Source organism: Anas platyrhynchos, chromosome 28 (genome assembly GCF_047663525.1).
Source record: "Anas platyrhynchos isolate ZD024472 breed Pekin duck chromosome 28, IASCAAS_PekinDuck_T2T, whole genome shotgun sequence".
NCBI lineage: Eukaryota > Metazoa > Chordata > Aves > Anseriformes > Anatidae > Anas > Anas platyrhynchos.
The window spans coordinates 8,282,291-8,426,469 of NC_092614.1; the positions used below are offsets into that span (position 1 = coordinate 8,282,291).

The 144,179-nt window shown below is 42.2% G+C and overlaps 2 protein-coding genes, 1 long non-coding RNA gene and 1 pseudogene across 5 annotated transcripts; 1 reads left to right on the forward strand and 3 right to left on the reverse strand.

Annotated features, from left to right (window-relative positions):
- Nucleotides 1-33,583: 33,583 nt before the first annotated feature.
- LOC113840455 (kinesin-like protein KIF27) lies at nucleotides 33,584-58,019 on the reverse strand (annotated as a pseudogene).
- On the reverse strand, nucleotides 58,019-86,784 carry LOC139999717 (protein limb expression 1-like). 3 transcript variants are annotated; one of them, XR_011805225.1, is made up of 8 exons: nucleotides 86,279-86,783; nucleotides 75,911-76,074; nucleotides 69,258-73,176; nucleotides 68,696-68,889; nucleotides 68,374-68,493; nucleotides 67,475-67,598; nucleotides 66,839-67,041; nucleotides 63,946-66,314 (listed from the first exon to the last, which is right to left on the reverse strand). XR_011805225.1 is itself a non-coding variant. In XM_072029071.1 (7 exons), exons 4-7 carry the CDS (start codon nucleotides 68,747-68,749, stop codon nucleotides 58,910-58,912), a joined length of 303 nt encoding a protein of 100 aa, XP_071885172.1. In that variant the 5' UTR covers nucleotides 68,750-68,889; nucleotides 69,258-73,176; nucleotides 75,911-76,074; nucleotides 86,279-86,784; the 3' UTR covers nucleotides 58,019-58,909. The 3 variants fall into 3 exon arrangements, 2 of the variants coding, with proteins under 2 accessions (XP_071885172.1, XP_071885173.1); XM_072029071.1 differs by lacking the exons at nucleotides 63,946-66,314; nucleotides 66,839-67,041 and adding an exon at nucleotides 58,019-58,914 and having other exon boundaries at nucleotides 86,279-86,784; XM_072029072.1 differs by lacking the exons at nucleotides 63,946-66,314; nucleotides 66,839-67,041; nucleotides 67,475-67,598; ... (1 more) ...; nucleotides 68,696-68,889; nucleotides 69,258-73,176 and adding an exon at nucleotides 73,194-75,497 and having other exon boundaries at nucleotides 86,279-86,754.
- A 2,576-nt stretch (nucleotides 86,785-89,360) lies between these two features.
- On the reverse strand, nucleotides 89,361-96,628 carry LOC139999720 (uncharacterized). Its single transcript, XR_011805228.1, has 3 exons — nucleotides 96,077-96,628; nucleotides 92,973-93,066; nucleotides 89,361-89,678 (listed from the first exon to the last, which is right to left on the reverse strand). It is a non-coding gene; the product is annotated as an uncharacterized lncRNA (long non-coding RNA).
- A 1,375-nt stretch (nucleotides 96,629-98,003) lies between these two features.
- On the forward strand, nucleotides 98,004-137,592 carry LOC139998622 (uncharacterized). Its single transcript, XM_072028664.1, has 21 exons — nucleotides 98,004-100,121; nucleotides 101,430-101,543; nucleotides 103,154-103,235; nucleotides 103,317-103,432; nucleotides 103,948-104,017; nucleotides 104,884-104,956; nucleotides 106,047-107,543; nucleotides 107,860-108,084; nucleotides 108,807-109,238; nucleotides 110,698-110,814; nucleotides 111,494-111,664; nucleotides 111,772-111,906; nucleotides 112,750-113,132; nucleotides 115,223-115,496; nucleotides 116,892-117,182; nucleotides 117,264-117,473; nucleotides 118,948-119,076; nucleotides 130,798-131,147; nucleotides 132,269-132,338; nucleotides 132,907-135,969; nucleotides 137,444-137,592. The coding sequence occupies exons 2-21, from the start codon at nucleotides 101,452-101,454 to the stop codon at nucleotides 137,590-137,592; spliced, it is 7,929 nt and encodes a 2,642-aa protein (XP_071884765.1). The 5' UTR covers nucleotides 98,004-100,121; nucleotides 101,430-101,451.
- The last annotated feature ends 6,587 nt before the right edge of the window (nucleotides 137,593-144,179 follow it).

Sequence of the window (144,179 nt, forward strand, 5' to 3'; positions counted from 1 at the left end):
CTTTCCGAGCAACACTAAACATAGCCCTAGCCGGCATGGGAGATGACTGATAATTCGGGCCCCAGAAAACGCTTTCCGAGCCCCTTTCGCCCATCCAAAAGTACCCCCAGAGGAAGGCTTTGGGTACAACCGAACTCCCCAGGGGAGCCTTTATGCAGCACCGCATACAACATGACACTCCGTATTCGCTCTTTCACAGCAACCCTAAATATAGCCCTGGCCCGCATGGCAGACGACTGAAAAATTGGGCCCCAGAAAACGCCTTACAAGCCCCATTCGCCCATCAAAAAGTGCCCCCAATGGAAGGCTTTGGGTAGAACTGAACTCCCCAGGGGAGCCTTTATGCAGCCCCACATGCAACTGGACCCTCCGCGTTCACTCTTTCTACGCAAGAATAAATATAGCCCTAGCTTTAAAGGGAGATGAGTGAAAAAGCGGGCCTCAGAAAATGCATTGCGAATCTCTTTGGACCATCGAAAAGTGCCCCCAAAGGAAGGCTTGGGGTACAACTGAACTCCCCAGGAGAGCCCTTACGCAGCCCCACATGCAACTGGACCCTCCGGGTTCGCTCTTTCCGAGCAACACTAAATATATCCCTAGCTGGCATTGGAGATTACTGAAATCTCGGGCCTCAGAAAACGCATTCCGAGCCCCTTTCGCCCATCCAAAAGTGTCCCCAAAGGAAGGCTTTGGGTACAACTGAACTCCCCAAGGGGAGCCTTTATGCAGCCCCACATGCAACTGGACCCTCCGCGTTCACTCTTTCTACGCAAGACTAAATATAGCCCTCGGCGCAATGGGAGAAGACTGAAAAAGAGGGCCTCAGAATACGCATTGCGATTCCCCTTGGACCATCCAAAAGTGCACCCAAAGGAAGGCTTTGGGTACAACTGAACACCCCAGGGGAGCCATTACGCAGCCCAACATGCAACTGGATCCTCCGCGTTCACTCTTTCTACGCAAGCCTAAATATAGCCCTAGCCGGCATGGGAGACGACTGAAAACTCGGGCCCCAGAAAACGCATTCCGAGCCCCTTTCGCCCATCCAAAAGTGCCCCCAGAGGAAGGCTTTAGGTACAAGTGAACTCCCCAGGGGAGCCTTTACGCAGCCCCACATGCAACTGGACCCTCCGGTTTCGCTCTTTCCAAGCAAAACTAAATATATCCCTAGCCGGCATGGGAGACGACTGAAAAATCGGGCCAAATAAAACGTCTTACAAGACCCTTTTGCCCATCCAAAAGTGCCCCTAAAGGAAGGCTTTGGGTACATCTGAACTCCCCAGGGGAGCCTTTATGCAGCTCCACATACAACATGACCCTCCGTATTCGCTCTTTCACAGCAAACCTAAATATCGCCCTGGCCCGCTTGGCAGATGACTGAAAATTCGGGCCTAGAAAACTCATTCCAAGCCCCTTTCGCCCATCCAGAAGTGCCCGCAAAGGAAGGCTTTGAGTACAAGAGAACTCCCCAGCGGAGCCTTTATGCAGCCCCACATGCAACTGGACCCTCCGGGTTCGATCTTAGCGAGCAACACTAAGTATAGCACTGGCCGGCTTGGGAGAAGACTGAAAACTCGGGCCCCAGAAAACGCTTTCCGAGTCCCTTTCGCCCATCCAGACGTACCCCCAGAGGAAGGCTTTGGGTACAATTGAATTACCTAGGGGAGCATTTATGCAGCCCCACATGCAACTGGACCCTCCGTGTTCGCTATTTACGAGCAACCCTAAATATAACCCTGGCCCGCATGGCAGACGACTGAAAACTCGGGCCCCAGAAAAGGCGTTACAAGCCCCATTCGCCCATTCAAAAGTGCCCCGAAAGGAAGGCTTTGGGTACAAGTGAACTCCCCAGGGGAGACTTTACGCAGCCTTACATGCAACTGCACCCTCCGGGTTCACTCTTTCACCGCAAGACTAAAGAGAGCCCTAGCCGCAAAGGGAGAAGACTGAAAAATCGTGCCTCAGAAAACGCGTTACAAGCCCCATTCGCCCATTCAAAAGTGCCCCGAAAGGAAGGCTTTGGGTACAACTGAACTCCCCAGGGGAGCCTTTATGCAGCCCCACATGAAACTGGACCCTCCGGGTTCACTCTTACACCGCAAGCCTAAATATAGCCCTCAACGCAGTGGGAGAAGACTGAAAATGCGGGCCTTAGAAAACTCATTGCGATTCCCCTTGGACCAACCAAAAGTGCCCCCAAACGCAGGCCTTGGGTACAAGTGAACACCCCAAGAGAGCCTTTACGCAGCCCCACATGCAACTGGACCCTCCGGGTTCACTCTTTCCGAGCAATACTAAATATAGCCCTAGCTGGCATTGGAGACGACTGAAAACTCGGGCTCCAGAAAACGCAATCCGAGCCCCATTCGCCCATGCAGAAGTGCCCCCAATGGAAGGCTTTGGGTACAAGTGAACTCCCCAGGGGAGCCTTTATGCAGCCCCACATGCAACTGGACCCTCCGGGTTCGCTGTGTCTGAGAAACACTAAATATATCCCTAGCCGGCATTGGAGACGACTGAAAACTCGGGCCAAATAAAACGCTTACAAGACCCATTCGCCCATCCAAAAGTGCCCCTAAAGGAAGTCTTTAGGTACAAGTGAACTCCCCAGGGGAGCCTTTATGCAGCCCCACATGCAACTGGACCCTCCGGGTTCACTCTTTCACCGCAAGCCTAAATATAGCCCTCGGCGCTATGGGAGAAGACTGAAAAAGCGGGCCTCAGAATACGCATTGCGATTCCCCTTGGACCATCCAAAAGTGGCCCCAAAGGAAGGTTTAATTACAAGTGAACTCCCCAGGGGAGCCTTTATGTAGCCCCACATGCAACTGGACCCTCCGTATTCGCTCTTTCACAGCAACCCTAAATATAACCCTGGCCCGCATGGCAGACGACTGAAAAATCGCGCCCCCGAAAACGCGTTACAAGCCCCATTCGCCCATCCAGAAGTGCCCCCAAAGGAAGGCTTTGGGTACAACTGAACACCCCAAGAGAGCCTTTACGCAGCCCCACATGCAACTGGACCCTCTGGGTTCGCTCTTTCCGAGCAATACTAAATATAGCCCTAGCTGGCATTGGAGACGACTGAAAACTCGGGCACCAGAAAACGCATTCCGAGCCCCAATCGCCCATGCAGAAGTGCCCCCAAAGGAAGGCTTTGGGTACAAGTGAACTCCCCAGGGGAGCCTTTATGCAGCCCCACATGCAACTGGACCGTCCGCGTTCACTCTTTCACCGCAAGACTAAATATAACCCTAGCCGCAAAGGGAGAAGACTGAAAAAGCGGGACTCAGAAAACGCATTGCGATTACCTTTAGACCATCCAAACGTGCCCCCAAAGGAAGTCTTTGGGTACAAGTGAACTCCCCAGGGGAGCCTTTATGCAGCCCCACATGCAACTGGACCCTCCGGGTTAGCTCTTTCCGAGCAACACTAAAGATAGTCCTAGCCGGCATGGGAGATGACTGAAAACTCGGGCCCCAGAAAACTTATTCCAAACCCCTTTTGCCCATCCAAAAGTAACCCCAAAGGAAGGCTTTGAGTACAAATGAACTCCCCAGGGGAGCCTTTACGCAGCCCCACATGCAACTGGACCCTCCGTGTTCGGTGTTTACGAGCAACCCTAAATATAACCCTAGACAGCATGGCAGAAGACTGAAAACTCGGGCCACAGAAAAAGCGTTTAAAGCCCTATTCGCCCATCCAGAAGTGCCCCCAAAGGAAGGCTTGGGGTACAACTGAACTCCCCAGGGGAGCCTTTTTGCAGCCCCACATGCAACTGGACCATCCGCATTCACTATTTCTACGCAAGCCTAAATATATCACTAGCTTTAAAGGAGATGACTGAAAAAGTGGGCCTCCGAAAATGCATTGCGAGTCTCTTTGGACCATCGAAAAGTGCCCCCAAAGGAAGGCTTTGGGTACATCTGAACTCCCCAGGGGAGCCTTTATGCAGCCCCACATGCAACATGACCCTCCGTATTCTCTCTTTCACAGCAACCCTAAATATAGCCCTGGCCCGCATGGCAGACGACTGAAAAATCGGGCCACAGAAAACGCCTTACAAGCCCCATTCGCAAAACCAAAAGTGCCCCCAATGGAAGGCTTTGGGTAGAACTGAATTCCCCAAGGGGAGCCTTTATGCAGCCACACATGCAACTGGACCCTCCGGGTTCGCTCTTTCCGAGCAACACTAAACATAGCCATAGCCGGCATGGGAGACGACTGAAAACTGGGGTCCCACAATAAGCGTTTCAAGCCCTATTCGCCCATCCAGAAGTGCCCCCAAAGGAAGGCTATGGGTAGAACTGAACTCCCCAGGGGAGCCTTTATGCAGCCCCACATGCAACTGGACCCTCCGCGTTCACTCTTTCACCGCAAGATTAAATATAGCCCTAGCCGCAAAGGGAGAAGAATGAAAAAGCGGGACTCAGAAAACGCATTGCAATTACCTTTGGACCATCCAAAAGTGCCCCCAAAGGAAGGCTTTGAGTACAAGTGAACTCCCCAGGGAAGCCTTTATGCAGCCCCACATGCAACTGGACCCTCCGGGTTCACTCTTTCACAACAAGCCTAAATATATCCTTAGCTGGCATCGAAAACGACTAAAAAATTGGGCCCCATAAAACGCGTTGCGATCTCCTTTCGCCCATTCAAAAGTGCCCCCAAAGGAAGGCTTTGGGTACAAGTGAACTCCCCAGGGGAGCCTTTACGCAGCCCCACATGCAATGGGACCCTCCGGGTTCGCTCTTTTCGAGCAAACGTAAATATGTCCCTTACCTACACGTAAGACTGAAAATCCAGGCCTGAGGAAAAGCATTCCGAGCCACTTTCACCCATCCAAAAATGCCCCCAAAGGAAGGCTTTGGGTACAAGTGAACTCCCCAGGGGAGCCTTTACGCAGCCCCACATGCAACTGGACCCTTCGGGTTCTCTCTTTCCGAGCAATCCTAAATATAGCCCTAGCTGGCGTGGCAGAAGACTGAAAATCTGGGCCCGAGGAAATGCGTTGCGAGCCCCTTTCGTCCATCCAAAAGTGCCCCCAAAGGAAGGCTTTGGGTACAACTGAACTCCCCAGGGAAGCCTTTACGCAGCCCCACATGCAACTGGACCCTCCGGGTTCACTCACTCCGAGCAAACCTAAATACAGCCCTACCCGGATTGGAAGAAAAGTGAAAAACCGGCCCCAGAAAATGCGTTGCGATCCCCTTTCGCCCATCCAAAAGTGCCCCCAAAGGAAGGCTTTGGGTACAAGTAAACTCCATAGGAGAGCCTTTACGCAGCCCCACATGCAACTGGACCCTCCGGTTTCACTCTTTCACAGTAAGCCTAAATATATCCATAGCAGGCATAGAAGAAGTCTGATATATCGAGCCCTAGGAAACGCATTCCGAGCCACTTTCACCCATCCAAAAGTGCCCCCAAAGGAAGGCTTTAGGTACAAGTGAACTCCCCAGGGGAGCCTTTACGCAGCCCCACATGCAAAAGGACCCTCCAGGTTCACTCACTCCGAGCAACCCTAAATATAGCCCTTGCTAACATCGAAGACGACTTAAAATTCGGCCCCAGGAAACACGTTGCGAGCCCCTTTCACTCGTCCAAAAGTGCCCGCAAAGGAAGGCTTTGGGTGCAAGTGAACTCCCCAGGGGAGCCTTTACGCAGCCCCACATGCAACTGGACCCTCCGGGTTCACTCTTTCACAACAAGCCTAAATATAGCCCTAGCCGTCGTGGGAGAAGACTGAAAAACCAAGCCCGAGAAATCGCGTTGCGAGCCCCTTTCGCCCATCCAAAAGTGCCCGCAAAGGAAGGCTTTGCGTACAAGTGAACTCCCCAGGGGAGCCTTTACACAGCCCCACATGCAACTGGACCCTCCGAGTTCGTTGTTTCCGAGCAAGCCTTTATATATCCCTGGCCGGCATTGCAGATTACTGAAAAATCGGGCCCCAGGAAACGTGTTGCGAGCCCCATTCGCCAATCCAAAAGTGCCCCCAAAGGAAGGCTTTGGGTACAAGTGATCTCCCCAGGGGAGCCTTCACGAAGCCCCACATGCAACTCGAACCTCCGAGGTCGCTCATTCCGAGCAACCCAAAAACATAACCCTAGCCGTCATCAGAGACGATTGAAAAATCAGGCCACAGAAAAATTGTTGCGAGCCCCTTTCGCCCATCCAAAAGTGCCCGCAAAGGAAGGCTTTGGGTACAAGTGAACTCCCCAGGGGAGCCTTTATGCAGACCCACATGCAACTCGAACCTCAAGGTTCACTCTTTCACAGCAAGCCTAAATATATCCATAGCCGGCATTGAAGACAACTGAAAAATCGGGCCCTAGGAAACGTGTTGCGAGCTCCTTTCGCCCATTCAAAATTGACCCCAAAGGAAGGCTTTGGGTACAAGTGATCTCCCCAGGGGAGCCTTTACGCAGCCCCACATGCAACTGGACCCTCCGAGTTCACTTTTTCACAACAAGCCTAAATATATGCCTTACCGGGATGGGAGAAGACTGAAAATTCAAGCCCTAGAAAAAGCGTTGTGAGCCCCTTTCGCCCATCCAAAAGTGCCCGCAAAGGAAGGCTTTGGGTACAAGTGAACTCCCCAGGGGAGGCTTTACGCAGCCCAACATGCAACTGGACCCTCCGGGTTCGCTCTTTCCGAGTAAACCTAAATACAGCCCTAGCCGGATTGGGATAAAAGTGAAAAACCGACCCCAGAAAACGCGTTGCGAGCCCCTTTCGCCCATCCAAAAGTGCCCCCAAAGGAAGGCTTTGGGTACAAGTGAACTCCCCAGGAGAGCCTTTACGCAGCCCCACATGCAACTGGACCCTCCGGGTTCATTCTTTCCAGCAAGCCTTAATATAGCCCTAGCCGACATAGAAGACGACTGAAAAATCGGGCCCCAGGAAACGCGTTGCGAGCCCCTTTGGCCAATCCAAAAGTGTCCGCAAAGGAAGGCTTTGGGTACAAGTGATCTCCCCAGGGGAGCCTTTACGCAGCCCCACATGCAACTGGACCGTCCGGGTTCACTCACTCCGAGCAACCCTAAATATAGCCCTAGCTAACATCCAAGACGACTTAAAATTCAGCCCCAGGAAATGCGTTGCGAGCCCCTTTAACCCATCCAAAAGTGACCGCAAAGGAAGGCTTTGTGTACAAGTGAACTCACCAGGGGAGGCTTTACGCAGCCCGACATGCAACTCAAACCTCCAGGTTCATTCTTTCACAGCCAGCCTAAATATATCCATAGCCGGCACAGAAGACGACTGAAAAATCGCGCCCTAGGAAACGCGTTGCGAGCCCTTTTCGCTTATCAAAATGTGCCCGCAAAGGAAGGCTTTGGGTACAAGTGAACTCCCCAGGGGAGCCTTTACGCAGCCCCACATGCAACTGGACCTTCCGGGTTCACTCTTTCACAACAAGCCTAAATATATCCCTTACCGGCATGGAAGAAGACTGAAAATCCGGGCCCCAGAAAAGGCATTACTAGCCCCTTTCACCCATCCAAAAGTGCCCCCAAAGGAAGGCTTTGGGTACAAGTGAACTCCCCAGGGGAGCCTTTACGCAGCCCCACATGCAACTGGACCCTCAGAGTTCACTGTTTCCGAGCAAGCCTAAATATACCCCTAGCTGGCATCGAAGACAACTGAAAAATTTGGCACTAGAAAATGCGTTGCGAGCCACTTTCACCGATCCAAAAGTGCCCGCAAAGGAAGGCTTTGGGTACAAGTGAACTCCCCAGGGGAGCCTTCACGCAGCCCCACATGCAGCTGGACCCTTTGGGTTCACTGTTTCTGAGCAACCCTAAATATAGCCCTAGCTGGCGTGGGAGAAGACTGAAAATCTGGGCCCGAGGAAATGCGTTGCGAGCCACTTTCGCCCATCCAAAAGATCCCGCAAAGGAAGGCTTTGGGTACAAGTGAACTCCCCAGGGGAGCCTTTACGCAGCCCCACATGCAACTGGACCCTCCGGGTTCACTCTTTCACAACAAGCCTAAATATATCCCTTGCCGGCATGGGATAAGACTGAAAATCTGGGCCCCTGGAAACGAATTCCGAGCCCCTGTCACCCATCCAAAATGCCCCCAAAGGAAGGCTTTGGGTACAAGTGAACTCCCCAGGGGAGCCTTTACGCAGCCCCACATGCAACTGGACCCTCCGTGTTCGTTGTTTCCGAGCAAGCCTTAATATATCCATAGCAGGCATAGAAGACGACTGAAGAATCGGGCCCCAGAAAACGCGTTGCGAGCCCCTTTCGCCCATCCAAAATTGCCGGCAAACGAAGGCTTTGGGTACAAGTGAACTCCCCAGGGGAGCCTTCAAGCAGCCCCACATGCAACTGGACCCTCCGGGGTCGCTCATTTCGAGCAACCCAAAAACATAACCCTAGCCGTCATCAGAGACGATTGAAAAATCAGGCCACAGATAAATCGTTGCGAGCCCCTTTCGCCCATCCGAAAGTGCCCACAAAGGAAGGCTTTGGGTAAAAGTGAACTCCCCAGGGGAGCCTTTACGCAGCCCCACATGCAACTGGACCTTCCGGGTTTACTCTTTCACAACAAGCCTAAATATATCCCTAGCTGGCATCGAAGACGACTGAAAAATCGGGCCCCAGAAACGCGTTGAGAGCTCCTTTCGCCCATGCAAAAGTGCCCCCAAAGGAAGGCTTTGGGTATAACTGAACTCCCCAGGGGAGCCTTTACGCAGCGCCACATGCAACTGGACAATCCGGGTTCACTTTTTCACAACAAGCCTAAATATATTCCTTACCTAATGGGAGAAGACTGAAAATTCGGGCCCTAGAAAAAGCGTTGCGAGCCCCTTTCGCCCATCCAAAAGTGCCCCCAAAGGAAGGCTTTGGGTACAAGTGACCTCCCCAGGGGAGCCTTTACCCAGCCCCACATGCAACTGGACCCTCCGGGTTCGTTGTTTCCGAGCAAGCCGTAATACAGCCCTAGCAGACATAGAAGACGACTGAAAAATCGGGCCCCAGGAAACGCGTTGCGAGCCCCTTTCGCCCATCCAAAAGTGTCCGCAAAGAAACGCTTTGGGTACAAGTGAACTCCCCAGGTGAGCCTTTACGCAGCCCCACATGCAACTGGACCCTCCGGGTTCACTCACTCCGAGCAACCCTAAATATAGCCCAAGCTAACATCGAAGACGACTTAAAATTCAGCCCCAGGAAACGCGTTGCGAGCCCCTTTCGCCCATCCAAAAGTGCCCGCAAAGGAAGGCTTTGGGTACAAGTGAACTCCCCAGGGGAGCCTTTACGCAGCCCCACGTGCAACTGGCCCCTCCGAGTTCGTTGTTTCCGAGCAAGCCTTTATATAGCCCTAGCCGGCATAGAAGACGATTGAAAAATCTGGCCCCAGGAAATGCGTTCCGAGCCCCTTTCGCCCATCCAAAAGTGCCCGCAAAGGAAGGCTTTGGGTACAAGTGAACTCCCCAGGGGAGCCTTCACGCAGCCCCACATGCAACTGGACCCTCCGGGGTCACTCATTGCGAGCAACCCAAAAATATATCCCTGGCTGGCAACAGAGACGACTGAAAAATCTGGCGCCAGAAAACGCGTTGCTAGCCCCTTTCACCGATCCAAAAGTGCCCGCAAAGGAAGGCTTTGGGTACAAGTGAACTCCCCAGGGGAGCCTTCACGCAGCCCCACATGCAGCTGGACCCTTTGGGTTCACTGTTTCTGAGCAACCCTAAATATAGCCCTAGCTGGCGTGGGAGAAGACTGAAAATCTGGGCCCGAGGAAATGCGTTGCGAGCCACTTTCGCCCATCCAAAAGATCCCGCAAAGGAAGGCTTTGGGTACAAGTGAACTCCCCAGGGGAGCCTTTACGCAGCCCCACATGCAACTGGACCCTCCGGGTTCACTCTTTCACAACAAGCCTAAATATATCCCTTGCCGGCATGGGATAAGACTGAAAATCTGGGCCCCTGGAAACGAATTCCGAGCCCCTGTCACCCATCCAAAATGCCCCCAAAGGAAGGCTTTGGGTACAAGTGAACTCCCCAGGGGAGCCTTTACGCAGCCCCACATGCAACTGGACCCTCCGTGTTCGTTGTTTCCGAGCAAGCCTTAATATATCCATAGCAGGCATAGAAGACGACTGAAGAATCGGGCCCCAGAAAACGCGTTGCGAGCCCCTTTCGCCCATCCAAAATTGCCGGCAAACGAAGGCTTTGGGTACAAGTGAACTCCCCAGGGGAGCCTTCAAGCAGCCCCACATGCAACTGGACCCTCCGGGGTCGCTCATTTCGAGCAACCCAAAAACATAACCCTAGCCGTCATCAGAGACGATTGAAAAATCAGGCCACAGATAAATCGTTGCGAGCCCCTTTCGCCCATCCGAAAGTGCCCACAAAGGAAGGCTTTGGGTAAAAGTGAACTCCCCAGGGGAGCCTTTACGCAGCCCCACATGCAACTGGACCTTCCGGGTTTACTCTTTCACAACAAGCCTAAATATATCCCTAGCTGGCATCGAAGACGACTGAAAAATCGGGCCCCAGAAACGCGTTGAGAGCTCCTTTCGCCCATGCAAAAGTGCCCCCAAAGGAAGGCTTTGGGTATAACTGAACTCCCCAGGGGAGCCTTTACGCAGCGCCACATGCAACTGGACAATCCGGGTTCACTTTTTCACAACAAGCCTAAATATATTCCTTACCTAATGGGAGAAGACTGAAAATTCGGGCCCTAGAAAAAGCGTTGCGAGCCCCTTTCGCCCATCCAAAAGTGCCCCCAAAGGAAGGCTTTGGGTACAAGTGACCTCCCCAGGGGAGCCTTTACCCAGCCCCACATGCAACTGGACCCTCCGGGTTCGTTGTTTCCGAGCAAGCCGTAATACAGCCCTAGCAGACATAGAAGACGACTGAAAAATCGGGCCCCAGGAAACGCGTTGCGAGCCCCTTTCGCCCATCCAAAAGTGTCCGCAAAGAAACGCTTTGGGTACAAGTGAACTCCCCAGGTGAGCCTTTACGCAGCCCCACATGCAACTGGACCCTCCGGGTTCACTCACTCCGAGCAACCCTAAATATAGCCCAAGCTAACATCGAAGACGACTTAAAATTCAGCCCCAGGAAACGCGTTGCGAGCCCCTTTCGCCCATCCAAAAGTGCCCGCAAAGGAAGGCTTTGGGTACAAGTGAACTCCCCAGGGGAGCCTTTACGCAGCCCCACGTGCAACTGGCCCCTCCGAGTTCGTTGTTTCCGAGCAAGCCTTTATATAGCCCTAGCCGGCATAGAAGACGATTGAAAAATCTGGCCCCAGGAAATGCGTTCCGAGCCCCTTTCGCCCATCCAAAAGTGCCCGCAAAGGAAGGCTTTGGGTACAAGTGAACTCCCCAGGGGAGCCTTCACGCAGCCCCACATGCAACTGGACCCTCCGGGGTCACTCATTGCGAGCAACCCAAAAATATATCCCTGGCTGGCAACAGAGACGACTGAAAAATCTGGCGCCAGAAAACGCGTTGCTAGCCCCTTTCGCCCATCCAAAAGTGCCCCCAAAGGAAGGCTTTGGGTATAAGTGATCTCCCCAGGGGAGCCTTCACGCAGCCCCACATGCAACTGGACCCTCAGAGTTCACTGTTTCCGAGCAAGGCTAAATATACCCCTAGCTGGCATCGAAGACAACTGAAAAATTTGGCTCTAGAAAATGCGTTGCGAGCCAATTTCACCGATCCAAAAGTGCCCGCAAAGGAAGGCTTTGGGTACAAGTGAACTCCCCAGGGGAGCCTTCACGCAGCCCCACATGCAGCTGGACCCTTTGGATTCACTGTTTCCGAGCAACCCTAAATATATCCCTAGCTGGCGTGGGAGAAAACTGAAAATCTGGGCCCGAGGAAATGCGTTGCGAGCCCCTTTCGCCCATCCAAAAGATCCCGCAAAGGAAGGCTTTGGGTACAAGTGAACTCCCCAGGGGAGCCATTACGCAGCCCCACATGCAACACAAACCTCCAGGTTCACTCTTTCACAGCCAGCCTAAATAAATCCATAGCCGGCATAGAAGACGACTGAAAAATCGCGCCCTAGGAAACGAGTTTCGAGCCCATTTCGCCCATCCAAAAGTGCCCCCAAAGGAAGGCTTTGGGTACAAGAGAACTCCCCAGGGGAGCCTTTACGCAGCCCCACATGCAACTCGAACCTCCAGGTTCACGCTTTCACAGCCAGCCTAAATAAATCCATAGCCGGCACAGAAGAAGTCTGAAAAATCGGGCCCTACGAAACGCGTTGCGTGCCCCTTTCACCCATCCAAAAGTGCCCCCAAAGGAAGGCTTTGGGTACAAGTGAACTCCCCAGGAGAGCCTTTACGCAGCGCCACATGCAACTGGACCCTCCGGGTTCACTCACTCCGAGCAACCCTAAATATAGTCCGAGCTAACATCGAAGACGACTTAAAATTCAGCCCCAGGAAACGCGTTGCGAGCCCCTTTCGCCCATCCAAAAGTGCCCCCAAAGGAAGGCTTTGGGTACAAGTGAACTCCCCAGGGGAGCCTTTACGCAGCCCCACGTGCAACTGGCCCCTCCGAGTTCGTTGTTTCCGAGCAAGCCTTTATATAGCCCTAGCCGGCATAGAAGACGATTGAAAAATCTGGCCCCAGGAAATGCGTTCCGAGCCCCTTTCGCCCATCCAAAAGTGCCCGCAAAGGAAGGCTTTGGGTACAAGTGAACTCCCCAGGGGAGCCTTCACGCAGCCCCACATGCAACTGGACCCTCCGGGGTCACTCATTCCTTGCAACCCAAAAATATATCCCTGACCGGCAAGAGACGACTGAAAAATCTGGCCTCAGAAAACGCGTTGCGAGCCCCTTTCGCCCATCCAAAAGTGTCCGCAAAGGAAGGCTTTGGGTACAAGTGAACTCCCCAGGGGAGCCTTTACGCAGCCCCACATGCAACTGGACCCTCCGGGTTCACTCTTTCACAACAAGCCTAAATATATCCCTTACCGGCATGGGAGAAGACTGAAAATCTGGGCCCCAGGAAACGCATTGCGAGCCCCTTTCACCCATCCAAAAGTGCCCGCAAAGGAAGGCTTTGGGTACAAGTGGACTCCCCAGGGGAGTCTTCACGCAGCCCCACATGCAACTGGACCCTCCGGGTTCACTCTTTCACAACAAGCCTAAATATATCCTTAGATGGCATCGAAAACGACTAAAAAATCGGGCCCCAGGAAACGCGTTCCGAGGCCCTTTCGCCCATCCAAAAGTGCCCGCAAAGGAAGGCTTTGGGTACGAGTAAACTCCCTAGGGGAGCCTTTATGCAGCCCCACATGCAACTGGACCCTCCGGGTTCACTCTTTCACAACAAGCCTAAATATATCCTTAGCTGGCATCGAAAACGACTAAAAATTTGGGCCCCAGAAAACGCGTTGCGATCCCTTTTCGCCCATTCAAAAGTGCCCCCAAAGGAAGGCTTTGGGTACAAGTGAACTCCCCAGGGTAGCCTTTACGCAGCCCCACATGCAACGGGACCCTCCGGGTTCGCTCTTTCCGAGCAAACGTAAATATGTCCCTTACCTGCACGTAAGACTGAAAATCCAGGCCTGAGGAAAAGCATTCCGAGCCACTTTCACCCATCCAAAAATGCCCCCAAAGGAAGGCTTTGGGTACAAGTGAACTCCCCAGGGGAGCCTTTACGCAGCCCCACATGCAAAAGGACCCTCCAGGTTCACTCACTCCGAGCAACCCTAAATATAGCCCTTGCTAACATCGAAGACGACTTAAAATTCGGCCCCAGGAAACACGTTGCGAGCCCCTTTCACTCGTCCAAAAATACCCAGAAAGGAAGGCTTTGGGTAAAAGTGATCTCCGCAGGGGAGCCTTCACGCAGCCCCACATGCAACTGGACCCTCCGGGTTCACTCTTTCTGAGGAAGCCTAAATATAGCCCTAGCCGGCATCAGAGACGACTGAAAATCCGGGCCCCAGAAAACGCGTTGCGAGCCCCTTTCACCCATCCAAAAGTGCCCGCAAAGGAAGGCTTTGGGTACAAGAGAACTCCCCAGGGGAGCCTTTACGCAGCCCCACATGCAACTGGACCCTCCGGGTTCACGCTTTCACAGCCAGCCTAAATAAATCCATAGCCGGCACAGAAGAAGTCTGAAAAATCGGGCCCTACGAAACGCGTTGCGTGCCCCTTTCACCCATCCAAAAGTGCCCCCAAAGGAAGGCTTTGGGTACAAGTGAACTCCCCAGGTGAGCCTTTACGCAGCCCCACATGCAACTGGACCCTCCGGGTTCACTCACTCCGAGCAACCCTAAATATAGCCCAAGCTAACATCGAAGACGACTTAAAATTCAGCCCCAGGAAACGCGTTGCGAGCCCCTTTCGCCCATCCAAAAGTGCCCGCAAAGGAAGGCTTTGGGTACAAGTGAACTCCCCAGGGGAGCCTTTACGCAGCCCCACGTGCAACTGGCCCCTCCGAGTTCGTTGTTTCCGAGCAAGCCTTTATATAGCCCTAGCCGGCATAGAAGACGATTGAAAAATCTGGCCCCAGGAAATGCGTTCCGAGCCCCTTTCGCCCATCCAAAAGTGCCCGCAAAGGAAGGCTTTGGGTACAAGTGAACTCCCCAGGGGAGCCTTCACGCAGCCCCACATGCAACTGGACCCTCCGGGGTCACTCATTGCGAGCAACCCAAAAATATATCCCTGGCTGGCAACAGAGACGACTGAAAAATCTGGCGCCAGAAAACGCGTTGCTAGCCCCTTTCGCCCATCCAAAAGTGCCCCCAAAGGAAGGCTTTGGGTATAAGTGATCTCCCCAGGGGAGCCTTCACGCAGCCCCACATGCAACTGGACCCTCAGAGTTCACTGTTTCCGAGCAAGGCTAAATATACCCCTAGCTGGCATCGAAGACAACTGAAAAATTTGGCTCTAGAAAATGCGTTGCGAGCCAATTTCACCGATCCAAAAGTGCCCGCAAAGGAAGGCTTTGGGTACAAGTGAACTCCCCAGGGGAGCCTTCACGCAGCCCCACATGCAGCTGGACCCTTTGGATTCACTGTTTCCGAGCAACCCTAAATATATCCCTAGCTGGCGTGGGAGAAAACTGAAAATCTGGGCCCGAGGAAATGCGTTGCGAGCCCCTTTCGCCCATCCAAAAGATCCCGCAAAGGAAGGCTTTGGGTACAAGTGAACTCCCCAGGGGAGCCATTACGCAGCCCCACATGCAACACAAACCTCCAGGTTCACTCTTTCACAGCCAGCCTAAATAAATCCATAGCCGGCATAGAAGACGACTGAAAAATCGCGCCCTAGGAAACGAGTTTCGAGCCCATTTCGCCCATCCAAAAGTGCCCCCAAAGGAAGGCTTTGGGTACAAGAGAACTCCCCAGGGGAGCCTTTACGCAGCCCCACATGCAACTCGAACCTCCAGGTTCACGCTTTCACAGCCAGCCTAAATAAATCCATAGCCGGCACAGAAGAAGTCTGAAAAATCGGGCCCTACGAAACGCGTTGCGTGCCCCTTTCACCCATCCAAAAGTGCCCCCAAAGGAAGGCTTTGGGTACAAGTGAACTCCCCAGGAGAGCCTTTACGCAGCGCCACATGCAACTGGACCCTCCGGGTTCACTCACTCCGAGCAACCCTAAATATAGTCCGAGCTAACATCGAAGACGACTTAAAATTCAGCCCCAGGAAACGCGTTGCGAGCCCCTTTCGCCCATCCAAAAGTGCCCCCAAAGGAAGGCTTTGGGTACAAGTGAACTCCCCAGGGGAGCCTTTACGCAGCCCCACGTGCAACTGGCCCCTCCGAGTTCGTTGTTTCCGAGCAAGCCTTTATATAGCCCTAGCCGGCATAGAAGACGATTGAAAAATCTGGCCCCAGGAAATGCGTTCCGAGCCCCTTTCGCCCATCCAAAAGTGCCCGCAAAGGAAGGCTTTGGGTACAAGTGAACTCCCCAGGGGAGCCTTCACGCAGCCCCACATGCAACTGGACCCTCCGGGGTCACTCATTCCTTGCAACCCAAAAATATATCCCTGACCGGCAAGAGACGACTGAAAAATCTGGCCTCAGAAAACGCGTTGCGAGCCCCTTTCGCCCATCCAAAAGTGTCCGCAAAGGAAGGCTTTGGGTACAAGTGAACTCCCCAGGGGAGCCTTTACGCAGCCCCACATGCAACTGGACCCTCCGGGTTCACTCTTTCACAACAAGCCTAAATATATCCCTTACCGGCATGGGAGAAGACTGAAAATCTGGGCCCCAGGAAACGCATTGCGAGCCCCTTTCACCCATCCAAAAGTGCCCGCAAAGGAAGGCTTTGGGTACAAGTGGACTCCCCAGGGGAGTCTTCACGCAGCCCCACATGCAACTGGACCCTCCGGGTTCACTCTTTCACAACAAGCCTAAATATATCCTTAGATGGCATCGAAAACGACTAAAAAATCGGGCCCCAGGAAACGCGTTCCGAGGCCCTTTCGCCCATCCAAAAGTGCCCGCAAAGGAAGGCTTTGGGTACGAGTAAACTCCCTAGGGGAGCCTTTATGCAGCCCCACATGCAACTGGACCCTCCGGGTTCACTCTTTCACAACAAGCCTAAATATATCCTTAGCTGGCATCGAAAACGACTAAAAATTTGGGCCCCAGAAAACGCGTTGCGATCCCTTTTCGCCCATTCAAAAGTGCCCCCAAAGGAAGGCTTTGGGTACAAGTGAACTCCCCAGGGTAGCCTTTACGCAGCCCCACATGCAACGGGACCCTCCGGGTTCGCTCTTTCCGAGCAAACGTAAATATGTCCCTTACCTGCACGTAAGACTGAAAATCCAGGCCTGAGGAAAAGCATTCCGAGCCACTTTCACCCATCCAAAAATGCCCCCAAAGGAAGGCTTTGGGTACAAGTGAACTCCCCAGGGGAGCCTTTACGCAGCCCCACATGCAAAAGGACCCTCCAGGTTCACTCACTCCGAGCAACCCTAAATATAGCCCTTGCTAACATCGAAGACGACTTAAAATTCGGCCCCAGGAAACACGTTGCGAGCCCCTTTCACTCGTCCAAAAATACCCAGAAAGGAAGGCTTTGGGTAAAAGTGATCTCCGCAGGGGAGCCTTCACGCAGCCCCACATGCAACTGGACCCTCCGGGTTCACTCTTTCTGAGGAAGCCTAAATATAGCCCTAGCCGGCATCAGAGACGACTGAAAATCCGGGCCCCAGAAAACGCGTTGCGAGCCCCTTTCACCCATCCAAAAGTGCCCGCAAAGGAAGGCTTTGGGTACAAGAGAACTCCCCAGGGGAGCCTTTACGCAGCCCCACATGCAACTGGACCCTCCGGGTTCACGCTTTCACAGCCAGCCTAAATAAATCCATAGCCGGCACAGAAGAAGTCTGAAAAATCGGGCCCTACGAAACGCGTTGCGTGCCCCTTTCACCCATCCAAAAGTGCCCCCAAAGGAAGGCTTTGGGTACAAGTGAACTCCCCAGGAGAGCCTTTACGCAGCGCCACATGCAACTGGACCCTCCGGGTTCACTCACTCCGAGCAACCCTAAATATAGTCCGAGCTAACATCGAAGACGACTTAAAATTCAGCCCCAGGAAACGCGTTGCGAGCCCCTTTCGCCCATCCAAAAGTGCCCCCAAAGGAAGGCTTTGGGTACAAGTGAACTCCCCAGGGGAGCCTTTACGCAGCCCCACGTGCAACTGGCCCCTCCGAGTTCGTTGTTTCCGAGCAAGCCTTTATATAGCCCTAGCCGGCATAGAAGACGATTGAAAAATCTGGCCCCAGGAAATGCGTTCCGAGCCCCTTTCGCCCATCCAAAAGTGCCCGCAAAGGAAGGCTTTGGGTACAAGTGAACTCCCCAGGGGAGCCTTCACGCAGCCCCACATGCAACTGGACCCTCCGGGGTCACTCATTCCTTGCAACCCAAAAATATATCCCTGACCGGCAAGAGACGACTGAAAAATCTGGCCTCAGAAAACGCGTTGCGAGCCCCTTTCGCCCATCCAAAAGTGTCCGCAAAGGAAGGCTTTGGGTACAAGTGAACTCCCCAGGGGAGCCTTTACGCAGCCCCACATGCAACTGGACCCTCCGGGTTCACTCTTTCACAACAAGCCTAAATATATCCCTTACCGGCATGGGAGAAGACTGAAAATCTGGGCCCCAGGAAACGCATTGCGAGCCCCTTTCACCCATCCAAAAGTGCCCGCAAAGGAAGGCTTTGGGTACAAGTGGACTCCCCAGGGGAGTCTTCACGCAGCCCCACATGCAACTGGACCCTCCGGGTTCACTCTTTCACAACAAGCCTAAATATATCCTTAGATGGCATCGAAAACGACTAAAAAATCGGGCCCCAGGAAACGCGTTCCGAGGCCCTTTCGCCCATCCAAAAGTGCCCGCAAAGGAAGGCTTTGGGTACGAGTAAACTCCCTAGGGGAGCCTTTATGCAGCCCCACATGCAACTGGACCCTCCGGGTTCACTCTTTCACAACAAGCCTAAATATATCCTTAGCTGGCATCGAAAACGACTAAAAATTTGGGCCCCAGAAAACGCGTTGCGATCCCTTTTCGCCCATTCAAAAGTGCCCCCAAAGGAAGGCTTTGGGTACAAGTGAACTCCCCAGGGTAGCCTTTACGCAGCCCCACATGCAACGGGACCCTCCGGGTTCGCTCTTTCCGAGCAAACGTAAATATGTCCCTTACCTGCACGTAAGACTGAAAATCCAGGCCTGAGGAAAAGCATTCCGAGCCACTTTCACCCATCCAAAAATGCCCCCAAAGGAAGGCTTTGGGTACAAGTGAACTCCCCAGGGGAGCCTTTACGCAGCCCCACATGCAAAAGGACCCTCCAGGTTCACTCACTCCGAGCAACCCTAAATATAGCCCTTGCTAACATCGAAGACGACTTAAAATTCGGCCCCAGGAAACACGTTGCGAGCCCCTTTCACTCGTCCAAAAATACCCAGAAAGGAAGGCTTTGGGTAAAAGTGATCTCCGCAGGGGAGCCTTCACGCAGCCCCACATGCAACTGGACCCTCCGGGTTCACTCTTTCTGAGGAAGCCTAAATATAGCCCTAGCCGGCATCAGAGACGACTGAAAATCCGGGCCCCAGAAAACGCGTTGCGAGCCCCTTTCACCCATCCAAAAGTGCCCGCAAAGGAAGGCTTTGGGTGCAAGTGAACTCCCCAGGGGAGCCTTTACGCAGCCCTACATGCAACTGGACCCTCCGGGTTCACTCTTTCACAACAAGCCTAAATATAGCCCTAGCCGTCTTGGGAGAAGACTGAAAAACCAAGCCCGAGAAAACGTGTTGCGAGCCCCTTTCGCCCATCCAAAAGTGCCCGCAAAGGAATGCTTTGAGTACAAGTGAACTCCCCAGGGGAGCCTTCACGCAGCCCCGCATTCAACTGGAAACTCCGGGGTCGCTCATTCCGAGCAACCCAAACACATAACCATAGCCGTCATCAGAGACGATTGAAAAATCAGTCCACAGAAAAATGGTTGCGAGCCCCTTTCACCCATCCAAAAGTGCCCCCAAAGGAAGGCTTTGCGTACAAGTGAACTCACCAGGGGAGGCTTTACGCAGCCCCACATGCAACTCGAACCTCCAGGTTCATTCTGTCACAGCCAGCCTAAATATATCCATAGCCGGCACAGAAGACGACTGAAAAATCGCGCCCTAGGAAACGCGTTGCGAGCCCCTTTAACCCATCCAAAAGTGACCGCAAAGGAAGGCTTTGGGTACAAGTGAACTCCCCAGGGGAGCCTTTACGCAGCCCCACATGCAACTGGACCTTCCGGGTTCACTCTTTCACAACAAGCCTAAATATATCCCTTACCGGCATGGAAGAAGACTGAAAATCCGGGCCCAGGAAAAGGCATTACTAGCCCCTTTCACCCATCCAAAAGTGCCCCCAAAGGAAGGCTTTGGGTACAACTGAACTCCCCAGGGGAGCCTTTACGCAGCCCCACATGCAACTGGACCCTCAGAGTTCACTGTTTCCGAGCAAGCCTAAATATACCCCTAGCTGGCATCGAAGACAACTGAAAAATTTGGCACTAGAAAATGCGTTGCGAGCCACTTTCACCGATCCAAAAGTGCCCGCAAAGGAAGGCTTTGGGTACAAGTGAACTCCCCAGGGGAGCCTTTACGCAGCCCCACATGCAACTCGAACCTCCAGGTTCATTCTGTCACAGCCAGCCTAAATAAATCCATAGCCGGCATAGAAGACGACTGAAAAATCGCGCCCTAGGAAACGAGTTTCGAACCCATTTCGCCCATCCAAAAGTGCCCCCAAAAGAAAGGCTTTGGGTACAAGTGAACTCCCCAGGAGAGCCTTTACCCAGCCCCACATGCAACTGGACCCTCCGGGTTCACTATTTCACAGTAAACCTAAATATATCCATAGCCGGCATAGAAGAAATCTGAAAAATCGGGCCCTAGGAAACGCGTTGCGAGCCCCTTTCACCCATCCAAAAGTGCCCCCAAAGGAAGGCTTTGGGTACAAGTGAACTCCCCAGGAGAGCCTATACGCAGCCCCACATGCAACTGGACCCTCCGGGTTCACTCACTCCGAGCAACCCTAAATATAGTCCGAGCTAACATCGAAGACGACTTAAAATTCAGCCCCAGGAAACGCGTTGCGAGCCCCTTTCGCCCATCCAAAAGTGCCCGCAAAGGAAGGCTTTGGGTACAAGTGAACTCCCCAGGGGAGCCTTTACGCAGCCCCACGTGCAACTGGCCCCTCCGAGTTCGTTGTTTCCGAGCAAGCCTTTATATAGCCCTAGCCGGCATAGAAGACGATTGAAAAATCTGGCCCTAGGAAATGCGTTCCGAGCCCCTTTCGCCCATCCAAAAGTGCCCGCAAAGGAAGGCTTTGGGTACAAGTGAACTCCCCAGGGGAGCCTTCACGCAGCCCCACATGCAACTGGACCCTCCGGTGTCACTCATTCCTTGCAACCCAAAAATATATCCCTGGCCGGCAACAGAGACGACTGAAAAATCTGGCCCCAGAAAACGCGTTGCTAGCCCCTTTCGCCCATCCAAAAGTGCCCCCAAAGGAAGGCTTTGGGTATAAGTGATCTCCCCAGGGGAGCCTTTACGCAGCCCCACATGCAACTGGACCCGCAGAGTTCACTGTTTCCGAGCAAGCCTAAATATACCCCTAGCTGGCATCGAAGACAACTGAAAAATTTGGCACTAGAAAATGCGTTGCGAGCCACTTTCACCGATCCAAAAGTGCCCCCAAAGGAAGGCTTTGGGTACAAGTGAACTCCCCAGGGGAGCCTTTACGCAGCCCCACATGCAACTCGAACCTCCAGGTTCACTCTTTCACAGCCAGCCTAAATAAATCCATAGCCGGCATAGAAGACGACTGAAAAATCGCGCCCTAGGAAACGAGTTTCGAGCCCATTTCGCCCATCCAAAAGTGCCCGCAAAGGAAGGCTTCTGGTACAAGAGAACTCCCCAGGGGAGGCTTTACGCAGCCCCACATGCAACTGGACCCTCCGGGTTCACTATTTCACAGTAAACCTAAATATATCCATAGCTGGCATAGAAGAAGTCTGAAAAATCGGGCCCTAGGAAACGCGTTGCGAGCCCCTTTCACCCATCCAAAAGTGCCCCCAAAAGAAAGGCTTTGGGTACAAGTGAACTCCCCAGGAGAGCCTTTACCCAGCCCCACATGCAACTGGACCCTCCCGGTTCACTCACTCCGAGCAACCCTAAATATAGTCCGAGCTAACATCGAAGACGACTTAAAATTCAGCCCCAGGAAACGCGTTGCGAGCCCCTTTCACCCATCCAAAAGTGCCCGCAAAGGAAGGCTTTGGGTACAAGTGAACTCCCCAGGGGAGCCTTTACGCAGCCCCACATGCAACTGGCCCCTCCGAGTTCGTTGTTTCCGAGCAAGCCTTTATATAGCCCTCGGGGGCATAGAAGACGATTGAAAAATCGGGCCCCAGGAAACGCGTTGCGAGCCCCTTTCGCCCATCCAAAAGTGTCCACAAAGGAAGGCTTTGGGTACAAGTGAACTCCCCAGGGGAGCCTTTACGCAGCCCCACATGCAACTGGACCCTCCGGGTTCACTCTTTCACAGCAAGCCTAAATATATCCCTTACCGGCATGGGAGAAGACTGAAAATCTGGGCCCCAGGAAACGCATTGCGAGCCCCTTTCACCCATCCAAAAGTGCCCGCAAAGGAAGGTTTTGGGTACAAGTGGACTCCCCAGGGGAGTCTTCACGCAGCCCCACATGCAACTGGACCCTCCGGGTTCGTTGTTTCCGAGCAAGAATTAATATCCCTGGCCGGCATAGAAGACGACTGAAAAATCAGGCCCCAGGAAAAGCGTTGCGAGCCCATTTCGCCCATCCAAAAGTTCCCGCAAAGGAAGGCTTTCCATACAAGTGAACTCCCCAGGGGAGGCTTTACGCAGCCCCACATGCAACTCGACCCTCCAGGTTCACTCTTTCACAGCCAGCCTAAATAAATCCATAGCCGGCATAGAAGACGACTGAAAAATCGCGCTCTAGGAAACGCGTTTCGAGCCCATTTCGCCCATCCAAAAGTGCCCCCAAAGGAAGGCTTTGGGTACAAGTGAACTCCCCAGGGGAGCCTTTACGCTGCCCCACATGCAACGGGACCGTCCGGGTTCGCTCTTTCCGAGCAACACTAAACATAACACTAGCCGTCATGGGTCAAGACTGAAAATCCGGGCCCCAGGAAACGCATTGCGAGCCCCTGTCGCCCATCCAAAATGCCCCCAAAGGAAGGCTTTGGGTACAAGTGAACTCCCCAGAGGAGGCTTTACGCAGCCCCACATGCAACTGGACCCTCTGAGTTCACTCATTCCAAGCAACCCTAAATATATCTCTAGCCGTCATCAGAGACGACTGAAAAATCAGGCCGCAGAAAAATCGTTGTGAACCCATTTCGCCCATCCAATAGTGCCTGCAAAGGAAGGCTTTGTGTACAAGTGAACTCCCCAGGGGAGCCTTTACGCAGCCCCACATGCAACTGGACCCTCCGGGTTCACTCTTTCACAACAAGCCTAAATATAGCCCTTACCGGCATGGGAGGAGACTGAAAATCCGGTCCCTAGAAAAAGCGTTGCGAGCCCCTTTCGCCCATACAAAAGTGCCCCCAAAGAAAGGCTTTGGGTACAAGTGAACTCCCCAGGGGAGCCTTTACGCAGACCCACATGCAACTGGACCCTCCGGGTTCACTCTTTCACAGCAAGGCTTAATATAACCCTAGCCGTCATAGAAGACGTCTGAAAAATTGGGCCCCAGGAAACGCGTTGCGAGCCCCTTTCGCCCATCCAAAAGTGCCCGCAAAGGAAGGCTTTGGGTACAAGTGAACTCCCCAGGGGAGGCTTTACGCAGCCCCACATGCAACTGGACCCTCCGGGTTCACTATTTCACAGTAAGCCTAAATATATTCATAGCCGGCATAGAAGAAGTCTGAAAAATCGGGCCCTAGGAAACGCGTTGCGAGCCCCTTTCACCCATCCAAAAGTGCCCCCAAAGGAAGGCTTTGGGTACAAGTGAACTCCCCAGGAGAGCCTTTACCCAGCCCCACATGCAACTGGACCCTCCGGGTTCACTCACTCCGAGCAACCCTAAATATAGCCCAAGCTAACATCGAAGACGAGTGAAAAATCAGGCCCCACGAAACGCGTTGCGAGCCCCTTTCGCCCATCCAAAAGTGCCCGCAAAGGAAGGCTTTGGGTACAAGTGAACTCCCCAGGGGAGCCTTTACGCAGCCCCACGTGCAACTGGCCCCTCCGAGTTCGTTGTTTCCGAGCAAGCCTTTATATAGCCCTAGCCGGCATAGAAGACGATTGAAAAATCTGGCCCTAGGAAATGCGTTCCGAGCCCCTTTCGCCCATCCAAAAGTGCCCGCAAAGGAAGGCTTTGGGTACAAGTGAACTCCCCAGGGGAGCCTTCACGCAGCCCCACATGCAACTGGACCCTCCGGTGTCACTCATTCCTTGCAACCCAAAAATATATCCCTGGCCGGCAACAGAGTCGACTGAAAAATCTGGCCCGAGAAAACGCGTTGCTAGCCCCTTTCGCCCATCCAAAAGTGCCCCCAAAGGAAGGCTTTGGGTATAAGTGATCTCCCCAGGGGAGCCTTTACGCAGCCCCACATGCAACTGGACCCGCAGAGTTCACTGTTTCCGAGCAAGCCTAAATATACCCCTAGCTGGCATCGAAGACAACTGAAAAATTTGGCACTAGAAAATGCGTTGCGAGCCACTTTCACCGATCCAAAAGTGCCCCCAAAGGAAGGCTTTGGGTACAAGTGAACTCCCCAGGGGAGCCTTTACGCAGCCCCACATGCAACTCGAACCTCCAGGTTCACTCTTTCACAGCCAGCCTAAATAAATCCATAGCCGGCATAGAAGACGACTGAAAAATCGCGCCCTAGGAAACAAGTTTCGAGCCCATTTCGCCCATCCAAAAGTGCCCGCAAAGGAAGGCTTCTGGTACAAGAGAACTCCCCAGGGGAGGCTTTACGCAGCCCCACATGCAACTGGACCCTCCGGATTCACTATTTCACAGTAAACCTAAATATATCCATAGCCGGCATAGAAGAAGTCTGAAAAATCGGGCCCTAGGAAACGCGTTGCGAGCCCCTTTCACCCATCCAAAAGTGCCCCCAAAAGAAAGGCTTTGGGTACAAGTGAACTCCCCAGGAGAGCCTTTACCCAGCCCCACATGCAACTGGACCCTCCGGGTTCACTCACTCCGAGCAACCCTAAATATAGTCCGAGCTAACATCGAAGACGACTTAAAATTCAGCCCCAGGAAACGCGTTGCGAGCCCCTTTCACCCATCCAAAAGTGCCCGCAAAGGAAGGCTTTGGGTACAAGTGAACTCCCCAGGGGAGCCTTTACGCAGCCCCACATGCAACTGGCCCCTCCGAGTTCGTTGTTTCCGAGCAAGCCTTTATATAGCCCTAGGGGGCATAGAAGACGATTGAAAAATCGGGCCCCAGGAAACGCGTTGCGAGCCCCTTTCGCCCATCCAAAAGTGTCCACAAAGGAAGGCTTTGGGTACAAGTGAACTCCCCAGGTGAGCCTTTACGCAGCCCCACATGCAACTGGACCCTCCGGGTTCACTCTTTCACAGCAAGCCTAAATATATCCCTTACCGGCATGGGAGAAGACTGAAAATCTGGGCCCCAGGAAACGCATTGCGAGCCCCTTTCACCCATCCAAAAGTGCCCGCAAAGGAAGGTTTTGGGTACAAGTGGACTCCCCAGGGGAGTCTTCACGCAGCCCCACATGCAACTGGACCCTCCGGGTTCGTTGTTTCCGAGCAAGAATTAATATCCCTGGCCGGCATAGAAGACGACTGAAAAATCAGGCCCCAGGAAAAGCGTTGCGAGCCCATTTCGCCCATCCAAAAGTTCCCGCAAAGGAAGGCTTTCCATACAAGTGAACTCCCCAGGGGAGGCTTTACGCAGCCCCACATGCAACTCGACCCTCCAGGTTCACTCTTTCACAGCCAGCCTAAATAAATCCATAGCCGGCATAGAAGACGACTGAAAAATCGCGCCCTAGGAAACGCGTTTCGAGCCCATTTCGCCCATCCAAAAGTGACCGCAAAGGAAGGCTTTGGGTACAAGTGAACTCCCCAGGGGAGCCTTTACGCAGCCCTACATGCAACTGGACCCTCCGGGTTCGTTGTTTCCGAGCAACCCTAAATATATCCCTAGCCGGCGTGGGAGAAGACTGAAAATCTGGGCCCCAGTATACGCGTTGTGAGCCCCTTTCGCCCATCCAAAAGTGCCCCCAAAGGAAGGCTTTGGGTACAAGTGAAATCCCCAGGGGAGCCTTTACGCAGACCCACATGCAACTGGACCTACCGGGTTTGCTCTTTCCGAGCAAACCTAAATACAGCCTTAGCCGGATTGGGAGAAAAGTGAAAAACCGGACCCAGAAAACGCGTTGCGAGCCCCTTTCGCCCATCCAAAAGTGCCCCCAAAGGAAGGCTTTTGGTACAAGTGAACTCCCCAAGGGGAGCCTTCACGCGGCCCCACATGCAACTGGACCCTCCGGATTCACTCTTTCACAACAAGCCTAAATATAGCCCTTACCGGCATGAGAGAAGACTGAAAATCCGGGCCCCAGGAAACGCATTCCGAGCCCGTATCGCCCATCCAAAAGTGCCCGCAAAGGAAGGCTTTGGGTACAAGTGAACTCCCTAGGGGAGCCTTTAGGCAGCCCCACATGCAACGGGACCCTCTGGGTTCGCACTTTCCGAGCAAGCCTAAATATATCCCTAGCCAGAGTGGGAGAAGACTGAAAAACCAAGCCCAAAAAAATGCGTTACGAGCCCCTTTCGCCCATCCAAAATGCCCCCAAAGGAATGGTTTGGGTACAAGTGAACTCCCGAGGGGAGCCTTTACGCAGCCCCACATGCAACTGGACCCTCAGAGTTCACTCATTCCAAGCAACCCTAAATATATCTCTAGCCGTCATCAGAGACGACTGAAAAATCAGGCCACAGAAAATTCGTTGTGAGCCCCTTTCGCCCATCCAAAAGAGCCCCCAAACGAAGGCTTTGTGTACATGTGAACTCCCCAGGGGAGCCTTTACGCAGCCCCACATGCAACTGGACCCTCCGGGTTCGCTGTTTCCAAGCAAGAGTTAATATATCCCTTACCGGCATAGAAGACGACTGAAAAATCGGGCCCCAGGAAACGCGTTTCATGCCACTTTCGCCCATCTAAAATTGCCCGCAAACGAAGGCTTTGGGTACAAGTGAACTCCCCAGGGGAGCCCTTACGCAGCCCCACGTGCAACGGGACCCTCTGGGTTCGCACTTTCCGAGCAAACCTAAATATATCCTTAGCCGTCGTGGGTCAAGACTGAAAAACCGGGCCCCAGGAAACGCGTTGCGAGCCCCTTTTCCCCATCCAAAAGTGCCCCCAAAGGAAGGCTTTGGGTACAAGTGAACTCCCCAGGGGAGCCTTTACGCTGCCCCACATGCAACGGGACCCTCCGTGTTCACTCTTTCACAACAAGCCTAAATATAGCCCTTACCGGCATGGGAGGAGACTGAAAATCCGGTCCCTAGAAAAAGCGTTGCGAGCCCCTTTCGCCCATAAAAAAGTGCCCCCAAAGAAAGGTTTTGGGTACAAGTGAACTCCCCAGGGGAGCCTTTACGCTGCCCCACATGCAACGGGACCCTCCGTGTTCACGCTTTCACAACAAGCCTAAATATAGCCCTTACCGGCATGGGAGGAGACTGAAAATCCGGTCCCTAGAAAAAGCGTTGCGAGCCCCTTTCGCCCATACAAAAGTGCCCCCAAAGAAAGGTTTTGGGTACAAGTGAACTCCCCAGGGGAGACTTTACGCAGACCCACATGCAACGGGACCCTCCGGGTTCGCTCTTTCCAAGCAAACCTAAATACATGCCTAGCCAGATTGGGGGAAAACTGAAAAACTGGGCCCCAGGAAACGCGTTGCGAGCCCCTTTCGCCCATCCAAAAGTGCCCGCAAAGGAAGGCTTTGGGTACAAGTGAACTCCCCAGGGGAGCCTTTACGCAGCCCTACATGCAACTGGACCCTCCGGGTTCGTTGTTTCCGAGCAACCCTAAATATATCCCTAGCCGGCGTGGGAGAAGACTGAAAATCCAAGCCCGAGAAAACGTGTTGTGAGCCCCTTTCGCCCATCCAAAAGTGCACCCAAAGCAAGGCTTTGGGTACAAGTGTTCTCCCTAGGGGATACTTTACGCAGCCCCACATGCAACTGGACCCTCCGGGTTCACTCTTTCACAACAAGCCAAAATATATCCCTTGCCGGCATAGGAGAAGACTGAAAATCCGGGCCCCAGGAAACGCATTCCTAGCCCCATTCGCCCATCCAAAAGTGCCCGCGAAGGAAGGCTTTGGGTACAAGTGAACTCCCCAGGGGAGCCTTCACGCAGCCCCACATGCAACTGGACCCTCCGGGGTCACTCATTCCGAGAAACCCAAAAAGATATCCCTGGCCGGCATCAGAGACAACTGAAAAATCTGGCCCCAGAAAACGTGTTGCGAGCCTTTTTCTCCCATCCAAAAGTGCCCCCAAAGGAAGGCTTTGGGTACAAGTGATCTCCCCAGGGGAGCCTTTATGCAGCCCCACATGCAACTGAACCCTCCGGGTTCAATGTTTCCGAGCAACCCTAAATATATCCCTAGCTGGCATCAGAGACGACTAAAAAATTGAGCCCCAGAAAACGCGTTGCGAGCTCCTTTCACCCATTCAAAAGTGCCCCCAAAGGAAGGCTTTGGGTACAAGTGATCTCCCCAGGGGAGCCTTTACGGAGCCCCACATGCAACTGGACCCTCCGGCTTCACTTTTTCGTAGCAAGCCTAAATATATCCCTTACCTGCACGTAAGACTGAAAATCCGGGCCCAAGGAAACGCATTCCGAGCCACTTTCACCCATCCAAAAGTGCCCCCAAAGGAAGGCTTTGGGTACAAGTGAACTCCCCAGGGGAGCCTTCACGCAGCCCTACATGCAACTGAACCCTCCGGGTTCGTTGTTTCCGAGCAACCCTAAATATAGCCCTAGCCGGCGTGGGAGAAGACTGAAAATCTGGGCCCCAGGAAACGCGTTGCGAGCCCCTTTCGCCCATCCAAAAGTGCCCCCAAAGAAAGGCTTTGGGTACAAGTGAACTCCCCAGGGGAGCCTTCACGCAGCCCCACATGCAACTGGACCCTCCGGGTTCACTCTTTCACAGCAAGCCTGAATATATCCATAGCCGGCATAGAAGACGACTGAAAAATCGGGCCCCAGAAAACGCATTCCGAGCCACTTTCGCCCATCCAAAAGTGCCCCCAAAGGAAGGCTTTGGGTACAAGTGAACTCCCCAGGGGAGCCTTTACGCAGCCCCACATGCAACTGGACCCGCTGGGTTCATTGTTTCCGAGCAAGCCTTAATGTATCCCTAGCCGGCATAGAAGACATCTTAAAAATTGGGCCCCAGGAAACGCGTTGCGAGCCCCTTTCGCCCATCCAAAAGTGCCCCCAAAGGAAGGCTTTGGGTACAAGTGAACTCCCCAGGGGAGCCTTTACGCAGCCCCACGTGCAACTGGACCCTCCGGGTTCGTTGTTTCCGAGCAAGCCTTAATATAGCCCTAGCCGGCATAGAAGACGACTGAAAAATCGGGCCCCAGGAAACGCGTTGCGAGCCCCTTTTGCCCATCCAAATGTGCTTCAAATAAAGGCATTGTGTACAAGTGAACTCCCCAGGAGAGCCTTTAGGCAGCCCCACATGCAACTGGACCTTCCGGGTTCACTCTTTCACAACAAGCCTAAATATAGCCCTTACCGGCATGGAAGAAGACTGAAAATCTGTCCATCAGTGTCACCATTTTATCGTGCTGGAGAGAGTGAAGCAATGCAACAACAAATCTGTAAAAATATGATCTTGTCCTTGTTCTTTCCTCCTTTGAAAGAAAGTTTGTCTTGCAGTCTCCTGTTGGATGTCCTCTTTCATCCCAGGGTGTTAGTTGTCATGCCAGAATTTGCATTCCCATTTCCATCCAGTAGAACAGCCGGACTTGTCGAAGAATGCAGCCAAAGCTGGTTGCAATACCACCACCTCCAATCCCAGCAGTTTCTGTACTTCCTCGCAGGTGTTTGTCTTCCATGGGGGTGACAGCTGAATTGTGTGCAGAAGGATTGACTGAGGCTGGCACACATACAAAGGCAAGTCTCCTCTTGGCTTCCTGTCTTCCTCTGGCCAGATGTTGCCACTGTGGAGCAGAGGCTGCTGGAAACAAATTCTTGTTCAAGCAGTCATTTGCTCAGTTCGGACAACAGGCTTCCAGCACTAAGTCTTGAAAAATCTTCACTAGGAAAGCTATGTGTTTCTGCAGCAAGGCTCTTTTTTCTTTCAGTGGCTTCTGCTCTGAGACGATTTGGAGTAGAGAGAAGCATTTTCTGAAAGACTCTTCTGGGCAGAGGATCTTCATTGTTAGTCTTGTAGTAGCACATGCTCTGAGATTTCCATCAAATTAGGTTTTGGACATAGTTGTAGATAAGATTGTCATTGGGTTTCTAGGTCTGTATTTCTTGATGTCAACTAGGTACGGAACAAATCAAAGAGGCACACTGTATTCTTGTGCCTCTTTCCTCCTAATGAATGAATCCTTCCCTTTTTCTACAAGAATGGGTGAAATAAATGTCATGCTCATGTAAGGTGATCTACAGCTTATCTTCTGGCACAACCGCAACGTTGTCATCTGAAATCCAAGGTTACTCTGCACTGTAACCTAGTCATCAGCTGTCACCCAACTTGCGAGCATTTCTAACCAGTCCTACCTTACCAGTCAGGCGTTTTTGTTAAATGCTCCAGGGAATTCTATACATATTGTACAAGTGTGACTTTTGCTTCAATATGCACATTACAGACCCTTCACTTCAGAATGAGAACTACCAAGATTTCACGAGCTTCTTCCTCTAAGCCCAGAATGCACGTTGATGTGTTTGCGTTCTGCTCTGCAAAATGGCATGGCAACTTTACAACAGCTACAGACTTCTGCGTAGTAGCTTTTTACTTATTGTCAATCCCAGCTAAGATGCTTGCTTTTCCCACCCAGCTAAGATGCTTGCTTTTCCCATGAGTCTTGTTTTCCCCATTATTTTTCCACTTCAAGAAAGACATTTGGTTATCTCTTTTCCTTTATCCGCACGTGACACTGCTACCTGTGTTTTTCTCAGATCTATTTCATGGCTGATCTTTGTCTCCACTTCCTCTGTTATAAATCCCTACATCTGTTAGATTTGGACTCCTGTTTTCAAACACCTTGGTAACTTTTTGCTTTTTGAGATGCTTCTACTTTCTTAAAGAAGAAAGACCTGGATGTACAAGTCAAGTATCTCCAAAGAAAGGAAGCATGCAGAATTCATGAGAAAAGCCACAAAGCAAATTGCCAGCTGATTCACAGCATACCTGATCATTTTGTTTTCCAAGATATTAAAAACACCACGGCTGTGCTGGCCAAGAGGAAATGTGGCAATTCCCTTCGGGCTTGGAGTACTTACGACACTCAAGATACTAATGCTTATCTGGTATCTTTTCAATATTGAGTACCTTGTGTTCTTTTGCCCAAGGTGAAGACAGGCAGTTTTGGAACCAACAGACTACACCTGGGTAGCCAGATAGCATACCATATAGGCATCCTTCTTCACTTCTATGAAATTCTGAAGTGGTTCACCTGGGAAATACAACAGCAGCATAGTTGTTAGACAGCCAGTCATGTGAAAGGCTTTGTTCAATTGACTGCTGCTTGTAAGCAATAATTACATCATGACAGAAAGTGACAGAGTGACATAATTTTTTAGTGCATAACTCCGGTCTGTATGTGAATAGCTGGATTAGTATGAATGGGAAAGAACCACTTAAGTAAATCTACACAGGAAATAAAGATAGATAGAATCATTTTTGTCTGTTCTTCTAAAAGCTGTCTATTAATTATGAAGCCACAGCACTGCTTCAAATGCTGGAATTGACACTGTTCCTGTAAATTGACACTGTTCCTTTCATTTCATTAGACCAACTATACAGAGTTGTATAGAGAAGACTATTCTTGTGAAGAAGAGTTGTATAGCATAGCCTAAGTACCCTAAATCTAAGCAGGTAAAATCATACCTAGTAAAGAACATGTCTTTCTTTCATGAGGTAAGTGTAAGAGCATTCCCAAAATTCCGTCCTGACTTGGGGAACAACAAACCAAAACTGTGCAAAAGAAATCATGAGCCACTGGGATGAGTGCTCTGGCAAGCAGACCCAGATTCTTCAGATTCTTTGCAGCAAATCTACCCAGGCTATCATTTGCACTTCCTATCTACTTCAGTGCAACCAACTTTTGATTTATCCTCGGAGTATTTCTCAAGTTTTTCAGTCCTTCCCCAGACCTCTCCCCTTCACACGGTCCATGAAGCCCACCTTCAGCCAGAGAGGAGGCATGGCCACCCTGAAGAAAGAAAATGAATGGGGACAGTCCCTGCCACCTCATCCTAGTACTACGTACTGGGACCAGGTTGCCATAGGCATCTGTCCCTGGAGTGGAGCAGGGTGGAGCATTAATCAGAAAGGAATTTGTCTCTATTGCCGAGAGCAAGCCACATTCCTCATGGATATCACAAGTCTTCTTTTCATTCCCTGTGGAGCTCTTGAAGCCCTCTGCTCAGGGAACCTCACTGCTGGAGACCCCTGTATGTTCTACAGGGACTCCTGGTACCTCAAGTGACCTGAGGCGTGGATTTCACAGCTCAACTGGAAGCTTGAGCGATGCATAAGCCTTAGGTATTGCAACCTGTTCCTTCCTTAGATCTCTCCTTACCTACGTATGGACAAGATTGTCAGGTGTTGTTTTTGAACCTTCCAGTACCCACTAATCACTGAATTGAAAAAGCCAATCTGCAAGCAAGGACTGGATTTCCAACAAAAAACGGAGAGAAGCACTGGAAAAGCTGTTGTGAACAATAGCCCCCTCTTGTGTGTTAAAGGAGCAGCAGGTCTGTGTCTGCATAGGCCTGAGCTTTGGAGCTTTACGCAAACTTGGTAAACTTGTGAGGAAAGCAACCAGTGCAAGTGGCTTCCCCAAGGGGCGACTGGACAGAAGCGAACGCCTGACAGTGGCTGCCCAAGCTGACGGCTTAGCTCTGGTCTGGATATATCATAAGCTTTGTTGTGCAGGGTAGAAGTGAATTTCCGTCATGAAAAACAGCCCGGTGCTGTATGATATCATGTTTATTTCATAAAGAAGCAAGGAGGGAGGAAAACTTGACTGTTTTCTAAGACTCTTGCACATCCTCAGCACATTGAGCACGTAGGTCCTAGCACTGCACTAGTAAGGGAAGACCTCAATCAGGAGCAGATTATTCTTGATTAATTTAAACTGGGGGAGCGGGAATCACACCAGACAAAGACGTCCTTTTCACCAACATAGTTTATTTTGCCTGTCACAGCTCTACACGAAGACAGTAAAAAGGTAACAAATAAGGCAATATTCCCTCCTTCCCCTTCCCTCTCCTCCCCTCCACTTCCTTCCCCGACTCTCTCCTCCCCTATACTCCCGTACATTCCCCCCACACACACTCCCCTACACTCTCCTCACCTACACTCCCCTACACACACCTCCCCTACACACTGCTCCCCTACACTCCTCTACACTCTGCTCCCCTACCCTCTTCTTCACCCAGTTCCCCTACACTCCCCTACACTCTGCTCCCCTACCCTCTTCTTCACTCAGTTCCCCTACACTCTCCTACACTCTGCTCCCCTACCCTCCCCTACATTCTGCTCCCCTACCCTCTTCTTCACTCAGTTCCCCTACACTCCCCTACACACACCTCCCCTACCTTCCCCTTCACTCTGTTCCCCTACACTCCCCTTCCCTACACTCCCCTCCACTCTCCTCTCCTACACTCCCCTATACTCTCCTCCCCTACGCTCCCCTACACTCTCCTCACCAAACAATCCCCTCCCCTACACTACCCTACACTACCATACACTACCCTACACTCCACTACACTCTGCTCCCCTGCCCTCCCGTGCCCTCCCCTGCCCTCCCCAGAACTCCCCTGCCCTCCCCTGCCCTTCCCTCCCCTCCCATTCTCGTTTTTACCCTTCCCTCCCCTTCCTCCCGTTCTCTTCATTCCCTCCCCTTCCCTCCCGTCTTCTCCTTTCTTCTTCTCCTCTCTTCTCCTTTCTTTCACAAATTGCAATGGAGAACAGGGAGAAGCATCACTTCCAGTCACTTCCGTCGTTCTCGTAGCTTGTGTCACTGCCTGATTCGTGGCAATCCATCAGCAGTATCCAGAAGCGTTCCAGCTGCTGTGCTACTAGGTGAGCAGCAGTCTCCAAGGGGCAATCACGGACTTCTTGCTGTGGCTCGGACACGGCACTTTCAAGTCCACCCTGGCTTGGCCATGTCCTCTTGCTACGTCCCCACCTACATTACAGTTCTGTTTAGAAGCCGAAGCACGGTGCTGAAGTAGTTCCACTCCTTCCATTTGCAATGATTGAGTTTATCTAGCCAAGTGGTTTCTGTCCATAGAACACAAGAAAGAGGTTTTGCTTAGAAACAACGCAAGGAGGACTTCTTTTCCACATGGGCAAGGAATAGTCACGCTTTTCTAATGGAGACTCTAGTGGAAGAGAGAATGACAGATCATTCCGAGAGCTTTGAAATATCCCTTGGGGATGCTTAGTGCAGAGGACCAGAGGAAAGCTGTCCAAAGGACACCAGAGAACCACTCTGAATTACTTCCTCACAGACACATGTCCTTACTATGTCTGATATGGCTTCATGTCTGATATGGCTTCAGCTGGTTTCAGGGTTCTTGTTCACCTAAAACCTAAATTCGGAGTTGTAAATGAAGATGGAAAGATTGACAAATGTATAAATCACTGATGGGGAAAAAAAAAAAAAGAAAAAAAAGTGCTTTGAGAACTTTGGCCATTAGCCCTGGAAAGCATCAAAGTACTGTCCTCTGAAGCAAATGCCTTCTTCTCTTGACACCTAAAGAGGTAAATCAATCCAATGTTGTAACATTAGAAAAGCAAACACTAAACACAAGCAAAGGAGAAGAACACAAGTAAGCAATTGCAATGCCTATGGGGCTATTGCAGGGTTAGGCAAAGAACTATTGTACCATGAAATCTTGGGATAGAAGAAATATTATGTGCATTTTTTACTGTTTCATTTGTTGAGCTAATTTAGAAGTGGATATAAAATTGTTTTCTTTTTTTTTTTTTCCTCTTGAGTTCACTCCTTTTTATAGGATTTCATAATAGAATAGATATATACTAAAAAAAAAAAAAAAAAAAAAAAAAAAGATTCCAAGCAGGTAATCATATTCACAATTATTTTTTCAATCCAGAAACAATAGCAAGGATGAGCTGAAAAGTATTTCTATGCCATTAGAGTGTCAAGGTGTGTCCCATACGTTAGTAACAGTCAGAGGATTCATTTTGGAGAACAAAAGATATCTTGAAAGAAGTAAAGACAGAAGTAAATATGTATGCATGTACATCTCTCTCTCTCTACAGAAACCTAAGAAACTCGTATGCAGGTTAGCTTCTTGCGCTCTCTTCTCAAAGTTCTAGTGAATACAGCATCAGTGTGTGTTCCAAACATTACCCTCAGTCCAGCACGGATACACACGAGAGGTCAGTCTGCAGGTTGTGCAGGCCAAGAAACTGCTCTGGCTTGATGGGAAGAGCCAAGGCAGAAGTTGCTGTCAGAGAAAAGATGCTGTCAAAGCGTGTCACGTCCATGCTAGAGCCTCTCTCCCACCATCTAGCTCTACTGCATCTAGATGCATCTATACTAGAGCGTCGCTACTTAGCCAGTCTGGGGGATCTTAGGAGCCTTCTGAAGACCCAGAGGAGGGGCTCTTTGTCCTTTCTGTTTTAACAGCCAGTGAAAACTCTTAGCGTTTGACACAGAGTGGCTGAAAAACACAAAGTGGACTTGCAATCTTCACAGCTTCGAAGCAAGTGGAGATTGTGGAGGTTGTGGAGTAACCAAGGAAACTGTTGATCTAGAAGCAGCCTACAGATTGTGTTTAGCCAGGGCCTTGTATTGCCCTTCTGGCTGATCTGCCAGCAATTCAAGAAAGTCTCCCTGGCAAGCCAGCCCTGGAGTCACCCAAAACTTGGTGAAACCCATGAGATTAGAAAGGAGACAGTTGCACTCCATAAACTGCAGGTTTCTGTGCTTTTTGATTGCTTGCTTGCTTGCTTGTTTTCCAGGCTGAATTGGATTAGCTGGACAAGTTGGCAGCTGCCTACAGACAAATACCTTATCAGGAGTCTAAACTACGGGATTGCTCTAACTGAGAACAATGAATTGGACTTGACGTTCTTAGGAAGTCTTTCCAGCTACGCTTTCTACCACTACAGAAATGCACCTGATTCTTTCACAAAGCTTACGCGTGCTGACTGCAAATAGTCCTCATCATTCTCCATTGCCTTCCTCATCTCCATTCTCTTTTGGCCCGTGAAGCTTTTCCGAGCAGAGATGAAGAGCAGCTCTAATACGCAGTCTGGGATTCTGCAAAGGAAAAGAAGAATCCTCCTGAAAACTCTTTGCAACCTCACCCACCATCCCCAAAGCAAAGAAGAGCAAAAGAACACCGCTTGATCACAGCAAGCATCAACTCGAGCATAGGTCTCCTGCAAGTGTAGCGGGGTTCAACAGCTGCCGAACAAGCTTAAGGAGCACACCCAGAATCAAGTCCATCAAACCGTGTCTTCAAACAGGTGCTTGAAAGAGTTAGGTTTTCTTAGGCGTGAGGAATGAAAAAGAAAGCAAGAACTGACAACTTACCAGCACACAGTTTCCCTCGAGCTTGCTTGGCTTCATTCCGCACCTGAGGCTGGGCTCCCAAGCAGGATTGAGCAGCATTGTGCAGAAATGCCAAAGCCTCCCCAGCTGTGCTGGATCTTCAGCCCGAAGGGCTTTGGCTCTGTTGCCTCCTCAGCAACATGGGCAATTGCCCAGGCAAGCCGGAGTCCAGCAGCTTGACTCAGGAAGCACAGCCCCCCCTTGCCACCGCTTGCCGCTCACACCAGGAGCCCCCGCGGTGGTGGCAGCCGTTGCGCGGCGCTTGGTGCAGTGCGGTGCGTTGTGGGCAGAGGGCTGCAGGCTCCTTCTCCTCGGGGGCGGCTCTGCCATGGGGCGTCCGCCACGGGGCTGCTGAGGCGGCGGGGGGCTCCATGGGGGAGCGGAGGGCGACGTGCGCTGGGGCTGGGATGGGCCTGGGGCTGGGGCACCGCGCCGCCGCCGCCATGCCAAGCAGCACTCCTGGCATCTGTGCTGCAGAGCCAGCCAGTGTGATGCCTTGGCGTTTGTGACTTCACAGAATCACAGAATGTCTACGTTGGAAGAGACCTCAAGACCATCGAGTGCCAAACAAAGGCAACTCTGCATTTCCTTCTTAAACACCCGGTTTCTTCAGAAAAACAAAACAAAACAAAACAAAACAAAACAAAAACAAAACAAAAAACACAGAACTTCATCCCTCACACGGGATTCCCGAAGTCAGCCTGCAGGGGCTGCCAAAGGCAGCAGCTCCTCAAGCACTGCTCCCACATGGCTCCCTACCACGGGCTCCATCCATCCCCCAGGAGCAAACTTGGTCAAACTAAGCCCCTTTGGAGATATTGGATGGCAGGCCTTACCAAATGCCGGACAAAGGAGAAGATCTAACCCATTTCGGAAACCAATATTTGCAACAACATCTTACAGTTTGGTGCAAGCAACTAGAACAAATCAATGTTTTAGGCACTAGACCTTTTATTTGCCTCCCAAGGGGAAGGATGCACTTTAATCAATATTAGTTGCTGTATGTGTGTAAATGAGGCAGAAGGAATTGAGACTGAGCACGAAAACATTTGGGGAAAGACTACGGTAATAAGGTGATTAGTCTAAGGTGATTACATAAGGTAATTCAAGATGACACCTCCTGGGGTTTTCGAGAATTATGCAACAAAATCACCTTTTTGGTTACCCAACTTTTCTTGGCTTAAGCAATCGTTTAGAGGAATCCTGATCTTCTTTTTAAGAGTAGTAGTCTTGACTTGTGTAGTGGTACAATGTGCATTTTGGTGCTGTATGAAGGACTAGATTATGATACCTGGAAGTGTAACTGAAACAAGCACCAAGTCAAAACTGGTAAGAATTTAATGAAAACTTTTAATCAAGAAGGATTGTAATAAGCCAAAGAATTTGCTTAGGCTCAAGAAAAGGGGGGACTTGAGACAGGGAACAAGATAAAGACTGGTGATTCCTAGGTCTGAGCTAGCACCATTGTATGTTAAGGACCCGAAAGACAAGGAAGTAAAAGACTGTGTCTTTTACTTTCCGCTGGCTCTTTGCTTGTAATACAAGCTTCACCATTCTAACTTGCAATTTAGGCAATCTTAAAACAACTGAACCATGACAGTAAAATATGAAATTCTTCGTATTTTCAAAAGTAGTCTGCAATTTCATTAGCAGAACACACAAAACATAGTCTTTGAATGTGACTTTAATGTACACAGGGATTTTTGTTATTTTTAAATCTCATCACTTTTTTATTACATTGTATTATGCCCCAAAATATATTCAGAGGAAAGATAACTAAAGGTAATTATACAAAAATACTGAGCGCTTCTTACAAACGTTACAAACATATGGATTTGAAAAAGTTAGAAATTCACAGGGACATTCATCCTTCTACATTTCGCTACAGTTTGGCTGCGATGGATGTTTCCTCACAGCAAAACATGTCCTGGACTACATGCTTCTTTGTGTATTAGACACAGAATAATCTTCCCCATGCTCATTTACAGTCCAACCTGTGCAATATTCATGTTCACACCGTCACAGCATACTTTCGAGTAATGAACCTCTAGGCTTATTATCCTGCCTGGAGAGCTAAACCTCAATTCACTCTGGTAGCAACAGATGCATATGTGACCAGCATCTACGTGTTACAAAGACATGGCACTACCTCAAGTGTGACGAAATAGAACCATCAGTTAAGAGGAAGAATGAGTCACACTGAGCCTTAAGACGAAACACGGGGCCAAGAAGGCTGCACTGTGCGTGTGAAGTGGTGGTGGTGGCAGTGTGAGGTGTAAGACAACCAAGATAATGACAATGATTAAACCATTTTTGCTTCTACACTAGAACTACTTCATTTTAAGTTTGAGTTGTGGTTAGTAGGACCTGGAACAATCAAAAAAACTTTTCATAGTTGTTTGTTGGTCCTTTTTTTTTTTTTTTTTTTTTTTGGTCAAAGCATAGATCACATTAGGAAGCTTATCTTCTTACTACAAATATCTAGGTCTTTTAACCTTAATAAAGAATGATTTTAGTTAACTGGAAGTATGGACCTCCTCATTGACAATCTTCCAAGAAATAACTTCTATGAAATCAAGTGCTGGCAGCAAAATCAAGTTGATTGTTTAAAATACTGGCATCTAAAAGCATAGCATATTACACATTTGTTAATTATAATGCCATTCAGAGTCTTTCAGATCATAAAATACCGTTTTCTCAACCACAACAGTGTGAGACTGTAGCTTCTGAAATTATGCTCGAATCCACAGAAAACCAAACACGAATTTAGAACAGTGTTATACCACTGCCTCTATTACAAACTGATGTTGTCTCTCCTTTGCAAGTGTGGGGAGATGTAGTACCTTCCTGGATAAGAGTTAGTTCAGTAAAAATATGAGTTTTATGTCTATCTGATATACTTCTGTCTGTTTGCTACCCCTCAAATGATCTACTGACAAACACAAAAGCATTTTAAGATCATGTACTTACATTTAGTAGGTGCCATTAGTTGATGGGGTGACTCTCCAAAAAAGCCCTTCAATTTCTTCTTCAGCTCTCTGCTGGTTTTCTCTAGAATAAAAGAAGTCTTTTTCCAGTTGCTGGACTTTTACTTCATACTCTTTCAAGGTTTCTGCAATACCTTCACCATCTTGTTCTAGGGCAAGTAAAACTAGTATGAGAATCAAATCTTCACTTCACTTCTCTGTGCCAAAATCAAGATGCCCAGCTAGAGAATGTCCTGTATTTTGCTGACACTCTGCTTTCAGGGTGTACATTTAAACTAGTATGACAGAGGAGCAAAAAGCCCATGCCAACCCCAATTCTCCATTTTAATAGGAGCATTTAGAGGATAAAGATCAAGGGGATTGCTATCTTTCACCTTTCCAATGTCAACAAATTGAATATAAAAATGTGACAATTCTGACCGTTTTTTAAAAATGGTCAGCTTTTTTCTTTTATACAAGCACCTTGTGTCTGTTCATCAGCATCCTACACGACATCAGAATTAGTAACAGCCAAAATGTTATCTTTCTACCTCATATCTTCTTTTTTCTTTCATATGAAACACAGTATTTCTCAACAGTGACTAAAGATAATATCTGCTGTACAATTCCCCTTGGAAAACAAACAAGCACCCTTGAAATGATGCAGTATCAACTGTAGTTTTTTCTCATGTTCTCTGTGTTGTAGCATCAGCTGCCTGTCACACTGCAACTTGATGTGCTCAAGTGCAGATTCCAATTCACGTTTTATATTTTCCTGGTCTATGACCTTCATCTCCTGTTCTTCAGTCTGCAGTTGTAATTTACGTTCAGACTCTCGCAGGCCAACAATCTAAGACAATCTAATACACTTCTATCAAACCATTTCAACAAATGCTTTTACAGTTCTGCTTAATAGATGAATGGATACAAAAGCAATTGTCTGTATAAGCTGTAAGCTTATACTGGAAACAGATTTGCCTGCTGACACGAGTTCACACTTCAGAATTGAGCTCTGTAGATTTTGATCACATGGACTAGTGGATTTTTTAATGCCCTGTGCAGAACTTAAACTGATGCAAGAGTTTTTTTCCTGTTTCTGGAAAACTGCCAATTTGTGTACCACAGACAACTTGTTCACAAAATCACCCAAGGTTCACCCATGGGCAAAGAGAGACACCAAGTCCTAATGCATTTCTTTTTTATGTTTCCAGGTGTCATTACGATTCTTCAGTATATGGTGGTAAGCGCTTGTTTGCAGAAAGATTTTATAATGGATTTGGAAAAAAGAAATACTATCCTGAGGTTAATAAAGACTGCAGGTGGGAAGAATTTCGATACGACACCACTGTTTAAATATGTTGCTACTTGAGAAGTTAGCAGCATAAAGCAGTGGAAAGGAGCAAGGAAATTTCCAGAGTTGCAACACCTTTTAAGCTAATGACACCAAAACAAGATACAAACAAGTAATAGAAAAGCATCCTTTTTTATGTTGATGTCAAGATGCAAAATATCCAAATTAACAACAGATGTGAGTAACCTAAGCAGGCTTTCAAGGAAAGTGGATTAAATTGACTTTACTTCTTGACACTATTTCATTTAACTATTTAGTGCAATAACAGGTAATAGGATAAAATATTGATCATTAGCCAAAGCAAACCTTGTTAAAGTATTTGAAGAGGATAGCTCTGAGCTCATCAGCAGACAAGGAAACTAGTTTTCCTATTGCATTATCCTCACTCTGTGAAAGGATCTGTGAAGAGGATCTAAGCAAGTACTGGCGACTCTGAATACTTTCATTCTTGTAATTAATAGCAGCCTCCAGGGCTTCAATTCCTTCTTCCAGCTGCAAAAGGACATGTTCTTCCTACACAGAAACACAGGAGTGAGATTGTAAAAAAAGTACAAAACAAACCTTTGTGTGCATAAGACATTAACTTCATTCTCAAAGGTGAATCTAAATTGAAGAGCAAGACTAACTAGTAGTAGTACAGAGAATGGAATGGGAAAAATAAGAGGAAGAGTACAAATCTAGAACCTGCTTGGAGCAAGCAGGAAATGTCTTGATATCCCTTCCACAGACCAGAGTTCAAACAAATGGTTCATCACCACAAAAGCCTAGATTCTATTCTTCCTCCATTTTCCCCTCCCCACAATTTGATGACTTCTATTACTTTTTCAGTTGAACTAGTTTTCTAATTAGCGATTAATGAACCAATCAGATCTGTAAGCAGTTTGGTGACCATTATCTGTGCAGGAAGGTGGCAGAAATTCATGCCCTGAAGTATTGCAGAAGATTCTGTGGAGTGAAGCAAATAGGATTCTTTCTGGCATGCTATCAGCTCAGTAATAGGCCCCAACTGCTGCTTCTCAAGACCTAAAACAAATCTGTGTATTTTACATCAATTTATTCAATCTTCAACTTAATTATACTGATCAATTCAAGTGTGTAACATCCACAATATGGCTTATTTTCATTGTAACTATATGGAGGCCTTCAGGTGAGGTTTGGTCTTTCACAAAAGCCTATGAAAAAAAAAATCAAGGGACATCACTATTAGAGTACTTCACCTTGTTCTATGTCCTGATAGGAAAATAGCTGCCTAAGATAAATTGATGGACATCCTGTTTCATTATTTCTAATTATAGAATTGTTAGGCCAGCGACATTTGTCCGGACTCTAGCTAAAGTAAGTAAGTTCCTCTGAAAGTATATGTTGTTCACTGTTATGGAAGTAGTGCCATTATAGCAGTATTTTCATGTCGGCTGTTAACAAAAACACCCAACCTCAGTTCCTTGATTCTCTACTGTCTAATACTGGGAGACATTTTAGGTCATGATTGGAATACTTTATTATACAACATTGCCTAAAACTTTGATGTATCTCAGAGATAGTTACTTACTTCAGCTGACAACACTTTTCAGTTACCCTCTTTCAGTTTCTCATCCACACTATTTCTTCTTCTGAGTAGCTGATCCCTTTCCTTCTGAAGAACCTGAATTTTTTCCAGAATGTCTGTCTTATCTTCAGTAGTGCTGTCCTGAAGCTGCATACCTTTATCACACAATTCCTGGTCCAGCATACTTAAGCAAGTAGACAATTTCATACTATCTTTGTTTAAAGCCTTTAAAAAAAGAAAAAAAAGAGAGAGAGAGAGAGAAAGAAATAAGAGGAAGAATGAAAGAAACCGTAAATATAAAACTCCTTCCCCATAAACATGTACATGAGACTGTCGCATCCTAAAGTGGAAGACCTGTCTACTTCTTGTAAAGGGATGCCATTTAGGCTAAGTAGACAGCTACCATAAAATTTACTATTTAATCAAAAGATGAAAGAAAACAAAGAAAAGCAATGTGCAGTTTTCTACATATCTTACATGAGTTAGTCATTACGGTGACAATGACATTTCAATTTCTGTTTCTCAGTAGCCAAAGTAAATAATACAGAATGTTTCTCTGCCATGTTCTCTACTTTGCAGGCATTGAGCAATTTTTTAGATATCGTTATTTAATGTGCTGCAATAACAGAACTTTGGAAGTCAGATTTTGTTTTGTTGTTAGAATTTCGGGGATATCATGTAAATAAAGGTTATTACATTCTATTATTCATGTTTAAAATGTTCATTTGATCAAGCCACACAATAATGTAATGGCAGCGCTAGAGATACAAGTCGCATGGCTTAAACCTCTTCTGTTATCCGGCTGCCCTCCTCCCATAGTCTTTTCAGGCAGCTCTACAATTGTGTTAAATTTCTTTCTTTCTTTCTTTTTTTTTTTTTCTTAAATCACCTGGCTAGATCTCAGTTTCTTGATTTCTAGGAGGCTCTTCTCTTGCAATAATGCTTCTTTTTTAGCTACAATGGCTTCTCTTTTCTTTAAATCTTCTTCTAGTTCCGCTAACTGTTGGTGCTGTTGAAGAATTCTTTCCATTTCTTCATCCAGCCATTTCTTTTGCTCTTCTAACTTCTACAATTTAAACAGAGATCCAGAGAGCATTAATGAGGACTATTTGGGTCAGAATTTTATGACTATGTTTTTCCTCTTTTAGAGTAACTGATAAAACGTGAGAAATCAACATTTCAATTCTTAACATTAAGTGATCAACAGAATCCTGATTCAGGATAATACAGAAATAGGACTGACTTAAGGAGAGGCTCAGCAATGTTATATTACTACATCTTATGCAAACAATTTTATCAGATGCTTTTAAGGAAATGTATTATTTTCCTAAAAACAGTTATAGAAATAGATGTCATATATAGAATGACAACAACTAAGTTTGAAAGGTACCACAAGAAATCAGCTAGCCCATCCTCATTGCATGATTCTTGCCCAAGACCAAGATTTGTGGAAAAATACATCGTGATGAGAAACTGCGATGCTGAAAGAAAGAAAAAATGGGAGTTCTGATCCTGCTAGCAGAGTCTATTATAAGTCTCTTCTGAAGCAATGGTTTATCAGTGGGCATATTGCTGGTATGGCTAAGAAGTTGCTTTTATTTCGTTTTTTAAATTGATTTTCACCTCTAAAGACTTTGGTTAACTCATGAAACTCTCATGTTCCAATGTCTAGTTCTGAAATCATGCAGGTAGCACTGTTGCACAGGAAACCTACTATTCTAACACTGTCATGAACAACCAAAACCATAGCCGTCTGTCATATTTGTCAGATGGGAAAAGAAATAAACAAACAAACCGTGCAACATTTATAACAGAGCTCATCAGAATCACCTTCAAGCCTACCAGACAACCAAACTCGTTGAATTTCCAGCTATCTGAATTACTACCTTTGACAAGTCATAGAAAAAACAAAGACATTACAGCCCTCTCCTTTCGTTCATTCAAAACCAGTTAAAGAGCTTCTTGACTTGTCTCAGTTTTTGCTACAAAAAAAAAAAAAAAAAAAACAATTTAAAAAAAAAAACAGGGGAGGGAGGACGGAATACTCTTCTTCCAAACGCTTTACAAAGATGACACGGGGTGAATAAAGACACCTTTCTTTTCAGTGTCCACACAGATTTGGAATAGATTAGCTACCTCTGATTTCTGTAAAGTCCACACCGAGTTATTTTTCTTCTTTTTAAATGCAGCAATCTCTCTGTCTTTAAGAATCTTCTGTTGCTGTTCCATCTTAAGCTGAAGTTCCTCTAAACAAAAACAAACAAACAAAACTTTCTTTCTGCCTCAGTCAGTGTGTTTTTCAAACACATTTAATGACAGAATCTACACAATCATGAAATCAGAAATATTGAACTAATTTACATGCAAAATTGCAACTCAGGGCTAGACATCACATAATAACATTCAAAAAAATAGCTGAAGAGAAAGGAAGAATGAAGATTTCTGTGAAAATACTTATACACAATTTCTTCAGTGTCAAGTAAGCAATTACTTAAAAGGATAAAATCTGGTAGTATAGTACATTGCCTTTGGGAAAACAAAGGTCAAACTGGTTGATCTTATTCTTTGTCATAAGGAAACAGAAAGAATCCTACTTTAATTTGTAGCTGGTCCCGCTGAAGCTCTGCTTCTAGTTGCTTCTTTTTTTTCACTCTCCTCACGCAGTCTTTTCTCTAGCAGGGTCTGCTGATGCTTCATCTGAGCCACGTTCTGTTCAAGTTCTATTGCTCGTTTTTCACTTTGGTTAGATAGAGAAGCCAGATTCTTAGTGTCTTGCTTCTTCTTCTGTAAGGCCTGAATGTTCATGGAAAATTTCAGCTTAACAACAGGAAAACTTAAAACTAAAACCCGACTCAGGTTAATTCTCTATTTCACTGAGTTAGGACAGTGAGCAAGACTTGCTACATTTTGCCACAACAATCACACATTATCTCTAAGGTCTCTGAGCCTTCGTAAAATCATCAAAGACAGAACTATCTAACTACTTAGTTGTTAAATAGTAGTGGGTATAACTGTGTGAAGGTTCTCATTGGCTACTTCAATCCAACTAGCTTCAATTGTGTGAAGCTGGTGAGAGTTTCACAAGCAGAGTGTACGGATTTCAAAGGTGATGCTGAGACAGGAATTTGCAAATCCTAATGGTCATATTGGAAATACCTGCACTTTCAGCTTAGCTGCATCCATCTTCTTTCGGAACTCTCTTTGCAGCTTGGCTTTCTCAGCTCCTTATTCTCCAGCTCCTGAAGCTGCTTTTGAGTTTCGGCCAGTTCCATTTTGGCCTGCTCGGATTCTTGCTCTGGTTTAGTTATCTTCAAAGAATATTGCCTGCTTACACACTCTGCATCCTTACCTTAAAGACATCATATCCAAATAGTTTTAAAACAGCAAGCTAATAATTTGCAATGTATCACTTAAACCTGTAATTGAATCGTTACTTACTTCATCCTGATTAAACCAAAAATTTCTGAGACATTTTCCAAACCTAAACAAACAGCTCCCTTATAACACTGAAATATAGATGAACAAAGGAATCTTAAATCTGAACTCTTCATAAATCATCTGATGTCACCAAAAAAAGTAACACCTGAGTGCCACATCAAGTGAAAATTTTCTGCCTACTGCAGTCCTTGACAAAATAGCTTGCCTGTATTATTATGTTTTTTGTTGTTTGTTTGTATGTTTGTTTGTTTGTTCCCCAGAAGAATATGCTACATATTTCTCAGCTTTCAACTTGGTAATCAGCAAAAAACTCTCGATTGTGTTTCTACTGATTTGCCCTGTTCGGGCAATCTGATTTGCTCTGTTTGGGATTCCGTAAGTACTGTTACTGGGGGCGCACAATGTTTCTCAATGCCAAAAGACTGCCTCAGGAGAATATGTACACACTAGAAGAGTGTGATTGAAACAGGTAAGCACAGATCTTTAGGGTCATCACAATGATAAGTTTCTGGCAAGCATATATATATCAGGACAGGTGTGTAATGATATAGGCTAACAGGGACACTGACCTTTTCCCTCATCCACTTCTGACTCCTGCTTCTCTACTGCTATGATGGCAATGCAAGCATTCCCAGCACAGTGTCGTATCTTCTCTCCTATCCCAGACACTGGGTGACAAACACATGTCCATGAAGAGATCAGTTGCACTAAGCATACATGAAAAATTACACTATAGGTGGACAAACACAATAAGCTACAAAACACAAAAAAATATTTAACAAACAAATCTGCAGATCACAGCTGAGTAGGACACAATAAAAATTTGCAGCCTTCAATGCACTCATAGCAAGTAATTCATAGAAGTTAGGAAACTGTAAGTTACCAGAAGTATTCCCGCAGAAGAAAATTACCCAAAAACTAAGATATGCAGGTCTTCAGAAGTTTTGTGTCTTTTTTCTTGCTTATTTCTGAATGTCTTCATTTCAATTTTTCAGTCACTTACCTGTTCTTACTAATTCCTTAATAAGTTCTTCTTTCATTTTGATGTTAAGTGCAAGTTCTCCCATTTTTTGCTTGGCCTCAGTGAGTCTCAACTCTGAATTCTTTAACTTCTGCATGTTAAAAACATGACTTTTCTGGAGGCAGTTGATTTCTTCACCTTGAAAGAAAACAAAACAATGTGGAGACCAAAAAAAAAAGGAATAAAAAAGGAATAAAAGGAATACACTCTTTAGCCAAAAGACAGTGATCTGAAATATAGTATGTATAGAATTCTTACAAATGAAGCGAAAGAGCCAAAAGGAGAGAGTATTGCAAAGAGTCTTTTCCCTGCCGTCTAAATATGGAAATGACAGCATGCATTAGCATTTCAAGAATGCTAATGAATGCTAATCTGAGAGAGAAAAAACATATTTAATTTAAGCATTTTCAGTGCATCTCTGATGAAATAATAGCATGTTTCCTTTTCTTGAACTAGTACTAGATTTGTAGGTCAAGTGCTTTCTCGCTAGTAAGTAGTACTCAAACATTAAGGTCACTGATGTCAATTTCAGAAAAGGGAAAAGGAAAATAATTAAAAAATAAATTTATGTTGAGCTATAATGAAAAAAGTATTTGTAGCAAATAAAGACATTTTGATGAGAAAAATAATTACATGTGATAAAGACATTATTGCATATTCTAGTATTATATCTAACACAATTTACTCTCATGACTTCCATTTTACCTGTGGCTGTATCAGTCTGTGGCACAGATTTGTCACATAAGCTGGACTTGTCAACTTGACATTTCATGTCACTTTGCTCAAAGGGAAAGCACAGAGAAGCCTGTTTTCGTGTCCATTTTTTGTTTATTGAATGCCTAAGAAAGAATGGAAAACATGATACATTCTAAACACAAAGGGATTTTTTTTTTCTTTTAACTTTATATAAAGTACATGATATTAAAGAGAAGAGTGCCAAACTGAGAAAGCTTACATAAGCATTTGCACCTTCTTCTTCCCATGCTTGATCTTGTTGGATGATGTCCCCAAAACAAAGATCATGCAATCTTTATCGCATCAAAAAAATGTGGTTTTTAAACTAGTTTCATAATATGCCTAGTTGGTCCTGCAAATTTATTTTAAGTAGTATCACAAATGGCCTCACATTACAGTAGGATTAGGCAGTAATATTATATTTGCTATATATTTATCTGTAACAAAAGTTAAAGAAAAAATTACCTAAATGAGAAAAAAAAAATAAATTACTTTTGACTGTCTGTATTTTCTTTCTCTTCATCACTCTGATAGAGAGGTGGCAGTGAAGGACTTCATCTTGATCTTCTATGTAGCTCAGTATCATCTGGCTACGAGCACGGAATCCTGCCATCATCCGAGCCAGGGAAAAAGCAGGGGGACTGGTATACACCTGCCAAAAAGCACCAAAAAAACACTTGGAATAGTTCAGTAATTCTTCATTGATATTCCAATAGTATTTCAGTTTAAAAGTCTATCACTACCTGACCTTGTATGCAGAATTGCAGGTGTTTAAATAATATTTCTGAGTACCTGTGTACCAGAAGGTTTTGCAAGAGAAGGTTCTGCTTAGAACACTTGTCCCAAGTGCAAAAGAAGGTACTGTTACCAACTTATTACCCAAAATGTTCAGTTTATCAGTACAGAATAATCATTCATTTTGGGAATGCTTCCTATCTGAACTGTTAAACATTGCACAAAAAGATCACTAAAGACTACAGCTTTATGACTGTGATAAATTCTGTGTTTTAAGTCAATTTGTATGGGGCTTTGAGCAACCTGATCTAGTGAAAGGTGTCTCTGTCCATGGCAGAGTTGGACTAGATGATTTTTAAAGGTCCCTTCAAACTCCAGCCATTCTGGGATTCAAAATGTAAGCCCATAGATTTTGGACAACTGGGACATAGCGTGTGTTGCAAGACATTCAAAAGTACTTTTTCAGTCTTCAATGCTAAAATGCTTCAAAGCTAAACAGCAGCTGACAAGAGGTCACCATAATTTGTCACGCCCAATAGAATTATTGAACAATAACTGTTAAAAAAAATATAATGCTTAGGTAGACCTTACCTTTCGTGTCTCTGTCCCTGAAGATGGGTAAAGCGAGTGTAGCAGACTCTTTGTGAGTGGGACACTGTATGGCCTTCTTGCAGATGCCGTAACAGCAGGCCCATCTCCACAAGCACTTGAGAAGTCCCAAGTTTTCACAACCATAAACTTCTCTAATTTTTCTTTTAGCTGATCAATAAGGATTTGCTGTTCCACCATTTTTTCATTCTCATATGAAAAAAACAAAAACAAAAACGGTTGCTGATCATCAGATTTGCATCATACCTTTCTAAATTCATTATAAAGGTCAGTCTTCTTGTATATCATTCACTAACTCTAAATTCTTCTGCAGTGCACAGGCAAATTCTGCAACAAACTGAAAATTCTCTGGCATGACAGGTAGAATCTTACCTCTCCCCAAACTCCAATCATTTTTTTGAGACATTTTTGTCTCTAAAGGACCTGTCCTATATAAATTATGTCAGCTAGATTTAGACATCTAGTGAGAAGTAGATGACATATTTATCAGCCCTTGCTTGCCTTATTTGTGTGTTCATGGATAAATAAAACGGTAATTCAAGAAAAATGTTCAAATGAAGCACATGGTCTGAGTTTAAAGAATGAAATGTACATACATGTAGGCTTCCTCTTCCTCTTGGAGTGGTCCAACTTGAAAGATTATTTTTATTAATTAACATTCATAAAATTGGACGTGACCCCAGGATCCCCTGTATCAACCGTTACTTTCTTTTCTACCCAGCCTCAAATTTGTCGGTAATGCTAGTTTGAAGAACTTACTTGCCTTTCCTACAGCAATCTCTGTGCATTGTTCAAAATTACATATCTTCACTGAACTGATTTATCCATAAGGCCAAGACCATACAATTTTCAGTCTTCTCTGTTCCTTTCAGAATACATCGAAAATCTTGCCTACCAACAGGAAATTTGAATAACAGCTAGAGATAGTTAACTAAAGTATGCATTCTCCTACTTTGAATCATATATTTTTTATTTATTCTTTTTTTCTCATCTTCTTAGACTGCAAGTCCTTTCCCCATACATAGACAATGCCCCACAAATTGACATTTTGTTGGAATACAATACATAATATTTCTGTGTCATAGCAAAAAGAATATATATGTCAATACCATACATTTTATGATTGTGGAAGTAGTAATGGGCAACTCCACCTTGCAACTTTTTTTTTTTTTTAATCCCTATAAGACTCTGTCCCTTATGCCCTTGTACATACAACCCCATAGTGCATAACCTGTTACATAAATACATGGGTACAAACATTTACATGCTACTTTTACAGTTCTTATTCTGTCATGTATCATTGAAACGACACTTTCCTGTGCATACAACTTTAAGCCATTTGACACAAGCATTTGATTTAATTATTATACTGATTTTTCTGTTTTTAAGTAAAAGTGAGAGCTGCGATCTTTTGCCTACAGTACAACTGTTTCTGTTCATAACATCTGCCTCGTATCCTCCATAGGATACAATTATAAGCATAATCGTATATAAGCATCTATGTGTATTAGAAGCATGGATTATTTCAGTCTAATAAGCTGACAATATGCAGTATGGGTTAAAAAAGGAAAACACACAAAAAAAGCCTATCCAGAGATGACAGAACAGAAAAAAAGTTACAGAGGGAAGGAAAAGATGGTGACCAGTGTACTTACCTTTCATTCATTGACTCTCCCCAAGCCATCAGCAAAGAAGAGGAAAAAGGAGGAAAAGGAGGAAAAGGAGAATAAGGAGGAAAAGGAGAATAAGGAGAATAAGGAGAATAAGGAAAAAAAGGAGAAAAAGGAGAAGAGTACTAACTAGCCATGTTTATGCTGTTCCCTTTAAAAAAGGTCAGATCTATCATCCTATAAAGTCAGATCTATCAACTATCCTATATATGGTCTCCTGGATCTTGAAATGCTATTCACTTACTACCCATTACAATTTCATTAGCATATACAAGATCTAGAGAGGGAAGGAGGCAAGCAGTGTTTCCACTGTGTCACTCAGCTTCTTGTAATAGTAAACTCTCAGAATACTAGGATGAAATTCTGTCTTAAAAAGTCAAAAGGCAACAATACTTTACTCTCACACTGAATAAAGATATAACAAAGCATGTTTCTACACAGCCTTTCAATTAAAGCATTCTGTAGGAACTTGATGGTCTTTTTGAGATTCTAAACAATCTTTTAAAGCCTTTCAAGTCCTAAATCATGAATCGTCCTGAAACAACTTAGCAACAACACAGATCTGGAGGAAGGCAGGAAGCAAAGAGAGGGTGAATGAATCACTTAATATCATACAGGAAGGCTGTGGCAGTTAGGCTGATACACAAACTTCAGGAATCACAGTACTGTGATTCACCCACTAGATGATCTCAGCTCATTATGGAATACAGCTCTAATTCAAACAAGGTGCTTGTAAGACTGGTAGGTGTTTACATCCAAAAAAATTCTGAAGGATCTGTCTTGAAATCATGAGTACATTCCTATAGTGGATGGATGGTTCGATATAGATACATGTAATATATGCCAGAGGAAAAATACCTGTAATCTATGTGTTTCTTCAGCCTTCTTTAAAGATTCCAGTTGCTCTTCATTTTCCTGTATTAATGTCTTTATCTGATTCTGCAATATCTTCAATTCATGATCCTTCTGGATGAATACTTCCTCATCCATAGCTAGAGCCTGCTAGATAATAAAAGGAAAATTCAGCCAGTGGAAAAGCAGGCATTGTTATTCTTGAAGTTGGAAAATTAAATACATACATATATTTATTTGTTGTTCAAAGATGTGATTGGAACTGCAAAGTTGGGACGTATATATGGCAAATTCTCCCACCATAGAATCACAGAACAGCTGAGGCTGGAAAGGACCTCTGGAGGTCACCTGGTTTAACCCCTGGCTCAAGCAAGGCCACCTTGAGCAGGATGCCCAGGACCATGTCCAGGTGGCTTTTGATGGTCTCAGAGGATGACTCCACCTCTTTGGGCAACTTGTTCCAGTGCACAGCCACGGCCACCACACAGTACACAAGTGCTTCCAGATGTTAGCCTAGAAGCTCTTGTGCCCACTGCCTTTTGTCCTGGCTGCACGTTCACTGCACCTTCCCTTCAGGTATTTGTAAGACATTGCTAAAATCCCCCACTGAGCCTCCTCTTCTCCAAACTGAACAGTCCCATCTCTCTCAGCCTTTCCTCATTGGAGAGGTGCTCCAGTCCCTTAAGCATCTTTGTGGCCCTCTGCTGCACTTTTTCCATTATGTCCCTGAATCTCTTGCATGGGGGAGCCCGGAACTGAACAGAATCAAGCAGAATGCAGTAGAGAAGTTGGAAAGGACCTACAAAGATCATCAAGTCCAACTGGCTGACCACTTCAGGACTAACCTAAAGTTACAGCATGTTATTGCGGGCAGTGCCCAAACGCCTCCTGAATACTGACAGGCATGGGGCACCAAACAGCTCGCTAGGAAGCCGGTGCCAGTGTCTGACCATCCTCGTGGTACAGAAATTTTCCCTGATGTCCAGCGTGAACTGGACATCCCCCACAGCTTTGTGCCATTCCCATGCATTCTTCCCTCAGTTACCAGCAGCACAGACCAGCACCTTCCCTCCTCAGCAAGTTGCTGAGAGCCATGAGGTCGCCTCTTGGCCTCCTATTCTTCAGACTGGACAACACAAGTGTTCTCAGTCTCTCCTCATAGGACCTGCCTTCCAGCCCTTCTACCAGCTTTGTTGCCTTCCTCTTCACACTTTCAATTATCTTCACATCCTTTTTCAACTGGGGTGCCCCTGAGCACACGATACTCAAGGTGAGGCCACATCAATGCTAAATATGGTGGGAGACTCCTCTTTTGACTGGCTGCCTATGCTGTGTATAACGCACCACAGAATACAGTTTGCAACTGCAACTGGACACACTACTCCAGCTGTGGCCTCACTGAGCGGAAGGATCACATCTGTTGACCTGTTAGTGACACTTTGCCTAGTGCAGCCAACAAAACCACTAGCCTTCTTAGGAGGAAGGGCACATGGCTGACTCATGTTCAACTTGGTGGCCACCAGGACGCCCAGCTCCTTTTCTGCAGGGCTGCTTTCCAGCAGGGTGGCCCCCGGCATGCACTAGTGCCTGCAGTTGTTCCTCTTCAGGTGCAGGACTCTGAACTTGCCCTTGCTGAACTTCATGAGGTTCTTGTCAGCCCACCTTTCTAGGCTGTCAAGGTCCCTGTGGCTATGGCAGCATGGCCCTCTGGGGAATCAGCTGCTCCCTTCAAAAGTGGTTTCCACCAGTCGTTTCTTTACTTCTGTTTCTCATCTATTGATTTTGTTTTGACAAGTTTCTTTCTCCCAAAGGAAATAATGGACCCATAACCAACACTACCTTACAAAGTGGGTATTTAAATCCAATTACTTTCTTCGGTGTGCTGTGAGATTTGGCTGTAAAATCTCAGCATCAATCATAATATTAATACACTTCTCAAACAAAAAAATAAGGATGGCCCTCCTCATTTTTCATCTCAAAGAAGAGCCTAAAGATTAAAGAAATTATAATGTTATTTTTTTTCAGATGTTTTTCTGGGTAAGTGATCCAATAGTGATTGAAGGTTACTTCCAAATGTAGTTGGCCTTCCAGAAAACCTTTAGGAGCCAAATGCAAAGTATAGACACACTATGTCTTACCATTCTAAAGACAGATACTTCTGTACAACTCTATCTTTTCTGTACAACCTGTATCTTTCAAGTAAATACAACTCTTAAGAGCTGCTCAAGAGCCTTTATTGCCCTGTTTATTTTAGCATTTCCCTAACCATCTCCTCCGAGCTGTGGATGGCATGCTTACCTGGGTATCTTTCAGTTTAAACCCAGCTCTTACACTGTTTTGAACCTGGGAAGCAGAGCTTTACAATAAGCCAGAGAAAAAAAATGAAGAATAAATAACAGAGCTGTAATTTAGGATGATGAGAACCAAGAAAAGCCAGAATTTGTGTATGCGATTGCGAGGTAACAATCTACAGGCTTACCAGAATTCAGTGTGAAAAATGAAAATAGGTTGATTTTATAAAATTCTAACTTGTTGGAACTCTATCTCCTCCTCCTACAAGACAGACACATCAGCTTTCCTGATTTGTTCATAGGTACCTAAACAATCAACTTAGAATGAAATACCTGGCAGTTCTTTAGTTCTCTCCTCAGCTGAAGAATTGTGATATGATGGGGCTCTTGCATGGTGCCAGTTCCAGTGTCAATTTGCTGCACGGTGAGAGCTTCCTGCTTTTTAAGCTAACATCATCATTCAAATCAACCAGGAATGGGAAGGCTTCGTCCAAACAGTTTCTGTAGCTGAAGCACTGAACTTGAAGCTGGGTGAGCTGTTCTTCTAGCAAACTGATTCGGGTTCTTTCTTGATTTAAGTCATGTCAACACTGATTACCAACTTGTTGGTTCTGCAAAGCTTCTCGGAGCAATCTGATTTCAAGTTCCATTTCATCAATCCGGTCTTGATCAGGGTTGTAGTTGACAACTGGTTTATTTCTAATGTTTTTGGCTCTGTTTGCATATTTGAGCGAATTTAAAGATTCATCAAAGTCTGATGAGGATGGACTTATACATGTTATCATGACAGTCTTGGCGTTCCCTCCTAGGGAGTCTTTCAGAATGCGAGTGATTTTAGCATCCCTGTATGGAATATGTATGCTTTTCCTTTTTGGGTCTCCAAGAGCACTGATGACATTTCCCAAGGCCAACAAACCACTATTGATTTGAATTGATTCTTTGAATCCTTCACTGGTATTTCCAGTCTTTGTCACCCTCTCTGATCCTGCCAAATCCACAAAATGGAACTTTGAAGCAATCATCTGGACTGATTTCCAAGATGAATCCTGTGGATCACTATTTTTTTTGAGACTCTGCAGATTGTTTCTGACAAATACTGATAGTAAAAATGGCATGTGATCGACTAGAGTGTTCGTTCATTTGTGTTGTGCCTGCGTGACGAGCTGCATTGCCACTTTCCAACAGGCTCATCACTTCATCTGCACATTCTACTTGGAATTCCTTAGCACCAACAATCACTTCAAACACCAAAAGAAAATCAGAATAATTACATTAATTTTAAACTTTTCAGTAAAAGTTTACTGCAATTATGAAAAGTCAATCTATAAACACAAATCACAGAAGCATACAAGCCTGCATTATTATAAGGTCGTAGCACATAGCTAAATAAAATAAAACAGTATGTGGAAAGCATGAAGTACAGCACATCTGAAACCTGCAGAAATAGAATATATGGGTGTATTTTGTCACACCATTTGAAACAGTATTGTAAACAGAATACACAGAATACACTTAGGTGTTTACACATCGTCTTATGCAATTTGCAACCTAGTGCTATCTAGAAAAAAAGTATGAGCAAACCTAGCTCAAAGCTTACTTTGTCAGTTAAAAAAAAAAAAAAAGACAGAAATTTTGAAAGTTTGTAGTAAAAGTGACTCCCACCCTATGTTAAGAACATAGTTCTTAGTGGAATGGAAGCAGATATTTACAGCATAAGTAGCTTAACAAATATAACTTTGAAGTGAGAAGCAAAGGCTTAATCTTAAAGCATTCATTCAACTGAATAATCATGCACAATTGTGTTTCTATGCTGAATTTGCAGAAACAGTAACAGTACTACCTTACCACCTGATGCTGCTTCTGGAGGAACATTGATATTGTTCATAGGAATCTCAAATGAAGGCTGCTTCAGATCAGCTAAACTGAATTGATATTTTGAAAACGTGACTTCGTCTAGTATTAGTCATCGGTAAGCTCTCTTTTCAAGAGATGGAAACAATAATTTGTGCACACAACAGAAATCAAATGCACGAAGTTCTAGAGCTGAAATCCTACCTGTATTTCCGTTTTCATCTTCTCAGATATGTAAATCTTTCACAGAGGTCTCCAACTCCAATAAATCTCAAAGTTCTTCCTCGTAAACCTCTATATAAGATACCTTCACTCGGAAATTGATGTTATGGTTTTCAGAAATATGCTGAAATAACTCCTGAATAGCCCGTGGGATTATGCCTTTTTCATCCTCTGAAAATGATGCTAAAATAGAAACACAGATGTCACAGACACTTGCAGTCATTCTGTCACACAAATTACAAAGACTAAAACTAAAGAGAAGTCTGCGAGGTTTATCACTCAATATAATAAGGAATAGGAAGAGCTCAGTTTTCCCAAGTTTTCATGTAAAGATTTGCTTTTCTGTTGATCAGAAATGCATGGAAATGATACAGAACTTTACTACTTTCTGCGGGTACGAGACTACAAGAAAATTAAATTAGTAAAAAATCACGCTAGAAGAAAAAAATATTTTGAACTTGCTAATGAATTAATGATAAAACTTCAAATCCTTTATGCAAAAAGAACGAATACATAATTTTCAGGGTTTCAAATTCAGAATCAAGGACCAAGAAAAATCCAGATAGTCTTCTAATTCCTGCTACTCCACTTCTTCTCTCTTATTCAGCAGAACAGACAAACAAATTGTGACTTCTCGATACGGAAGGGAAGATAACCAGAGCTGGTGATACACGATTTCAGGGAAAGTCAGAAAGCAAAATTGTATACATGCAGAAGCTGAAGAATTCTTCTGCGAACTAATACAGAAAAATAGTAGTTTCTAGTCTCAGGTGTTTGAGAAACACTGACTTGGAAATACCAAGTAAGTCGAATAGTAGAGTTTCAGATATCTGCCTTTAAAAAAGCAAAATTTGAATTCCACATAAAGTTCAACAAGGCCAATATGCAAGGTTCTGCACTTGTGCTGGAACAGTTCCAAGCACAACTACAGTCTGGACAGAAAACAGATTGAGAGCAGCCTTGAGGAGAAGGACCTGGCGGTGTTGGATGATGAGAATCTCCACCTGAGCCAGCAATGTGTGCTTCCAGCCCAGAAAGCCAACCATATCCTGGGCTGCATCAAAAGCAGCATGGCCAGCAGGGGGAGGGAAGTGATTGTCCCCCTCTGCTCTGCTCTCGTGAGACCCCACCTGGAGCTCTGGGTCCCCCAGCACGAGGACGTGGAAGTATTTGAGAGAGTCCAGGAGGGCCACAGGGATACTTAGAGAGATGGAGCACCTCTCTTACGAAGACAGGCTGAGGGAGTTGGAGTTGTGCAGCCTGGAGAAGAGGCTTTAGGCACAGCAGCCTGCCAGTGCCTAAAGGGGGCCTACAGGAAAGCTGGGGAGGGACTCTGGAGGGACTCTTTGGCAGGTGGTGTAATGATAGGACAAGGAGGAATGGCTTTCCAACTAAAAGAGGGTTGATTTGGATTAGATATTCAGAAGAAATTCTTTACTCAGAGGGTGGCAAGGCACTGGCACAGGTTGCCCAAAGAAGCTGTGGATGCCCCATCCCTGGGGGTGTTCAAGGCCAGGCTGGATGGGGCCCTGGGCAACCCGGTCTAGTGGGTGACATCTTTGCCCGTGGCGGGGGGTTGCAACTGGGTGATCTTTAAGGTCCCTTCCAACCCAAACCATTCTAGGATTCTATTCCATGAAATTTATCTATGAAATCTCTTTGTCAGACTCTGAAAAAAGTCCAAGAGTGAGTTTGCTTCATACAATTACCTAAAGCAGATACTTTCTAAGTAGGATAAATGGAGCCAAAATTTCTAAAGCACTGTGTTTCAGAAAGTAGGGTAAGTTGCCTGTTAGAATAGAGAATGGGAAAGAGCACTTTAATTTTTTTTTATTTTTTTTTTCTCTCATACTTTTGGTATAGCCTAACGGACACAGAATTTGTGTTTAGAACACAACCATCACATAAACTTTGGAATATATATGTCTTTTTTTGCTATACATTTTTTCATTATCTCTTAAAAATTCTCAAGCATCATCTGTTATGTATTAAATACTTAATTTGCAGAACTACATTGTTCATACACACACAAAAAAAGACTTTTTACAACGTACCAATGTGACCTCCTCCAATGGTGTAAGTCTTCCCAGAACCTGTCTGTCCGTATGCAAATACTGTAGCATTATATCCCTCAGCCAAAGACACTAGAAGAGGTTTAATGCAAACTGGATAAACTTCTTCTTGGGTTGAGTTTTTGCCAAATACAACATCAAAAGTGAAGACACGGTCTTTCCCAATGATTATTTGTTGTGTATTTGGGACTAATCTCACGCATACTTGGTGGTTATGAAGTACTTCCTTGGAAAGCAGAGGTCTGACCCTTACTGCAACTTTAACCAGGATCTCCTCCATGCCGGCCTCCATCTCTGTGCTCCCCACTCAGTATTCAGGAAGTCATTACGAGATCTGTTACAATTCCTCTGTTCACCTCATTTGCAAATTTTCTGCACCTAAGAAAAAATGTTCTCCGAGTTAAATAATAAAGAATTAACTCCCTGCTGAAACAGAATGTTGAAGAGTTTCCCAAAGAATACATAAGCATCATTACACCCTGGAAAGGAACTGTGATAAAAAAGCAGATATGTTAACAACTGTTAAACCAGTGCAGAAACTAATTTTGCTTCTATTACCTTCTAAGCTAGCAGACTTAACCTTTGGTCTGAAAGTGGTCAGACTTTCTGTTTGGATGTTATACTGCCGGATGAAGCAACAATATTGTAAGATCTTGTTAATGAACTCTTGATAAAGCATAGACTTACAATGAACCTTATTTTCTCACTGCTACAGTACCGATGCATAGGCAACAGAAATTATTCAAACAAAACCTTTTTATCCTGAATTTATACCTACAGACACACACGTGCTTGAAAGCCATCTTCTGCTTACAAGGGCCAAGTATTTAGAATTTCAGAAGCACAGAAAGCTGTCGTGTTGCTTACATGGGGGGTATGATTTTAAATAGTTGTGATTACTACACACCAAGCATTCCTCTGATTTTAATCCGTCTCTTTATGCCCATATGGAACTATTTTTTATTAGTTATATATTTCAGCAACCATGGTTCCTTATACTGCCCCCCATCTATTAATTCTGAAGCACAAGAAGAAGCATCGAATAGGATTTCTTTACAAATGTCTACCAGAAACACTCCAAAGCCTCGATGGGTATCAAATGCTGCCGGATCCCAAACACATCTTCTGCTCTTGCTGATTCTCAGTCAAGGAGGCTTTGCCATGCAAAGGACAGTTTGCTGAACTTCCTTCTTGCTCAACTCCCACGCAGCCTTTTTGCTCTGTTACCCAACTGGCAGAACTCACCAGCTAAGCACATCAAATTCAGCCTGCATGAAAATGCAACCAGATTGAAACACAAGTCTTCTGTGGTTGCAAAGAGAAGAGTTTTGGCATTTCACTCACACCCATTTGCATTGAGGGCTTGTCCATTCAGAGCTGAGAAACTTTGGAAGCTGACAAAAAGCCTTGTTGTACAGAACAGAGCAAAGGGAAGCCAAGAAAGAGAAGCAAGAGCCTGAAATCCTGCTCATTTCAGAAAGGGCACAGCAATCACGAGCACATACTGAAAACTTACTGACTCCCCCTCCCCCGCCCCCCCCTCCCAAAATGACACCCAAACCAGTCGCGGGAGGGGAGGGGCGGAGGAGGGGAGAGATCCCATTTCCTACTTCCTCAAACAAACACCAAGCAAAATGCCGGCTCAGCGGCGCTGTGGGGCGGCTCCCCCCAGCCCCAGCCCCGGCCCCGTCGCTCCCCGCTCCAAACCTGCTCCGGGCGGCGGGAGGCAGCCTCCGGGCGGGCTGAGGGGCCGGCGGGCCGCGCCTGGGCCGCCCGCGCTGCTGGTGACAGCGCCTCGCTAGGCAACGGCCGCAACCTTCGGCGGCGCCGCCCCGTGCGCACAGCGGCCCCCCGCGGCAGGAGGGCGCAGGCGGAGCGGGGGTTGAGGGGTGGGTGTGAGGGGACACCGGGGGGCAGCCCCCGGCCCCCAGGGACGCGCACAGCTCGCCCTCGAGTCCTGGGGAGGGTGGAGGGGGCCGTCTGCTTGTGGTCAAAGCAGGGGTGCGAAATGCGGCTTCCATCGCCGCGCTCGTCATGGAGGAGAGCGTCTCCTCACGGCTCCGGTGGAGCTCAGCGGTAAAGGCTGAGTTTTCCCTCAAACACAAGCGGTCTCCAAGTAGGCGAGCCACGCTCACAACTGCTCGCAGCTGCTGGCCCAGCAGCCGCCGGGAGTGCCCAGGCACACGTCCACACACAGACACATCTGTAGACACAATGCCGACAGAGCTCAAGGAGCAAAACACGAACGGATTCTGTCCGATTTGTATATGAAAAACAACAGATAAGACCGAGTCGGTCCCATTCATGACATGGAACACTGCTTTAGCAATTTGTAAGTGCACAGAGCTTACTCCACCCTAAAGACTTGATAAACAAAGAGACATTTAGAAAGCTAAGCTGTGAAATGACTGAAACAAAAAGGTGTATTTCCAGCTTCAGTTCCCTAAAGCGTGTAAGTACTTCTCAGAAACATAAGACAGGACAATGTAAAGATGTAATCTGCAATTAAGTAGTTCTTCTTTCACAGGGAAAACCAAAACCAATGACTTTTCAGGGACAGCAAAAACTCTTGATGAGACAACAACCTTACTCACTGTTGAAAATATAATCCCTTTACATCATTGGCCTCACTCTGCTGCTGTTCTCTCTTTTTTCTTCTTTTCTCTCTTTTCTTCACATTTATAGATCTACACCCTGAAGCTAGAGATTTACCAGCACGTCGGCCACTTCTGCCTTTTCCAGGCTCTGAATCAGTATCACTTTCCAGTTGTAGTAAGGCAAAACGAGACGCAATGGTAGGGACTGAACTGATTAGAGCAGATTCCATTGCCATGTCTGAAATTCTAGGGAGCTGGCTTCTTTTCATTATCAGTTTCCTGGGAAAGTAGCACAGAAGGTAGAATGAAAACATTGTTTGATCAAACAAGCAATAATTCATATCATTAAACCACAGAAGTGGGTTTTTTTGGCTCAGAAAGCATAAGACAGGGCTGGAATTGGGGGAATGAGGGAGAAATCAAAAAGATACAGTATAATTTATTTATATTTTAACCGACTACACTGTATTACCTTAGGTAACTAAAGAAGAATTACATAAAAAAAAAAAAAAAACAACAATCTACCAAACACATTTTAGGCTAATACATTCGCTCTTGAGAGATTTCGTGGAAAAAAGGTGGCTCTACAAGAAGCTGGTCTTCATGTTCTGGGTGGAAATAGACACAATTAGAATAGAATAGAATAGAATAGAATAGAATAGAATAGAATAGAATAGAATAGAATAGAATAGAATAGAATAGAATAGAATAGAATAGAATAGAATAGAATAGAATAGAATAGAATAGAATAGAATAATTTAGTGCTTAAAAACTATTTCAGATGCCATCCCCAGAGCCTGACAAACACAATTTAAAAATGAAGTAGATAATACACATACGCAAGCTCCAGTTTGGGGTAAGCAGCCTTATCTCTTCTTTTACAAGAAGTTTAATTTTGTTTGCAATGCACTGGAGATTCAGCAAGCAGTTTTCTCCACAGGGAGGTGAACCCAGCATTTCAGCTGGTACCGTCCACAAACATCAAGTTCACCTGTTCTTACAGCAAGACACAGAGGATACGCTGGGGGGAGACGGAACTAAGCAACACTTATGCCTTCTGTTGTTGCCTGTAGCTAAAAGCAACATGTACATCCCTGGGACACCATTCTAAAGATCAAATCATTTACCTAACATTAAAGCTAGATCCTGGGTATATCTATGTTTGTCCAACTGCAGTTTTTCCATGCAGAGTTTGGTCAATTAGCAGAGTATTGAAAGTGATGATATCCATCTCTGATTACAAATTTCATAGAAAACAGACATCTAGATATGCTGACATATTATGACAGCGGTGTAGTGAGATAATACATACTTCTTGAAATTACTGTTCAAAAGGGATCTTTAGATTTTGAAACAAGTTCTTGAGTTATCTGCTTAGATAACCTACAAATCTGTTCCTTATTAAGTACTATTACAAAAGAACATGAGACTCTGCAGAAGTTTCCACAGGCTCTCTTTACCACTTAACTCCAGAATTTCTCCAGTCCAAAATTGTATAGGTGCTCCATATATACTCAGGTATGTCAACATGCAACAATAGCATGGCAGAGACCATTCCCCAAAATAATGATTTAAAAGGAATATGTCATTTCACTTTTCAGAGATGAAAGAACCATGCTCTACTCTTAAGTTTACAGGAGACAAAAAGGTTACAGAAAAGAGCATTCTCATCACACAAAGTTACTCAACTCCATTTCTCTCAAAAGAAGAGAAAATGAAGCTGGTCATCTTAGGAGAAAACGGCCATTGAGCTGTGAATCTACTTGATGCTGATATTCAGATTAGCTGATCAGACCACAACTATGTATCTAGAAAATACAGGTCAATCATATCTACATCATAAGTAATTCATATTTGTCACTCTTTAAATGACAGAACAGGATACATTTGGATTTTTGTGCAGACAAGACTGTGCACATATGCACACGTGTGCATACATTGACAAATATTTTAATGCTAAATAACTATATAGTTAACCAGCTGAGGAAATTAGTTAAAGTTGAGAGACTTCATGCTCTTACTAGCTGGACACGAAATATGTTGAAACTTGAAGCTCAGAGAAAAGATTACAGGTGCATCTTTACAGCAAGAAAAAGCACCAGATAAAAGTGCTCAGTCATATTCCACAAGAACTTATGATGCTGGATGTTGCTCTAAAGCAGACAACACTCAAAGTTTTGTCTGCAGACTCCCTGCTGTGCTTGGCTTAAGAAAAAAAAAAGAACTATAGTATGACTCTTCAGTAAAAGCTTGGAATTTCTAGTCTCTCTCTACTGTGGTGTATTTATAGTTAATGTAAACAGTACAACGGCACAACAGTCTTTATTTGTACAGTGGCAGCAGTGGCTAATGCTGCCAAATCCTTCTTTTTGCACATACAATCTGAAAATAATTACACATAGCTGAACCTCTACACAGGTACATAAAGTGGCTGCAAACTCCCTTCTTTCGTCTATAAATACACCAATATAAATACACCAATGTAAACACACCAATAAGTATACCTTTGCTGTCTTATCGTAGTTGGCATGCAATTAAGAGCCCAGCTGACAAGTACATTTAACAAGTACTACCCATGGAATTCTGCTGTTCCAATTCACTGAAATACTATAGTGACAACATGATATCAATTTACAAAACCTTATTCCTGAATTCGGTGTTTCTACATCATCATCATCATAATGGATGGCAATGAGTTTATAAAGTGAATTGCAAATACATGAGATTGCAGGTTATTTTCTAGTTGAGTCGCAGATAGTTGTTAACATTGCTAATTCAGTTGGTAGGACATTTCAATACTATTCATATTACAGCAGGATCAAATTATCCCACTTCTGCAACACCTAAAGATGGATCCAGTGATTCACCAAGGCCTACCACCATGCCAGGCTTCATATTTTAGCACCACACCTACAATTCTGGCAGACCCATTTTATTAAGCACCTAGCACTTCAGTTTCAAAGTATGGCTCCCATTCCCCCTTCCCTGAAAAAACAATGGGCTGATACCTCAAAAGCTTTCAGCTAATTAGAGGTGCTTGCTAGCACCCTTTCAGAGGCTGGTATAGTTCCCCCCACCTCAGGAATTATGAGCAGTGTTATTCTGTATTGCTATAGAAATAACCAGCCGTAGAAAATTAAAAACACACTGGTGTAATTGAGCTTGAGGCTGTGTTTAAGGAAGCTTTTTGATCACAGAAAGAAAGTGTTCAAATATGATTCAAAGATCGAAGCCGAAATTCCTTGAAGTGGTATAGTCTTTATTGCAGCGCTGGATGATGCACAGGGGATCTCTCCACCTATCGTGCATACCCAAGGCGGAAAGCAGTCTTGAATTTATACAATCAATCTATCAATATTCTACAAGCGCCTATACATATTCCTTACCTATCCCCGCCTTCCCTCGCTTCTCATGCTAATTAGCCTTTTGGCACCTTGCGCCTGCGTAGAGCCTCCCAAGAATTGTGGGCAGGGGTCTTTGGGACGTGGGCAGGGGTCTTTGGGAGGAAGACCCCGAGTCTTCCTCACAGTGTACTTTTCACCTTTGGTCAGGAATCTGCTGAGTTGGCATGTTTCTTAATTGCAAGCGCTGGTTGTTGCTAATTCTTCCATTTGTTGTATCTTTATAATGAATTCCAATGTCCAGTTTTGAGATTTATAGTCCTTCCATTTGTTTCTCTGTCTGTCTACCACTGCCTTATCATGAGTTGCAGCGTCTTGTTTCGAGATATACAGTCCTTGTCTGGGGATTGTCCTTGCCTCCCCAGTGCCTCCCCAATGCCTCCTTAATCAAATACCACAAGGAGTTTCATAATTCCACAGATCAAACTATGACCTGAAGCATCATTTCAACTTCTACAGTAGTTTTCAAGGAAGAGTTTTGAAGTGCGGTAAAATATTGGAAGTAAATAACAGCCTGTTGCCCAAACCCTATTTATCTGAACACAATATTCCCTACTACATAGGCTACAGGAAAAATCCGCATGAAGGTAAAAGGAAGCAAAGCCTGCTGGCAAGTATTTGAAATTGTTTCCATTTGTGTTATGTATTAGCAAGAGCCATAGTCTTGAGAGAAGGCTTTCACTAATGTGTCAAGGAAGTAAGTAACCCCGTTACAAAAAGAGCCCTCAATAATCCAACTTGCAACACCATCATGGCATGGATTGACAGCTCCCATAAATGACCCAGTTCCCAAACGTTCTGATCTGCATATCACTAGCAGGCTGTTAGTGCAACTCTCTGTGCAGTCTGCTCCAAGCAGTAAGAGTTGTGAACACAGCTCCTGCAGCCAAAAGTACCTGTTACTCAGATTCATGCATCACCAACAGAAGATGAGCATTATATACATGTACCATATAATTTTAAGGCAACATTATAGCAATGGTTATTTCTAGCAAGTAGTAATTTATTTATTTATTTATTTATTTATTTAGTGCTTTACTCATTTGTAGGTCATGCTTTTCTACAAACCATGTCAGCATACGTGAATGGATTATTTCAGATTTTTATATTAAAACAACAGATAAGACCAAGTCGGTCCTACTAATGACATGGAACACTGCTTTAGCATGTCTGATGCAGCAATTTGTAAGTACACAGAGCTTACTCCACCCTAAAGACTTGATAAACAAAGAGACATTTAGAAAGCTAAACTGTGAAATGACTGAAACAAAAGGGTGTATTTCTAGCTTCAGTTCCCTAAAGCATTTAAGTACTTCTCAGAAACAGAAGACAGGACAATGCCCTGAAGAGCTTCAGTCTAGTTTTAGACATGATGTAACAAAGCTAACTATGATAAAAGTAACATATCCAGTGTTTCAGTAACACCGAATCCCTTTTCTATGTTACCCACCTTAACCCACACTGCAGGTCAAATAGCTCTACTGTAAGCACTGCTGTAAGCCCCCAACACACATGTTAAGAGGAGCGTAATGCACACCCAGAAACTCAGTTGGAGCATCAGCAGCTTCCTGGTCTGCGTACAGCTTTGTATACATGCATGAATTTACAGTTAACTGGCAAATGTTCAAACACCACAAAGAAATGAGCAGCACATCACAATTTAGGACTCTAGGCTGACGTTAGGAGCAGACTTTCAAGCATTTGTGGAATAACCACATAGCTTTAAATACGGTGATCTACTGTTTCAAGGAAAATACGCTGAATAGCCCAAAAACACAACTCAGTTCCTCTTGAACCACTTCCATCTTCAACTAAACTAATAAAGCCACAGATTTCCAAGAACTTTGAAAAGAGCATCTTCCCACACGCTGTCTCCTTGTGTCTATTACTAACATGCTTATTTGCCACCATCTATCATCGAAACACGTGCTCAGCTAACACCTAAAGTACTGACTGTACTAACTCACCACTGTGTCTCTTATTTTTTTCCTTCATCTTCTGAGATTTGATTTCCTCAAGTGTTTTTATTCCAAAATTCAGATTGCCCTCTGAAAATAGGAAACAGTTCATGAGACTGGCTTAGAGGCACTCACTGAGGACCACAGCTCCTCAGGCTTCTTAGCGCTCAGCAACTTTCTGAAGTATTTAGAATAAAGCCTGTCAACACTCCTCACAAGTGAAAGAGCCAGAGAACCAAGGGCATTTTGCCCCTCCTTTCATCCTTCAGGCTTAAAAATGTAGTTTTAATTTTAATCCATTTACACGATATTAGATCCCTCTATCGTTAGATATGGCTTATCAACAGTGGTTGCAAGGCTGCACGTGCAGCCATTTCAACTCCATGCTGTGGCCCTGTTTTGTTCTCCAAAAATAAAGAAAAGGAGTTCACCTTTCTGACCCAATTGGCACATGATGGTATTCATGGCAGAAATGAGATCATGGAAATAACCGAGTCCATTCAGCATCCCTACATTTTGTTGTGTTTTTACACCACACTGCTTTTGAGTTAACTGTCAAGTTCTTCTGATTTATCCTACTAAGGTGCTGGAATACCTTGTTTAGTAGCAGTAGAACTGCCTTTGCGAGTGGAAATCACCCGTAATCCATTTTTGCCTTCCACAGCTGGTTGCTGGACAGGAGTTTTAGTTTCTTCTTCCTCAGAAAGTTGGTCTGAAGGGGAAAAATCTATTCAGTTATGCATAGACCAGATTGTTCATGATTACGTAGCTCATGCAGTGACACTTCAGCCCATGCTTCATATAAAAAACTTTGTTGCTCTTTTGTTTTGTTTTGTTTTTTAAAGAGCTACATTGACCTGATGAACTCCTAAGTAGAATACACTAGGACAAAACATCTAGGACTCTAGATTCTCTCTGCAGCTTTAACTACTACACAACACATTGCTCTTCAGACAGAAAAAAGAAATTTCCTTCCTAGTTTCACATAGAACTTTACACAACAGACCAGCTAAAGCCAGGAGTGGTTCTAAGCTTTCCTCCAACGTTTCAGGTTCTGTCCACTGACTGCCGGACAAAGCCACCAGTGACCTGGCCACACTGCCTGCCCTATCGCTAGTCAGACCTCAGGTCATCTGTGATTTCTACATTCCTTTACAGCACAGATTCCTTCAAGAACCAAAGATTTACACAATCATTTACAGCACAAATTCCTTCCAAGAACCAAAACATGCTCACCATCATCATCTTCATCATCATCTGCAGCATTGATTACAACTGAAGGGTGTGTAGGGCTTGGGACATTTTCAGAGTTTTCCACTTTCATCACCCCCTTAGCTGTGGAGAGGGATTTGACTGGACAGAAAGTTTGTTTTGCTGCAGTGACATCTGAGCCACTTTCAAATCATCGTCCGCGGACTCAGGCGGACTTGGCAGTGTAGCTAGAGGAAGAGGATGATCATCGGTAATATGGCAGTTTAAAACTTTGACCACAATTTAGCAAAGAGGTGGTAGGAAAGGCAGATAACCCGCACAGACAATGAATTCATCATCTCCTTTTGCCCATCCCATCACTGTTTACACCGTCAACAAAGACTTCCCTTCGAACAACAACACATCTCCCTACCACCCAGCAAAAGATGAAACAACAGGAAGCAAACTGCAAGGCAAACATCACACAAAGCCAAGAGAAGCTGAGCACGAAAGCAGAAAACAAACACCAGCAGTACACTCGGTGCAGTACACCTATGACTGCAGACCTTTTCCTGTACTCACAAATGAACAGTTACCTGATGCCCCCTACAGGATTGGCACCCACTAAGTAATACTCCAAATTAAGTCTTCAGCACTTCAAGAAAAAGGACCTAAACTCACTCTTGCTTGGTGGGAAGAATTGTCCATCGATGTAACGTCCCTTTGCATGATGAAAAGCACAGTTGGCTTTCTGACAGCCTCCCGGCTGCTTCTCCCAGTAGCAAGGAATCTCACTGCACTTTTTCTGAAGACAGAAAGAAAGAAAAGCTCGTGATAACATGCACCTGAGGCTTGCAAAGAGATGCGCAGCTCCAGATCATGACAGCTGTCACAACACAGTGCTGAAACATCATTCCAAAGGTCAGTTTCTCAGTTCAGTGGAGTATTTCTGGGCATATTCACAAAGTTTGCATAAGCTGGAACCACTATGCACATTTAGATTTGTCATCATTCAGTTTGAGAAGACAGGCACTCTCAGACACCAGTTGAGGGTGGGTTAAACTAATACACCTAGGATTATACTAGCATTATTCAGAGGGAAAAAGAACATCTGAAATTGCCTAGGTTAACCCTGTCTAGAACTACTTCTTGGAGACTTAGTTCTTCTGCACCTTTAACTTTCCCCACTTCCTACCCCAGGCAGCTAGAACAGCGTTATCGGAAGGACTGTGGGTCAGAAGAGACCTGAGAGTTCATTATCAAGCCTGCTCCCATGACGATAGAACAGCCTGTTTATTACCCCCCTGCTCCAGCAGGTTTTAGCAGTCTATTTAACAGCTATTCTGCATCTGTTGAGAAAACTGTCAGCATCTAATAAAAATATATATATATCTTGCTAAGACATACCTAAGGCATTGATTTTATTTTCCTCTGCTTCCTCCCACTCCCTCTCTTGGTAACAGAAACAAGTATGATTTTGAAGCAAACAAATCTATCCTGCAAAAGCACAATCAGTACACCTACGGCACTGAAAAATGCTTTTGTTAATTGATTTTGAGAACACATCGTTAGGCACTCACGTCAATTTCCATGTGTCTGAATCGGCAGACGTTCCTGAAACAACGACCCTCCTGCCACAGCTTGCAGACCGTCTCATTGCCCAGAGCAGCTTCGCAGTGGCGGTAGGCACATTTGTCTCCCTGGAACCAAAAGGAAACCAACGAGGAAAATAGAGTACAGCCTCAAAAATGGCCATGCTGCTGCCTAATGTTGCTACAACTGAATTCAGAATCTATCTGGTTCTCAAGTTAACCAAAGACCAGCGTGCTTCCTCCTCCTAATCTACTCCTTCCTGAAAAAAAATGGGAAAAAAAAAGCAAAGCAAAGGAAAGCCAGCCATACCTTGGTACAGGTAGAATAGAAATAGAAGTAGCAATCGTCTCCTTGTTTAGACATGCCGACGAGTTCTGCTAACAAGCTCGGCTTCTCTCCACAGGGCCTTCCTCTGCTCTTGGAGAGAGCTGTCTTCACCCTTGCTTGGGCTGAAAGTCTTCTACTGGCTTGTGAGCAGGGAAATCTTCTTTTGAAAAGTAACCCTAAAGAAAGTAACAAGTGAAAAATAATGAGGAACCAACATTTTTCCAGCTTTCTTCAGTTCATCAAATCAAGTTATCAGTCTCTCGAAGAGAGCAAAGCCTTGAAATCAGCTGTTACATGAACTAACTAAATATGAAAGTTCCGTAAAGCTGCCAGGAGCTTTGTCAGCAAGCGTTCTCTTCCACATCCTCAATAAGATGACTTGGAGCACATCTGGAAGCCTGAAAACGGAGTCACTCCTTAAAAAACCACCTGATCATACATGCAAGTCAATAATCAACTCTGGCTACAAATAACTTCTCTAGAACACAGTTAGGACGCATTAAACAGCACGTTCCAGGCACTGTGGGTCTTCCATTTCACCTACCTGGACAACCTCAGCAAAGTTATCGATCTTCAAAGACTTCCAGTTAACTTCTCCTGTAGGCCAAACCAAGACTGAATCCGTGAATTAAAAATAAAGGGGTAGGAAGAATTTTCCTCCTCACTTTGCCAAGGGAACCTCTCATCCACAATTCAAACATAGGATGTGCTTTTAAACGGCTTATAACTAATAGAGGAAGCAAGTCCATTTGAATGCTCTCTCAGACTGGAGACAGCCAGGGATAGTTAGCTCTTCAAAAAAATAAAAACCAAAAAAACAAAACAAAACAAAAACAAAAAACCCAGCGCATTTAGAGATGAACTCGTGATTCAAAGTGGCTGCAAAAATGAGGCTCCATCTTCCACAGCCAGACAATTTAACTTTTTTTTTTTTTTTAATTTAAAATTCAGTATGTTCCAATCTCTGGTCTTCAAGATTTCTTCACCTATTAAGAAAACACAAAAACCTTTCCCCGTCTTTATTACCTGTACAGCAAAAAACATACCAGTGCATATAAATCCACAGATGTGCAGACGCATACACACATCTGTGTTTATACACACACGAGGAGGGAGTGAGAGAAAGTTAGCGAGAGCGACAGTGAAAATCAGAATTTTTGCCTTTTCGACACAGAGAGCGCGTAAAAATTCTCTCATTTTGAGGGAACTAGAAAAAAATGGAGGCTCTACAAAAGATTTTGATGAGTATGCCTTCGAGGCCGATGCTTTGTAAGATGAGTGATCTGGGGGCCAGCACACAAATATGCAGACGTATGTACATGCATACAGGATAAACAGATCTATACACACAAGCGTGCACAGTATATGTTGTATGATCTCCATAGCAAGAACAACTCGTAGCCCTGATCAGACACGTAGAGTTGCAATCAATTAACAGCAGGAAGACAGCAGATCAAGGGTACAGCAAGCTTTGAGAGGCAGGGGAATGCTCACTTTGCCAGTGGCATGACTGCATGATGCCAAGGATTTTGAATTAGTTGGATTTTTTGGAAGCAATTGGGTTTTTCTTTCTGCGCTGTAGCAAATACCACAGGTTTGCCACCACGTGCTGTTCCCTAATCCATATATCCATCCTCATCCATTGCTGCAGGATCATGAAAGGTTAGAGAAGACGACTTAGGTCCAATTTAACAGCCAATGATTTTTCGATGAGCAGAGCTGCAACAGATTTTATTTAGCCACAAGCATTTTTTTTTTCTTTTTTCTGAGATGAAGTCAGAAATTTTAATTATTATTTTTTTTAAAGACACTAAACACAAAACCTGCAACCAGACCAGATAAAGTTCAAATTAGAGTGATTCTGAAACCTTTCATTAAAACGCTGCACATTTCTGTGCAAATTATTTCTGACTCTTCTGGACAAAAGTGGATGAAATAGTTCTTACAAATTAATAATCAAAGGTTGGAACCTTTTACTCACACAAACACTAGTGAATTTTCCAGGAAATATTTTTTTGGCAGGGAATTTTCTCAAATCTAAAATAAAGAGAGGAAAAGTTGGCTTCTCATATTAGTTACTGCTTTTGACTGCTGGGCAAAGGGAATAAAAACAGTAGTTAAGTGCAAGCTTTCCTTCTCTTCTTTACTATGGATAGGAATCGTCACTTCGGACCTTTAGCACCTTCAGAAACACACCCAGTGCCATGCAGGTTCCTCTGCATCTACTTCTAACAATTACTGGTGCTCCTTAGCATGGAAGTTTGACTCAAAACACTCTCCAGATTTAGCTCTTTTGACTGCCCAAGGAGCTCATCATTTTGCTTGTTGCCTTCCAGTTTCCTGAACAGACCGGGAACGCTGTTCAGAATCTGAATGGATCTGGTCTAAGGAATGGGAAGAAAGCAAAACCAAGCATACCTCGCAGCCCTAAATTCCAAAAAAGCAGTCTCATTTTAAAAAGGACCTCAAAAGCTTTTTTTTTTTTAAACTGACACCTGCTAACACGGCAATCCGGGCGCTAAACCAACTGAAGTTGCCCCTGAAAGCCTGAATAAAAATGAGTAACTCTGGTGCACTCAGCAGGTCTGTAATAGAAGTTGGTAAGATTTTTAGATTTCTTTTTTTTGCTCCAGGGTGCTGGTAAAATGTTTGCATTAAGAGATTTTGAACCTTTTGTACCAAAGAATTAGAGATGCGCTACAGTGCCAGTAGCTGGGGGTCTGGAAATACACACCAACAAGTGTCATAAGCTTTGCCTTTGCTGAAGGAAGATAAATAGTACCAAGAAAATCTGTCTAGTTTGTTTTACAGGCTTGTCTTTCTCAGTATGGAACAAACTGACCTCCCTGGTCTAACTTTGCAGTTGCCTATTCTGCCTTTGTCCTGGAGAGAAGAGCAAGAAAGGAACAAATCTATTTTTGCACTCCAAAAACGCATTAGAGGAGGATTATCACACCCACCTAAGGGTACTTCCTTGTTTGTTTATAAAGCACCAAGTATTTCTCTTGGACAGTCTCTGTAGCTGGTCTGTTTTGTGCCTTCCATTTATAATAAAGATATTAAGATGCTTACCCCTTGTTTTTTGTTTTTTGTTTTTGTTTTTGTTTTTGTTTTTTTTCTAACGAACAGTGGAAGTGGAGAGTCGGATGACAAGCAAGAACAAACACTAGAAACTCCTTGTTCTGCCCCTGCTTTTTAATCACCCAGCATCACCCCGGCTGCAAAACAGCCTCTGCTGATTTACCTGCTTGTTAAAGCACCCCACAGGCTGCAAGTGCGGTGTGCTAGGTGTCAAGTTCTATTTAACGGTGCACAGGTAACCATTCATCTTCCCACAGTCGAAGCACAGAACAGCCTCTTGCTAACAGAACTCATCCCTGCTGCTGCAAGAAACCTCATGGCCTGCAGGAAAACCTCAAGCTAAGAGTTCCAAAGCAAAAGCAGAAAACGCATGATTTGTACTCTTTATATTGGAGTGAATTCTAGCTGCTAAACGCTGCCTACATCTGAGGGCACGTGCTGAGGCTGGGGGGAAGGACACTCAACACCCACTGACAGCAGGAGTGCAAAGATGACAGCCAAGAAGGCAAAGGTTAGAGCTGAACGCTGCCTCAGCTTCCTCCAGCAGCCAGCTGGGGGTCACCTTTCAGCACGCTCTCTGAGACTCTGAGCCCCGAGTTACCGCAGCCGCCAGGTACAGCTGCTCCTTGCTGGCCCAAACTATTGGAAGAGTCTTCAAACTTCAGGGACCTGTTTTATGACAGCCTCGAGATCCAATTAATCTGTTCCTGAAGGCGCTGATCGTCCTGGTGTTTCTGGAGCTGTCCAAGAACAATCCTGAACTGAGGCACTCGTCTGATCAGACAGTGCTTTGGCACAGATTTGTCTTTAGCTTGACACATCAAGGTGAAGAGGAATCGATTCTTGCAAGCAACCTCTCAAGCAGGGATCTGATAAGGTGACCAAAACGACAGATCTGTTGTACAGATCTGAGCACGTCCCTCTGCAGGGAATCACTTTCAAGCCTAAGATGTTTCACCCATCTCCCTGCCCCAGAGCGACACAAGTAAAGCTCTTAAGCAATTGCTAACCTGTTCTCAGTGCTCACGAGTCCCAAATCACTCATTTTACAATCTATAAAACATGGCAGCTGGCACCTAGTTGGCACACGGTGACACTGCACACGTTGGCAGTGTCGTCAGGAGCTGCAAAGTCAGGGCTGAGGGGGTTAAGGGAAAACCACACATCAGTTTAGCAACTTGGCTCCCGTAGGATACTTCCTACGGCAGGAGTTTCAGCAAAGCCACTCAGAGGGACCTGCTGGCTAATTCAAACGGGACTTCTGCTGGAGCAGTCAGAAGGCAGCAGGAGATATCCAGTGGGCATCGCTGTCAGTCTGTGGCAGTTTGGGGTCCAGGTATCAGTGGTTAGGTGGGGTTTTCTCTGCTTCACTTTCTCCAAAGCTGTGAAAAAATATTTCTTTTACAGCACTGTACAGTCCCACGTTAAGGATGGAATCAGCTGCATCAACTTCCAGTACGACGGTGTTGGAAAAAGGTGCCTTTGGTGGTCAGGAGCACAACAGCTCTGCTGATGTGTTATTTAAGTGTGTTCTTACATCTGAGTTTCCTCACAGCAGTATGTAGCTGAGGGGGTCCTACTTTCCTAGGGAAGATTTATGGTTTTTCTCCTACCAAGCACCAGCTCAGTATACAAAGCTCTGTTAATAACACCCAAGCATGTAGATGGAATGCAATTGTTTTCCTTACAACCCCCCAGTTATTTCCATGTCTGTTCTGGACCTTGGGATCTCTTTTGGGAGCTACATTACGCAGAGCAATACAATAAGGCTGAGATCACCGCTGCCTCAATGTAATGCAAAGGTGAAGGCTTTTATGACAGCCAGTTTGGAAATGAATGCAGCCCCATCTTGTCAGCATCAGAGCAGAGCCAGCTCCAGATGGCTCCAAAAAGGAGCTGCTGCTGGCCAGAGCCGAGGCAGGGAGTGCTGCTGGGTGGGCTTCGGGGGAGCAGATTTAAGGAAGGGGGGAAAATACTGCTGTGCAACAGCAGCTGGGAGAGAGGATTGTGAAAGCGTGAGAGAAGCAGCCCTGCAGCTCCCAGGTGAGCGCCGCAGGAGGGCAGGAGGTGCTGCAGGCAGGCAGCAGCAGTTCCCCTGCGGGCTGTGCAGGGAGAGGCCCCTGGTGGAGCAGGCTGTCCCCCTGCAGCCCATGGGTCCCCCATGGAGCAGATCTCCACGCTGCAGCCCCCCCATGGGTGGAGGAGCCCCCGGTGGAGCAGGTGGATGTGGCCTGGAGGAGGCTGCGGCCCATGGAGAGCCCCCGCAGGAGCAGGCCCCGGGCCGGAGCTGCAGCCCGTGGAGAGGAGCCCACGTGGAGCAGGGGCAAAGAGGGACCGAGGAGTGGTGGAGATGAAGTGCTACAGACTGAGCACAACCCCCAGTCCAGTCCCCCTGTTCCCCTGCGCTGCACGGGGGGAGGAGCTGGAAGAGCTCAGATGGGGGGAAGGAAGGTGTTTTTGGTTTCTTTCCTTTGGTTCTCACTTGTCTAGCCTGGTAGTAGTAGTAGTTAGGCAGGAAATCTTACTGTCTCCCTATGCTGAGTCTGCTTTGCCCATCACGATCCTTGTTGAGCGATCTCCCTGTCCTTGTCTCAACCCTTGAGCCCTTTGCCTCGTATTTTCTCTCCCTTTCTCTTTGAGGAGGGGGAGGGAGAGAGTGGCCGTGATGGAGCTCGGCTGCCCACCCACCGAAAAGCACTGCAGCTGCAAAGTACTGGAAAAGTTTTCAGAAGCAACAAGGTGTTTAACAAGGAAATGTATAGTTTCCTTTTGCAGGCTTCCTAAATAATTGGGCTTATTTCATATTCCCAACTCGGAGGAGGAGAATTGTTGATTTCACCTTCTTTTTTCTTCCTTGGAAATCAAAGGTGAACAGCTCTAAAAGGAAGGGGAACGTATCAGAAGCAAGCTTTTTTTGGCTTGTAATCCTTTCTTAAGGAAAAGATTCCTCACACACCTTCCCCAGATGTAGGGGGGCAGAGAATAATTTTGGAACTACTCCAATTAAAGTCAGCTTGGGGAGAGTGGGACTTCTCTACTTGTTTCTGAGACATTCGCCTTAGCAAGAGAGAGTGTTGTGTTGCCGCTGCCAGGGGCCTACGGTGATGACTTCAGAAACAGAATTGAATGATGTCACTGTGACACCTTGGTAACAGCTGCCTCTGAGCAAGTTTAGCGAGGAGGGACAGAGAAGTGTGCTGGATGAAACCACGTGAGGACTTGTGGATCCCACGTTGAGGTGCATCGAGAGGGCCCACCCTCCTGTAAGTGTTTGGATGCTTCATTTTAGATTTCTGTAGTTTGTGTAAAGTCCTTTCACAAGCATGAAGTTTGGTACTTTGGCTCAGGGATGTAGCTGCACAGAGTGACAGGTGCACCATGTGGCTGAGGGCCTCTGCACGTTCTCTCTTTCCCACACACGATCAAGAAAGAAGGGTAGACAAATAAGAGTGTGCTGTGGTCCTGCCATAGACCTCAAGTACTACAGCATAAACAAGAGACTTAAAAGTAGCCCATCACATGAAACTTCAGGACAGCAATGCACTTCATCAGCTGGTCTGGCCTGTTGAGTGGAGTGTCTCAGGATGGAGTGTATGAAGATGCACTCCATCTGCTTTCAGATTAGCACTTGCAGTGAGCAAGCTGCCTGGCCTTAACATTTTTCATTTCATTTTTCACCCGACTTTTGCTGGTTCTTCTTGGTCTAGAAAAAAAAAAAAAAAAAAAAAAAAAAAAAGTGAACTCAGATCAAAATAGAAGGATTTCCTTTTCATTAATTCCATGTTCTTAACTTGACAGGTTTGGTTATTGACGTAGAAGGGACATATCTGGCCTGACTTGAGTTACTCATAATGTTTCACTTCATTGTAGATATGACTGGAAACCAGAGACAAGACTGGTAAAATCATTCCTAGAACTCTGTGTTGTTTTCCTTCAGGTACCTTGTCTCTCAAGTCAGTGAGGGCTGGGACAGAATGAGATTGGAAAAGTCAAGTGTAGTATTCATTGTTACAGAAGTAGTTGTCCTGTATCTTCTATGGCAAAAGAATTTTCCTGAATAAATATATAAATAAATAGACAAAATTCCCCTGGCAAAGATTGGAAGCTGACACTTACCTGAAAGTTACCAAAGCAACTTCCTCCCGGCAAGGTAACATAGCTCACAAATGGTGGGCCCAGGGAGCTCAGTGATTCATACACAATGATGCCTTCGCTTGGGAATATGGCCTTCTGCTTCTGTTTGCTTTCCCAGAACTCCTGCAATATTGCTACGACATTCACTGTCAAAGACATAAAAATGCTGAATGTAGGATGCATACATGTCCTTGATCTTAGTGTTTTCTGTGTTACACAAGAAATGCAGACATATGAGCTTGATACATTTATTATTGATAATAAAATGTCTGTGATTATTTCTGCTGGTGTGAAAAATATGATTTTGTGGCAATTTTGGACTTTCTGGGATTGCAGGCTACTGTAGTACATAAATTGCAGGTCAGCAATATTGTACTATTAAGTCAATGTGTTGGAACTTTGATATCACAGCAGCCATTAAGCTGCTCACTTTCAAACATGAGAAAATGTTATACTCAGATTCCTCTTTTCCATTCTCAAAAAACAAAAACAAAAACAAAAACACATGGTCATGCAAGGAAAGCAGCTGACTTTTAATGCAAAACTTTATGAAGTAGCTGGAAAAAAAGGTGTTGTATATTATGATGATAATAGTTGCAGGCTAATGTGAAAATAGAAATGTGAAAACCAGAAATCCAATTGACATCATGACTATTGAGCCAGTACTCCAAAGTTTTACGTTCTGTGTTGGGGTTTTCTCAACACTTTTCGGCTTGGACTCGAAAAGAATTTTAGTATAGTTTATCTAGACTCCTTTTACAGAGCCATGTGTAGCTTAGAGATAATTTTCTTTCTTTCTGGGCATCGTTCAGCAGGTGGTGAGCAATTGCATTGTGCATCACTTGTTTTGTACACATTAGTGGTATTAATACTCTTATCATCATTATTATTATTTTCCTTTTTTTTCTTCTTCTTTTTTTTTTTTTTTTTCCTCTCTCCAAATAAACTGTCTTTATCTCAACCTACAGGCTTTCTTTCCTTTTTTTTTTTTTTTTTCTTTTTCTTTTTCCTGATTCTGTCCCCCATCCCACAGAGGGAGGGAGGAGGGTAAGCAAATGGCTGCGTGGTGCTTAGCTGCCTAATAGGTTAAACCACAACACTATGCAAAAACAAACAAATGAACAAACAAACAAAAAAAAACCAGCTGTGTATGATGTTCATCATTTCTCACTTGAAAATTTAAATTCAGAAGGTAAGAAGTATGTTTCTTAATTTGGACCTTCCAGTGGAAATATGGAAGCCCTAGGCAGCAGTATGGGTCCTTCAGAGTACTGATACTGGTTCAGTATCAAGTATTAGTGCATACAGGAATCAGTGGCAGAGATAATTTTCCTCATACATGTATAATTTTCCTCTTTCTTCATCTCGTCTGACCTTGTTAGTAGTGGAATAATGTAGAAGTGATCCATTTTGAGACAGTGTCACCCTGGTGGTAGCTCACATGCAATCTATGGACAGGGCATTGCTCTGTTTGCTGCAGGGTGAGCAATGTGAGCTCCAATATTGTCACCGCCTGTTTCCTGACTTCTGGCAGCTGCACTGCTCTCACAGACAACAGCTTTTCTTGGCATTTAGCCATGACAAGGGCAGACACACAGAGTGTGGTCATCACCAGTTCCCTTTTTGCTGTGCTCAAGCCATGAGTAAGTGTGGGTGGCGTGGTCTGAGCTCTGGGGAGGCGAGGCAGGGTGTTTGGAGCACACTGCTGTCTGCCACTGGATGGTGTCACGGATGCAGCAGCAGTGTTGGCTCCTACCAGTTCTGGCATTTTGGGCATTTAAAGCTGCAGAACTCTCATGGCATTGGAATATTGCTTCACCGTAAAGAAGAAAGCTATCTGAATAAATTTTGTATTTGTAACAGGAAACACGTTGGGATAACCACTGTCTCAGTGCAGCTGTGAGAAAAAACTGAAATATTGAGGAACTCTTAACCACAGAAACTGACTTCTGCTTTTCTAAATGATGATGAATGTGGGAGAAAAACTGGTCTACTAGCCAGGGAAACTGCTACCGGTACGGACTCCAAATGGTAATCCACCTTCAGAAATTGGTCTCTGGCTGAATACCTCACTGATGTAAACATCTGAGTGGTTTTTTTTTCTTCTTTTTTTTTTCTTTTTTATGAGACCTTCTGCTCCACAGAGCATGCACACATTGGGTAACAATCTAATTTTAAACCCATTAAGTGAAAACTGATATTTGAACATAAAATTCATGAATGTAAAATTTCCAAGTTTAAACATGACAATTCAGTAGGAGCTGTTGCTTCAGTGTGAGAATGGTATTGGTGACATTCAGTCCTTTACTGGTATTGAAATAGATAGCAACAGAAAGTATCAGCTTTAAGAATATCACTGATTTAGGATGTTTCCATAAAGTGTTTTGGTTTTTGAAACAACTGTTGTCCAAGAGTGCAGTCCTTAAAAACAATAATGCAAAGTCCACAGGAATAATGAATTTGGTGGTGTAGGTAACCCACAGTACTCTTTCTGGTCTCATCATTCAGCCTGTATGATACAACTTTTGGTAAAACAATAAATAAATAAATTTTAATAAAGCTTGATTTCTCCCACATCATGATGAGATCGATTATTCTGTAGGTAATAAACTGCTGAGTCTTCTAAGAAGATGTACAATGCAATTGGCAAAGCTGCACAGGGAAATCCCAAGCATGATCATTTTTTGTCCAGTCCAAGTCCCTAGATTTTAGTATCCTAAGCCCCTCATTGATGGAGGGGAAACTACCCATAAATATCATGCGTGCTTTTGCTTACCAAGAGGAAATTATACTGGTATAGTGGTCTATAAAAGAAACAGGTATTTAAACTGTTTAGTACCAATGATAGCAATAAGTGACCTAAATTGCTGTGTGTCTGATCCTTGCTTCTCTTCTGTTGTTAGTTTTACAGAAATTAAGAGTTCAGAGTGTAAAATTTCTGTTTTAATTTCCATTCTTGTTCATGAGTCCTTTCGATGGTAATTCAGCATTTAGACAGCCTGCATCTCTCACTTGGCTGAAAGTTTCCACTCTGAAAACTAATATTCAAAAGCCTTTTTAGAGCTATAGAGAGGTATCTACTTTCACTGCAATACACCAACAGAAATTAATTTCCCTTCTTTTCCTGAAATCCTGAAACATGCTTTAAGCTGTCTCAAATTTTACAGATAAAGCAATATTTTACCAGAGGACTAGTAAGCAGTGAGTAGCTGCTACAGATTAAACTAATACGTGTATGACTAACACAGAAACAGTAGCTGAGCAGCATCATTTTTATTCTGTTTAGAATTTCTGTCAAATGAAAGCTATGTGCCTATCCCACAGTGCAGCTGGATATCTCTGTAATTAAGTAATTAAAAGTGCCTGGGTTTGTACTGAATTGGATAAACATAAAACCTGGCTTAGCTGTGAGGATGGTAGCAGGAAATACTTGGTGGTATATATGTAGTGGCAGCATCAAATTATCACTGCAGTTTTTGCTGTGATTTTTTCAATCCTAGCCAAAACTAGCACCTCAAAACAGTGATGAACATGAAGATGCATCAGGTTAAACTACAGAATGCAGCCATGATATCAAAGACTCAAACTTTTTTTTCCCCAAGAATTCTTTATGTTTTGATTTAATTAATTTTATTTTACTCAACTGTTTAGCTTGAATCAGTATGTTTATCATCATTAAATTAAAACAGCATATCAATTTCAAATATATAATTAAAACAATTTCAGCTAAACTTGTAAAAATTCGGTGTGTGTGAAAACAGTTCTCTACTAAAAAAAAAAAAAAAAAGATTTTATTTATGCCTAACAGCCACTACAGCCACTATTATTTTTTTTTCCTTCATTATGTATCACATGGATTTGTAGTAGTTTAGGAAGATGTGAAAAATGTATACATATGATCAGATGCACAATCAAATATACTAAGTTACTATTCTAAGATAGTAACTAATGATTACTAATATGATGATTACTAATGTTGTATTAAGATCTCTCAATATTCATTTTTCCTGCAATCACATGCATTGTTTGCCTTCATTTCTAAACATTCCAGGCAGAATGTTGTTCAGTCTCTATGCTGTATATCAGTATTTGGAATCCAACTGGCTTAAGTCTAAAAATGCAGTATGGAAAACAATGAGAATTTTCAGAAGTACATAAATGAAACAACAAGATTCATGGTTTAATGCAGCAAAATACTGTAATTTACGTCTCATTTTGAAAGGACATTCTCATTGTAATTGACTTTCGTATTTTGAAAGATGCCTATGATGTGGTTGAGTTTTTAAGATAATGCTTATAGTATTTGTATGCAATGACAAACAATTTTCTTCAGGATTAAATCATCCATGCTTTAAAACAATTTATTTTGTACACTGTCAGTTGCTGAATTAGTTAACAGTATTGATTTTGTTGTAGGCAATGCCAAGCCCCATTCAGACAATATTTTATCCACTTTATACCTCAGATCTTTCTCAGTTAGAGTTTCATAGTAGTACGTGCATCACCAAGTTCAAGAGCAAGAATTCCATATACCCTCCTTTAGTACTCTCCCATCTGTGAATATTAATGGTTCCACAATAGTCTATTTGAAGCTGGCTGTAATGCCTAGTTACGAGGTGAGAAGATGATTTTTCTTCTCTACTTTGCTTTTTACTCAGCTGGAAAAGCCTCTTGCCCAGGGGCTGAGCATTGTACCAAATGAAGCTGTCCCCAAGTGCAAATCCTGGTAGAGTTCTTGAAGTTTTCCTAGACTCTAAGGACTTTTTATTATTTATTTATTTATATATATATATATATATTTGAATTTAGGACAGGCTGCGAGTTCTGTGGAACAACAAATATGTGGGTTATACAGCTGCATTTACCCTAAATGAACCCTGAGCTCTTTTGAGAGTTCAGAAATACAGTTTGATGTGAACTGTGTTTGAAAGAGGATTAAATGATAACACATTTATTATAACACAACATTGTTTTCCAGACAATTTCTCACCTTTCAGTAGCAACTGTCTTGCCTCTGCTCAAGGAAGTCTGTGAGTCAAATTGAATATCATTCTAAGTGGGAAACAGAACTCTCCAACTTGGATTATGTCAGTAAGTTTGCACTGCATTGATGCCAGAAAAAAAATAGCTCCAGGTTTCTGTGAATTACTGCTAAAAATACTGGCTAGGCATTCACCTCAACCAAGGCAAACAAACAATGCCATAAACAGGAGGCTGGCCAACTGGGAGGGGGGTGTTTTGGCCAAGACTGGAAGGGCAAATCGGAGTGGGAGCCAAGTGACTCTGCCACTGAAGTGGAATGGAGTCATATACTTGACAACGTCTCACTGCCGAGAGAGTGGAGTATAAAGAACACACACACAAGATAACCACCTACTTTGTCATTTTAAAACTTAAAACAGCTGTTTCTAAAAGTCCTTTTAACTGCCTTCGTGGATTTAATTTAATACGTGAATGCAGAAGAAAAATACAAGCTTTTTGAATGAAAGAAATATGTAATATGAAATCTATTAAAGAAGATTCTTCAGTGAGAGGCTAGTAAAGTTCCCTTACATGTCTTAAATCAAGCCATGGCACATAATCAGTAAAACTATATCGTTTAAACAAAGTTCATAAGTTACAAGTGCACCCTTCCCCAGCTGCAGCCTATTAAGGCTTGTAACTTAATGCATACATCTTAGGGAAGCTGTTAAATTGGGCTCAGGCTAGCAAAGAGATACTGTTTAAATCTCTAGAAAAAAAAAAAAAAAAAAAGGCAGCAACTGGAGTGGGATCCAGCTGTTTTGAGGGAAGGTTTTATTGCTTCTCTTTTGATTTATTTTGCATATTTTTAAACATATAAATAATAGCTTTAGGAAAAAAAAGGTACAAATGCGAGTAGGCAATATCAATTAATTTTCCCATGATCTTACTATGCATTTATCATATATATTATGTTATGTATTAGCATGTTAGCAGTGATTTTGTTAGGATATTCTGGTCCATATGCTATACTATTCTGTTCTCCATGTATATGTACAAAAATAAAAAGCCCCATATCCTTACTAAACCTAATGAAATTAGGTATATTGTTAAATATATATAAAAACATTATCAAGTATCATGTACTGGGACACCAACAATATGCTGAGAGGACTTCAGGGGCATTTTTCCTTCTCCATGATGGATTTGGATGCTATATGAGTGAGCTGATCTAGCAGTGGACTACTAGGTGATTCTGTCTAAAACCCTTAAAAAGCACAAAAAGTAGCAAGATGTTGTTTCAGGAAAAGAAGATCTGATTGTGGGGTGAGATTCCACTTGTGAGAAGCAACATCTTTAATTGGCAATGGCTACCTTAAATCCAGCACTGACTGACAGTTCCTAGACTTCAAGGATTTGGAAAAAGAACAAAATAAAATTAAATAAATGAACTGGATGGCCTCCTCAAGAGCCATTCTGAACATGTTACCAAGTAAAGGAAGAAAGAAGAAGATGTTGGAGGCAAGCAGCTCAGAGAATGGTGTAGGCTTTGCGAACCATTGGTATGTTTGTAGTCACAGCAGATTTAGATGCAGCTAGGGAAAGGAAGGGTAGAGACTGGGAGGGTTTCACTGACACCACCGTTGGACTGAGGCAAAAAGTCAATCCCTGCAGCGTTATGAATTGAGTAAGCAGGTTATCACTTGGAACAGAATGAGTAGACATACTAAAGTCAGGTGTTTTTAAGCTGATAGTCTGAAGACAACTGTTAATCATTGCCGAACAGCTTGGCTTGGTCTACATTCTTATGTAGCATTACATGGGAAAATGATAAGAACCTTGGTATAATTTCAGCATCTGAATATAGCAATAAAGAATTATAAATTGGTCAATCTCCTGTGATAATCAGAAGTATAACTGATTCGCATAGGAATAGTATAGTAATAATAACATTAATCTAGAAAGGAAAAGACTGTTTGTTTGATAAAACTTTTAATCTTGTAATATTTCTCCAAGGCAACTGACTTACTCTGGCTATAGTGCACTTCAATTTAAAAGCTTGTATCAGAGAGCTAGTATGGTACCCACTGACAAATCTATTTCAATGTTAAATGAAGAAAAGTGAGCTGGGCTGATTCTACCAAAAATTATGGGCAGATCCCCATAAGTTAACATACTTTCTTATTAAAAACTCTACAGTCTAACCTGTCCATCTATTGCTGACCTGAAATCTTTGCTGGCAAAACGTGCAAAGGAAAATGTGCGATTTGTTGCTACCAGTAAAAAGAAATGGAGACACAGTGCTGTTCAGCTGATGTAAAATCACTTTGCTAAATGTTCACAAACCAACCAAGTAGCAATCCATCTAGGAACCATGAATTCAAGTCAGGGCTTAAAAAGACTTTCTGGAAGTACTTAGCTTTTTTCCAAGCTTTATCGTAACTCCTACCTGATACCATAATATTTTTTGATATGAAAACGAAGTCGTAATAAGGTCAGCATATGGATTAGACCAGTGCTGGGGTTAATTAGGTCTGCATGGTAGAAAGCATTATCTTTTTATCATGTTATCTGGGATGGAAGCTACATACAGCGCACAGTTCAGGGAAACACACACACCAAAAAGCAAACACAACTCTTGCAGTAGCATGGGTTGAGCACTGGGCTCCTTCTTCTTGCCTTCCTCCTCCATGTCTTTGCCTGTCCCATTCTTGCTGGAGCTGCCAGCCCCTCTGCAGCCCACTGTTCCCCGTCCCCCATCAGTGGGCTGGTGACAGGCCTGCACCACGGGGCCTTGCTCAGACCCCTGCTCTCTGCCAAAGATTGTTTACCACTATAAGGATAAAGCATTCTCATGGCAGGGAGGAACTTGTGAGAAACAAATTATCCCTGCTGTCTTGTTGCCAGGGCACCCAGCCATGATCTTGCATCTTTCCCAAATCCCATCATCTCTGCCTCTGCTGGGCAGATGCTAGCCCAGAAGGAGCACTGCTGCAGCAGGCACAGCACCACTCACTGTATTTGCTCCTGCAAGCTGCACCCAGGAGGGCAGGGACTTTTGAACATCTTGTCTCTCCCTGCTGCTGTTGAAGAAAGCCCTCTGTGAGACATTCCCAACAGAACAAAGTGTTGGGACAGTGCAAGCCAAGACCTCTAGGTTGGAATGGGAACAAAAAGTGTATGTGGTGCTGAGCAGTGATGAGCAGACTTGCTCTGACATCTTGCTCTAGCAAAACTCAGTCCTGTTGACATACTGAGTCACACCACATTGTGAAAAGGGTAGATGCTGCTGCAACAAAGTAGATCCTGAATGGACTTCATTCTTACTTTGTTCTTTCCAATAAGGTCTGAAAGTAATGCGTTTGTAAGAGATGTGGACGTGGTCCCATGGGGAAACATGAGACACTATGTTCTTTCTAGTCTAATACTTGCTTGCTGTATTTAAATCTGATTAAAAGTCAGAGATGGACACCACCTAGATCTAAAGATGACTTTTTGCTGAAGATAAAAAGAATGCATGTAAATTCTCATCTGACTCATCAGACAAAGCACTATGAATGTCTGTCACCAGTCAGAATTAGTGGCACACACTCACAGCAACTTCAAGCCTGTATAGGTTAAATTTATATTAGAATGCCTTCAAAATTCTTTTCATACCTCAGAAAATCTAAAGTAGAAAAAAAAAAAAAAAAAACTACTCGAATCCACTCGCACTTTTGTTTCTATTTAATCATCTCTCCCTCCCTTAGATCTGTGGGTGGTCACAAATGCATTGTCCAAGCAGCTTGTACATACACTTTCAATAAAAGCCTTGTCAGTAGACCTGCAGGAACTGGTTACCAGTGGAAACTTATGAAAGGGAATGCCCCTCTCCTCGAGCCCACCCCCCACACTGCACCCCGATCAAATTCTTTGTTCCTGTGATGTGTGTACATTCACAGACTGCTCCACGAGGTCCCAAGACTGCAACAGTAATACAAACCTACCCAGCAGCATACAAACCTCCTGCAGGGTGGCCTGAGAAACAGATGTCAGACTCCTAAGCTCTGGGACAGATCCTTATGCTACATTCACACAAGAGTAGCATCCTTCTACAAGAGTAAATCCAACTTAGTCCCAGGGAACTACTGGGTCAGCCTCTGACTTTTCAGTGTGGCTATGAGCATAAGAATCTGGCAAGTGGAGTTGTTTAATGCAGATGTACATGGGTTTTTCCCCTAGGTCCATCACTAGCCATGTCTTTAAGTCTTTATTCCTTTTACAGCAAGTTTAGAAGGCAACAGTTGACTGTATGAGACTGATTTTATTAACTCTAACAGAGCTGTTGACAAAAGAATGAAGTGGAGATTAAATAAATGTCTCTGCAGTGTGCCTCAGGTCACACGGGAGATTACAATTAGAAGTGAATGTTAAATAAATAAATAAATAAAACTCCCTTCTAAAAATCTAACATTGTTCCAGCATTGTTTGCATGTTAAATGATTGACTAGGTGATTCAGACTGAAATGACACCCAGCAAAATACTAATTTTACAATCAAATTGTTTATGTAGGACCGGATTTGGGGGCATGACATCAAGAGATCTCATTCACCTGTGAAGAAAACTGAGAACAATGGAATTTAACTATTGTTTCATTTGATCTGTTGAAGAGGGTTTTTTCCATTGTATGAAATCTGTGGATGTATTTTCTAAGAAATTACTAATTAAATAGCACTTTGTTCCATGCATAGCCCCACTCAAATCATAAATTCAAATTTAAATACTCTTATTTCCATGATGTGAGTTGCATTGAACTCTGTTTCAAGGGATGCATCAGGCCAGTTTATTATGTGCCATCTACTGAAAGGTACTTCAGAACATTTCACAAGGGATAGTTTGTAAAATGAGAGAGAAAGAGAGAATAAATAAGTGTTTTGGCCAGGTTTAAAAAGTGCATCCATAGTCAAGTCTGATATGGGGGGAGGGGAGGGAAATCACATTCCATATACTTGCAGGAAAACATCGTATGTTTTAAGATTGCAATATTTGATATTTTGCAGTACTACAGTCAAGAAAGGTAATTTATAGGACAAACTAACCACAGAAAGAGAGTTGGCATAAAGTTTTCCGAAATTGTCAAGCAGTAAAGTTTTTACCATGTTATTAGAATGTAATTAAATATCCTAGGTAAAAGTTGTGAATCAGTTTTCTGAAATGCAAACTTAAAAAATAAGCAGCAACACTGCCTTCAAATAGGCAAGATAAAATAATGATAGTTTGTGGTATGCACACGAATACATGTACAAGCATGTTAATTACTTCTCTCTCTTAATTTGTTGGGTACAACAGACATTTGAATTAAATACACTCACTATCAGGGAAATAAAATCATTATCTTTGGTACTTACAGTCTTTAAAAACCAGGGCAGGGTCTCGAGGAGGCAGAACTTGGGCAATTACAAGTTGCAGAGACTCCAAGGTTCTGTCCATCTCTGCTCTGCTTTTCCAGAAAGCAGCCACAAGCTGCCCTCATGCCTGAGTCAGGCAAGTCCTGTACCAACTTTCCGCAGCTCATTGATGCGCTGGATTCCTGAGGAATCTCCCCACGTCTCCCAATCAGGCATTGCCTCAAACCCCACGACCCTCCGCAGGGTCCACCTCCCCGGACTGCTTATCTTTGCTGTATGCTGAGCTAATTAGCTGCAAAGGCAGGCTGACAGGCGCATTCCTACTCCTTCCTTCTGTTAAACACACCCACCTACAGGCCAGGGAGAGAAGCTAATCACCAGAAAGAAGTTTGTTTCATCGGTTTATTGGCGATGTGCTGAGGCAAAGACCTCTCTGGTTCATACCAAATGAATAAAGAGACTCTCTTGCTCACCCAAACCCTCAAATTATGGAAAAGATTGCAAATATAAGGAAATACTTATGTAAAGCTATACTAAACGTGATAGCCTGAAAGCAGCATGCAGGCTCTTGTTTAAAAACAACAAATTCGATAAAAAGTATGGTGTTTTTTTTTTTTTCTTCCTGTAACTATGTAACTGGAGAAGAAGGATATTAATGGCAAATAGAAAATTAATCCGATTAGCAAAATTAAACTTGTGATATATTAGGTTAACCCAATTTGAATCTGGTTTCCTGAAAAGCAGTTTCCTTACTCCCTATACAATAAATGTATTAAAATACCAGTGAATTAAACTGTTTACATCTCAAAGGACCTGTGGGATATGTAGAGGTCTGAAGAGGCACTCCAATCAAGGCAAACACAGATGCAGTGGCAAAAGCTTGAAGCACGAATGTAAATACATTGCTGTCACACACATTTGTGTAAGAGTCATAAACTGTACAAAATAGTTGCTTTGCTCAGCTTACTTTTATTTCAATTCCAGTAAAGTCTTCTTTTTGATTTGGAAAAAATCCCAAAGTAAGGATGTGTGTTCTTTAATTACTGTACAGTCTTTCCCAAAGAAAAATTATTTTTTTCTTTTTTTCTTTTTAAAGATGCAGCAGTAGAAAACTGCTGGACAACCTTTTATCTCCATCACTTGCAAGTTTCAGTACATACTGTTTCATTTATAGAGTGTGCATTGCACAAGGTGTATCTACTCTTTATCTTCATGTTTTGTTTACAAATTAATGAACTAACATTGTGTTTGTTTACTAAAACATTTAAAACCCATTTTGTTATTACCCGCACATTCCTTGCTAGGTGAATTCGCTAAGATAATCAATAATGCTATTGTCTTAACCTCTGCATTTTCCCAAGTTCACTCTAAGAGAACTCTAAACTTCATCCCATGTGTAAACTTTGTGGCGACCTTTGATGACTTCAGATATTTCAGGAATTCTGCTGCTTTGAAAAAAAAAAAAAAAAAAGGCTTAATAAAGATATATTAAGCTGTAACTCCCTCACTTACTCTACTCTCTGAAAAGTCTCGTCTGGCAGAGTAAATGAAAATGATAACTTAGAGCCATCCATTAGAATACCTTTGAAAGAGTTAATGGATGCTTTAAAGGAACATTTTGAAAATAAACAGCATGGATTTCCATCATTCCATCCTTTCTATTCTCATGGAGCACAATCAAACGGGACAGGCTTTGTATATTTTTGGAACCCATTACCAAGACAGACTTAAGGTCATGCACCAGAAAGAACTCACCCCCTGTGAAAAGCTCTAAATTAGAAGCCAAAAAGTGTGTGCACATCTTATGCAAAGAGCTTCAACTGAAATCTTATTAAGCAGTCACTGAAACAACCCCTTAACAGATAAGAGTGTAGAAACATAAAAATATGTTTTTTCCCTTTACATTTAAAATGGAAATAAAATTAAATTCAATTAGGCTGCTTTTCTGCCCGTGCTAAAAAGAGCTATTTGCATCAGGAAACAGCCCTACATACCTTGATAACAATCACATTTAAGATTTAATTGGACTTCCTTACTTCTGTCACCAGACCTTCCTGCAGCTTTGATGCTAAAAGAAACACTTATCTATTACATCTCTGCTCCGGCCTGCCATGCTTTTAAGAATGTATACCGCTGCTAGCTAAGACTAGGTTTTTTATTGTAAGAGCAAAAAGACAGAAGTTGAAAACTTTCAAAGCAGAGCATGCTGCAAGACAGGACAGAGGCTGTAATTCTCAATAGACTAAAAGCTGATTTTCAGTTAGGGTAAAGTAGAATATAGATAGTATCAGGTGTGAGTAAAAAATCAACCTCAAATCCAAACTTCCTCATTTCCCCAGCCAAGTAAAAGATTTAAAACGTTGCAAACTATGGGTTGATGACAAACTTTACCATGTCATACGTCTCTAGGAAGGCTCTTCACCTAAATCACAGATACATCAAGATACTTGTTTTTCTAGGTCTTCAGAGACCCAAAATAACATAAAAAAAAACATGGTAATATTTTTTAAAAAGAGAAGTTCAGAATGCTCACCACTTTATGTAAATTGTTAAATGAATTAGATTTATTGGTAACTGCACAGCCAAATTCAAAACCTGAGTGACTGCCAGATCTCTACAGCACTGATTTATTCCTTTTCTCTTATCTATAGATCTTTTCAAGATCTATACAAGATCCTGGAGTGAAAGGAAAAACAAGCAAGAATTGCTTGGTTCAAAGAATGTACATTATCATGTTGTTTGATGATCCTTGTACAGGTTCAAAAGAAATTTTAGAGTGTTAAAAGCTATCAGTTTTTATTTCCTTTTGATTTTTAATTAAATCAAACAAATACCTGTTTGTAACCTGAGGGCAGAATTTCACATTTAAATTTTACGTTCTAGGAACAAAGGAAAATTTTTAAAGAGGAATCCTCTGCACATCAGAAGATTCTTAATCTATACAAAAACAGTAAAATTGACCTAAAACAAGATACTGTTGGAAATACTGTACTTAAATGATCGTACCTAGTACTACTAATTTATTTTAAATCACAGTCGATATTTTTAACTAGGAACACAAAATAAAATCATGCAAACAAAACCAGAGGAACCAGCGTGATGTTTATTAGTTTCCAAAAATACACGGTATTGTTAAGAACTTTTTCCTCCACTGTATAAAAGGATGCTTGGTTATTAGGTAACTGTTTTAGCTGTATGTACTGTGAGTTTTCTCATGTTCGGTGGCAGCTATGATAAATTATCCCCAGAAACTAGCTGCATCCAAGCTTGACTTAATGTTGTGCATATTTTCTCGACGTTGTTTGGTATAAACGTTTGCCTCTCCTTTCTGTAGTCGTCGCCTCAGAGCAGACTTCTGCTGTTTTGTCAGCTGACGTTTTATCTTCCTTTTCACCAGTTCCTACAAATAAATAAACAATTCAGTATCAGAAGTTTTTGAACATCATTTAGTACTAACATTACCATAATGACACTGTATTCTCAGTACTAACATGAACATGTGGTAGTGAACCTGTCGAGAAGACCACCATGCGCTGAGCAGCTGGTGATCCACACCAGGGTTAACTCGAGTTTGCCCAGGCCTGCCCTGTGCTGTGCTGCCCATACTGTGTGGCCCCAGAACCCCCTGTGGGGCTGCACAGATCCCTTGGCCTGGGGCAAACTCAGCCAGCTTCTTGGGACAGAGGAGCCTGCAGGCAGCTTCCGCCTGGTTCCAGTGATTACCACTGCTCTGTGGTCTTGCCTTTATCTAACAGAGCAGAAAGAAGTTATAATAAGAACTTCACCTCTTCTCAACAGCAGAAATTGAGCAAGCAGAGTTGTTTCTTTGTAAGAAAATCATGTAATTATCTCAACTGAGTGAAAGGGGAGAACCTCTGCTACAGACAAGGTCTACAGTATAGCTATGTGGTTTGGAGTCAGGGTCAGGGCTCTAGCATTTGAAGGGGTGTACGATCACCTGTGCTATTTTTTTTTCTTTTAGCATTAGCTCTAATAAAAAGCATCTTAGGTGATATCTTGCAGAGTTTAGGTGCCTTTCATTCAGGAATCATAATGAACCAGTACTTTTCAGTGCAAAACATATGCCTTCAGCAAAAATGATAATGTCCTGTGCTTGCAGATTTGACAAACATCTTGTAAGTAGAAAAAGGACCAAGAGAGTTTGCTCCAGCACAAGGAGAGATCTCCTTGTCCTTATCACAACCCATGAATATTTTTTACGTCATCATGTTTTCTCCCCCTTTTTCCACCTGAGGACAGGGCTAAGAGAAGCATGGAGGAGCTGAGGTACCTGCTGGTGCAAAATTACCCCACAATCTAGTAACATTTCTTTTGCATTTACCCCAATTTCTCTTGCCTTGTTTTTTGTTTATGATACTGTCAGCACATTAAGTAGTAAGTTGGTAGTTAAGTCAGGAACCAGAAAGAATTCTTTTGGCACTGTTTAAAAACTGCTGTGACTAATACAACTAAATTATGCAAATACAAGGTAGTCAATAAATCCAGGTACCCAATCCTGATTTCAGTAAGAATGCTGTAGTAATTACATAGTATTCACCTGAATAGTAGTTTCCTAAGCTTTACCACATGCAGGTTGACTATCAAAAATGTGAATAAAAAGAGTAGTATAAGATCTGTCTTTCTTTCCTCGGAAGCTTAGCAGAACTCAGTATTTAAACAAGAGCATTTTGGAAATTAAATCTGTGAATGCTCTTTAAAAATATTCCAGAAGAAATTCCTGAGGAAAGCTGGTAAGAACTAGTTTAAACTGGGCCACTGATGTTTTTCTTCTGTCAGTAAGACAATTGTCATCCTCTGCTTTTTATAGGCAGAGCTCTGAAAGAAGGCTTCTCTACTTCTCCCACTTCAGTGGACAGATGACTTCCTTCACAGTTCATACAAGGCTCGCTAGAAGAAACTTTGCAATACAAATACCAGATATTTTCACTATGCAAAAATGTAAATTCACAAAATACTACTGCTCAATCACAGCATGCAAGTCTCACTAGTCTCTCCATCATCCTAAGCCTGACTGTAAGCAAAATGAATAAACAAATCTATCATTTATTATTTAAATTTTTGCATAGTTTGCATTATTTCCTATAATTAAATTGCAGCAGTCCCTACAAAGATTTGTACAAGCACAACAAGACATTTTATTTTGTCTGGAATAGCTTATTGTCTGTAACTCATAAGGCTTTCTTTTTGGCAGTCACCCAGCTATGACTGCACCTACTGCTATTACTGCTATTGTTTATACATGCCCATATGAATTCCTTCTGTGTGTTTAATCTGGAAACCTGCTTATGTTTTAATGTGTTTCTTCATTGAGAAAGCTATATAAACAACAGAGAAGTGCTAGAAGCAGTAACAGGCATTGGCTCTAAGCAGCTCAGTGGGTCTTACTGCAGTGCCTTTTGTGTTTTTAGTTTTGCAATCACGTTCTGATGTTACAAATAGCTCATCATGCATATCCTTTCTTTAGTTCTAGTATTCAAAAGTTCAAATAAGATTTAACAATGGGCAGAAACATTTTACTTAGCGTAAGAGCATATAAATGGAAAGATTACACAAAGTAAATTGACACAGGATGTTTATGTGGCTGAATCTCTTGAAAGCTGCTTCTGCTTTTATCTTTCTTTTAGAACAGAATATTAGGTACTTAAATGCCATTTGAATATTTTAACAAGTTTGATGTGTCTGCCTACAGAAAAAACATGTGTTCGCTAAACAATCAGGAAGGTTTCTACAGTGAGTGACCACTGCTACCACCTACTGGTGTACAGAAATATAATTTCAAATAGGGATCTATAGGCGATTCCAAAAGAAATCCTACACATTTAGGTTAGCAAACTGAAAGGGAAAAAATATGTATCGCATGGATCAGAAGCCAGGCGATTCCTAGCATTTATCCTAGCTCTTCTTTACTTCATTTCATAATTCAAGGCTAATTCTTTTTCTCCTTAATAAGGCACAAGGCCATGTCCTACAGTAAGAACAGGGATGACTAACAAAAGTCTCTCTTTCCTTCACACGAAGTCCTGTAAAAGTCTTACACAACTTGCAAACATGCTGTTCCCTAACACATTTATTTATGCATAAAACTGGCCTTTCTTCCATTTAAAATTTAGACACACTCTTTAAAATGTGACAGAGGTAGCCATACTGGATAGTATACTGAGTAGGGATGAAGAAAGATGTAAAATTCTGCCACAAAGTATTGATTTATGTAATGCTGAAAGTCAAATTCATATTGCCAAAGACACCATGACTACAATGAATTCATATCTATGTTTCAGAAACGTGGTAAGAGATGTGTTAAAAAGACAGATGAAAAAAGGCCAAGTTAAATCTTTACTCACGCATGCAAATTTAAAATACAAAAACATTAATTATGGGCAACAGAATTGATTTCTAGCAACAGAAATGAAATTAAAGTTGCTAATGCCGGAGTAGAGCTTTTGTGAAAGAGCAAAGAACAACACATGAAGTACAGCACTGGATATAATTCACTTGTAAACATGTAGAAAGCATCAGACCTATTTTCTGTGAACATGGAACTACAAACCAAAGATGTACATAGTAGTAATCAATTAAAGACAGTTACTGCTAACTACGTATTTGTAAAAATATCTTCAACAGCTACGTCCTAAGATGGTATCAGAGTAAACTAGACAGTAGCAGTAATAATTACCGGTGGAATGGTTGAACAGCTCCCAACACTGCTGGCTGACGTACTTTTAGTTCTTGTTCTGTGCTCCGCAATATGAACCATACTGTCTTCATTTCTAAAATATGTAAATTAATGTTTTATTCCATTCAGTGAGCATCATGTTTCAGTCATTTTTTTGATATACAATCAAAAGTGCTAGCAGAACATTTGAGTACTACAGAAAGAACATTTACATTTGAAATATTAACACTAGTTCAAAAAACATATTTTATGACAGGAAGGATTATAGTGCAATAGCCACATACATACTACACAAAGTAGTGTAAGAAAAAGAAGCTTCAGAACACTAAAAAGATTAATTCAGATTCTGTACATTGCCTAGGCGTAGAATTTCATGAAAAAGGAAAAATTCAAAAAGAAAACAGGGTATATGAACTTTATATATGCATTCAGGTACATGGGGAGCTTGCAAACTAATAGTTTGAATTTTATATAAGAAGGGGTTAGCTTAAAGGTAAGAAGGAATTTCCAAGTGTGTCAGTAAAGGCATTAAAAGCCACATGGTATGACGTTCAGTAAAATATATTTGAATAATATATTCCAAAGAGCTTGTTCTTGCTAATTTCAGCCGAATGAGGGGCAGAGGCTGAGAAAGACCACTCTAATTATAAACTCATTTGTCAAAGCTACTTAGCAGCAGCAGCGTTTTAATACTAAAATATTCGCTGTAAGGCTGAGCGTTTAGTTAACTCGGTATTCATATTTTCTAAGCAATCTTCCAAAAAAAAATAATAATAATAATAATCCTGACATTAGATTTTAATATTTCAAACCTGTATTGTAATCAATGGTATAGTTTATATAGAGATATGTCATTTACTCTTGACTTTCTCTTTCATATCCAATATCCTTTCTGACTACTGTGAGTTCATAGCTCAAAAAAGTTTCTTGATAACAAGATCAGCTGCTTAATTACAAGAAAACCTGTATTGGTTTGAATTTTCCATCTTTTAATTTGTATCTTTCCATGGCATTCCTCTCCTGACTTGACACTAAGGTGCAATGCTATTTTGAGAGAACAGTGTGATTGTAGTTGTTAACCTTGATGCTGAGTTGTAAACACTGTCAGGTTCGATAATTTCCCAAAGGCTGAGATCTGATGGAGCCAATTCTCAAAGATTAAAAGATATCAGGTAATTGATGATCTTTGAGGATGTCATCTCCATAGATTCTTATTTCAGCTTCCTTTCTTGCTTCTTTAGGATAGAATTTATGGTTTGTCCTCAGGGGAGGAAGAAAAAACAAAAGAAAACAAACAAACAAAATAAAACTGAAACAGGTGGAACTTGCACCCTTCTTTAAAAAAAAAAAAAAAAAAAAAAAAAAGCCTTTGGGGTTACTTGCATCTCCAAAACTCAGTTAGTGAATATTCTGAGGCTTGTGACTTGCGCTTGTATGTGCACTTGAAAGGCTCAAATTTGGGGAGGCAATACACTGGAAGAAGGTGATGTAGAAGTAGAATTTTAACTGTCAGTTATATTGGGTCATCTGATAGCTTTTTATGGTACTCAGGGTAGATACAAGTACCTTCTTATGCTTAATTTGAGCACCTCTCCCTAGCAGGAAGTTGAATATCTCTGTCTAGAACTATTCCGACTTCAGAACAGCACTTTAAAACACGTTCCTGACACAAATCCTTTATCAGAAGTGTCCAAGCATTAGGAGAGATTTGGGCTCACTGAACTGTGATGCAGCAGTACTTTGAAAGAGAAGTTTAATCAAGTTTGAATGCTTGAACAAACACAATATTCTGTGGGATTGGTGTTGTTTTAGTGTGTACCTGAATGCTTTTCCATTGCAAGAAAAACTTCTTAACAATAATGGCGCAATAAACTATTTTATTAACCATAAAACTTGCGTGCCATTTCTAGAAATGCATCTTTTGCCATTGAGAGTGGGAGATGAAAGGACTGCTCAGACTTGCAGCCATCTGAAAAGTATATATATATATATATATTTTTTCTCTAAAAAGGGAAAAAAAAGTTAATATTTAACTTCCATATTTCATTTCCTCAGTATTATTTCCTTCAGTGACAGGATCGTATTTTGGAGGAAAAGACCTAGTTAAAGAAGTGCTAGTGGAGTAGAAATTGGGAAGTTCTGCAATTAAGAGCCTTTACCAGGCTCCTGGATAGCTTTGAAAGCATATAAGAAAATCTAAATGGCTACTGTATGGCTTAGAAAAGATCCCATGAACTTGTTTTTTTGCTATTTTCAGAGAGAGTTGCATCTACCTTTTTATCAAATATCTTCATGAATACCAGAAAAAATCCAGGTATCCTTGCCATTAAAATGTCAAAAAAAAAAAATTGCCTAAAATCAACTAATTAGAGCTTTAAATTATATTTAAAGATTGGGCTTTTCTTAACAAGCTAAAAGCACATTTACTAAGGCAAAGTAAGGCAAAGTGTTAAATCCTTGGTTTTGTTTGAGAGAAATATTCTGCAAGCCAGCCAACTGTGGAAGTTGTGTGAATTTTGTAATTAATATTTTGCGTACGTACATAAAGCTCCAAATGACCTATTTTTAAATAAAGGACAATGATAACACCCTGTAGGAGGGTCAGACAGATCATTTTGTCAGAAATCACATGTAAAACGAGGGCCAAATTCACTTTAATCGGACCCACCGAGAACAAGTTTCAAGTCAAAGCCTTCAACTCATTTACATCAACAGCCGAGACTCCTAGCAGTCTGACCTGGTAGCTGGGCCAGGTTAAAACAAACAAACAAATGAAAAACTTTCATCTGTTGCTGTTCCAGTCTGTCAAATTACCAAGATAAAATCATTTTACTACTGTGTTCTGAGGTGTATTTTAGTTAGTGAATTACTTCCTAGCCCTCCTCTTAACTGCCTGGTTCCTGTCAGCAAAGTCAGGCCCACCAATTAGCGCAGGCTAATTCTGCTCCTTTTTATATGTGTGCCTCCTTTGTTATGCTGTACATTGTTCACTAGTTGGGATATCTACTGACAATTAGGGAATGAGGCAGACACAAAGACTAATTTGATCACCCGGAGACCTGCCTCCCAAGATCCCTGTGTAGGCAGTGGAGACACAGCAGTACCTCCAGGGCACTCCAGCTGAGGTTTCAGCTCGCCTTCGCCCTCTAGAGAAGCCTCCTTCTTTCCATTAACTACAGGGAAAGACTGGCATCCCCAGGCAAGAGATGGCCCCTCTCAACCACGCTCCCATTTTAATAAGGGAAGTCAGCGACAGAGTTTGACTTTTGAGTTTCAGGGCAAAGGCTGCTCGTCCGCCACGCTGGAAACGGGCCTGGTCCGGCTGCCTGATGGAGCTCATCCCAGCCCAGCTCCCGACCTGGCCCCATAGGCACCTTGTGCCTCCAAAATCAGCAATTCCCTTTGGGCACACTTCTATGTGCTCTCGGGACACTCCTGGCCTCACCAGGAGGACAGAATGAGGGAGGAATGGCAGTGGGGTGAATCTTTCACGTGAATTAAAGTCATTAAGTAAGGTTCTGTTTGTTAGGTTAATTGCGGTATTGATCCTCCAAGTCCCTCAATTTGGAGTAGTATATAACTGATACAATTTCAGTTCAATAATTTTTGTTGGTGAAAACATGCATTTTACCTGTATTCAGCTTAGTTTCTTTATGCCTTTTTCCCTAGCCAGTTCACACAATGTCAGTTGTAGACTGGACTGCCTGTAAGTGTTGGGTGTATGGCAGACATCATGGATGATAACCATTGAGACACAAATATTTTAATTGTTGAACATTCAAATTCAAATGTTGGTCAAAATAGTTTTGATACCACTGGAAAAATTGAGAGGGAATCTGGTTCTTGAAAATTTAATCTTTATGAAAACACTTAACGAAACAAAACTGGAATATGGATGAAAGCTTCACAGGTACGTTGTGAGATTTTTAAAACCTGTTACTGGTTCTGCCAACTGTGCACTTTTTTTTTTTTTTCCGAAACAAGTGCTCATTTTTCTGAATATAATTTATAGGGCTGGCTGAGATGTTTAAAACTCCAGAAAATACAAGTGGAAAAACATCACCTTCAAGCACTGTTCGTGACAGTGATCTTACACCACCGTGCACGACAATGGACACTTCTGAACTGCGTACTCCTGAAGAATCTGGTATGGTTGTTAATTGGAAAGAAATTATTAAAGTATACTTTGGGGTAGCTGTGTCTGCAACTCACTGATAGTGCATAGCCTAATGCTAGGCAGACTTAGTGTAGAGATAAAGCATCTTGCAACCATTGATTTTTTTTTTATCATGTATTGGAGGACATTTTCCAGTAGTTCCAGTTATTTTTTTTGGTAGGTGTTATTTTTTTATTCATTCAGTTTTATATCGAACTTCTAAATGCTGAAGTATTGTTTCAGGCAAACCTTGTGTTGAAGCATGGCAATCCTTTAATCAATTGTCAGGGGATACATCTAGATTCAATGACAAAATCTTACGGCGGGGAGTGGTTATGCTGTAGAATTTTGCAAAGATTCTACTTAAGAAAAATGTCAGATTAGGAAGATTTGTGTTAAGATGATCCTTAGCTTTTTTTTTTTCTGTCTTTTGCATATGACTTTGCATATCAGTCGTGTTCCTGAATAACTCAGAATTCTTTAAATTCTGTTTTACTAAGAATTTAGCAAAAGTGAGCATCTAGTGAATCACCAACCAAAATCAAGAATGAATTATCCAATATTCAGAGTAGTAATACTAATGATTTTTATCAGATTAAATAAAAAATCATCAAGGTTTTTTAGGCTTAATTTTTTTAACGTATGCTGTGCCTTGTAGGAGCTAATTGCCTTCTTGCTAATTACCAAACCAATTGCTGAAACACAGTTTTGGATTTAGCTTGTAGAAAGCTTTGGCTGATTGAATCCATTTTTTACTTAGTTATACAGCGATTGGAATGTTTGGATTTCCTGCTTAGTTTGTTTGCCAAATTAGATAAACCTACTGTTTATTTCAGGAGAGATTATGGTGTCACCATTAAATACTCCAGATTCTTCAGGAGAGATACTGGATTGTCAAGACATCTCAGATTTGATGAGAGAGAAGGAATCTCCAAAGTCTATATTTGAAATAATGTCCTCCAGAATTCCAGAAGGACGAATAGCTATGCTGGAAGAAGATCTTGATGTGGATAGCATGTCACTCCACTGGAGTCACAAAACACCAGATCAGAAGTTGGAGTCAGTCAACGTTGCATCAGGCATCAAGCAGCCATTAAAAACCCCAAAGAAGAAGCCAGAACCTGTAGAGGTCCTGTCGGGCATCAAGCAGCTCATGAAGACCGCCAAGCAGAAGCCAGAGCCTGTAGAGCCTACTGATTTCCTGTCAGGCATCAAGCAGCTCACAAGGACCCCACAGCAAAAATTGGAACCTACTACAGATGAAAATGCCTTACAGAAATTGCCGGAGACTCCAGTAGAAAACAAGGAGGTAGTAAAAGATGTGACAGGAGTTAATTTAATCCAGAAAAATCCGAAATTGAAACATCAGCCGGTAGAAGACATGGTTGGAGTCACACATTCTCTGGACACTCTCCCAACAGTTTAATGTCCTTTTTGTGCTGTGGTGCCCAGAACCGCGCACAGTGCTCGAGGTGAGGCCACTCCAGGGCAGAGCAGAACAGGGCAATCATTTCCCTCGACCGACGAGCAATGCCAAGTTTTTGAAGTATTTTTGATTTTGTCCGTAAGAGTAACTTGTTCTCTCTGTCTAATTATTCAGAACTTTTAGGCGTACTTTGTTTCTTTCGTGCTTATTTTAAATACCTCAACTCTGTTTAACTCTGGCAGTAGGTAAAGGTCAGGTTGGCTTTCATTTGTTGTGAAACCACAGCCTGAAAATGAGGTTTCGAGCAGCCAGGCTAACCAATGCCCAAAGAGCAGGAGGAGCATTAAGTCACCTGCATCTCCATCTGCTGCCTGGCCTATCTCTACTCCCTCATTTCTAAGAACTTTCCTGTTCTGTTTCATGGAGGGGAAGAGAGCCGTACTCTCTAATCCCTTTTATAGAAGTCCAAACTCTTTTGTGACTCCCTTAAGCCTCAGAGAGAATCAGCAGAGAGCAAATACATGACTTGCTTTTAAATTGGCTTTATGTACTGCGTGGAGGAGGCTGGAGAATGAAACGTGAGGTAGTTGGGGCCTGCGCTTTGTAACCGCAGGCCACTGGTAAAAATGTGCAAAATGAAGAAAAATTGAGCATAATGATGGAAGTTATGTGTCATAATGTAGTTAATTTTCATCTGTGCTTAAATGTTTTAAAGAGCATTTTAAAAATAATCTTCTCTATGTCACGAAGGGCTGAGGTGGAGTCCTTCCAGTCTAAAAATGTTTCTGACCCGAGTCTACATTTAAAGGGTTCAAAGGCATCTTCTGCTTGCCTATTTTCAGATCAGGGTTTCTTGTCATTTTTCATACCATATTATCTCATTGACTGGAAGTCAATTTTTGCTTAAATGATAGATATCAAGCGTAGACTTGGCCAAGAATGTGGATGGCCGTGATGTTGGATGTGGTGATGACAATTTTCTCTCGTATCAGCTTTCTACTTTTATGCAGTCAAGGCCTTCTGGTCAAGGCCTGAGTCACCCTGGCTCCTCACCAGTGTTTTTTTTTTTTTTTTTTTTTTTAAATCTTCACATACAGAGCAGCATGGGCTTTGTTTTGAGTTCTTGAGAGTCTCAACTTTAAGCCTTAGTACTCAATTCCTGTCAGGGAATAAATTTTTGTAGGTAACAGCAGGTAACTACTTAGATGACGACAACAGACTTAAAGCGCTGATTTTATTTTCAACACTTTTACTGCTGCTTCCTTCCGCGCTCCCCCTACTGTTACCCCTTCGAAGCGCCCTGTTTTTATGATGAAGAAAACAAAACCAAAACCAATTTGAATTAGGGGAGGAGCGGCTCAGAAGCCAGCCTCGGCTGTCTGCGTTAGTTTAGGAAGCTTTTAGCGAGCTGCTGCCCAACTGGGGCCTCCCGGGCTAAAAGAGTCCGTCCGCCGAGCGGCGCTGGATAGAGCCGAGGGGCCTCGAGGCGGCTCGACCGGGGCTGGGTGTGTGGGGCCGTGTCCCCCCGGGGCGGCTCCGGCAGCTCCCGGTGTCTCCGGTGCCTCAGGTGCCTGGAGCGGCGCGGCGGAGGGATACGAGCGGGCGGAGGCGGCGCTGGCGCGCGCGGCAAGGGCGGGAGGGACGGGAGGGACGGGAGGGGGGCGCCGCGGAGAGCGGCGGCGGCAGCAGGAGGGAGCCGGCACCGCGCTGAGGGGGTGAGCGCCGGGACGGGACGGGGTGAGGGGGGGCGGGGGGCTGCTGGCGTTGGGAATAAGCTTTAAAACCACACGCGGTTATTGCTGGGGGAAGCGGAGTGCCGGGGAGGATGCTGAGAGCGGGCTGGGATCGCTCCGTGGTGCTGCCCTTACGGTGCTTGTGGCGTGGGGGTGCTGGGCTTTAATCCCATGCGCGGGTTATAGGTGTTGTTGTAGGGCCTGCTTTCAAATGAACAACATGTGGCGCTGCACCGTGCACAGGCACACCCAAGGGTTTGCTGGCGGAGGGGCGCTGTCAGTGCTGTCACACGCTGTGTGTGTCTGTGGGAGCCCCTCAGGGAGCCGGCACCGCGGGGCTCCTGCCAGGCCTTTCCCCTTCGGTCCTTCCTTTGCTGACGGGCCAAGGGGTGAGAAATGTCGTGGTTTGGTCAGGTTTGTATTTAACGCAACGCTCGGGACCCTGATCCTGTGGTAATGACGGGTGCTTCAGCCTCCTCCTGGAGGAGGGAGCTCCCTGAGAGCCCAGGGGACGCAGTCGCTTCTGAGACCCAGCCTGCAGCGGGATTTCTGTGAAACCTCTGCGGGTGTGAGAGCTGGCACTGACAGGGAGCTGCAGATAAATAGCTCCAGCCGCAGTCACGGCTTCTCCAGGTTTGCTTCAAAGGCAGCTTTGCTTGAAAGCCAAGTCCGAGAACGTCCCAGTAGATGAGAGGAAGGTAACGCACCAGGTGTAGGTGAGCAGGAGTGACTGCTTGCCTGAAAATAGCTTTAAATCGCTCATGGAATGAACCATTGTATGAGTGGTGCTGCCTCTTTGCAGGCTCTGATGGATACCAAGCAGCTATGGCATACGTCAAAGCGGTATTGCTAAGTTTGTGTGAGCACGTGATGACTGCTCTTACCGCTGTTAAAAGCGTTGTTTCCTCCAAACGTGTAGTGCCCGCGCTCCTGTGCACGATTTCAACCAATGCTCGTGGTGGATAGTTCCCAGGTGCAGGGAAACACATGGAAATGGCACTTCGTTCACGTGGCACAGGCACAAGGCTCTTGTGCTGTACTTTAGGAGTGTTTTGAACGGCATTAAAAAAGGGTTACGTTGCTTTACATATTTATGAGAATAAATCATGACTTGGATGAGTAATTTTGACATTCTCACATAGGTAAGACTTCTTATGTTGGAAGATGCCGCTCTTCGGGAAAATAATTGTAATTAAACGCAATGGGACCGATGGAATTCACTTTCCACTCACTGCAAGTTCTTGTTTATTTGGAAGGTGAGAATGTGTCGAGTACTCGGATGCATTGAAATAACATTAATGATAGTTCCTGCAGACAGAATCTTTTTAATATTTACTTGCAAGAAAGAACTGTTTGTATTTGTGAATGCTGTTCAAGGTAGGAAAAGTGGTATTGGACTCACATTACTTGAGCGGAACTTACTGTTTGTCATCGCTTTTTGACCTTTCCTTGTTTAAAAAAAAGTTCTTTTTTTTTTCCCCAAAGTTTCTGTCAAAGAGATCCGCTAGAGCTATGAGATTGCAAGTAATCTACATGTGACGTGTGTCCAATTAGCAAGTGGTGGCACTCTTATCTGCGGGCAGGTCCTAGAGAACCAACCAGTGCAGAAGGGAAAGTGGCTTGCATTCAACTGTGCTCATACCAGTGCTCTTTTGCATTTATTTTTATTTTTTTAATTTTTTTTTTAATTATTTTTTTGGTTCTCCAAGGCCTCAGTAATGAAATGCACGAGCTAGTATCAAGAATTGATAAATGTTTTTACTTCTCTTGAACTGGGTTTGCTCAGCACTTCTCTGATTGATTGATTAATATCTTAACTAATTATCCAGTCCTGCATCAGATCCCGTAGTGCCAGTCTGTGGGAAGCACTGCAGTGTCAATAATACTCTTCTTTGGCTTCAGCAGAGCTGCCCAGGCAGATGATAATCAGTTTTAATGTCTTTTTAGGCTTGTCATGAACAGATTTTTGGTTATTTTACCTTTTTTCCAGTATGGATTCTCTGGCATTACAGAAACATAAGCTCCTGATATTTTTTTGTCACAGTTGAAAGCCTTAGGTGGTTCATTTCTTCCCGTTCATTGCCTAATGTCCTGCATTTTTTTTCAGGCTTAATTGTCTTCAGGATCTCAACTCTTTTAGCCAATTAAGGTGAATGAGTTCAACGCTCCCTGGTGGGTTAGGCAGGGCAAGCCTGCATTCTAACAATTTTGGCCACTAATGGTAATCTGCGGCTTCACACTGGAGCCAGTCCTATAATAATTGGCTTTACTGGCGGATGAAAAGGCTGCTTCTCAGCCACTCAGACACTGTTTTTTTTGATCTCTGTATTGTTAGCACTAGGACAGATTTTGGACAGAGTGTATTTTGCTGATAACGTGACTTAGAATCCAAGCTTTAGACTCCGCGTTTCTCTTTCGATCCTTTTTACTGCAGTGCTGTTTTTTCCACCACTTTTCATCACAGAAATTAGCACCAAGTACAGCATTCCCCCTGTTTCTTACCTGGAGAACTTAGTGACTGCTCTCTTGCCTTAGGTCTGTTGGCATGTATTAAATGTATATGTCCAGAGAAAAGTGGTGGAATTTAAACTGCTGATCACATTCACTTTTTTCTTTGGTGGAGAAAAGGTTTCCCTGTGGTAGCAATAACTTTCTGGCTTTTTCCTAGTGTTCCAAACTCTTTTGGTGCGATAGACATCATGTTAAGTATTTCATTCAATGTATTTTCTTGTCCCTTTGTTCTTCTGTGTACAGTCATCCAAATTATTAGCTGAAATTTGGGATGTCAAAGCACCAAATTCTACAGCAGTGAGATTTTTTGTCTTCTCTGCATGTCTGTAAACTCCAATTATATTTTCACCTCTAGGAGAACAGAATGTGACATCCGCATCCAGTTGCCTCAGGTCTCAAAAGAACATTGTAAAATTGAAGTAAATGAAAACGAGGAGGTAAGATATGCATATTTTAATGACATTTGTATTGCATTGTTGCATCTCATCGGGCTACTGAAATTTTTGTTTTATTTCTAGGCAATCTTGACAAATTTAAGTACAGTAAATCCTACGCAGCTGAACGGTAGCTGTTTTCAGCAACCTGTACCTCTGAAGCACGGAGATGTGTTAACTATTATTGATCGTTCTTTCAGGTAAGTGCCAGTGACAAACTGTCTCTGACAGACAATGCCTTGATCCTAGAACATGTTCTGCAGCCAAACAGTGTGGGGAACTCTGTGGACGGTCTCTACCTGCCGGATGAAGATACAGGAGATAGCAGTAGATGAATGGGAAAACCTAAAACATCATTTTACCATTTTCAGAAAGATAATTTAGTTTATTTTGTATCTCTTTACAATGTCTTATAGAGCTTCTCCAGAAGGCAAGACGGCTTAAAGATTTTTTTTATTACTTTTATGTATTATATTAAGCTAAATCAATAAAGATAGAATTGTCTGGAGAGATCATTTTGATTTTGTTTCAAGGACAAACACATTTCTAGGAGAAGAGAATATTTTGATGTAGTGAAAGTACTTTAAAGCAATATGTTGGTATTGCTGGGAGTGGGACAACTCTTTCTAGGTCATTTATCTTAATAATGCGAATTTAGTTATCAGCTATTTAACCAAAAAAATGCTTGTTTTTACTTTTAAAATATTTCATCCAGGTTTGAATATCCTCTCCAATCATCTCCAAGAAAAAGGCGTTCCAGATCTCCAAAAGATGAAACGCGGCAGGTAAATTTGTGGTGACAGGCTTACTTCTAAATACATTGGTATCAGTATTGATAAGGATGAATTCTATTTCCCTGTTTTGTTGTGGGTTTTGTCTGCTTTTTTTTAAATGAGGAATATTTTTTCAATCGTAGGCTAGCTTTCCGTTTGAAAATGCAAATGAACTCATATCTTTTTTAAACTCAATATATTATTTTTAGAGTTATCAGTTTCTGTTAATAGATCTATTACTCATCTATTAAGATTATAGGCAACCTATTGAAACGAATCCTTATCTTTTTTGAGGAGAGAATAGGATGCAGGAAACAAAGTATTAACATTGGATATACTTGTACTTTTAAATGGGGATGTTTGCCCTAGAACCTGAGCATTTTTTTCCTCCAAAAGTATGTTGTTTTATGGGCTAGTAAATTGTTGGAATTTATAAATATCAAACTAAGTTTATCTTTTAATAATTGATTTGCACTTGTTTCTTTTTTTAATTCCCAACAATGTTTTAACCCTTCAAGGGGATATTGCTACTTAGCGAGTACTGTGGCTATTGAAGATTTTTGTACGTTCTGTTTCTCTTATTTAAATAAAATTCTTCCACTAGGTCTGGTACAAAAGTGAGCTTAGAATGTGCTTGTACATGTTCATATGCTACAGCTGCTTTTAGAGCTAATAATAATAAAACAAGACTTGAGCTCTTGCTGTGTAGAGTATCGGTTAGTGTTCTTAAGTGGTGAAATACTCGGTTTTAATTTGAGTGCTTTTAAACCTGTTCAGTATGCAATGCTTACACATTTATAAATCTAGCGTTTTCCAATGTTCAGTAGAAAGCTAAATAAATATTTGTTGCTCTGCTGTAACGTTGTACAAATTTACAGGTTCTTCATGTTCAGCAGGTGGCAGAAGTGGAGTTATTACATAAGCAAACTTCAGGATCTAAAAGATCTTCAGGTTGGTACCTGTATTATAGGGGGTTTGTGTTCATCTTCCTCCTTAATTTTAATTCTTAGCATATGGAGGAAAAACAAGGTTGAAAAGAGCAAAATAAATATATTTAAAGATTTTTCAAACTGAGCACAGTACACATTCCTGTGTCAGTGTACTACTGCATTGTACTTAAATGCTGTGATTTACCCATGCCAGGGGAAAACACATTGTTGCATTCTGACAAACGGGCAGTAACACTTTTTGAGAAACAGTATTGAACGTTTTGCTGAAACCCCAAAAGATCACGTTTAAAGATCTCCTTCCTAACCCCCATCTCCTTTTCCAAAAGTTGATCAGTGTGCTTTTTCCTTGTCTGTTAGTCTCTCCATCTTTACATGTATTTCCCGTTGCATCTAAGAGAAGTGGACATGTCAGCATTTGTTTTAGTAGATGTTCATGCTGGTATATGGCAGTGTTGAGACTGTGGATGTGTAAATGTTCACAAGGGCTCAGCTTCTTGTGGTTTCGAAAGGCAACTTCTTGGATGAACCCTGCTAGCTGACTGCTCTCTGCGTGGAAAATGTGAAGTGAAGCATGTTACTTCAGGCCTCCAGCATGCGTGCGGTCACTTGCTCTGTCTCATTTGGGAAGTGCTAGCTCTGTTTTATTGTCTTGCTTTACCCTAGAGAAGCATTGGTACAGTTAGAACAATACAGCACCTGGGTAAATGCAAGACAGGAAACTGACTGAATTGTGGTAAGCCGATCTCAGTGATTGTTTAGTTCTGTGTTCACAGATTTGTCTTGTGGCAGCCGTGAAAGATAGGTATACAAGCCACCGAAGAAAAACAGCAGCATGAAATACAAATTGCCTTATCTGAATGTGGGATAAGGTCCAGATTGCAACTTAAAATTTATTAAACATTTCACAACTAATGTTTTTATTATGAGAGAATTGTTATTGTAAACAGAGCTTTGTGTACAGTCCCATATCCTGGAGCCTGGTTGCTAGCCTTGGTAGAGGAAAGGAGGGAATTCTCATCTGTATTTAAGGAACTTTACTTATGTTTCTGCTTTTTTTACATAACTTTGTTTTTGCTTTGCTTACGCTGTAGATCATTCTGAGTGCAAAGAACAAAATGCTGATGAAAATAAACAAAGTACAGAGGAAAATATGTCCAAAGCCTTACCAGTTAAGCTACAAACACCTAAATCTTCATATAAGATAAAACAATCTACTAGAAAGCAAACTGAAATGTCTCCCTTTAGTAAACTCTATGAAACGCTGAAACATGAGATTAAAGTGAAAAAAACTCTGCAAGGAGGAAATGTACCTGAAAAAGCTGGAAAAGAAGGTGGTAAGGGTGCCCTGCAGGAACCAAGTGCTCAAATCGCATCAAGTTGTGATCATGTAAGCCCTACTGAAGAAAAAGAAATTGGCATAAGTGAAAATAATGAAGAATATAAAATGAAACAAGAAGTAATTAGTTCAGAACTTAATCAAATCTCAATGGTAGGAAGTGCTACCAAGAAATGTTTTACCAGAAGTCCGCGAACTTCTGTTTCAAAGGAGATGACAAAAAGTATTCTCAGGAGAAGTAACTTGCAAGATCATAAGGAAGAAAGTACACCAGGTAAATCTAAAGGCACTGAAGTTCCAGCCAAAACACCCAAACCCAGTAAGGAGAATGACAGAAATGCAGCATGTCTGCTGCAGCCATGCTCCATAGAACGCTTGGGTTATGCAGATGAGGTGAAAATCTACAACTCTGCAATAACAGCAGAGAAAATAGCACAGACAACAAACATGACAAACGTTTCTGAAGTAGACAAACATGTTATGTCTACACCAACCCCCAGAAGGAAGAGTCCTCGATCTTGTTTCATGTCACCTACCAACGAAGCTACTGGGGTGGATTCTGTAAATATTGGTACTCCGACAGCTCGAGGAGATGTGTTGTTGGAACACAAATCTTTTTCAGAAATTTCAGCTGAAATTCAAAGGGAAGATTCAGTGTGCAGAAATGATAGCCTCCAACAACAGCCTTTGGCAGAAAATAAATGCATAAACCAGAGACGAAACAGTAAACAACATACACCAAGAAAATCGGGGAAAGTAGAAGTGCTGAAAGAAATCTGTGATCAGACAAATGTAGATTCAAAAAAGAGAGATTCTGAGTCTCCTGCTTCTAATTCCAAGAGTCCCAGAAGAAATGTCAGACAAAGTAAAGAATTTGTAAACAAAAGCATCCATTCAGAGACACCAACTTCAGGAGAGATAACATCAGAACTGGCATCTCCTGCTAGTCAGAAATCTGGCTCTGGAAGAAAAAGGGGTAGGCCGAGGACCTCTGAACTGCGAACTGAGAAAGCACTGGAGACAAATGCAGTTGAAGAACACGACAATAAGACTGTAGACAGACAGGACAGTGGAACTCAACAAGATCTGGCCACCAATGGGTGTAATCAGAAATCAGATTTGGAAGATACTAGTGTTCTAAGACCTCGGAGATCATCATCAAAAAGGTCTTTGGGAAGTGCTAGTGTACTGGAAGGCAATGAGGCTGTTGCAGAAATGAATATTTCTGACCTGTTGGCTGAAGAAGAATCAGGTAAATAGATTTCGCGCCTTGTTGGCACTTAATTGGAGAAAATCTCTTAATTTTCGTGAGAATTTTTCCATTTAAATATATAATTAATTGCTGATACGTTGGTTCTGTAACATCATGTTTTTATATATATGACCCTAAAAATAACCAGTAATTTCTATAAAATTTTCTCCAATTGAATGTAAATGAGTTACTTTCTAATATGTTTCTGCCTTTAAAATGCCCAAGTAAGCCTTGTTTCCTGTGCTGGTTAAAATGGTGACTTCCTGGATTCTTTGATTTGTGGAGATATATTCAATTATTGCTATTTTTTGTTTAGGTAACACAAAAAGAGTGTCTCAGAAGAGGAAGAGTGGTGATCTGTTACCTCAGCCTTTAGGCAAGCGAAAAAGATTGTCTTTTGGTGGTCATCTAAGTCCGGAACTCTTTGACAAAAGTTTGCCTCCCAACTCACCCCTTAAACGAGGTGCGATTCCTGCAAGGCTGAGCTTACCGTTTGGAGGCTCCCCACGCGCAGTGCTGAAAAAGGCTCAGGGGCTGAAGCACTTTGCAGTCCAGGTAAATAAATGCTGAGGCTAATCAAGTCGCTAAGCTAAGTGATACGAACAGAACTTGTAAATTTAAAGACTTCTAAAAATGAATTCAAAATGAATAATAAAGATGTATGTTAGGAAGTGGACATATTGACTGGGAATTATAATGGTATTTTTTAATCAGCGTTTTTAAACTTTTTCCTCCAAAGGAGGATGTGCAGCTTATTGTTCGTCTACCTCTCTTTATCCAGGGGGTGTGCTTTATTTCATCACACGTTTTTGCTTGTTCTCATGCATGTTTTGGAGTATGTTTGTGTGCTTGTGCTTAACAGCAGAATCTACTGGCACCAGTTAATCATAAATAGCAGAAAAGAGACGCAATCTAGAAAGAGTAGTTTGTTGCCAGACTATGCAAGCTATGGCCGTGTGGCTTGGCCAGAAGTCTGAAAACATTCAGCTGCTGATTTAAGCTAGTGAAAGCCTGTAGTGCACTTTATGGGAATAAGACTGTTTTGAATAAACTAGAGTAACAAAGTTAATTTGTTCAGTTGGATTTGCACAGGCCATTGGAGGCTTTTGAAATTTAAAAGTTGTTGCCAATTTGCTTTCTTCTTAGAGAGTAACATCTAAGACTTTTTCAACTGATCTGATGCTATTTTATACTATTGCATTTACTTTCAGAGATAGAAAAGAACACTTGTAGTTTAGCTTTGCACAGTAATTTTTTGTTATTTTTTTTTCTACCAAGAACTTTCTGTATGTTTGCAAAAAGAAAAAATGTCACCAGAAAAATTGCCAGCCCAGACGCCCCCAGCTGCCTCTTCCCCTGACTCTGGAAAAGCAACACCGCAGCTTCCTACAGGCTCTCCAGCACCTTACACAAAAGGGCGTTTCTCTGTTTCGCACATCACAACACCATCACCAATTGCAGAAGAGCAGAACGGTGTTGCAAAAGATATGAATACAGGGGAGAAAAATGGTGCCCTAGAGAAAACACCTAAATCTAATGGTGTTAGCCAAGATGATAAAACCTCAAAGGCAACACCTAACAACTTAACAAGAAGTTCACGACGTAGTATGAAGACTCCCATGAAGAGGAGGAGTGGTGCTGTAGCAGTTATCAGTTCAAAAAGAAGAAGCGGTGCCTCTACTGCCAACTTACTAGGTTTGTTTCAGCAGTTAATTTTAATATGATTTCTACTGCTTTAAAAAACAGCTACAAAACTGAAGTAGTCCTATTATTAGTTTTATTCTGAGACCACCAAATGATCGGTGTATATTCTGATGGTTTGTGGGATTTTTTTTTTTTTGAATCATCTGAGAATTGCAAAATTTTATGTTCTCACACTTATCCATCGCTTTAGCAACTAGATTTATAACAAGGTATTTAGAACGCAAATCCTAATACTCAGAAACTGAAAAATGGTAGAATTAAGGTTCTGTTTGTTAGGTTAATTGCGGTATTGATCCTCCAAGTCCCTCAATTTGGAGTAGTATATAACTGATACAATTTCAGTTCAATAATTTTTGTTGGTGAAAACATGCATTTTACCTGTATTCAGCTTAGTTTCTTTATGCCTTTTTCCCTAGCCAGTTCACACACTGTCAGTTGTAGACTGGACTGCCTGTAAGTGTTGGGTGTATGGCAGACATCATGGATGATAACCATTGAGACACAAATATTTTAATTGTTGAACATTCAAATTCAAATGTTGGTCAAAATAGTTTTGATACCACTGGAAAAATTGAGAGGGAATCTGGTTCTTGAAAATTTAATCTTTATGAAAACACTTAAAGATGAGATGTCTTTAATTTATGAAAACAAATTATATCAATTTGACTCTTTCAAATTTAAAATTTCCCATCAATATCAACATTCATCTGGCAATTTATTATTCTTTGCTATCTTCGTTTTTTGTAGAATCATTTTAAAGTTGTGAATAACATGCTGTGTGCAGTGTCTGTGTGCAGTGTCTCAGTGATAGTCCTATTATATGGTGAGATAAAATCACAGGCCTTCCTGGTTAATCCTGGATATGTTTCACTTAAAAAAAAACAAAAAACAAACAAACAAACAAAAAAAACAAAAAAGCAAAAAAAAACAAAAAAAAAAAACAAAAAAAACATTTTTTTGCTGTTAAACCTTACATTCTGTTAAGGAAAAATTCAGGTACAATAAAGTGCAAGACTGAAAGGCTTATGGCAAATTTGTAATGAGGAAAATATTTCACAGAATCGCAGAATATCCTGAATTGGAAGGAACCCACAATGATCATCAAGTTTAACTCCTGGGTCCTTAAATGACCGCCCAGAAAATCAGACCACATGTCTGAGAGCACTGTCCAAATGCTTTTTGAACTCGAGCAGAGAGTGAGGACAGAGTGAGGTCAGCACTTAGCACAGATTCTGGAACTGTATGACGCTTTTTGTTGTAGAAACGTACTGGATGCTTGGACACTTGTACTGGATGCTTGGACGCTCGTACTGGATGCTTGGACACTCGTTAAGATTCAGCTTGAAATTGTGATTTCTGACTACAGCAAATCCTTTGGAATCATAAATAGCTGTGAAGTCCTGTTTACACAGCTGCCAGTTAAGGTTATCGTGTCTGTTTTGCTTCGTAGTTGCGAAATCTTGGGCAGAAGTGGTAAAATTGGGTGTTGCAAGACCACAGGCAAAGGCCGTTAAAAAACGTGCCCCAAAACGAAGACCAATGAAGAAGACAACACAGTCACCAAAGGTATTTGTTTTACTTCTTTTTAAGGTTTGGGGGTTTGCTTAACCTTGAAACAGCTTGTTGGCATTTAACTGCAGAAGCTGGAAGTTTGAGATTTTGGCAAGATGTTAAATGGGTATTGGTGTCTTTCTCACAGCGTGTAAATCTACTTGAATTTACTGAAATGTATTAATTCAAAACATCTTAAGAATGTATCTAAATAACTAATTGTGTTGGGTGGATGGAGTAAGTATTTGTCCCTTGTCTGTAGTTGAAGCTGTAGTGCTGTTTGAAAGAGGTTCTGTTCCGGTTTAACCACTTTACGTGGTGGTGAGGTTGGTCGTTGGATGATGGTGAAGGTCTTTCCCAACCTAAAGGATTCTATGCAGGTGGAAAGGAGTAAGACTGAAAGACTCTCAGGATAATCCCTGAGCGTTTCTGAAAGCTAAGAAAACTTGTCTCAGATGCTCATTGAGCGTAGTCACTCAAATCTTAAACGAATATATGAGCTGCATTTCACAACGAATCAGCCCTTTAAAGTAGCTGCAATTTAACCACTTCTGTATGCCCAGCAATCTGTATTAGCTAAACACGACCAATAAATTTGTGGAATCTCTTGAGTGATTCTGGCTAGGTTTTAAATAAAAGGGATCTTTGTGTCCTAATTTTTATTTATTTATTTATTTATTTATTTCCTTTTTTTCCTCCAGAAAGAAAAATAAAAGGTCATTTTAGCACAGGTCATGCAGAATCTCCTGCTACAGTAGTTGTAGGCAGAGCGCACTCTACCACTGGTAGAATAGCTGGACAGGTCCTTAAAGTGGTGAAAAATCCAATCTTGAAACAAAACTTGAATATGGATGAAAGCTTCACAGGTACGTTGTGAGATTTTTAAAACCTGTTACTGGTTCTGCCAACTGTGCACTTTTTTTTTTTTTTTTTTTCCGAAACAAGTGCTCATTTTTCTGAATATAATTTATAGGGCTGGCTGAGATGTTTAAAACTCCAGAAAATACAAGTGGAAAAACATCACCTTCAAGCACTGTTCGTGACAGTGATCTTACACCACCGTGCACGACAATGGACACTTCTGAACTGCGTACTCCTGAAGAATCTGGTATGGTTGTTAATTGGAAAGAAATTATTAAAGTATACTTTGGGGTAGCTGTGTCTGCAACTCACTGATAGTGCATAGCCTAATGCTAGGCAGACTTAGTGTAGAGATAAAGCATCTTGCAACCATTGATTTTTTTTTTATCATGTATTGGAGGACATTTTCCAGTAGTTCCAGTTATTTTTTTTGGTAGGTGTTATTTTTTTATTCATTCAGTTTTATATCGAACTTCTAAATGCTGAAGTATTGTTTCAGGCAAACCTTGTGTTGAAGCATGGCAATCCTTTAATCAATTGTCAGGGGATACATCTAGATTCAATGACAAAATCTTACGGCAGGGAGTGGTTATGCTGTAGAATTTTGCAAAGATTCTACTTAAGAAAAATGTCAGATTAGGAAGATTTGTGTTAAGATGATCCTTAGCTTTTTTTTTCTGTCTTTTGCATATGACTTTGCATATCAGTCGTGTTCCTGAATAACTCAGAATTCTTTAAATTCTGTTTTACTAAGAATTTAGCAAAAGTGAGCATCTAGTGAATCACCAACAAAAATCAAGAATGAATTATCCAATATTCAGAGTAGTAATACTAATGATTTTTATCAGATTAAATAAAAAATCATCAAGGTTTTTTAGGCTTAATTTTTTTAACGTATGCTGTGCCTTGTAGGAGCTAATTGCCTTCTTGCTAATTACCAAACCAATTGCTGAAACACAGTTTTGGATTTAGCTTGTAGAAAGCTTTGGCTGATTGAATCCATTTTTTACTTAGTTATACAGCGATTGGAATGTTTGGATTTCCTGCTTAGTTTGTTTGCCAAATTAGATAAACCTACTGTTTATTTCAGGAGAGATGATGGTGTCACCATTAAATACTCCAGATTCTTCAGGAGAGATACTGGATTGTCATGACATCTCAGATTTGATGAGAGAGGAGGAATCTCCAAAGTCTATATTTGAAATAATGTACTCCAGAATTCCAGAAGGAATAGCTATGCTGGAAGAAGATCTTGATGTGGACAGCGTATCATTAAGTGCAGAGAAACAAGCCTCTCAGGTGAAATTGGAAAGTAAAAGGAAAACACCAGATGAGAAGCTGGAGTCAGTCAACGTTGGATCAGCCATCAAGCAGCCATTAAAAACCCCAGAGAAGAAGCCAGGACTTGTAGAGGTCCTGTCGGGCATCAAGCAGCTTATGAAGACTGCCAAGCAGAAGTCAGAGGAAACAAAGGTAAAATATTTTCTTTAGCTTTTGGAAAGAGTTTATTTAAGCTTGGAGCCTGTGGTTGAAGTGAACTCTTAGGCCATCTAATAAGACATGTTTTATATCATTGTATTTTCATTAAAATATCTCATGCACAAGACCTGTGGCTGACAAAATACCTTCTGGAAGAGCACCTGATGTTTATTTGAAAGCAGTGAAGTTGACAACCTGTGTTTTCCTTGGTAGCTTTGTCCAGGTGTGAATGGGTAAAAACCAGAAGATGCAGCTGAGTACAAATTTGAAGGAGCACTTTTTTTCTAGTCATTTGTTTCTGTTATGTTTAAAGCACCCTTAAATTACTTACAGACTACAATGGAGTTCTTTCTGTGCCTTCCTTTTCATAAGTGGGATATATGCATGTTTGTTTTTTTTTTGTACAGCTTCTTCATAGCTTGTAGATTAAATTCAAAACACTTTTTTTCTTTAAACATCCAAGAGCACTGAGCTTTTGCCAAAATTTGGTGTTACCACGTAGTCAGTTGATTGCTCTTCATGCCCATAAGGCTTTCATTCACTGCTTGCTGAATGGACACCAATTCTACTCTGTTTGCTTGTATTAGGATGTACTTTGTTTAGAGGAACCCTACCTAAATGGCTGCTGAGGCTGCTCTGGGTTACCATTTTGACCTTACAATTCGCACCTTCATCACTCTTGTCATTGGTGTATTTTATTAGCCTCGATTTTTGTTGACTCCCAGATCCATAGATTAAAATGAGTATTGCTGGTCTGTGTAGAACTACAATAAAACACTTCAAAACATTCAAATGATTTAGATTCAATAACCCTCTTTTTCTAATCTTACTAGACAATGTTCAGCCCGTTTACTGAATGCTTTTTAAAACTCTACTGTGTTGTCTTTCACTGTAAAAACTGCTACACTAGCTCAGATAACAAGTATTAAGTTCAGTTTTGTGGTAGTACCAAATATATGATGCAGTTAGCAAACGAAGTTGGCTTCATTTTCTCATAAAGTATTTGGCAGGACTTTTTTCAACTGTTTCACTCCCAATTTTCTATTAGTTAACTATTTCTTGTCCTGTCAGACACACACAAAAGTATTGATTATTGCTTATTTCCTTAGGTCAGGTCAGAAAATGTTATGGATCCTAAGCAGGAAGATGCTGTAACTGCTTGTACTAATGGCAGTCGTGAGTATGGTAAGTACAAACACTTTTATTTTAACTAGAGTAATAATGAATATGCAGGACTGTGTGTGTTGTTAGGAAGTTTCAACGTGTTGTAAAAATTCCAAATTATATAGTATGGAAGGAGCAAATATCTCAGGGAATTTGAGCAGTAATCTGTAACACAAACCAGTGTTGGCATTCTATTGGTGTTTAAAAAATGGTGTAGTAGTTTGATGTAATAACGGTGGCATCTCCAAACATACCAGTGTAAAAAACAAACAAACAAAAAATCACCTGTTGCTAAGGTATCCACTTAAAATCACCTTTATTTGCAAAGACTTTCAAAATATATCTTAAAGCTTGAGTGCTACCTGTCAAATAAAACAAATAACTCTGTGTACTAAACTGGGTTTTATTCTAGGAGTCTGTTTAAATCCCTGTTACTTTTTAAAATTAAATAAATTCATTTGAGCAAGACCACTTTACTGGGAAAATGAAAACTCAAGAGATACTTTGATCGGGCATAGTAATGTGTAACTTTTGTTTGTGCTCTTTTCTATATGACAAACTTTGTAGGGGGGAATAAAACTGTTTTAGAAGACAAAGGAAATACTTCACAAGATAAAGATTCTCAACAAAAGTTGTCAACTAGTGAAGACCACTCTACCCAGAGACTAACAAGGGGCAGACCAAGGAAGACTGTACATCCACCTTCAACAAAGCAGTGTGAAAAGGATTTAAATTCAAAAGAATTGCAAGGTCTGGAGAAAAAGAGCATCCAAGAAGAGATGGGAGAGATCAGTACTTCAACTTCAGTAGCTAAAAATACAGGAAGAGGAAGGAGAACAAATCTTTGCATGGAAAAAGAAATTGTTTCAAAGCATCCTGTTGAGAAAACAGTTGAAACCGTTTCACTTGTGGAAACGCAGGTTGATACTCGAAGACCAAGAAGAGGTAAAACTAAGGAACCTAAGGAGTTAAAACATCCTAGTGAGGATCTTGAGTCTTCTGAAAAAGATTCTTCAGTGCTACAAAAAGATCCTGCAAATAGGAAACAGGCTTTGCAGGAGTATGATATCAGTAGCACATCTGTAACTGAAGATGATCAAAGCAGAAAGACAGAAGGCGTATCTAGTAGCACTCAGGATGAAAATCACCAACTGCAAACAGATTTAAAAAAATCTGAAAACGCATCTGACAAAGGTAGTGTAGAAGACAGAGAAGAAATTCTTCTATTGCATCAGAAGAGGTCTAGAGGAATGAAAAAAATAGAAAACACAGAAGCACTGCTTCCACCCAAAAGACAAAGAAGAGCTAGGAATGAACAGGTTGAACAAGCTCCTTCAGAGGAACTTCATGGGACGACAAGGAAACTTCGTAAACACCAATCAGCAAAATTACTACAAGGTGATGAGCAGACTTCTGAGACTGCCCCCACAGAAGCATCTGGAAACAGAACTGAACTTGAAGTAAAGGTAACAGAAAAAAGAGGTAAGTCTTCAAGAAATGCTAGAAAACAACCAACAGAAGTAAAACCAGACATGTGCGGGATGGCACTTGAAAATACACAGAATGTTCAGAAAGCCAAGGAGACTTCAAATGAAACCATTACGGAAACAAAATCACCCACCAAAAATGAGAGGAAAGTATCTCTGGGAGATGAAGCGGAAAATGCTCAGGAAAATACTACAAAGGCATCTCAAAGATTAAAGTCAGAATCACCTTCTGGAGAGACAGATAAAATGCCAGTAACTGTTCTCAACTTGGAATTCAAACAAGAAGCAAACAGAACTAGAAGCAGGAGAGGGAAAAAAGACTCTTCAGAGAAGAAGGCTGATGAATTTGCCCAGGATGTAAACAGCCTAGATCTTATGCTTAAATGTAAGTCAGAAACAGAGGAATCTTCTCCCAAAGAGTCTTCAGCCTCTAGTTGTGTCAAGCAGGCACACCAAGTAATGAAAGACCAGAACAACACAGCTGACACATTGGTAACTGCTCTAAACAGTGATGGCATTGCTCATAGACATCAAAAGCAGACAAGAAATGAGCAGGAAGCAAATGAACCAAAGCAAACTGAAATCCTGCAAGAGAATCGAACACAGGCAAAAGCAAATGCATCAGCAAGGGACAAAAGAAAAGAGATTGATCTAGCAGCAGAGGCAAAAAGTTCAGCTTCTCTCCGGAGAAAACGTGGCTTGTCAGAAACTGATGACAAAGAGGAGAGTACTAATGAAGAACAAAACGTGCTTTTGGAATTGGTGTCCTGTGCAAAAGCAAAGCCATTAGGAAGGGGCAGAAGGAAAGAAACTCCTCCAGTGTCACACACAACTAATTCCATTTCTCTTAGAAGAAAACGTGGTTTGCCAGCAGATAATGGTAAAGAAGAGGCTCTTAAAGATCAAAATGTTCCGTTAGGAGCAGTTGTTTCAAGTCTAAAAGATCAACCAAAAAGAGGCAGAAGGAATGAAGCTGCCATATTATTAGAAGCCACAAGTTCTACTCCTGCTCGGGGAAAACGTAACTTATCAAAAGAAAGTAGCAGAAATAATAATCATAGGAAAGCTAAACAAATGATTTCTGAAAAACCCTCTTCCGAAGAAAAAATTGACCTTTCAAAAGGGTACTCAGGGAAAAAGAGTAGTATCACTTCAGTGGCTGTTAGTTCTAGTTCACTTCAAGGTTTGCCAGAAGATGGTAAGAATGAAACTCCCAAAGAGCAACAGGGTATACTTTTGGGAGTAACCCAATCAGGAAAAGAAAATCCATCGAAGGCAGGCAGAAGGAAAATAGTTCCTTCCAAATCTGAAGAAACTAGTTCAACCTTTCTCAGGGAAAAGCTTGTCTTGCCTGAAGACAGAGGTCAAAACGGAATCCTTAAGGAAGGTGAAGGTACAGCTCTGGAAAATAACTCATCTCAGGAAAAACAAAGGCAACTGAGAAATAAGAGGAAAAATGTACAATTCAAACCAGAGGCAGCTACTTCTCTTCGTGACAATGGCAACTTGCCTGAAAACGGCAACATTTCGGAAATGCAGTGTTTGATACCCACTGGTTCTGAAGAAAGTAATCAGTCTGGAAAAGGAAAAGAGGTTAACCCTACCCAACAGACAACTTCCACTTCTCGCAGAAGAAAATGTCTGTTGCCAGCAGATGATGTACCACCTAAAAAATCAAAATCAGGTGAGGAAAAAAAAATATTTCTATTTTCTACATATAGCTAAGTCTAGAATTTTGTACAGGTTGTTATTACTGTTGGCTGCCATAGTCTAATGTAAATAGAGAGTGGGTCTTTAATGTAGCAAAGAGAGGTAAGTAAAGAAGGGGCTAGGTTATCCTGTACAAACCAGATGTTTCTCCAAAGCAGAATGGATTGATTGTATGGCATCTGACAGCTGTATTCCTCTTCTGCTGAGTTATTCAAATGCTCTCATGCTCTTCTGCTGTCTCAATCCGTAACTTGCAGGTTAAATAACAGCAATTAACTAACTTACAGGTGGTTATGAGCATAGCATGATAATTACATTTGTAGCACCCATTGTCTGTGCTTGTTTTCTCCTAAATACCATCTAAGCTCCTGCTTTTGTATGTCCAGGTTTTGGGTAGCTTGTACAACTTATCCGTGCTGTAATGAAGTTGGTGCTAGAAGGACTTGGAGCTGTATTTGAGCTCAAATGACAGCAGAAGTTCCACATGTCTCTCACTTTTCCTGTTTTTCAGTTTTATTTTCCCCAAGCCAATAGAGCTCTAGCTTCAGACACTTGAAATATTCCCTAAACCTTTCAGCTGGATGTGATAAAATTTTAAAGATACCACATTGTAATAAGAAATTATCGTCAAATAAATATAATAAAATGGAAGTAATGAATCTTTACAGATGCACAAAGAATTTTCTGGCAGGTTATGTTCATTAATCCTGTTGTGATTTGGCCATGCTCTCGTTTCATTTCTCTTCATCTCTTTATCTGTTACATGTGCTTATCCAAACGTAACACGTACATCTATTGTGGCAGGTTCCCCTCTTGGTTTATTGACTTCACACTTCTGCTAGTTTTCACTTCTTGACACTGCTACATGCACCTCCCAAAGGACTGATCTCTCCCAGTGCTTTTCTACCGGTCTGAATAGTTTCTTTTGGGGGGAGGTCCTTTTTCCCCACATGGATTTTAGTGGTGGTGCTTGGGTCGATGCTCATCTCTTGGAGCAGCTTCACTGGTCTGTGCCATGTGGATTCTTCCAGAAGCGTCCAGTGTGTTTGTTACAACTACAAGCCTGACTTTGCAGTTCTAGCTGGACAATAAATTAGTTGCTGTACATTCATTTTTGCTGTTTTTTTCTTCAGTGTTAGATATGTTTTAGTTTTACATATCAGTAGAAGAATTTTTAGCTAAAATAATAGCTAATTGGTTTTGGTGCTCTCATTAATGTTAACGTACTTTCAGAAATAGCTGTATGTCCTTGGGGACCTATTTTAAAGGATATTGGATGTGCAGAAGTGTGGGTTTTGTAACTGGTTTGTTGAACTCATAGATGTAAGCTTTGGAACGTAGTCATTAGGGACATCTCCCTTCAAAAACAATGGAACTGAAGATTGACTTTCTATAAAATGCTTGATTTATGATATAAATTTCCATTTAATATTTCTGTCTACGAATAGAGAATGATGAAAACGGATCACCCAAAAACGGGAAAAGAAACAAAACTGAAGAAAAACTTGAAGGCAATGTGAAGACAACTCAGACTGCTGGAGGGACGAACAGGACAACAAGATCAAGCACAAGAGCAAGTGCAAGAACAAGAAAATAGTCTTAACAGTTAAAGAGCCAGTTTTTAGAATGATTCTGTAAATGACATTGGAATTTTTAATGTGACTTGACTTACACTCAGATTTTAAGTTCAGATTTTGTAAAGCTATCGCTGATGATATTATCTAAGTACTTTTCTTAATATGTTTACAGATATGATGCCGCCTGTTTTAGTAGATACATATAGTGGTTCCTATACCATGCGATGCTTGTGCAGAATGGCAGGTAGAAAAATAAATCTTTTATGCTCGTATTTATCCCCTTTTTTATGGTAATGAGTACAGTAGCCAGGAAGCCATGTTACTTTACTGCCAGTGTAATTGTAAGCTATTTTCTGCTTAAATTTTATGTGCTTAAGTCTTATTTTTTCATTAAAGTTCTGTAAATATTCTTTTAAAAACTATAGATTTATTAGTAGAACTACTATGAATGAAAATGCTATTTAAAAAAAAAAAAAAATTACTGAGAAGTACGGGTTTGTAAGCCGTTAAATTTGTAAACAATTTAGGACTTAAGTGTTTTGTGTTCTTAGGAATAATTAAAGATGTAATTACTACTGTCCTCTTACAACCATATTTAATTTTTTTAGCCAAATGCCATAATTTTTGGAAGTGTAATGTGGGTGCCTCTGAAATTCAGGCAATTCTCTTGTAAACATGGCCACGCTGTGCAGTGCTTGTAAAGGGAGGTGAGCACTGGGAAGAGGAGCAGTGAGCGTATGAGGTTGCGATGTTGCCCTTTTCAGAGCTGCAGCTGATGTGGAGTACTGAATGTGGTTTGGAGAATATTTTCTAGAGGTCAGTGTCTGCGGCCTGTGGATAATGTTGGCGTGCACACATCTCAAAGGGTGGTAGCTTTCTGTTCCTCTATGAAATGCAAAAAAAAAAAAAAAAAAAAAAAAAAAAAAAAAAATTCAGCTCAGGTATCTATGCATTTTTAAAACCCCAGTTAAGAACCTACATTTTCATATAGTCTAGGAGGAGTAATAGATTTCTATGGAAGGACAGATAGAGTTTATTTTCTGATGTTTTTCTTAGGGCTTCTTTTGGAGAAGATGAATGGCCCTTTGGGCAAGTTCTGATTTGTGAAATCCGTGTTTTCAAAGTGTTACCACAAGAGGAGTGAGGGGTTGCTTCCACCAGCTTAGGTTGCAGCCTCTGAAATGAGAGGAGTATCTTCACCCAAGATGTTTAATTGGCTCTGTGGTGCAGGATTTATGATCATCCCAAATTCCAGGACATGTAGCTTCATGCTTCTTGTCTCAGCAACAACTCAAGCAGTAGGTCTAGACTAGTGACCTTGGAGTTTTACAGAATTTTACCGATTTTACTGGATCCATATGAAGTCCTTGCATGTTGAACAACTCCAGTTTCCTTGCACTCATTTTCTCCTGCTCTGTTTGTGACTCAGTCTCCTTAACTGCAACAGGGAGACTTCACAAAGCCATCTTCACGAACCTAATCTTGTGTCGGCCCCTACTGGCTGCTGCTTAGAAGTATCCCTTTTGGTTGGTTTGGTTGTTTTCCAAAGAAACCTGGTGATAGCCACCAACAGATTCAGAAGAGAAACAGGACAAAGCAGCTTGGCATTTGTAACCCCTTGAAGGTGATGTGCTTGGGATCAATTTGTCATTTGGCTTAGTAGCTTTCCCTATGCAATGTGGGTAGAAAGAGGAAATAACAGCAGCGCTTTGACCTCTGGAAGCTCATGATATAAGTACCCTTCTAGGTCAGCTTCACAGCCTTGCTGTCTTCCGTGTTCCAACCTGTATTTTTTGTTCTTGCAGTTATGTAAGAGAAGCAAGTGCCTCTAAGTTGCTCTTTCTCTGTCATTTCAGTCTTTAATATCATCCCACAATTATTCAAGGCAGTAATTTCTAACAAATCAAAGTCCTAAGGCACACCCCAATTTTTATTTTTTATTCTATTTTTTTTTTTTCAGAATGAGAACAGGGCTGAACTCTTGTGCTGTGAGAAAATGCTCCATTTTAATTGCATTACACACAGCCTTAATGATAAGGGATCATTCCATCTTCCCTAATTTAGCTAGTACGTGTTCGATAGTGAGGCGGCCTCCATACCAGAGGAGATGAAAGCCTTGGGCAGAGGCACGGAGTTGTGAGGGTAGAGGAAGAACACTTGCCAAGTTTCCATCACTGCATTGAAGGAGCTGCCTTGTTTTCCATTCAGTAGCTGCAACTAGGATATAAGAGGGCATCTTGGCCTCTGTGCCAAGCTGTGCAAAGTGAAGAGCTCGTCAGCGAGATGAGCAAAGGGGCATTTTGTTTGGGTTTGTTGAGTGTCACAGGTTGTGCAAACAAGACATTCACCACACAAAAGCTGTTCTGCATAAATGTTACTCTTGACTCATTGGATAAAACCTAATTAAGGCTTTCCTAACAGGGCAATATTCTTTTTTTTTCCAAACAAAGTTCTTGAAAGAAGCAGGAGGGGGGATTCTCGGCTCCTTTTCACAAACCACTTCAAAAGAACTGAGAGAACACCCTTAACTAGATAGCGCCGCTAGGAGCAAATCATTTTTCATAGCACCTGGCACACTGCGTTAGGGTATCACACATCCCACCACTTCAGCTGTGGTCAGCACGTGACTGCTGATGAGCGGGGGCTAACGAAGCGTGCCAGAAGCTGGGCTGTGACTGCTTAACCCCACTGCCACACAGGGCCTGAGCTTGCTCCCCATTCAGCCACTCGGGCTTATTAATTGGGGCTGCGATCCACAGGAAAGTAACTGCTCTGTGGTTGTTTTCTGTTGAGCAGCTAATGCCCAGACTAAGTAAATTGACTTGAAATATCTAATTAATAAGTAAATAATAGTCCATAAAGAGCAGCTGACTCTGTCTGCTGAGATACTACAGAAATGGGGCCTCGCTTAGCAAAAGAGGTCCTAATGGCCTTTTGGGGCAGTGCAAGAAATTCCCTTCTAAAGATGATTGTTAGTTTTGTCCTTGCTTTTATTCTAAAAACCAGCCTCGTCCTAACTGACACCAGCAGAAAGAGTCCACACTCTTGTTTTAAGACAGTATCTGTGACTTTCATGCAGCAGAATTGGTAATTCTACAGGTCACGTTAAAGGTTTTATACAGGATTTTAAACTCAAGTATTTGGTGTCTCTGATTTGTTTTGAAGTCTGTCTCTTCAAAACTAGTAAACTGATATACATGTATATATATATGTATATACATGTATTTTAACAAGTTTTAAAGATCAGCAGCCTATGCACATCATTTCGGGGAGCAATGGTAACAGTGGTTTGAAGTAAATTATGTGTCTGTTTAACACAGAATGGGAAAAAATAACCTACTTTAGTTGTAGAATCTCAGAGGAAAGCAAAGTCCTACCAACACACCTACAGTGAGAACAAGCTCCAGTGAACCACACGTATGCAAACGTTATAGCCTTATTGAGAAATAGAGCTGAACACAGGCATATTTTCTGATTCTAATTAATATATATATATTTTTGTCTCCAGTGATTCTGTCTGATATCTCATTTTTTGTTTGCTCCTAGTTTGTGACTTTCTATGTATATGTAAAGTATGCATATAAAGTTATCAAAGTTATACACTTATATATATTTTTCAGAGCTGAGTTACCAATTTCTGAACATACTAAATGCATAATTAATACTTGATATACATTTGATATCTCTGTGGCAGTGAACTAATTTATTTTCTACTTTTATATTACTATTTAGTACAAGCTAAACATGAGTAAAGAATGGTATCCATCCCTAGGCATGTTGACCAGATCTGTACCATTACAGTAGTTCAGGGGGACAGAAGGTGGTCAACCTTCATCTCGTGAGACTCACAGCCCCACAAGGAAAAATGTGTCATAGGATTATTTTCTGTAACATAGTACGCATAAATATCTTGCAATTTGCTCTCAAGTATAGCTAGGAGTCTCAAGTTAACTATTTTCTCAAAAATTTTGATGGCAAATATAAATGTGCGGTTGTCATCCCATGTCTTGTGTCATTGGTCATCTCCTGAGTGTACACCGACACTCAGCTCCTTCCAGGAATCTTCACCGACTTTGATACTGCCAAATCAATAGTCTTTAGGTTATAAACTCTACAAGAAGCCAGGTATTTTTGCCTAAATTGAATGCCTAACTTGAAAGAGCCCTTCAGAGCTGCAACACAGCTGAAAATAATTCCCAAACTGCCCTACTTCGATTTCATTCTGCTTCATTCAATGTGTTTCTGGAAGGTGGTGGTGTCCTTAAAGAATGCAAATTGCAATTCTTTTATTACACGAAAATATCTTCTAAAATGGTCTGAGTCTCAAGCTAAAATATTCTGAGTCTTATGCTAGGTAAATATTCAAGGGAAAAACAAGGGTACCTATGCAGAACTTCTGAAAGAAAGTGACACAAAAATAATTTAAGAGAAACTCAGAAATTCTGTAATGCTTATTTTCAATACAAATTGTAAAATATCCTATGTGGAGGTATTTATAACTCCATCGCTACCTTGATTTATTTACCTTTGGGATGTGACTTTACAGTGTCCTTTTCTGTCCCCAGGTATGAACTGTAAGTGATCATAGCAAAGACTTCATTTACTTATGTATTTACTTATTTATTTCCAAATACTGTTTGGCTTTCACTTAAAGAAATATTTCTGTATTTTTCAAGAGGCATAGACTGAAAACATAAGGTGGAGAAACAGCTGATCCTTAGCATTGGAAGTGTATGTAATTTTTAATATAAGGTGTATGTAATTTTTAATATAAGGAGGTGTTAAAGTGCCAGGCAGATGTCGCCATAATGTCTTTATCTGCAGTAAAACTTTTGTACACCACATAATGTGCTATGTGTCCATTGAACTAGGATGTTTTGACTATGGATTTTGAAAGAATGTAATTAAGTTTCTATATATGCCTCACTTCTTTTAATGTCTTGCCCTCGAAAGTTTTTGTTTGACAATAGTAAATAAAATAAAGTTGACTTTAATTCTGTGTTTGTGTTTTTGTTTGTTTGTTTGTTTGTTTTATATAATAAATGTAGCTTCCAGGAATTCATAAAAATATGTTTACAGTTACTCATGGCTTTATTTGGATTCATAGTTTTCTCTGTATGTGTCTATATATTTTTACATTTATAAATATATTTTAAGGAGGAGAGAGATATTTAGACAGTAGAACAGTAGAGAATGAGTACTAAATAATGTTGGTGAAGAGTGGTGGTGAATATCCATGGCCAGGTAAAATAAACATAAGAAAGAATATCACAGCTGCCTTTCTTTTCATCAGCAGACTGTTTCCTTTATACCAAACTAGGGAGACGTATAAGAAATTGAGGTGCCTGACAGTGCATCAGACTTTTTTTGGGTTCAATATATTTGAAAACTATATTTTGAAAGGCAAAAACATATATATATATTTTATCTGTCCAAAAGAAACAAGAACATTCCATAAATACCTGCAAGTATGTAAAGATAATATAATTTTCAGTAATGGTATAATATATACTCTCCAGAAGGGCTTTTAAATAAAATTTTAAATAACATTTTACATGGATACAGTAAGATAGTAAATATGCAGTCCATTTTATTATTATTTTTTATTATTCTATTTTTGTTTAAGAGCCTGGTCACATTTTATTAAAATGGGTAACTAAAATATTCGCTGTAAGGCTGAGCGTTTAGTTAACTCGGTATTCATATTTTCTAAGCAATCTTCCAAAAAAAAAAAATAATAATAATCCTGACATTAGATTTTAATATTTCAAACCTGTACTGTAATCAATGGTATAGTTTATATAGAGATATGTCATTTACTCTTGACTTTCTCTTTCATATCCAATATCCTTTCTGACTACTGTGAGTTCATAGCTCAAAAAAGTTTCTTGATAACAAGATCAGCTGCTTAATTACAAGAAAACCTGTATTGGTTTGAATTTTCCATCTTTTAATTTGTATCTTTCCATGGCATTCCTCTCCTGACTTGACACTAAGGTGCAATGCTATTTTGAGAGAACAGTGTGATTGTAGTTGTTAACCTTGATGCTGAGTTGTAAACACTGTCAGGTTCGATAATTTCCCAAAGGCTGAGATCTGATGGAGCCAATTCTCAAAGATTAAAAGATATCAGGTAATTGATGATCTTTGAGGATGTCATCTCCATAGATTCTTATTTCAGCTTCCTTTCTTGCTTCTTTAGGATAGAATTTATGGTTTGTCCTCAGGGGAGGAAGAAAAAACAAAAGAAAACAAACAAACAAAATAAAACTGAAACAGGTGGAACTTGCACCCTTCTTTTAAAAAAAAAAAAAAAAAAAAAAAGCCTTTGGGGTTACTTGCATCTCCAAAACTCAGTTAGTGAATATTCTGAGGCTTGTGACTTGCGCTTGTATGTGCACTTGAAAGGCTCAAATTTGGGGAGGCAATACACTGGAAGAAGGTGATGTAGAAGTAGAATTTTAACTGTCAGTTATATTGGGTCATCTGATAGCTTTTTATGGTACTCAGGGTAGATACAAGTACCTTCTTATGCTTAATTTGAGCACCTCTCCCTAGCAGGAAGTTGAATATCTCTGTCTAGAACTATTCCGACTTCAGAACAGCACTTTAAAACACGTTCCTGACACAAATCCTTTATCAGAAGTGTCCAAGCATTAGGAGAGATTTGGGCTCACTGAACTGTGATGCAGCAGTACTTTGAAAGAGAAGTTTAATCAAGTTTGAATGCTTGAACAAACACAATATTCTGTGGGATTGGTGTTGTTTTAGTGTGTACCTGAATGCTTTTCCATTGCAAGAAAAACTTCTTAACAATAATGGCGCAATAAACTATTTTATTAACCATAAAACTTGCGTGCCATTTCTAGAAATGCATCTTTTGCCATTGAGAGTGGGAGATGAAAGGACTGCTCAGACTTGCAGCCATCTGAAAAGTATATATATATATATATATTTTTTCTCTAAAAAGGGAAAAAAAAGTTAATATTTAACTTCCATATTTCATTTCCTCAGTATTATTTCCTTCAGTGACAGGATCGTATTTTGGAGGAAAAGACCTAGTTAAAGAAGTGCTAGTGGAGTAGAAATTGGGAAGTTCTGCAATTAAGAGCCTTTACCAGGCTCCTGGATAGCTTTGAAAGCATATAAGAAAATCTAAATGGCTACTGTATGGCTTAGAAAAGATCCCATGAACTTGTTTTTTTGCTATTTTCAGAGAGAGTTGCATCTACCTTTTTATCAAATATCTTCATGAATACCAGAAAAAATCCAGGTATCCTTGCCATTAAAATGTCAAAAAAAAAAATTGCCTAAAATCAACTAATTAGAGCTTTAAATTATATTTAAAGATTGGGCTTTTCTTAACAAGCTAAAAGCACATTTACTAAGGCAAAGTAAGGCAAAGTGTTAAATCCTTGGTTTTGTTTGAGAGAAATATTCTGCAAGCCAGCCAACTGTGGAAGTTGTGTGAATTTTGTAATTAATATTTTGCGTACGTACATAAAGCTCCAAATGATCTATTTTTAAATAAAGGACAATGATAACACCCTGTAGGAGGGTCAGACAGATCATTTTGTCAGAAATCACATGTAAAACGAGGGCCAAATTCACTTTAATCGGACCCACCGAGAACAAGTTTCAAGTCAAAGCCTTCAACTCATTTACATCAACAGCCGAGACTTCTAGCAGTCTGACCTGGTAGCTGGACCAGGTTAAAACAAACAAACAAATGAAAAACTTTCATCTGTTGCTGTTCCAGTCTGTCAAATTACCAAGATAAAATCATTTTACTACTGTGTTCTGAGGTGTATTTTAGTTAGTGAATTACTTCCTAGCCCTCCTCTTAACTGCCTGGTTCCTGTCAGCAAAGTCAGGCCCACCAATTAGCGCAGGCTAATTCTGCTCCTTTTTATATGTGTGCCTCCTTTGTTATGCTGTACATTGTTCACTAGTTGGGATATCTACTGACAATTAGGGAATGAGGCAGACACAAAGACTAATTTGATCACCCGGAGACCTGCCTCCCAAGATCCCTGTGTAGGCAGTGGAGACACAGCAGTACCTCCAGGGCACTCCAGCTGAGGTTTCAGCTCGCCTTCGCCCTCTAGAGAAGCCTCCTTCTTTCCATTAACTACAGGGAAAGACTGGCATCCCCAGGCAAGAGATGGCCCCTCTCAACCACGCTCCCATTTTAATAAGGGAAGTCAGCGACAGAGTTTGACTTTTGAGTTTCAGGGCAAAGGCTGCTCGTCCGCCACGCTGGAAACGGGCCTGGTCCGGCTGCCTGATGGAGCTCATCCCAGCCCAGCTCCCGACCTGGCCCCATAGGCACCTTGTGCCTCCAAAATCAGCAATTCCCTTTGGGCACACTTCTATGTGCTCTCGGGACACTCCTGGCCTCACCAGGAGGACAGAATGAGGGAGGAATGGCAGTGGGGTGAACCTTTCACGTGAATTAAAGTCATTAAGTAAGGTTCTGTTTGTTAGGTTAATTGCGGTATTGATCCTCCAAGTCCCTCAATTTGGAGTAGTATATAACTGATACAATTTCAGTTCAATAATTTTTGTTGGTGAAAACATGCATTTTACCTGTATTCAGCTTAGTTTCTTTATGCCTTTTTCCCTAGCCAGTTCACACACTGTCAGTTGTAGACTGGACTGCCTGTAAGTGTTGGGTGTATGGCAGACATCATGGATGATAACCATTGAGACACAAATATTTTAATTGTTGAACATTCAAATTCAAATGTTGGTCAAAATAGTTTTGATACCACTGGAAAAATTGAGAGGGAATCTGGTTCTTGAAAATTTAATCTTTATGAAAACACTTAAAGATGAGATGTCTTTAATTTATGAAAACAAATTATATCAATTTGACTCTTTCAAATTTAAAATTTCCCATCAATATCAACATTCATCTGGCAATTTATTATTCTTTGCTATCTTCGTTTTTTGTAGAATCATTTTAAAGTTGTGAATAACATGCTGTGTGCAGTGTCTGTGTGCAGTGTCTCAGTGATAGTCCTATTATATGGTGAGATAAAATCACAGGCCTTCCTGGTTAATCCTGGATATGTTTCACTTAAAACAAACAAAAAACAAACAAACAAAAAAAAAAAAAAAAAAACATTTTTTTGCTGTTAAACCTTACATTCTGTTAAGGAAAAATTCAGGTAAAATAAAGTGCAAGACTGAAAGGCTTATGGCAAATTTGTAATGAGGAAAATATTTCACAGAATCGCAGAATATCCTGAATTAGAAGGAACCCACAATGATCATCAAGTTTAACTCCTTGGTCCTTAAATGACCGCCCAGAAAATCAGACCACATGTCTGAGAGCACTGTCCAAATGCTTTTTGAACTCGAGCAGAGAGTGAGGACAGAGTGAGGTCAGCACTTAGCACAGATTCTGGAACTGTATGACGCTTTTTGTTGTAGAAACGTACTGGATGCTTGGACACTTGTACTGGATGCTTGGACGCTCGTACTGGATGCTTGGACACTCGTTAAGATTCAGCTTGAAATTGTGATTTCTGACTACAGCAAATCCTTTGGAATCATAAATAGCTGTGAAGTCCTGTTTACACAGCTGCCAGTTAAGGTTATCGTGTCTGTTTTGCTTCGTAGTTGCGAAATCTTGGGCAGAAGTGGTAAAATTGGGTGTTGCAAGACCACAGGCAAAGGCCGTTAAAAAACGTGCCCCAAAACGAAGACCAATGAAGAAGACAACACAGTCACCAAAGGTATTTGTTTTACTTCTTTTTAAGGTTTGGGGGTTTGCTTAACCTTGAAACAGCTTGTTGGCATTTAACTGCAGAAGCTGGAAGTTTGAGATTTTGGCAAGATGTTAAATGGGTATTGGTGTCTTTCTCACAGCGTGTAAATCTACTTGAATTTACTGAAATGTATTAATTCAAAACATCTTAAGAATGTATCTAAATAACTAATTGTGTTGGGTGGATGGAGTAAGTATTTGTCCCTTGTCTGTAGTTGAAGCTGTAGTGCTGTTTGAAAGAGGTTCTGTTCCGGTTTAACCACTTTACGTGGTGGTGAGGTTGGTCGTTGGATGATGGTGAAGGTCTTTCCCAACCTAAAGGATTCTATGCAGGTGGAAAGGAGTAAGACTGAAAGACTCTCAGGATAATCCCTGAGCGTTTCTGAAAGCTAAGAAAACTTGTCTCAGATGCTCATTGAGCGTAGTCACTCAAATCTTAAACGAATATATGAGCTGCATTTCACAACGAATCAGCCCTTTAAAGTAGCTGCAATTTAACCACTTCTGTATGCCCAGCAGTCTGTATTAGCTAAACACGACCAATAAATTTGTGGAATCTCTTGAGTGATTCTGGCTAGGTTTTAAATAAAAGGGATCTTTGTGTCCTAATTTTTATTTATTTATTTATTTATTTATTTATTTATTTCCTTTTTTTCCTCCAGAAAGAAAAATAAAAGGTCATTTTAGCACAGGTCATGCAGAATCTCCTGCTACAGTAGTTGTAGGCAGAGCGCACTCTACCACTGGTAGAATAGCTGGACAGGTCCTTAAAGTGGTGAAAAATCCAATCTTGAAACAAAACTTGAATATGGATGAAAGCTTCACAGGTACGTTGTGAGATTTTTAAAACCTGTTACTGGTTCTGCCAACTGTGCACTTTTTTTTTTTTTTTTTTTCCGAAACAAGTGCTCATTTTTCTGAATATAATTTATAGGGCTGGCTGAGATGTTTAAAACTCCAGAAAATACAAGTGGAAAAACATCACCTTCAAGCACTGTTCGTGACAGTGATCTTACACCACCGTGCACGACAATGGACACTTCTGAACTGCGTACTCCTGAAGAATCTGGTATGGTTGTTAATTGGAAAGAAATTATTAAAGTATACTTTGGGGTAGCTGTGTCTGCAACTCACTGATAGTGCATAGCCTAATGCTAGGCAGACTTAGTGTAGAGATAAAGCATCTTGCAACCATTGATTTTTTTTTTTATCATGTATTGGAGGACATTTTCCAGTAGTTCCAGTTATTTTTTTTGGTAGGTGTTATTTTTTTATTCATTCAGTTTTATATCGAACTTCTAAATGCTGAAGTATTGTTTCAGGCAAACCTTGTGTTGAAGCATGGCAATCCTTTAATCAACTGTCAGGGGATACATCTAGATTCAATGACAAAATCTTACGGCAGGGAGTGGTTATGCTGTAGAATTTTGCAAAGATTCTACTTAAGAAAAATGTCAGATTAGGAAGATTTGTGTTAAGATGATCCTTAGCTTTTTTTTTCTGTCTTTTGCATATGACTTTGCATATCAGTCGTGTTCCTGAATAACTCAGAATTCTTTAAATTCTGTTTTACTAAGAATTTAGCAAAAGTGAGCATCTAGTGAATCACCAACAAAAATCAAGAATGAATTATCCAATATTCAGAGTAGTAATACTAATGATTTTTATCAGATTAAATAAAAAATCATCAAGGTTTTTTAGGCTTAATTTTTTTAACGTATGCTGTGCCTTGTAGGAGCTAATTGCCTTCTTGCTAATTACCAAACCAATTGCTGAAACACAGTTTTGGATTTAGCTTGTAGAAAGCTTTGGCTGATTGAATCCATTTTTTACTTAGTTATACAGCGATTGGAATGTTTGGATTTCCTGCTTAGTTTGTTTGCCAAATTAGATAAACCTACTGTTTATTTCAGGAGAGATGATGGTGTCACCATTAAATACTCCAGATTCTTCAGGAGAGATACTGGATTGTCATGACATCTCAGATTTGATGAGAGAGGAGGAATCTCCAAAGTCTATATTTGAAATAATGTACTCCAGAATTCCAGAAGGAATAGCTATGCTGGAAGAAGATCTTGATGTGGACAGCGTATCATTAAGTGCAGAGAAACAAGCCTCTCAGGTGAAATTGGAAAGTAAAAGGAAAACACCAGATGAGAAGTTGGAGTCAGTCAACGTTGGATCAGCCATCAAGCAGCCATTAAAAACCCCAGAGAAGAAGCCAGGACTTGTAGAGGTCCTGTCGGGCATCAAGCAGCTTATGAAGACTGCCAAGCAGAAGTCAGAGGAAACAAAGGTAAAATATTTTCTTTAGCTTTTGGAAAGAGTTTATTTAAGCTTGGAGCCTGTGGTTGAAGTGAACTCTTAGGCCATCTAATAAGACATGTTTTATATCATTGTATTTTCATTAAAATATCTCATGCACAAGACCTGTGGCTGACAAAATACCTTCTGGAAGAGCACCTGATGTTTATTTGAAAACAGTGAAGTTGACAACCTGTGTTTTCCTTGGTAGCTTTGTCCAGGTGTGAATGGGTAAAAACCAGAAGATGCAGCTGAGTACAAATTTGAAGGAGCACTTTTTTTCTAGTCATTTGTTTCTGTTATGTTTAAAGCACCCTTAAATTACTTACAGACTACAATGGAGTTCTTTCTGTGCCTTCCTTTTCATAAGTGGGATATATGCATGTTTGTTTTTTTTTTGTACAGCTTCTTCATAGCTTGTAGATTAAATTCAAAACACTTTTTTTCTTTAAACATCCAAGAGCACTGAGCTTTTGCCAAAATTTGGTGTTACCACGTAGTCAGTTGATTGCTCTTCATGCCCATAAGGCTTTCATTCACTGCTTGCTGAATGGACACCAATTCTACTCTGTTTGCTTGTATTAGGATGTACTTTGTTTAGAGGAACCCTACCTAAATGGCTGCTGAGGCTGCTCTGGGTTACCATTTTGACCTTACAATTCGCACCTTCATCACTCTTGTCATTGGTGTATTTTATTAGCCTCGATTTTTGTTGACTCCCAGATCCATAGATTAAAATGAGTATTGCTGGTCTGTGTAGAACTACAATAAAACACTTCAAAACATTCAAATGATTTAGATTCAATAACCCTCTTTTTCTAATCTTACTAGACAATGTTCAGCCCGTTTACTGAATGCTTTTTAAAACTCTACTGTGTTGTCTTTCACTGTAAAAACTGCTACACTAGCTCAGATAACAAGTATTAAGTTCAGTTTTGTGGTAGTACCAAATATATGATGCAGTTAGCAAACGAAGTTGGCTTCATTTTCTCATAAAGTATTTGGCAGGACTTTTTTCAACTGTTTCACTCCCAATTTTCTATTAGTTAACTATTTCTTGTCCTGTCAGACACACACAAAAGTATTGATTATTGCTTATTTCCTTAGGTCAGGTCAGAAAATGTTATGGATCCTAAGCAGGAAGATGCTGTAACTGCTTGTACTAATGGCAGTCGTGAGTATGGTAAGTACAAACACTTTTATTTTAACTAGAGTAATAATGAATATGCAGGACTGTGTGTGTTGTTAGGAAGTTTCAACGTGTTGTAAAAATTCCAAATTATATAGTATGGAAGGAGCAAATATCTCAGGGAATTTGAGCAGTAATCTGTAACACAAACCAGTGTTGGCATTCTATTGGTGTTTAAAAAATGGTGTAGTAGTTTGATGTAATAACGGTGGCATCTCCAAACATACCAGTGTAAAAAACAAACAAACAAAAAATCACCTGTTGCTAAGGTATCCACTTAAAATCACCTTTATTTGCAAAGACTTTCAAAATATATCTTAAAGCTTGAGTGCTACCTGTCAAATAAAACAAATAACTCTGTGTACTAAACTGGGTTTTATTCTAGGAGTCTGTTTAAATCCCTGTTACTTTTTAAAATAAAATATGATTCATTTGAGCAAGACCGCTTTACTAGGAAAATGAAAACTCAAGAGATACTTTGATCGGGCATAGTAATGTATAACTTTTGATTGTGCTCTTTTCTATATGACAAACTTTGTAGGGGGGAATAAAACTGTTTTAGAAGACAAAGGAAATACTTCACAAGATAAAGATTCTCAACAAAAGTTGTCAACTAGCGAAGACCACTCTACCCAGAGACTAACAAGGGGCAGACCAAGGAAGACTGTACATCCACCTTCAACAAAGCAGTGTGAAAAGGATTTAAATTCAAAAGAATTGCAAGGTCTGGAGAAAAAGAGCATCCAAGAAGAGATGGGAGAGATCAGTACTTCAACTTCAGTAGCTAAAAATACAGGAAGAGGAAGGAGAACAAATCTTTGCATGGAAAAAGAAATTGTTTCAAAGCATCCTGTTGAGAAAACAGTTGAAACCGTTTCACTTGTGGAAACGCAGGTTGATACTCGAAGACCAAGAAGAGGTAAAACTAAGGAACCTAAGGAGTTAAAACATCCTAGTGAGGATCTTGAGTCTTCTGAAAAAGATTCTTCAGTGCTACAAAAAGATCCTGCAAATAGGAAACAGGCTTTGCAGGAGTATGATATCAGTAGCACATCTGTAACTGAAGATGATCAAAGCAGAAAGACAGAAGGCGTATCTAGTAGCACTCAGGATGAAAATCACCAACTGCAAACAGATTTAAAAAAATCTGAAAACGCATCTGACAAAGGTAGTGTAGAAGACAGAGAAGAAATTCTTCTATTGCATCAGAAGAGGTCTAGAGGAATGAAAAAAATAGAAAACACAGAAGCACTGCTTCCACCCAAAAGACAAAGAAGAGCTAGGAATGAACAGGTTGAACAAGCTCCTTCAGAGGAACTTCATGGGACGACAAGGAAACTTCGTAAACACCAATCAGCAAAATTACTACAAGGTGATGAGCAGACTTCTGAGACTGCCCCCACAGAAGCATCTGGAAACAGAACTGAACTTGAAGTAAAGGTAACAGAAAAAAGAGGTAAGTCTTCAAGAAATGCTAGAAAACAACCAACAGAAGTAAAACCAGACATGTGCGGGATGGCACTTGAAAATACACAGAATGTTCAGAAAGCCAAGGAGACTTCAAATGAAACCATTACGGAAACAAAATCACCCACCAAAAATGAGAGGAAAGTATCTCTGGGAGATGAAGCGGAAAATGCTCAGGAAAATACTACAAAGGCATCTCAAAGATTAAAGTCAGAATCACCTTCTGGAGAGACAGATAAAATGCCAGTAACTGTTCTCAACTTGGAATTCAAACAAGAAGCAAACAGAACTAGAAGCAGGAGAGGGAAAAAAGACTCTTCAGAGAAGAAGGCTGATGAATTTGCCCAGGATGTAAACAGCCTAGATCTTATGCTTAAATGTAAGTCAGAAACAGAGGAATCTTCTCCCAAAGAGTCTTCAGCCTCTAGTTGTGTCAAGCAGGCACACCAAGTAATGAAAGACCAGAACAACACAGCTGACACATTGGTAACTGCTCTAAACAGTGATGGCATTGCTCATAGACATCAAAAGCAGACAAGAAATGAGCAGGAAGCAAATGAACCAAAGCAAACTGAAATCCTGCAAGAGAATCAAACACCAAATAATAGAATTACACGTAGAAGACTTAGAGGAAGAAGAGTTAATTTTAAACTTGAAGAAGCCAGTTCCGAAGCTCTAGGAGAAGAAAGGAATTTACCTGGGAATGAGGAAGGAATGGCTTGCAAACATGATCAACGTGAGGCTTCAGAAAATCCTTTAGAAGTAAGGAGGAGCAGAAGAAGGCAAGCTGATTCCATTCCACAAGCAGCTTGTTCTACCTTTACGAAAAAAGAAACCTTAATTAAAGATCATAGTAAAGATGAGACTTCTACAAAAGATCAAGATCCAGCTTTGGAAGCTATTCCCTCTTCAACAGAAGAAGTTCCGCTGAGAGGACGAAGGCGGCGAGACGTTGCTGTAGCATCACAAACGGTGAGTTCTCTTTCTATCAGAGAAAAACGTGGCTTGCTAGAAGGTGATGATAAAAAGATGACTGTGAAAGAAGATCAAAATCCAGCATTGGGAGATAGCACTTTGCAGGCAAAAGCAAATGCATCAGCAAGGGACAAAAGAAAAGAGATTGATCTAGCAGCAGAGGCAAAAAGTTCAGCTTCTCTCCGGAGAAAACGTGGCTTGTCAGAAACTGATGACAAAGAGGAGAGTACTAATGAAGAACAAAACGTGCTTTTGGAATCGGTGTCCTGTGCAAAAGCAAAGCCATTAGGAAGGGGCAGAAGGAAAGAAACTCCTCCAGTGTCACACACAACTAATTCCATTTCTCTTAGAAGAAAACGTGGTTTGCCAGCAGATAATGGTAAAGAAGAGGCTCTTAAAGATCAAAATGTTCCGTTAGGAGCAGTTGTTTCAAGTCTAAAAGATCAACCAAAAAGAGGCAGAAGGAATGAAGCTGCCATATTATTAGAAGCCACAAGTTCTACTCCTGCTCGGGGAAAACGTAACTTATCAAAAGAAAGTAGCAGAAATAATAATCATAGGAAAGCTAAACAAATGATTTCTGAAAAACCCTCTTCCGAAGAAAAAATTGACCTTTCAAAAGGGTACTCAGGGAAAAAGAGTAGTATCACTTCAGTGGCTGTTAGTTCTAGTTCACTTCAAGGTTTGCCAGAAGATGGTAAGAATGAAACTCCCAAAGAGCAACAGGGTATACTTTTGGGAGTAACCCAATCAGGAAAAGAAAATCCATCGAAGGCAGGCAGAAGGAAAATAGTTCCTTCCAAATCTGAAGAAACTAGTTCAACCTTTCTCAGGGAAAAGCTTGTCTTGCCTGAAGACAGAGGTCAAAACGGAATCCTTAAGGAAGGTGAAGGTACAGCTCTGGAAAATAACTCATCTCAGGAAAAACAAAGGCAACTGAGAAATAAGAGGAAAAATGTACAATTCAAACCAGAGGCAGCTACTTCTCTTCGTGACAATGGCAACTTGCCTGAAAACGGCAACATTTCGGAAATGCAGTGTTTGATACCCACTGGTTCTGAAGAAAGTAATCAGTCTGGAAAAGGAAAAGAGGTTAACCCTACCCAACAGACAACTTCCACTTCTCGCAGAAGAAAATGTCTGTTGCCAGCAGATGATGTACCACCTAAAAAATCAAAATCAGGTGAGGAAAAAAAAATATTTCTATTTTCTACATATAGCTAAGTCTAGAATTTTGTACAGGTTGTTATTACTGTTGGCTGCCATAGTCTAATGTAAATAGAGAGTGGGTCTTTAATGTAGCAAAGAGAGGTAAGTAAAGAAGGGGCTAGGTTATCCTGTACAAACCAGATGTTTCTCCAAAGCAGAATGGATTGATTGTATGGCATCTGACAGCTGTATTCCTCTTCTGCTGAGTTATTCAAATGCTCTCATGCTCTTCTGCTGTCTCAATCCGTAACTTGCAGGTTAAATAACAGCAATTAACTAACTTACAGGTGGTTATGAGCATAGCATGATAATTACATTTGTAGCACCCATTGTCTGTGCTTGTTTTCTCCTAAATACCATCTAAGCTCCTGCTTTTGTATGTCCAGGTTTTGGGTAGCTTGTACAACTTATCCGTGCTGTAATGAAGTTGGTGCTAGAAGGACTTGGAGCTGTATTTGAGCTCAAATGACAGCAGAAGTTCCACATGTCTCTCACTTTTCCTGTTTTTCAGTTTTATTTTCCCCAAGCCAATAGAGCTCTAGCTTCAGACACTTGAAATATTCCCTAAACCTTTCAGCTGGATGTGATAAAATTTTAAAGATACCACGTTGTAATAAGAAATTATCGTCAAATAAATATAATAAAATGGAAGTAATGAATCTTTACAGATGCACAAAGAATTTTCTGGCAGGTTATGTTCATTAATCCTGTTGTGATTTGGCCATGCTCTCGTTTCATTTCTCTTCATCTCTTTATCTGTTACATGTGCTTATCCAAACGTAACACGTACATCTATTGTGGCAGGTTCCCCTCTTGGTTTATTGACTTCACACTTCTGCTAGTTTTCACTTCTTGACACTGCTACATGCACCTCCCAAAGGACTGATCTCTCCCAGTGCTTTTCTACCGGTCTGAATAGTTTCTTTTGGGGGGAGGTCCTTTTTCCCCACATGGATTTTAGTGGTGGTGCTTGGGTCGATGCTCATCTCTTGGAGCAGCTTCACTGGTCTGTGCCATGTGGATTCTTCCAGAAGCGTCCAGTGTGTTTGTTACAACTACAAGCCTGACTTTGCAGTTCTAGCTGGACAATAAATTAGTTGCTGTACATTCATTTTTGCTGTTTTTTTCTTCAGTGTTAGATATGTTTTAGTTTTACATATCAGTAGAAGAATTTTTAGCTAAAATAATAGCTAATTGGTTTTGGTGCTCTCATTAATGTTAACGTACTTTCAGAAATAGCTGTATGTCCTTGGGGACCTATTTTAAAGGATATTGGATGTGCAGAAGTGTGGGTTTTGTAACTGGTTTGTTGAACTCATAGATGTAAGCTTTGGAACGTAGTCATTAGGGACATCTCCCTTCAAAAACAATGGAACTGAAGATTGACTTTCTATAAAATGCTTGATTTATGATATAAATTTCCATTTAATATTTCTGTCTACGAATAGAGAATGATGAAAACGGATCACCCAAAAACGGGAAAAGAAACAAAACTGAAGAAAAACTTGAAGGCAATGTGAAGACAACTCAGACTGCTGGAGGGACGAACAGGACAACAAGATCAAGCACAAGAGCAAGTGCAAGAACAAGAAAATAGTCTTAACAGTTAAAGAGCCAGTTTTTAGAATGATTCTGTAAATGACATTGGAATTTTTAATGTGACTTGACTTACACTCAGATTTTAAGTTCAGATTTTGTAAAGCTATCGCTGATGATATTATCTAAGTACTTTTCTTAATATGTTTACAGATATGATGCCGCCTGTTTTAGTAGATACATATAGTGGTTCCTATACCATGCGATGCTTGTGCAGAATGGCAGGTAGAAAAATAAATCTTTTATGCTCGTATTTATCCCCTTTTTTATGGTAATGAGTACAGTAGCCAGGAAGCCATGTTACTTTACTGCCAGTGTAATTGTAAGCTATTTTCTGCTTAAATTTTATGTGCTTAAGTCTTATTTTTTCATTAAAGTTCTGTAAATATTCTTTTAAAAACTATAGATTTATTAGTAGAACTACTATGAATGAAAATGCTATTTAAAAAAAAAAAAAAATTACTGAGAAGTACGGGTTTGTAAGCCGTTAAATTTGTAAACAATTTAGGACTTAAGTGTTTTGTGTTCTTAGGAATAATTAAAGATGTAATTACTACTGTCCTCTTACAACCATATTTAATTTTTTTAGCCAAATGCCATAATTTTTGGAAGTGTAATGTGGGTGCCTCTGAAATTCAGGCAATTCTCTTGTAAACATGGCCACGCTGTGCAGTGCTTGTAAAGGGAGGTGAGCACTGGGAAGAGGAGCAGTGAGCGTATGAGGTTGCGATGTTGCCCTTTTCAGAGCTGCAGCTGATGTGGAGTACTGAATGTGGTTTGGAGAATATTTTCTAGAGGTCAGTGTCTGCGGCCTGTGGATAATGTTGGCGTGCACACATCTCAAAGGGTGGTAGCTTTCTGTTCCTCTATGAAATGCAAAAAAAAAAAAAAAAAAAAAAAAAAAAAAAAAAAAATTCAGCTCAGGTATCTATGCATTTTTAAAACCCCAGTTAAGAACCTACATTTTCATATAGTCTAGGAGGAGTAATAGATTTCTATGGAAGGACAGATAGAGTTTATTTTCTGATGTTTTTCTTAGGGCTTCTTTTGGAGAAGATGAATGGCCCTTTGGGCAAGTTCTGATTTGTGAAATCCGTGTTTTCAAAGTGTTACCACAAGAGGAGTGAGGGGTTGCTTCCACCAGCTTAGGTTGCAGCCTCTGAAATGAGAGGAGTATCTTCACCCAAGATGTTTAATTGGCTCTGTGGTGCAGGATTTATGATCATCCCAAATTCCAGGACATGTAGCTTCATGCTTCTTGTCTCAGCAACAACTCAAGCAGTAGGTCTAGACTAGTGACCTTGGAGTTTTACAGAATTTTACCGATTTTACTGGATCCATATGAAGTCCTTGCATGTTGAGCAACTCCAGTTTCCTTGCACTCATTTTCTCCTGCTCTGTTTGTGACTCAGTCTCCTTAACTGCAACAGGGAGACTTCACAAAGCCATCTTCACGAACCTAATCCTGTGTCGGCCCCTACTGGCTGCTGCTTAGAAGTATCCCTTTTGGTTGGTTTGGTTGTTTTCCAAAGAAACCTGGTGATAGCCACCAACAGATTCAGAAGAGAAACAGGACAAAGCAGCTTGGCATTTGTAACCCCTTGAAGGTGATGTGCTTGGGATCAATTTGTCATTTGGCCTAGTAGCTTTCCCTATGCAATGTGGGTAGAAAGAGGAAATAACAGCAGCGCTTTGACCTCTGGAAGCTCATGATATAAGTACCCTTCTAGGTCAGCTTCACAGCCTTGCTGTCTTCCGTGTTCCAACCTGTATTTTTTGTTCTTGCAGTTATGTAAGAGAAGCAAGTGCCTCTAAGTTGCTCTTTCTCTGTCATTTCAGTCTTTAATATCATCCCACAATTATTCAAGGCAGTAATTTCTAACAAATCAAAGTCCTAAGGCACACCCCAATTTTTATTTTTTATTCTATTTTTTTTTTTTCAGAATGAGAACAGGGCTGAACTCTTGTGCTGTGAGAAAATGCTCCATTTTAATTGCATTACACACAGCCTTAATGATAAGGGATCATTCCATCTTCCCTAATTTAGCTAGTACGTGTTCGATAGTGAGGCGGCCTCCATACCAGAGGAGATGAAAGCCTTGGGCAGAGGCACGGAGTTGTGAGGGTAGAGGAAGAACACTTGCCAAGTTTCCATCACTGCATTGAAGGAGCTGCCTTGTTTTCCATTCAGTAGCTGCAACTAGGATATAAGAGGGCATCTTGGCCTCTGTGCCAAGCTGTGCAAAGTGAAGAGCTCGTCAGCGAGATGAGCAAAGGGGCATTTTGTTTGGGTTTGTTGAGTGTCACAGGTTGTGCAAACAAGACATTCACCACACAAAAGCTGTTCTGCATAAATGTTACTCTTGACTCATTGGATAAAACCTAATTAAGGCTTTCCTAACAGGGCAATATTCTTTTTTTTTCCAAACAAAGTTCTTGAAAGAAGCAGGAGGGGGGATTCTCGGCTCCTTTTCACAAACCACTTCAAAAGAACTGAGAGAACACCCTTAACTAGATAGCGCCGCTAGGAGCAAATCATTTTTCATAGCACCTGGCACACTGCGTTAGGGTATCACACATCCCACCACTTCAGCTGTGGTCAGCACGTGACTGCTGATGAGCGGGGGCTAACGAAGCGTGCCAGAAGCTGGGCTGTGACTGCTTAACCCCACTGCCACACAGGGCCTGAGCTTGCTCCCCATTCAGCCACTCGGGCTTATTAATTGGGGCTGCGATCCACAGGAAAGTAACTGCTCTGTGGTTGTTTTCTGTTGAGCAGCTAATGCCCAGACTAAGTAAATTGACTTGAAATATCTAATTAATAAGTAAATAATAGTCCATAAAGAGCAGCTGACTCTGTCTGCTGAGATACTACAGAAATGGGGCCTCGCTTAGCAAAAGAGGTCCTAATGGCCTTTTGGGGCAGTGCAAGAAATTCCCTTCTAAAGATGATTGTTAGTTTTGTCCTTGCTTTTATTCTAAAAACCAGCCTCGTCCTAACTGACACCAGCAGAAAGAGTCCACACTCTTGTTTTAAGACAGTATCTGTGACTTTCATGCAGCAGAATTGGTAATTCTACAGGTCACGTTAAAGGTTTTATACAGGATTTTAAACTCAAGTATTTGGTGTCTCTGATTTGTTTTGAAGTCTGTCTCTTCAAAACTAGTAAACTGATATACATGTATATATATATGTATATACATGTATTTTAACAAGTTTTAAAGATCAGCAGCCTATGCACATCATTTCGGGGAGCAATGGTAACAGTGGTTTGAAGTAAATTATGTGTCTGTTTAACACAGAATGGGAAAAAATAACCTACTTTAGTTGTAGAATCTCAGAGGAAAGCAAAGTCCTACCAACACACCTACAGTGAGAACAAGCTCCAGTGAACCATACGTATGCAAACGTTATAGCCTTATTGAGAAATAGAGCTGAACACAGGCATATTTTCTGATTCTAATTAATATATATATATTTTTGTCTCCAGTGATTCTGTCTGATATCTCATTTTTTGTTTGCTCCTAGTTTGTGACTTTCTATGTATATGTAAAGTATGCATATAAAGTTATCAAAGTTATACACTTATATATATTTTTCAGAGCTGAGTTACCAATTTCTGAACATACTAAATGCATAATTAATACTTGATATACATTTGATATCTCTGTGGCAGTGAACTAATTTATTTTCTACTTTTATATTACTATTTAGTACAAGCTAAACATGAGTAAAGAATGGTATCCATCCCTAGGCATGTTGACCAGATCTGTACCATTACAGTAGTTCAGGGGGACAGAAGGTGGTCAACCTTCATCTCGTGAGACTCACAGCCCCACAAGGAAAAATGTGTCATAGGATTATTTTCTGTAACATAGTACGCATAAATATCTTGCAATTTGCTCTCAAGTATAGCTAGGAGTCTCAAGTTAACTATTTTCTCAAAAATTTTGATGGCAAATATAAATGTGCGGTTGTCATCCCATGTCTTGTGTCATTGGTCATCTCCTGAGTGTACACCGACACTCAGCTCCTTCCAGGAATCTTCACCGACTTTGATACTGCCAAATCAATAGTCTTTAGGTTATAAACTCTACAAGAAGCCAGGTATTTTTGCCTAAATTGAATGCCTAACTTGAAAGAGCCCTTCAGAGCTGCAACACAGCTGAAAATAATTCCCAAACTGCCCTACTTCGATTTCATTCTGCTTCATTCAATGTGTTTCTGGAAGGTGGTGGTGTCCTTAAAGAATGCAAATTGCAATTCTTTTATTACACGAAAATATCTTCTAAAATGGTCTGAGTCTCAAGCTAAAATATTCTGAGTCTTATGCTAGGTAAATATTCAAGGGAAAAACAAGGGTACCTATGCAGAACTTCTGAAAGAAAGTGACACAAAAATAATTTAAGAGAAACTCAGAAATTCTGTAATGCTTATTTTCAATACAAATTGTAAAATATCCTATGTGGAGGTATTTATAACTCCATCACTACCTTGATTTATTTACCTTTGGGATGTGACTTTACAGTGTCCTTTTCTGTCCCCAGGTATGAACTGTAAGTGATCATAGCAAAGACTTCATTTACTTATGTATTTACTTATTTATTTCCAAATACTGTTTGGCTTTCACTTAAAGAAATATTTCTGTATTTTTCAAGAGGCATAGACTGAAAACATAAGGTGGAGAAACAGCTGATCCTTAGCATTGGAAGTGTATGTAATTTTTAATATAAGGTGTATGTAATTTTTAATATAAGGAGGTGTTAAAGTGCCAGGCAGATGTCGCCATAATGTCTTTATCTGCAGTAAAACTTTTGTACACCACATAATGTGCTATGTGTCCATTGAACTAGGATGTTTTGACTATGGATTTTGAAAGAATGTAATTAAGTTTCTATATATGCCTCACTTCTTTTAATGTCTTGCCCTCGAAAGTTTTTGTTTGACAATAGTAAATAAAATAAAGTTGACTTTAATTCTGTGTTTGTGTTTTTGTTTGTTTGTTTGTTTGTTTTATATAATAAATGTAGCTTCCAGGAATTCATAAAAATATGTTTACAGTTACTCATGGCTTTATTTGGATTCATAGTTTTCTCTGTATGTGTCTATATATTTTTACATTTATAAATATATTTTAAGGAGGAGAGAGATATTTAGACAGTAGAACAGTAGAGAATGAGTACTAAATAATGTTGGTGAAGAGTGGTGGTGAATATCCATGGCCAGGTAAAATAAACATAAGAAAGAATATCACAGCTGCCTTTCTTTTCATCAGCAGACTGTTTCCTTTATACCAAACTAGGGAGACGTATAAGAAATTGAGGTGCCTGACAGTGCATCAGACTTTTTTTGGGTTCAATATATTTGAAAACTATATTTTGAAAGGCAAAAACATATATATATATTTTATCTGTCCAAAAGAAACAAGAACATTCCATAAATACCTGCAAGTATGTAAAGATAATATAATTTTCAGTAATGGTATAATATATACTCTCCAGAAGGGCTTTTAAATAAAATTTTAAATAACATTTTACATGGATACAGTAAGATAGTAAATATGCAGTCCATTTTATTATTATTTTTTATTATTCTATTTTTGTTTAAGAGCCTTGTCACATTTTATTAAAATGGGTAACTAAAATATTCGCTGTAAGGCTGAGCGTTTAGTTAACTCGGTATTCATATTTTCTAAGCAATCTTCCAAAAAAAAAAAATAATAATAATCCTGACATTAGATTTTAATATTTCAAACCTGTACTGTAATCAATGGTATAGTTTATATAGAGATATGTCATTTACTCTTGACTTTCTCTTTCATATCCAATATCCTTTCTGACTACTGTGAGTTCATAGCTCAAAAAAGTTTCTTGATAACAAGATCAGCTGCTTAATTACAAGAAAACCTGTATTGGTTTGAATTTTCCATCTTTTAATTTGTATCTTTCCATGGCATTCCTCTCCTGACTTGACACTAAGGTGCAATGCTATTTTGAGAGAACAGTGTGATTGTAGTTGTTAACCTTGATGCTGAGTTGTAAACACTGTCAGGTTCGATAATTTCCCAAAGGCTGAGATCTGATGGAGCCAATTCTCAAAGATTAAAAGATATCAGGTAATTGATGATCTTTGAGGATGTCATCTCCATAGATTCTTATTTCAGCTTCCTTTCTTGCTTCTTTAGGATAGAATTTATGGTTTGTCCTCAGGGGAGGAAGAAAAAACAAAAGAAAACAAACAAACAAAATAAAACTGAAACAGGTGGAACTTGCACCCTTCTTTAAAAAAAAAAAAAAAAAAAAAAAAAGCCTTTGGGGTTACTTGCATCTCCAAAACTCAGTTAGTGAATATTCTGAGGCTTGTGACTTGCGCTTGTATGTGCACTTGAAAGGCTCAAATTTGGGGAGGCAATACACTGGAAGAAGGTGATGTAGAAGTAGAATTTTAACTGTCAGTTATATTGGGTCATCTGATAGCTTTTTATGGTACTCAGGGTAGATACAAGTACCTTCTTATGCTTAATTTGAGCACCTCTCCCTAGCAGGAAGTTGAATATCTCTGTCTAGAACTATTCCGACTTCAGAACA

Excerpts from the sequence above, each read along its gene's own strand:
- LOC139999717 (XM_072029071.1), bottom strand. The coding sequence starts at position 68,749 with ATGTCTAAACAAGGAGACGATTGCTACTTCTATTTCTATTCTACCTGT. Across the intron at positions 68,494-68,695 it reads TCTATTCTACCTGTACCAAG|GGAGACAAATGTGCCTACCG; the intron begins GTATGGCTGGCT and ends TTTTGGTTCCAG. Across the intron at positions 67,599-68,373 it reads TCAGACACATGGAAATTGAC|AAAAAGTGCAGTGAGATTCC; the intron begins GTGAGTGCCTAA and ends TTCTGTCTTCAG.
- LOC139998622 (XM_072028664.1), top strand. The coding sequence starts at position 101,452 with ATGCCGCTCTTCGGGAAAATAATTGTAATTAAACGCAATGGGACCGAT. Across the intron at positions 103,433-103,947 it reads ATTATTGATCGTTCTTTCAG|GTTTGAATATCCTCTCCAAT; the intron begins GTAAGTGCCAGT and ends TATTTCATCCAG. Across the intron at positions 104,957-106,046 it reads AGGATCTAAAAGATCTTCAG|ATCATTCTGAGTGCAAAGAA; the intron begins GTTGGTACCTGT and ends CTTACGCTGTAG.